Source organism: Martes martes (assembly GCF_963455335.1).
Source record: "Martes martes genome assembly, chromosome: 3".
NCBI classification, from domain to species: domain Eukaryota; kingdom Metazoa; phylum Chordata; class Mammalia; order Carnivora; family Mustelidae; genus Martes; species Martes martes.
In genome coordinates, this window is record NC_137890.1 from 80,139,407 (window position 1) to 80,283,585 (window position 144,179).

Sequence of the window (144,179 nt, forward strand, 5' to 3'; positions counted from 1 at the left end):
GTTCCTCTCTGTTCCCTCCCTCCATGTTCCGCTGTCCTCCCATCTGGGCCTGGCGATTTGCTAGTATCTTGTCGTTACGGTGATAGCATTTGCTATCGAAAATAATACACTTCCAATTCCTCACTTTCGGTGTGAGCCTCACTATTTGCAGTGGCACCAAAACAAAAGGAGATTTATTGCAAATGTATTGCATAGTTTTCAGTGAAGCTCAACCTTGGCCCATGGTACAGAAATTCATGATAAACGGCTCCTGCTTTGCCGGCTCTAAAAGTCAACTGGAAGCTGTTCCAGGCTCAGGGTGAACACAGTGTGTTGAAGAGAGAGGAGAAGGAGGAAGAGAAGGAAGAGGAGGAGGGGAGAAAGGTCCGTGTTAAAATCACTTGAGATGAAAGGTGCCTGCTGGTTGATACCCTCTGGTTAGTTCTAATGGCAATGAGATTGCAGTCCACTTAGTATATTGTAAAAATGGATTTGGCTTTGAAACCTGGTTTAGCCACTTACTAAGGCCTCTGAGCCTCCTTTTCCTCACTATGAGCTGGAGTTGCCCAGAGTGGCTGCCTGGAGGGCTGCTCTGAGGATCCGATGAGAAAAATCCTGGAAGGAATCTACCTGGGGCTTGACACATGATGAGTGCCAGTCTCAACCCTGGTCCTCATGCTGGCTGCAGGGAGTGATCACGGGAGGTGTGTGCGTGAAGGGGATGTTTTTTGTGGTAAAATATACATAACATAACCTTTACCGTTTCACCACTTGTAGGTGTACAATTCAGTGGCAATTAAGTACATTGACAAGGTTGTACAACCACTGTCCATCTCCAGAACTTCTTCCCAAACAGAAACTCCATCTCCACTGAAGCAGGGCCTCTGGGGGAAGGGCCCCGCAGCAGTATTTTTAAAAACTTATACCCACAATGTTGATCATTAAACAAAGAAAGTCCCACTCAGGTAGGTTTCCAGGTCCTCAACTTTTTTGGCCACCTTGACTCCCAGAACATACTAAGAAGGCAGAGGATGAAGGGGATGGATCCTACAGTCATCAAATCTGGGACCTGGACATGGCTGCCAGCACCCCCAGATCCTCCGGCCTGAACCCTCCGCTCTTTTGGCACATCCTTTTCAGTTTTCCCAAAAGGAGTTTATTGCTGTTGTTCTCTGATCACAGAGGCAACATTTGCTCTGGAGAGAAAAATCAGAAAATATAGGTAAGCAAAAAAGAAAAATGCAGTTTCCACTTTAAAAACATTCTTCTTGCACTTCTTCCTGATTCCTTTAGCCCATTGAGCTCTTTCTGCCAGTTGGCTGCCATTGCCCCATATGTCTTGAGGTTAGATTGATTTTATTTTATTTTTTTTGTAAGAGTTATTTATTTGAGAGAGAGAGAGAGAGAGGGAAAGCACAATCAGGGGGAGAGGGCATGGGAGAGGGGAAGCAGGACTTCATCCCAGGACCCCGAGATCATGACCTGCACAGAAACCAAGAGTTGGATGCTTAACTGACTGAGCCACCCAGGCACCTCATAGACTTGATTTTAGTTAAGAAAGTCCTATGTAACTTTTAGCCTATGTTCACTATTTCTTGGAATGATTTTTGTAGAACTGGAGGGTTTCTTCCCCACTTCACTGAAGTCATCCACTGCACCTTACTTTCCTGTCTTTAATATGTAGTTTCTGTGGGAAGGAAATTCAGTTCAGCAGCATGAATGTGGTATCTGCATACCTACATGGGGAAAGGCACTGTCAATTTGAATCATATTATTATTTAGCTGTTTTAGCAAAGTTTGATTTGCTGAGTTTTTTTAATAATAAATGTACTTTCTTACAAAGGGTAGGTAAAAATCAGTAATGACCACAGATACTGAAGAAGTTTTGAGAACTGTTGGGGTACCTCCACTCAGTAGTGGTCAGATGTTAGGGAAGGTTGTGGTCTTTCTGGAAAACCAAGGCTCTGACTCCTCTTCTTGTGATGCAGGCTGAGGAAATGGAAGCAGAGCTGTACCTGGGCCTCAAAATACCTCCCCATACTTCCTATCCACAGAAGAGTTATTTGAGCCCACAAACTTCTGTTTTAAAATATGACCTCTTTCTATACATGAATAATGAAGTAGAAGAAAGGGAAATTAAGAAAACAATCCCATTTACAATTGCACCAAAATAGTTAGATAGCTAGGAATAAACCTAACAAAGAGGTAAAAGACTTGTACTCTGAAAACTATGAAACACAGATGAAAGAAATAGAAGACACAAATGAGTGGAAAGATACTCCATATGCTCACAGAGCAGAAAAACAAATGTCCCAACTAACCAAAGCATTCTATACATTTAGTGCAATCTCTATCAAAATGCCAACAGCATTTTACACAGAACTAGCACAAATTACTAAAATCTGTATGGAACCACAAAAGACCTTGGATAGCCAAAGCAATTTTGAAAAAGAAGAACCAAACTGGAGGTATCACAATCCCAGAGTTCAAGATATACTACAAAGCTATGTAATGAAAACGGTATGGTACTGGCACAAAAATAGATACATAGATCAGTAGAATAGAATAGAGAACCCAGAAATAAACCCACAATTATATGGTCAATTAATCAATGCAAAAAGACAGTCTCCTCAACAAATGCTTTGGGAAAACTGGACAGCCATATGCAAAAGAATGAAACTGGGTAAAATAAATTCAAAAGGGATTAAAGACCTAAAACCATAAAAATCTTAGAAGAGAACATAGGCAGTAGTCTTTCTGACAATTGGCTGTAACAATATTTTTCTAGATATGTCTCCTGAGGCAAAGGAAGCAAAAGCAAAAATAAACTATTGGGACTACATCAAAATAAAAAGCTTCTGCACAGCAAAGGAAACAATCAACAAAACTGAAAGATAGCCTACTGAATGGGAGAAGATGTTAACAAACGATATATCCATAAAGGGTTAGTATCCAAGATATATAAAGAACTGAACACCAGAAAAAAATCCGATTTAAAAATGGACAGAAGAAATGAACATTTTTCCAAAGAAGACAACCAGATGGCCAACAGACACATGAAAAGATGCTCATCATTCATCATCAGAGAAATACAAATCAAAACTATAAGGAGATATCACCTCACACCTGTTAGAAAGGGTAAAATGTACAATACAAGAAATAGGGGTGCATGGATGGCCCAGTCGGTTAAGTGTCTGACACTTGATTTCAGCTCAGGTTTTTCAGGGTGGTGAGATTGAGCCCTGCATCAGGCTCCAAACTTAGCAGGGAGTCTGCTCCGGATTCTTTCTCTCCCTTTCCATCTGCCCCTCCACTTCTCTGCTCTCTCTAAAAATAAATCAATAAATCCTAACACACACACACACACACACACACGAAACAAGAAGTGCTGGTGAGGATGTGGAGAAAAAGGAACACTTGTGCACTGTTGTGGGGATGCAAACTGGTGCAGCCATGTGGAAGACAGTATGAAATTTCCTCAAAAAATTAAAAGTCGAATTACCGTATGATTCAGTAATTCCACTACTGAATATTTATCTTAAAAAAAACCCTGAAAACATTAATTTGAAAAGATGTATGCACTCCTATGTTTATTGTAGCATTATTTACAATAGCCAGGATATGGAAGCAGCACAAGCGTCTGTTGATATAGAAATGGACAAAGAAGATGTGATTGATATATATATACCCTATATACGTGTGTGTGTATACATATACACCTTATTATTCAGTCGTTAAAAAGAACGAAATCTTGCTATTTGCAACAACATGGATGGAGCTAGAGAGTATAATCCTAAGGAAAATAAGCCAGACTGAAAAAAATGAATTCATTCGGGGGAGGAGTCAAGATGGCAGAGAAGTAGCAGGCTGAGATGACATCGGGTAGCAGGAGATCAGCTAGACAGCTTATCTAACCATTGTGAACACCTACAAATCCAATGGGAAATCAAAGAGAAGAAGAACAACAATTTCAGAAACAGAAAATCGATCACTTTCTGAAAGGTAGGACCTGCGGAGAAGTGAATCCAAAGCAACGGGAAGACAGACGGGGGGCGGGGGGGGGGGGTGGCGGCTCCTGGCAAGCAGCGGAGCAACGGAGCACAAAATCGGGACTTTTAAAAGTCTGCTCCACGGAGGGACATCGCTCCAGAGGCTAAACCGGGGGGAAGCCCAGGCGGGGTCAGTGTTACCCCAGGTCCCGCGGGGTCACAGAAGGACCGGGGGTGTCTGAGTGCCGCAGAGCTCGCAGGTATTAGAGCAGGAAAGCCGGCTATAGCGACAGAGGAGTGAGCTCTCAGCCCGGGGTTACCTTGTGCCGGTCGCAGGCTGGGTGGGCTCGGAGCGCAGCCGGAGGCCACGGAGATGGAAGCGACCGGGTGCTTTTCTCCAAGTGCCAGCAATTGACTGCTTTCCTACAGATGCGACCGCAGGCCAGGGAGGTGGGGCGGTTGGGCGCTTTTCTCTGAGGCGCACTGAAGAGCGGGACCCCAAGTTCTTGGCTCCTCCGGGCCAGAGATTGGGACGCTGCCATCTTCATTCCTGTCCTCTGGAACTCTACGGAAAGTGCTCAGGGAACAAAAGCTCCCAAAAGGGAACCCAAGCGGATTACTTAGCCTGGCCCCTGGCAAGGGCGGTGCAATTCCGCCTGCGGCAAAGACACTTGAGAATCACTACAACAGGTCCCTCCGCCAGAAGATCAACAAGAAACCTAGCCAAGACCAACTTCACTCACCAAGAACAGCGGAATTCTAGAGGAGGAGAAAGCAAATCTTATCTGGACAAAATGACAAGGCGGAAAAACTCATCACAGAAAGAAGAAGAGGCAGTACCGAAGGCTGGGGACCTAATCAATATGGACATTGGTAATATGACAGAATTTGCAAAGAAAGAATTTGCAAACACCAAACCAGCTCTACAGGAAATATTGAAAGGGGTCCTCTAAGCAAAGAGAGACCCTAAAAGGAGTAGATCAGAAAGAAACAGAGACAATATACAGTAACAGTCACCTTACAGGCAATACAATGGCACTAAATTCATATCTCTCAATAGTTACCCTGAATCTTAATGGGCTAAATGCCCCAATCAAAAGACACAGGGTATCAGAATGGATAAAAAAACAAAACCCATCAATATGCTGCCTACAAGAAACTCATTTTAGACCCGAAGACACCTCCAGATTCAAAGTGAGTGGGTGGAAAACAATGTACCATGCTAATGGACATCAGAAGAAAGCTGGGGTGGCAATCCTTATATATCAGATCAATTAGATTTTAAGCTAAAGACTATAATAAGAGATGAGGAAGGACACTATATCATACTCAAAGGGTCTGTCCAACAAGAAGACCTAACAATCTTAAATATCTATGCCCCTAACATGGGAGCAGCCAACTATGTAAACCAATTAATAACAAAATCAAAGAAATACATCGACAGTAATACAATAATAGCAGGGGAATTTAACACTCCCCTCACTGAAATGGACAGATCATCTAAGCAAAAGATCAACAAGGAAATAAAGGCCTTAAATGACACACTGGACCAGATGGACATCACAGATATATTCAGAACATTCCATCCCAAAGCAACAGAGTATACATTCTTCTCTAGTGCACATGGAACACTCTCCAGAAAGACCACATCCTGGGTCATAAATCAGGTCTCAACAGGTATCAAAAGATTGAGATCATTCCCTGCATATTTTCAGACCACAATGCTCTGAAGCTAGAACTCAATCACAAGAGGAAATTTGGAAAGAACGCAAATACATGGAGACTAAACAGCATCCTTCTAAAAAATGAATGGGTCAACCAGGAAATTAAAGAAGAATTGAAAAAATTCATGGAAACAAATGATAATGAAAACACAACGGTTCAAAATCTGTGGGACACGACAAAGGCAGTCCTGAGAGGAAAATATATAGCGGTGAAAGCCTTTCTCAAGAAACAAGAAAGGTCTCAAATACACAACCTAACCCTACACCTAAAGGAGCTGGAGAAAGAACAACAAAGAAAGCCTAAACCCAGCAGGAGAAGAGAAATCATAAAGATCAGAGCAGAAATCAATGAAATAGAAACTAAAAAAACAATAGAACAAATCAACAAAACTAGGAGCTGGTTCTTTGAAAGAATTAATAAGATTGACAAACCCCTGGCCAGACTTATCAAAAAGAAAAGAGAAAGGACCCAAATAAATAAAATCATGAATGAAAGAGGAGAGATCACAACCAACACCAAAGAAATACAAACAATTATAAGAACATACTACGAGCAACTCTATGCCAACAAATTTGACAACCTGGAAGAAATGGATACATTTCTGGAGACATATAAACTACCACAACTGAACCAGGAAGAAATAGATAACCTGAACAGACCCATAACCAGTAAGGAGATTGAAACAGTCATCAAAAATCTCCAAACAAACAAAAGTCCAGGACCAGACAGCTTCCCAGGGGAATTCTACCAAACATTTAAAGAAGAATTAATTCCTATTCTCCTGAAACTGTTCCAAAAAATAGAAATGGAAGGAAAACTTCCAAACTCATTTTATGAGGCCAGCATCACCTTGGTCCCAAAACCAGACAAGGATCCCACCAAAAAAGAGAATTACAGACCAATATCCTTGATGAACACAGATGCGAAAATTCTCACCAAAATACTGGCCAATAGGATCCAACAGTACATTAAAAGGATTATTCACCACGACCAAGTGGGATTTATTCCAGGGCTGCAAGGGTGGTTCAACATCCGCAAATCCATCAATGTGATACAATACATTAATAAAAGAAAGAGTAAGAACCATATGATACTCTCAATAGATGCTGAAAAAGCATTTGACAAAGTGCAGCATCCCTTCCTGATTAAAACTCTTCAAAGTGTAGGGATAGAGGGCACATACCTCAATATTATCAAAGCCATCTATGAAAAACCCACTGCAAATATCATTCTCAATGCAGAAAAACTGAAAGCTTTTCTGCTAAGGTCAGGAACACAGCAAGGATGTCTGTTATCACCACTGCTGTTCAACATAGTACTAGAAGTCCTAGCCTCAGCAATCAGACAACAAAAAGAAATTAAAGGCATCCAAATTGGCAAAGAAGTCAAACTATCACTCTGTGCAGATGATATGATACTATATGTGGAAAACCCAAAAGACTCCACTCCAAAACTGCTAGAACTTGTACAGGAATTCAGTAAAGTGTCAGGATATACAATCAATGCACAGAAATCAGTCGCATTTCTTTACACTAACAAGACAGAAGAAAGAGAAATTGAGGAGTCAGTCCCATTTACAATCGCACCCAAAACCATAAGATACCTAGGAATAAATCTAACCAAAGAGGCAAAGACTCTATACTCAGAAAACTATAAAGTACTCATGAAAGAAATTGAGGAAGACACAAAGAAATGGAAAAATGTTCCATGCTCATGGATTGGAAGAACAAATATTGTGAAAATGTCTATTCTACCTAAAGCAATCTACACATTTAATGCAATCCCTATCAAAATCCCATCCTTTTTTTTTTTTTAAAGAAATAGAACAAATAATCCTAAAATTTATATGGAACCGGAAAAGACCTCGAATAGCCAAAGGAATACTGAAAAAGAAAGCCAAAGTCGGTGGCATCACAATTCCAGACTTCAAGCTCTATTACAAAGCTGTCATCATCAAGACAGTATGGTACTGGCACAAAAACAGACATATAGACCAATGGAACAGAATAGAGAGCCCAGAAATAGACCCTCAACTCTATGATCAACTAATCTTCGACAAAGCAGGAAGGAATGTCCAATGGAAAAAAGACAGCCTCTTCAACAAATGGTGCTGGGAAAATTGGACAGCCACATGCAGAAAAATGAAATTGGACTATTTCCTTACACCACACACGAAAATAGACTCAAAATGGATGAAGGACCTCAATGTGAGAAAGGAATCCATTAAAATCCTTGAGGAGAACGCAGGCAGCAACCTCTTTGACCTCAACCGCAGCAACTTCTTCCTAGGAACATCGCCAAAGGCAACAGAAGCAAGGGCAAAAATGAACTATTGGGATTTCATCAAGATCAAAAGCTTTTGCACAGCAAAGGAAACAGTTAACAAAACCAAAAGATAACTGACAGAATGGGAGAAGATATTTGCAAACGACATATCAGATAAAGGGCTAGTATCCAAAATCTATAAAGAGCTTAGCAAACTCAACACCCAAAGAACAAATAATCCAATCAAGAAATGGGCAGAGGACATGAACAGACATTTCTGCAAAGAAGACATCCAGATGGCCAACAGACACATGAAAAAATGCTCCACATCACTCGGCATCAGGGAAATACAAATCAAAACCACAATGAGACACCACCTCACACCAGTCAGAATGGCTAAAATTAACAAGTCAAGAAATGACAGATGCTGGCAAGGATGCGGAGAGAGGGGAACCCTCCTAAACTGCTGGTGGGAATGCAAGCTGGTGCAACCACTCTGGAAAACAGTGTGGAGGTTCCTCAAAAAACTGAAAATAGAGCTACCCTATGACCCAACAATTGCACTTCTGGGTATATATCGTAAAGATACAAACGTGATGCTCCAAAGGGGCACATGCACCCGAATGTTTATAGCAGCAATGTCCACAATAGCCAAACTGGAAAGAACCTAGATGTCCATCAACAGATGAATGGATAAAGAAGAGGTGGTATATATGCACAATGGAATACTATGCAGCCATCAAAAGAAATGAAATCTTGCCATTTGCGACGACGTGGATGGAACTAGAGGGTATTATGCTTAGCGAAATAAGTCAATCGGAGAAAGACAACTATCATATGATCTCTTTGATATGAGGAAGTGGAGATGCAATGTGGGGGGGTTGGGGGGAGGTAGGAAAAGAAAAAATGAAAAGATGAGATTGGGAGGGAGACAAACCATAAAAGACTGAATCTCAAAAAACAGACTGAGGGTTGCTGGGGGGGAGGGGGGACGGGAGAGGGTGGTGGGGATATGGACGTTGGGGAGGGTATGTGCTATGATGAGTGCTGTGAAATGTGTAAACCTGGCGATTCATAGACCTGTACCCCTAGGGATAAAAATACATTATATGTTTATTAAAATAAAAAAATTAAAAATTAAAAAAAAGAATTCATTCATTCATTCATTCATTCATTCTTAAATTCCCTTGAGAAACAAAACCTCTGAGGGTACCTGGATGGCTCAGTTGGTTGAGTATCCGGCTGTTAGTTTCAGCTCAGGTCATGACCTTGGGGTCCTGGGATTGAGTCCCACGACAGGCTTTGTGCTCAGAGCAGAGTCGGCTTGTCCCTCTCCCCCCACTCCACCACTCCTCCTCTCTCTCTCTCTCAAATGAATAAAATCTAAAAAAAAAGAAACAAAATGTATGAACGAAATAAAAAAGGGACAAACCAAAAAACAGACTCTTAACTATAAAGAATAAACTGAGGGTTACCAAAGGGATGGGGATAAAAGAGTACACTTATCATGATGAACACAAGGTGATGTACAGAGTTGTACACCTGAAACTAATCTAACACTGTATGTTAACTACAGTGAAATTCTTTTAAAAAGCACCCCCCCACAATGTAATGATCTCACAGGATCCTCACTTCAAACTCTTTGATATCCAACATCTCTTTCTAACACCAAGGTCAGCCTAACTATGGGGCAAGGGGTTCCAACATGGCTGCAAGCACTGTGGGGGTCTCTCCCCAACACTGGCCTTGAAGAGACTGAAAGCTGCTTTGGGACACGTGCCTGCAAAGAGGCCAGCAAAGACTACATCAGCTTCCATTTCCTTGCCTGCAAAATGGGGTGATGTGAGAGGGCCAATGTGAAGATTTAAGGGAATTCATATTTCTAAAGCCCTTTGCATGGCGATGGGCACATAGCAGACACAGAAAAGCAGGTACCTGCTACTGTTGATATCATCAACATCATTGTCGTCATCTCCTATGGCATCTCATTTAGCATAGGTGTGGTGGGTTACTGATGCTCAGTTTTGATTTATTTCTCCCCAGAAAAAGAGAGATAAATGTGATAAATAAATAAATAAATAAAAACTGACTAACGAAAGAAAGAAAGAAAGAAAGAAAGAAAGAAAGAAAGATCTTTTGACAGAGCGCCCGTGCATGCAACAGTGTGGGGGAGTGGTATAGGGAAAGGGAGAAGCAGACTCCCCACTGAGCAGGGAACCCAACAAGTGTCTGGATCCCAGGACCTCAGAATCATGACCTGAGCTGAAGGCAGATGCCTGACTGAGTCACCTAAGTGCCCATCTTCAGTTTCTTGATACTATGGTTTTATGTACAAAAGCTTTTAATTTTTTTTAAGATTTTATTTATTTATTTGACAGAGAGAGAGTATAAGCAGGGGGAGCGGCAGGGAGAGGGAGAAGCAGGGTCCCACTGAGCTGAGAGCCTGATGTGGGGCTAGATCCCAGGACCCTGAGATCATGACCTGAGCCAAAGGCAGATGTTTAATTGGCTGACCCACCCAGGTGCCCCACTTTTAATTTTGATAAGGTCCTATTTATTAATTTTTTTCTTTTGTTGGTTGTCCTTTTGATGTCATATCTAAGAAAGGTTACCAAATCTGAGGTCATGAAGATGTACACACATGTTTTCTTCTTAACATTTTATCATTTTAACTCTCACATTTGGTGGTGAATGTGGTGAATCATTTTGAGTTAAATTTTGCGTATGGTGTGAGGTGGGGATTTACCTGTGAATATCCAGTTGTCCCAGCACCATTTGTTGAAAAGACTATTTTTCCTCCATTGAATTGCCTGGACAACCTTATCAAAAATCAATTGACCATAGAAGTATGGGTTTGTTTCTGGAATCTTAGTTCTATTGATTTATATGACATTTATATGCCAATATCATACCTCTTTGGTTTCCGTAGTTTTGTAGTAGGTTTTGAAATTGGGAAGTGTGAGTCTTCCAACTTTGTTTTTTCTTTTGAAGATTGTTTTATCTACTCTGGTCCATTGAAATTTAAAGTTGGCTTGTCCATTTCCGTGAAAAAACTTCTGGAATTCTGATCAGTATTACATTAAATCTGTAGATAAATTTCAACAGTATTAAATTGTCCAATCCATGAACACAGACATATTTTCATTTATTTAGGTCTTCTTTAATTTCTTTCAATAATATTTTGTGTTTCTTGGTTAAATTTATTCCTAAATATTTCTGTCTTTTTTATTCTATTATAGATGGATTTTTTCTTAATTTCATTTTCATATTATTCATTGCTAGTGTACAAAAATGAAATCAATTTTTTTATATTGCTCTTGTATCCTTTTTCTTTGCTGAACTAATCTATTCAGACTAATAGTTTTATTCATATGTATTTTTAGGTTATTTCTTCTGTAAGTGAAGATAATTTTATTTCTTCCTTTCTGATTTGGGTGTCTTTTATTGTTTTTTTTTAATGCCCTTATCTTTAAAAGATAAGTATTGAAATATTTATAGAAAAAAATGATATCTGGGATTTACTTCAGAATAATACAGAGGAGGGATACAAGAAAATAAAAAAGATGTGCCATGTGTTGAAGCTGGGTGATGGATATGAGGGGGTTCACCATGTTAATCTCTTTATTTTTTTTTTAATTTATTTATTTGACTGAGAGAGAGATCACAAGTAGGCAGAGAGGCAGGCAGAGAGAGGGGGAAGAAGGCTCCCTGCCAAGCAGGGAGCCCAATGGGGCTCGATCCCAGGACCCTGAGACCATGACCTGAGCTAAAGGCAGAGGCTTAAACCACTGAGCCACCCGGCACCCCAATCTCTTTATTTTTGTAAATACTTAGAAATTTCCATAATAAAAACCAAAATGAACATGCCTGGAGTCATCACTTTGGATGGATTTTTGGACTCCAAATGTCTGGGTAAGGAGTGAACTTTTTAAATAATCTCCCCAGACTATACCTATAGGCAATATTGTTTGAGGGTTTCCATCCCAGTCTGTGAATTAAAAGTGAACAGAGCTTTCTTTATTCTGGCCCAGGATCCCCTTCAGGTTTTCACCATCTTGGTGCTTTGCCAAACTCAGGTTTGTGTTCGAGGAGCCATGATAAAAGATGCCTCTTTACTTTCACAAAAACCTGTGATTTGGCAGTGTCATTTATATGTTGACTTAGTGAATACTTTGGTTGCTTGAGAATGTTAAGTTTCGTTAAACTGTCACTCAATTAGGTCACCTCCACAGAAAAGGGGGGAGGGCTGTGAGGCCATGCATACATGGTTGAACCCAAATTTTTAAATTAATATTCCAATTGTTTCCACCTTTCATCTTATCACGATCAAGTACCACAAGCTTAAGAATAAACTGCCTTCAAACCAAATGTCAGTGAACTGTGTAGCATCAAACAAACCAATTTTTTAATATTTTTTTGTTTTTTACATGAGAATAACTAAGCAATTCAATCGAAGTAGATTGTTTAATCTTAAAAATCAGTAAGAAAAAGATCTAATTCTGCCTTCTAGATTTTGAAGGTGAAATCATAGCTCTCTGAGCCTCATCTTTTGGTACTATTTAAAAATTATGGGCACCCTGCACAGTGGGGAACCTGCTTCTCCTTCTGACCTTCCCCTCTCATGCTCTCTCATTCTCTCTTCCTCTAAAATAAATAAATAAGAATAAAATCTTAAAAAAGAATCTCAAAAACAAAATTATGTTTCCAAGTCCACATACCTGTGTTTAGACCACACAGGCTGCCCCCCAGAGCTGCCCCTTCTGTACCTCGTTTGTTGCTTTCCTTAGGTGGGCTCATCTGAACTTCAGACTCCAACTGAACTCTGAATTGTGGTTTGATACCCTCTGAGTACTCAAGCCCTTGCTTTGTTGGTATATTACTTTGAACTTTTTACTGCTCTGTTGCTGCATAAAAAGCATGCCGTCATTATTTCTCTTGTACGTGGGTCCCTCTCCATCAGTCCTTTCTGGTCCTTCTCTTCTTAGTTCTTGGCACAGAAGTGCTCCATGGATGCTATTGGCTGACATCAAGTTCTATCCAACCTTACTAAATAGCACACCTACAGAAACTAAACATTACACTATTATGGGATCCTGGGCACTTGGAAGAATATTGTAACATGCACTTCCCAGATTTATGTTTAGCATTTAGCAGCGGAGCAATGAAGGCAACTGCAAATATGAAATTCATCTGCAGCTGAGCAGAGAAGTACTTGTTTCGCACACAAATGAAACTCCATACGTCCATGTCTAGCCAGTTGTGCTTTTTTGTAGAACTTACATGTAATGATTGCATCTTAAATTAACATCCAGCACTGCCAGGGAATTTTCAGGGCTGAGCCCCTCATACTGATGTTTGTCCTCGTTCAGCCCATTTGGTGCTTGAGATAATGCCCAGTAGATAGGAGAACGGTTTCCTGGAAGTGTAAGAGCAAATTCCTCTGAGCATTCCTCATGGTGTCAGGAATTGCTTCTCTTGAGGAAGGAATTGAAATCATTTGACCGTCTCTCTTTACCCATAGTCTCAATTTCCTGACATTCAGAGTTTTTCAGTGACACATTCTGCTGGGCGTGTGAACTGACCTAACAGGGTGTGGCCTCACAGAACGTGCTGTGGTGAGCAGATTGTCTGACCTCCTGTTTCCAGCTGACATGGGGCCCGTGTTTGTATGCGTGCGTGAGTGCGCATGTGTTAACAAAAGATAGGGTTTGACTTTGATCAATTCAACTAACTTTGTGATGAACATAAAAACAAATCTTCAGGGGCACCTGGGTGGCTCAGTGGGTTAAAGCCTCTGCCTTCCGCTCAGGTCATGATCCCAGGGTCCTGGGATTGAGCCCTACATTGGGCTCTCTGCTGGGCAGGGAGCCTGCTTCCCTTCCTCTCTCTGCCTCTCTCTGCCTACTACTTGTGATCTTTCTCTCTGTCAAATAAATAAATAAAATCTTTTAAAAAAAACCCACAAAAACAAACCTTCAGAAAAAGGTGGAGTGGCAACATAGGATTATAGGCTATCAACGTGTTCAAAGTCATCTTCTTTTTATTTCCAGTCTAACCTGTAAATCCTGTGTTTCTTCTCTTTGTCTCACAGCACCAGAGGAAAACTTGGGTTATTCCCGAATCAGAACCCCGAGTTTCAGAGATCCACCATAACACATAGCTCTCTTCTTGCCAAACAAAATACTTGTCAGGCCTTAAAATGGCTTAGAATTAATTCCACAGCTGGCAGTTATGATATTCGACTTGTGGCGTTCCTTCCTAAGGTTAGGGAAATTCCATTCAAAGTCCCCAAATTCTTTGGGTTTTTTTTCCCCCAGCATGTACAGCATGTGGAGTTTAATATAGATAAATAGTTTTATAAAAAAAATTCAGTATCTACAGGATGTTGGTCACAACTGTGCCTTACTTCAAAATCATCATAAATGCCTTATTTAGGTTTTCTGTTCATGATTTCTAAGAAAGCACAGCTATGGGCTATAATTGGTAGCATATGGCGCTGTTACTTTCTGTAGAAATACATTTCCCTCCCTAAATTTGATGTTAATAATTCATCAGGCTGAAAACTCACCGAAAGATTGTTGGCTTTATCCTCCCTTCTAGGATGCTCTTTTCACTCTTTTGAGATTTGGTAAGCTCCAGCTCTTCAAATTTTTCCTGGGATAAAAAGTTTATTTATTGGCCTCGGATAGCCGGTGTCCCGTCCCCGCCGGCAGGCTGCTGAGCGCGCCCCGCAAGGCGTGCCGTGCCCCGCCGCGCGTCGGGACCGGGGTCAGTGCTGAGAGCCCCTAGTCCCGGGAAACGGGGCGCGGCCGGAAAGGGGGCCGCCCCCTCGCCCGTCACGCAACGCACGGTCGCACGGTCGTGGGGAACCTGGTGCTAAACCATTCGTAGACGACCTGCTTCTGGGTCGGGGTTTTGTACGTAGCAGAGCAGCTCCCTTGCGGTGATCTATTGAAAGTCAGCCCTCGACACAAGGGTTTGTAAGAAAAGAAAAAGAAAAAGAAAAAAAAAGTTTATTCAACAACCACCTATCATATGCCAGAGGCTTCACATACATTGTGTCATTTGATCCTATAATACCGTGAAACAGATATGAATTCCTGCTTTATAAATGAAGAAACCAAGGCTCTGAAAAGTTTTGATGAAATTGGTCAAGATCTCGCAACTAACCAGATACGTTGGCTCCAAAGACTGGCTCTTCCCTGCGCACTCAGCTGCCTCCTGGACCAGAGGTCCTTGCAATCCAGGATCAGGAGAGGTTTTGTGGAGGAGGTGGCAGGATGGGGAGTTCTTTTAAATCAGGGTGATGGAAGCTTTGAGAGCAACGAGTGGGGAAGAAATACTAAGGATCAAAACCAAGGGGAAAATAAATAGGTATGCAGCATACACATGGCATTTCTGGGCACCTGAAATCACACCATTAGAAAGTAGTTACTTTCAATTGTGCTGTCACATTTATGGATCACCTCCTAAGTGCCAGCCTTGTCCTAGGGTGCTGAGGATGAGCTAAGACTAAAATAATCCATCATCGAGCAGTTGACAGTAGCAGGGTAAGGTTTCTCCTTTTCCCCCTTCACTTAGTAATTCATTCATACCTTTCTTTTCTAGGAACTTCAGAAGTGCACCCAGGAGACAAGACTCGGAGAGAAGGCTGGGAGCAGTTTCTGACTGGTGGAGCATCCCTGGGGGAGCAGAATTGCCCCTGGGCGTCAGTTCCCCCAGAGAGTCTGTCTGTGTCCAGCCTGGGTCCCAGCTCAGATGGGTGGGAAGTGCTACCAGGAAGGCAGAGGTGCAGGGAGGCTGTTGGGAATAACCCACTTACTCTGAATGGCATCCTGGTAAACCTGTCTGGGCCTTTGTTCAGAGTCTTGTTGCCTTGGTCCGCACTTCCAGTCTTCCTCACACACCTGCACCTGCCTGTTGTGCCCTTCTCACCCAGAGATGAACCTGCCCCCATTTTTGTCTCCCCTACGAGAGGAGAGCTCTTCATAGGCGAAGACAGGCTTAGTCTTCTCTCCCTTGGCTTCACACAGGCCAGGGTGCAAGAAGGCTGAGTCAGGTTTGAGGGAGGGAGGGAGAGGTGGGCCTGGGGAACAAAGGAGCTCAGAGGGGATGGTGAAAGGAGCTCCAAGTCTAAATGCTGAAGGCCTTCAGGAGAGGAAGAAGGTGGGGTGCATGTGGTGTTGGTTACAGCCAGAGGTAGACAGGCAAGTCTGGGATTTAACACATGTGAGTCTCCTCCTTTCTCCCCGTAAGCCGAACTGGACTTTACACATCAGCCTTATAAATCAAGTGGGAATTGTGAACAGTAAGTCAGCCTAGACTTGGTTTCCAATGTGTCCTGTTTCACCAGCCTTGTGTACTCACAAAAACTGACTTTGCAAACTTTTGTGTGAGGCATGCGTCTCCGCAAAGGCCCCGGTGTTCTTTATTTCTTACAGGGGTCCCAACACAGGGTTATTTTACTTACCTGGTTGGTCTGTAGGGGCTTTTGCATATCCTGAACTCTACGGCAATATCTGGGGGAGGCACCCAAAAAGCAGGATTCGCTGATATCCCCCTCTTTGTCAACCTCTATGTAACACAATGCCAAGTTTTGTCGATTTTGCCTCCTCATCAGCCCCCGAACCCATCCAATTTTTCCATGCCCTCTGCTGTGGCTCTGGGGTGACAGTTGGCAATCTTTCCCTGTAATAAGCCAGATGGCAAATATTTAGGCATTACGGGCCATATGGTATCTGTCACAACTACTCAACTCTAGTGTGGGAGTCCTAACCCCAGTACCTCTGGGATGTGAACTTATTCCAAGATAGAGTCTTTGTACTGGTAATCAAGTTGAAGTGAGGTGGTCAGTTTGGGCCTTAATCCAGTACGATTATATGTCTTTATAAAAAGGGGAAAATTGGGGGCACCTGGGTGGCTCAGTGGGTTAAGCCTCTGCCTTCGGCTCAGGTCATGATCTCAGGGTCCTGGGATCAAGCCCCGCATCGGGCTCTCTGCTCGGCAGGGAGCCTGCTTCCCTTCCTCTCTCTGCCTGCCTCTCTGCCTACTTGTGATCTCTGTCTGTCAAGTTAATAAATAAATTCTTTTAAAAAAAAGCGGGGGGGATTTGAACACAGACACGTACAGCAGAAGAACATGTGAGGACACAAGGAAAAAATGACTACCAACAAGCCAAGAAACACCTGAAGCTACCAGGAGCTTGTAGGGAGGACTGGAACAGATTCTCCCTCATAGCCCTTGCTGGGAACTGTCTCTGCAAACATCTTGATCTCAGATTTCTGCCCTCCCCGGCTATGAGACAATACATTCCTGTTGTGTAAGCCCCCCCAGTTTGTGGTACTTTGTTAGGCAGCCCCAGCAAACCCCTATTGCCCTGCTCTGAGGAAAAGACCTCATCTCTCACCTGTGTGAGCTCGGTAACTGCTTAAGCTCTTCCCCACCATCTGCTCTCTGCATTGTGGCCAGAGTGATCTTTTTACAATCACGTGAGTCCTCCGCTTAGACTTTCTCAGTGACTGCCCATTGCTCCAAGGTAGATTAAGTCCCGCATCCTTACCTTTCCCAGAAGTCTGGCCCTGCCTGCCCTCCAAACCGTTCCTTTCAACTCCCCCACTTGTGCCCTTCTGCCACAGACACTTCCCATGGCTGTGGTGTGAAGACTGCCTTCCTGGGCCCCTTCCTCCATAAAAATGAAAATTATGTCTGTGACTGTGTATAAAGGCAAATATACCTGATAATTGATACTATATTCATATTTTTCTTTTGATTTTAAAAGATGTTAAAATTAAAACATTTTCGTGGGCCTGATAGGGAGGTTGCCCTGGCCGTTCCATCTGCCTCTTGGTGAGGCTGAAGGGGGACAGGAGAAGGACTTAGGTCACCAACATCTCCTTTAGCCCCTCCAAGTACACTTTGTGGCCCCTAAATCACTCCTATCAGTATCACCAAGAGGGGAATTGTTTATTGAAAAAAATGGGTCCTTCCAACAAGAGTAGACTGGCTACAATCTTCACAGGGCACAGAACTACCCTTCCCTCCCTTTATAGAAATTCTCAAGTCCCTAGGCCTGGGTTACTGCTCCCACCCCATCCCTACCTACCCTTTGTCTGGTTACCTTCCACTCATCCTTCAGGCCTCAGATGTCATTCTTTCAGGAAGGGCAGCCCTGACTACCTCCTGTGCTCAGCAAGTTAGAGGAATTTGATTATATGACACTTAATACTGTTTCTTATCACACATTTGTTTTTATGATGATGGATTTATAGCCACCTCCTCCTCTTCAGACCGGTAATTTCTATGATGAGAGAGTCCTGTCTGAGTTTGTTCACCACCATTATGATCCCAATGCCCAGCACTGTGCCTGGAATTCAATATACATGTGATAAATGAATGAATGACAAAGTATTTCTAATTCTTGAAATTCCACCTAAAGAGATTCAGTCCTTTGAAACTTAAAGGCTTTACATCTCCTGGGTTCCCTTTAAAATGCAAATATTCAGTGGTTATTTGTTAGGGAGGAAATGCAGCATCAGAATGGGCTCAGACATGACAGCTACACTTGGGACCAGCACTGTCCCCAGGGACGTGGTGATACAGCATTGGTTACTGTCCATGAGGACTTCAAAGAATCTCCTCCCTTACTTTTGACCTCCTTTTTTAGGACCCACTAATAAAAAGGACTGGTGGCTCAGTTGGTTATGCAGTTCAGAGTCTGCCTTCAGCTCAGGTCAATCCTGGGATCCTGGGACCTAGCCCAGTGTTGGGCTCCCTGCTCAGCGAGAACCTGTTTCTCCCTCTCCCGCTGCTCCTGCTTGTGCTGGCTCGCTCTCTCTCTCTCTCTCCCCCTCTCTGTCGAATAAATAAATAAAATCTAAAAAAAAAAAAAAAAAAAAGGACTTGGGCTCAGGCAGTATTTCTAGTGCATTTAGTAATTAAAACTTACCTGTAGAGGAAAACTGAGAAATCTGCCAAGAATAATTCTACATTAATAGAATGGGCAACCACAATCCCACAGCCTTGTCTGTCAGAGAGCACCCACGTTCCTTGATTATTTTCCTCCTGGGAGCTCAGCCCTTTCCTCTCCACCTGCTCTGTCTCCTGAGTGTGCTTTCTCTCAGCTTCTGCTCTAGTTATACCACTTGGCTTCTCCTTCTGTTTTCCTGTCACTTCTTCCCCGTCCTAGTCAGATTTTATCTAAAATGCCTCTAGATTTCAGTATCTAACTATGTTCAGTATTTGAGTAGTTGCGTGTTTGCTACAGAGATCTTCAACGCATATTCATTTTGAAAAATATGTAGTATACTATCTGCTAAATAAAGGCATACTGGGGACTTAAAAGCTAGCAAGAACCTGGCCAAAACAAAATCCGTCATTCTGATCGCTCAGTGTAAAGTTAATCAGTTCGTTCAGCGCTGACCTGTCATTTTTTTAGTGTAGCTTCCACTGTCCAGAAAAATATTTACCTTTTGACTACTTAGGTGTCTAGTTCTGGGATCTATTAAATTCATGAGCCCATTGTCAAGGGAGCAATCATCTCTAATATCTGAATCTTGCTTTTTGCTTTTTTAGTGATTATTTGGACACTGTAGCTTTGTATCTTGGGATTTTTAGTAGTCTATAAATGTTCTGTCTGCCTTGCTATCGTCATTATGGTGTTCGTTTGGTATAGATGGGCATGAACATGTCCTTTAATCAGGGGAAATTTTTTTTAAACACATTTTTCTCTTTCTAAGTATAATTTATATTCACTATTGTATTCTTCCCTCTCTCATAATTCCATCCTGGAAGAGAAATTAAAATGTAGACTTAGTCCTTCATAAGTAAAGAAAATCCTGTTTGGTGTGAATACAACTGATTATCATCAGCAATATTAAAAAAATTATACTTTGCTTGTCAGCAGCCATTTACAGGTAAACAAGTCTCTTTATCCATTCTCACTTTTTATCAGTTCCCTGAAGTTCCAAGGTATGCTTCTGAGGAAAGGCATGAAATATAACTAATTGAAATTAATTATGGGAATAATATTTTCTGTTAACAGTCAATATTCAAATGGTTTGGGGCTACCAATGATAGTAAAGGAATGGCTTCAAATTTCAAAGTTAAGATAATTATATCTGCAATGAATCTTGGAACACTGACAAAATAAAATTAAATTTTAAAAAGATGATTATATCTAACATGAGGGAAAAAAACAAGAGGAAGGGTACAGTACGGTTATTTTATGTCTACCATCTTTATAGGGATTTCCATTTGTTCATTTATTTTGTAAAAACAAAACAAAGGAAAACAAAAACAATTTTTGAGTGGCTTCGAGGTACTAGGGCAAGGGGTTAAATACTGTGGTGGCTGCTGTGTGCACCTAAATCCTGAACACTCACTCCCCTCAGGGAGCTAGAAGTCTAACAGGAGACTTAGGACAAGTCTGCAAATAACCAGGATACCAGACCATTTCTTATCAGGGGAAAAGTCCCCCACAGGGCTGCTGGGTGTTCAAAAGAAAGGAAAGTGGTTATTTCTGACTAAGACCCTCAAGGACAGCTTCTTGGAGACAGTGAATTGGAAAGTGTCTTGGGAAGGAGAAACCCCATGAAGGAAGGTGGAGCAGCTTCCTTTTTCTTCCACAACAAATTCCACAAACTTAATGGCTTAAAGCAACAAAAATGTCTTCTTTTACAGTTTCAGAGGCCAGAAGTCCAACATGGAGCTCAATGGCTAACACCAAGGTGTCGTCAGGGCTGAGTTCTTTCCTAGATATTCTGGGAGAGGGAGTCTATTTGCTGTTCATTTGGGTTGTTAGCAGAATTCAGTTTCCTGTGATTGTAGGACTGAGGTTCCTGGGGTTTTTGCTGGCTATAAATTGAGGGCTTTACAAAGTTTCTAGAGGCCACTGCATTCCTTGGATTGTGGCCCTTCCTCTGTCTCCAAAGCCATTTGCAGGTCAAATCCCTCCCATGTTGTAGCATCTAAACTTCCCTTCTGTTCTCTTCCACTTTTTAAAATAAATTTTATTTATTTATTTGACAGACAGATATTATAAGTAGGCAGAGAGGCAGGCAAAGGGGTGGGGGGGAAGCAGGTTCCCTGCTGAGCAGGGAGCCGGATGCAGGACTTGATCCTGAGACTTCAGGGTCATGACCTCAGCCAAAGGCAATCACTTAACCAACTGAGCCACCCAGGCATCCCTCAATGTCTGTAACTTTAATCACATCTGCAATGTCCCTTCTGCCACGTGGAGTAACATTCATGGGCCCCAGACATTAAGACATGGCTATTTTGGTGGGGAGGCAGCATTCTGCTACCTACCACAGGGGAGTAGGATTTCAACCAGGAGAGAAAGTGGGGAGCAGATAGCCAAGCCTGGCAAGGCATAAGCAGGATATAGAGACAGATTCCAAGCAGGAAACAGCCATTTAGTTTGCATGGAGGTCTAGGGTACATGAACACACAGAGTCAAAGAGTGTAGAAGAAGCCCGGAAATACATTTTTTCCACTTCATCATGGAAGGTTTGTCAACTATTAAAGTGTCTAGGCTTTGTTTGGTAGGCAGTAGGGAGCTCCTGGAGGTTTTTGAGTAGGCTGCACATTACGAAAATTAATGTGGCTTCAGGCTGTGAAGAATGGATGGGAAAAAGAAGAATCTGAAAGGAGGGGAGCCCATTTAGGGAACCAAATTGGTCTAAAGGTGAAAGGGAATGGTCTTAGGGTCTCCCATCCCATTCTTCACCTGTGTTGCAGACCTACAAGGTGGTAAGGTAACAAATATGTGCTTCTATAAGTCATTAATTTTGTGGTAATTTATTACAGTGGCAGAATTCTCCCATTTAAAACAAGTTCTCCCTTTGAGCCCTCATTGTCCTCCAGCCACTTTTGTATCCTTGTTTCTTTGTCCCCTTACTTATCACAAATGTTTCCTGCCTAATGTCTCCTCTCCTCAACCTCCCAAGAGAGAGCTCTGTGCTAAGGTTCCAATGACTGCCAGGTCTTTAAATCCAACCAATGTTTTTCAGTTCTCATTTTACCTGACTTTTTAGGAGTATGCATCTTTGTTGATCCCTCCTTCCCTGAAACACTCTTCCCTTTGTTTCTATAAAATCACATTGACTTCCAGCTCCCCAGCAGCTTGTTGGTTTCCTGTGCAGGCTCAGCCTGCTCTACTCACCATGGAATGTTGCATTTCCTCAACATTCAAGTCCCCTCCCCCTCTCCCTCTACACTATCCCTGTGGGCAAATTCCTCGACAACTTCAGCTTTGGTGGCCACCTGCAGTACATGCAGGCAACTCACAAGGTTGGATCTCCTGATCAGATTTCTTCTGAGCTACAAATGGATGTCTACAACTGCCTTCATAACACCTCCATTCACTCCACTCCACCCCAAAAGAGAGCTCCAAAACCAAATGCAGGATCTCAGGGCAATGGATGGAACTATAGCCCACTAGTTTGAGAAGTTAGAAACCTAGGAGCCACTTCCTTCCCCCCCGGTCCATACTGCTGATCCCACTGTTATTTCTCCATTTCACCTACTCTTTTCCTCATCCAAAGCTATCATCTTAGCCCAAGCTGTATCACTTCTTTCCTTGACTAGACTTTGCCTCCTTCCTCTCAGCTCCCACACATCCTTCACTCAGCCCCCAGAGTGACCTTTTGGAAACACATCAGATCATGTCATTCCATCATGTCCCTTTCATAACCTCCTATTGTTCTAAGTATAAAGACTAAAATCCTTAAAATGACACACAAGGCCCCATGTAGCCTGACCCCTGCGTACCTCTCTGTCCTTAAATGTTATCTGCCACCCCCTACTTCTGCATACCAGTAAAATAGTCTCTTCTAGCATTTGAAGTTGTGCCTTATGTTCCTTCCCCCACAGGGCCTTTGTACAGGTAGTTCTTTCTGTTAGAATGCTTTTCCTGCCAATCTTGCTAATTTCTTGGCATTTTTTACATTTCAGCTAAAGTGCTTCCTGATTTCTTAGACCAAATCACATCCCCTCTTTTATAAAATCTCATGGACAGTTGTGTCTCCTTTATAGTACTAGCCACAGTCCAAAATTTCTATGTTTGTAGCATTACCTCATTATTATTTACCGCTCCCACTAGACTTGTAAGCTCCGTGAGAATGCCTGTGTTCAGGATTTTGTCCCTGGTGCCTAAGCGTATCTGGATGCCCAATGTGTTGAACAAATTAGGTACTGCTGAAGAGGGTGACAAGAGTAGCGAATTGTAAATGTACGATAAATATTTGAGTGAATATATGTGTTCTATTTTAGACCACTTTGACTTTGAAAGGTTGTCAAACTACACATATGAAAATGTCTAGTATTGGTTGGAAGTGTGGAAATGAATGTGTGGGACTTTCAAATGCAAATTATAACTTTCTTACCCATGAACACACCCCAAATTCCCATGTATGCAAAATACCAGGGAGAAAAGGTAGGCAAGCTCAAGATGGTATTTTTCTTTGAGGTCACCTTTCAGTGGAGGCAAAAACCTTGTTCTGTTCTTTAGTTGTGTGAGTGCTGAGCACTGTGATGCTTTCCACCAGAGTGTTGTCCTGGCATCTCCTCTCTCTGCCTGAGCTCAGTTTAACATTCTCTCACCCCCTGTGGTATCTCCCCAATATTCTTTCAGCTCCTCTCTCCTCCCCAAGTATTAATTTGACAGTACCTAAGCACAGGGCGATACCATCTGCTCTTCCCAACTTCTCTGTTTACTTCACAGCCTTATTTCTCTAACATTCTCCCTATTCTCTCCATTCTGTCCATTCTCCGCATGCCTGAAATACCAGGCTTTTCCATGACTTGGCTGCTGCCCTTCTCCCCTTCCAAGTATCTTTACTCAAACTTTAGTTCTTTCTCTGTCTCTTCCTGAGGGGTATTAGCTCTGGGACATTTTTCAAGTTTCAACCCAAACCAAGAAACTCTTTTTGTTCTGGAGTTGCCAGCTATCAAATACAATCTGCATGACTGCTTCCTGACTTTTACAGATTTCCCTTTGCTCTTTGAAATTTGGCAGCCTGTCTGTCACTGGCCTCCTTCCACTTCTGCATGTGAAATCACCTTATCATCATCTCATCAGGGTTTTTATTATCAAAACCCATTTATCAAGCATCTGACTATAACACACTGGATTGTTTTTTTTTTCCAGATCTGATTAACAAAGCAAAATACATAGTCTTAAAAGCACTGTTTGAGAACAACCAAAACATTAAGTAGTTAATTTTAAAGTTAAAAATAGACCATGAAAATGTTTCTTTTACAATTACCCAATTAAATATTTATTGTCAATATAGATGAGCTCAGATGTTTCCCTTTGAAAATGTTAATTTCGCTATTGAAATTTATTTTGTGGCGAGGAGAGTTTGGGCCTTAGACTGTTAGCCTTTCCTAAAGCAAGAATTACCAATGTTTACTGCAAAAGGTTAAATTAAAAAATTGAGGGATGCCTGGGTGGCTCAGTCAGTTAAATGTCTGCCTTTGGTTTAGATCATGATCCCAGGGTCCTGGGTTTGAACCCCACATTAGGCTCCTTGCTCAGTGGGGAGTCTGCTTCTCACTCGTCTGCTGCTCCCCATGTTTGTGCATTCTCTCTCTCTCTGACAAGTAAATAAATAAAATCTTAAAAAAAAAGAAAAAGAAATAAATAAAAAATTTGAATGGAATGTTTTAGAACATATAGGAGCGTATAGACCTTTTCAGTGGGATTTTTTATTTCAGTTACAGACATAGCAACCTGCAGTTCATGTCTGCAAATAAAACAGAAATTGCACCCAACTATAAACGTAAGCTGGTGTTGCTGTCATAGCTCAGTCAGCATAAAAAGTAAGCTAACGGAGGATGTGGTAAGAAAAGAAAATTTGTCTTAGCAATTCGTCTCTTAATAATGTAACGTGTCAACATAAGAATTCTCTAAATGCAGAATGTGATTTTTATCTTGACAGTGTTTCTTTGAGGTCTTCTGGGAACAAATCTTCTTAAACTCTTGAGCAATTCTAACTTATGCAATCACATACTTTATTACTCATCTGAGAAGTAGAGCAGCTATGTGGAGAATGAAGCTGTGCTCCATGGTTTTGGAGGGCTGGAAAGGCAAGTCTGCAGAGACTGGCCAGGTAGCCACCATGGAAGCCTTGCTGGGACCCTGGGCCTTCTCCTAAACATGCCCCAGAGAATTTTACCAAGTTTTCCACGAGGTCCTGTTTTCCAAAATGGTGAAAGCAAATAGAAATAAACCAAAATCAGTGAAAATTTTGCTCTCTCATGATTTTAATATTAGAAAACACATGTAAGAATGAAAACTTAATACTGGGTATTTTCTCCTCTGGTATCAGAACTGTTTTCATTATTGTGAAACATAAGAGTTTGTACACTTAAAAATGGTTAAGATGGTAAATTGTAAGTTAGGTGTATTTTTCCAAAATTGAAAAAAATTGGAAAGAAACCTTGAGGTGGAAACTATTAAATAGGTTCCTATTAAATAAAGGCTCTTTAAAAATTACAAAATATAAAACATTTCTGGTCACTCATCTGTTCTCTAGTAATCTATTACTCTCTTAAAAACAATAATAATCTACTTATCTCTAAGTCTGACTTTCTACAATATATACCCTTTGGAAAATGTCCAGAAACTGAAGAAGTGAAAGGCCTTTTAACAGTTGAAATAACCATCACAAAGTTCTAGTTCTTCCTTGAAGAAGCAAGCCCTTTAGGAAGGAGAAGTTCTATTAGCTCTTAGTTTACATACAGTTTTGATAAGTCAAGTAATCTTTCTTACCCAAGAGCAGATTAAAAGCAGAAAATTAGTAAGGTATGGTATTTTACTAGAGACTGGAATCTTGATAGCAGAGGAAAAAAAAAAAAAAAAAAAGAAGTTGACTATCTAACAGAAGCAAAACTAACTGCAAGGAAATCCCTCAAAAAAGCCCCCAAACAAACAAGAAGGTGAGGAGGAATGGGATTTGTTTAATGGGTGAGAGTCTCAGTTTGGGAGGATGAAGTTCTGAAGATGGATGGTGGTGATGATTGTGAATGTACTTAATGGCACTGAACTGTGCACTTAAAATTAGTTAAAATGCTTAATTTTATAATTTTATATTTTATCACAATTACCAAAAAAAAAAAAAAAAGAAAGAAAGAAAAAGGTTAAAAAGAGTTCGTCATTGAAACAGAGCCCCCAACTAATAGAACCAATATTGTTAACCTTTTCTCTGGATTTCTTTTTTTTTTTTCTTTTCTTTTCTCTGGAAGTTGCTACAAGTTTGTAGAACCCAAAATTCAGAACAACAACGAACCAGTAGATCTCTTTGGCAGACCCAGGGTCATTGATTTCAAGAAAAATGTGGTATTACATTTTGATATTTAAGATATTTAAGTGCATTCAGTATATTCAAATTAGCAGGTAAGAAGTTCTTTATATGTAGTCTTGGGGGAAGAATATGGTTCCTCTTCTTATGGAGTTTATAATCTAATCAAGGAAACAAAATATACAGGTATAAAACAAATTAAATCAGTGTAGCTCATCTTCTAGTTTTTTAGGGTTTTTAAGACTAGAGCCTACTTTTCAGGCATTGAGGTATAAAAAGGCTGAGCCATAATGAGGTTTCTTGCACTGTAAGTTTGAGGGGCAGTGCAGGAAGGTTGTCCTAGGGCATATTCTTCAAGGGCCCCAGTGAGAGCTCGTAAAACATCCTGGCCTCACAACTGGAGGGGACTGGCCAGGGAGAATCCACAGCTTCTCTCTGCTCTGGCTGATGCTGGAGACACATCTTTGAGTTCCCCTTTTCCTCAGTGCACAAAGCCCATTCCTCCTCCCTCAGACAAAGCATGAGGGAGTTATTTGATTTCAGTTTCCTTATTTATAAATGCCTTCTAATCATGATTCTTGAGGTCTACGACTTCAAGCTTTGGAGTCAGATCATTCAAGGTTTGAATCCCAGCTCTTGGATCTTGGGGTTACTGGGGCTATCTGTGTTTTAGGGTCTTTGTCCAGAAAAAAAATGGGGTTAATAACATGGTTGTCTAGAGCATTAAGTGAGAACACACAGATTTAGGGCAACAGCCGGTATAGAGTAAGGACACAAACATACACATATATACACATACTATTTTAATTAGTTTATACATTGTAACATTGCCACTGTTAGGCTTTGTGCTCAGCTGGACTTGTGTTGTGTTCTCCCTTTTCTCCTCTTCTCAGCTGGATGCATTGTTTGGATGTACTTATTTAGTTGATTATTTAGATATAATTTTTGTTGTTAATTTCGCTATTTAAAAGGATTAAGAACTATGAGACAAGAAATCACCCAGAAGGGTGAAATAGATGAAGGGGATTAAGAGTACACTTATCATGATGAGCACTGAGTAATATATATAATTGTTGAATCGCTATATTGTACACATGAAACTAATGTAACACTGATGCTAACTATACTGGAATTGAAATTAAAAACTTAATTAAAAAACCAAGTACATAGGGACACCTGGGTGGTTGGGTGGGTTAAAGCCTCTGCCTTCGGCTCAGGTCATGATCCCAGGGTCCTGGGATCGAGCCCCGCATTGGGCTCTCTGCTCAGCAGGGAGCCTGCTTCCACCTCTCTGCCTACTTGTGATCTCTGTCAAATAAATAAATAAAAATCTTAAAAAAATAATCAATTACATATAAAAAATAATAAAGAAATAAAACAAAAAAATCACCCAGAATGACTACATCTAGAAACTACAACTTTTAACATTTGGCTGCAAACTTTTCTGGACTTAAAAAAAAAAAAAAGGGGGCGCCTGGGTGGCTCAGTGGGTTAAAGCCTCTGCCTTCGGCTCGGGTCATGATCTCAGGGTCCTGGGATCGAGCCCCGCATCGGGCTCTCTGCTTAGCAGGGATCCTGCTTTCCCCCTCTCTCTCTGTCTCTCTGCCTACTTGTGATCTCTCTGTCAAATAAATAAAATCTTTAAAAAAAAAAAAAAAAAAAAAAAAAAAAAGATTTTATTTGTGAGAGAGAGCAGGGGAAATGGCAGAGAGACAAGCAGGCTCCGTGCTGAGTGTGGAACCAGAGGCAGGGATGGATCCCACGACCCTGAGATCATGACCTGAGCCAAAGTCAGCTGCTTAACCAACTGAGCCACCCAGCTGCCCCCCTATATGTATACTTTTGAAAATTCTATATTATGTTATATATTTTTTGTACATATACTTTAAAATATAAACATATATACTTATATTATTTCACAAAATTGGATACCACTTGCTTTTTTTCAAACACATCTATAAGACTGTCAGTTCCAGCAGGGGATAAATCATGTGGTTTTGCTCTCTATGGTATCCCCAGTGCCTGGTTTAGCCCATGATTCCTGGCAGTACTCAAAAAATAAAAACAAAACAAAACAGAATGAAAAACCCTAAGGAATGAATGACTCCATATCAATAAACACATATCCAGAATAATAATAAACACAACCATTAATCATAATATTCTCCTGCATAGGTGTGTCAATTTGTCCAAGCAAGATTTTAAAAAATATTTTATTTATTTATTTGATAGAGAGTGAGAGAGCACGCATGTACAAGCAGGAGGAGTGGCAGGCAGAGGAAGAGGGAGAAGCAGGCTCCCTACTGAGCAGAAAGCCCAGTGTGGGGCTCATCCCAGGACCCTGGGATCATGACCTGAGCTGAAGGCAGACACTTAGCTAAGACACCCAGGCACCCTCCAAGCAAGCTTCTATTTAGAAATTTGCTTATTTCCAATTTGTTTCATATATAGATATTTGAAAACTTTATTTTTTTTTTAAAGATTTTATGTATTTGACAGACAGAGATCACAAGTAGGCAGAGAGGCAGGCAGAGAGAGAGAGAGAGAGAGAAAGAAAGAAGCAGGCTCCCTGCTGAGCAGAGAGCCCTATGCGGGGCTCGATCCCAGGACCCTGAGATCATGACCTGAGCCGAAGGCAGAGGCTTTAATCCACTGAGCAACCCAGGAGCCCTGATATTTGAAAACTTTAAAAAGATTTCTTTTTTAAAAACACAAAGAATAACACAGCACAAATGATTGAACCTAATCACCCAGAATCAACAAATTTTAAGATTTTGACAGTTTTGCATTACTTTTTTAAATAAAAGAAATAACATATTGGAGGTAAAGTGGAAGTCCTCATTCTACTCTTCTCAAGTCTATTTTCCCTCCTTCCTTCTACATAGGCAAGAGCCATCATGAATTTGGTGCATCTTCTTGCAGTCTCCATGTCTATACTTATAAAAGTATTGTTAGTATAGGTACTGTGGCATTTTACTTATGAATATGGTATCCTAGTGTATATATTGTTCTGCAACTGGCTTTTTTTCCACTCTACAATTTGAATTCTATCATCTATCGTATGAAAAGTATAGAACTAGTTCATTCACTTAGCTTTTTCATCACTTGAATATCTATCTTTTATTTTCCTACTATTCCCTATTGCTGGATATTTTAGGTTCTTCTTGTTTTTTCATTATTGCAAACAATGTACAATTACAAAATTTTATTAGGGGTTTATACATAATTTTTAAGTCACTAAATTCCTTTCATTTACAATATTTCTTTGACAAAAAATGTTTTATTTAATTATGTTTACATCTTCAAATACAGCAAGGACAGGACCTTTAAACACATACAAAAAGACCCCTGCAGTCTGGGGCTGGGGAGGAAAGAGTAAGGTCAATGTATGAGTGAAAATGTACACAGGTGAGTGCAAGAGGGACTCAATTACAGAACATCCACTGGGGATTTATACTGTGCAAGATGCCTGTGTAGAGCACAGGAGAAGGTTGAAAAATGAAATCGAACTCTAACTGCACAATAATTGGTTTAATTACCAGAGCTCAAAGAGGAGAGAAAACAGGAGGGCAATCTAGGAAGATTACTTGCCAGAGCTAAGACAGGACTGAAAGCCTGGGTGGGAATTAGAGGCAAGTGGACAGGATGGCAGACCAGGGACTGAGAAGGTTGTTAAAATGTCCAGAGATAATGACCTTCATTACCGTTTCTTTTCACATTAAAATTTAAGAACTTCACAAGAGTTTATTAGTTAAAAAGGAAATCGGACTGGCTTTTAAAACAAATTAGCCCTCACCATCACCTGCCACAGACTGTAAGTGGTAGGAAGTATGATGTCAGGAGAGTCCAGAAGTAGATTAAGGATTTGGCTTCCAGGTTACTACTGTTTCTACTTAAATCTCTGCACAATCCCTGCATATGCCCTTGTACTGCACTCATAGCCCACAAATGCAAAACTCAGACTCACTTATTGGTATACATTTCTATTTAGTTCTGCACATCATGAAACACTTCTCATAAACAAAATATCCACAGCACTGGGTTTGATTAAATTTAAACTAATTTTGGACATACAGTTTAACGTCCTTTATTACTTGATTCCACAGACTAAGCTGTCTGTCCTCTTCTGCCTTTACTTTTAACAGCTGACACCTATTTGGTAACTTGGTGGCTCCGTCAGGCCTGTTAACTTACTTTCTTCGCCAGGGCCGGTGTGAGATGCTTAAGAAAACAGTAGCTTTAAGGACAGTTACCAACTTTTATACAAGTGCAGTCCATGGGGCAATAACTGCAGCTGGGGGCGGGTGACAAAGTGGCAAAAAGGTCCGCAACACTCGGCGGGGACGCCGCGGGCAGGTGGCGGCGGGCGCGGGCGGCCGCCACCAGGAGGGAAGAAACGGCGGCGGGGCGGAGCGGGCCGGCCGCCGAGCAGCCGGGGCCGCAGGCGCCCCGCCCGGGCTGGTATGCGGCCGAGAGTGACGCGGGAGGCGGGGTCACGTGACGCCCGTGGAATGCCAACAATGTAGCGAATGTCCCACTTGGGTCTGCGCGCTGGAACCTCGGCGTGAGCGCCCCGGGAAGATGGAGCAGCCGCCGCCCGCGCCGCCGCCGCCCGGGGCTCCCCCGTACCCGTGGGGCCAGCAGCAGCTCCAGCCACTGGCGCCCGGTCCCCCGGCGCGCGAGGCCCCGGAGCCACGGACGAGGACGCCCCGGAGGGTGTAGACCGCGCCCCAGGAGGTGAAGGGGCAGGGGCGGGGGGCGTGTGGCCAGGGGCCAAGGCGGGGCGGCTGGAAGTTTCTGTGGGCCGGCGGGGCCCCGGGGCTCCCGCGCCCACCCTCGGGCCGCTGCGGGCCGCGGCTCCGGGAGGGGCGCCCGACTCGGCGGGGCGGCCCTGCCGAGGGGCGGGGAGCGGGGCGGCCGAGGAAGTTTGTCCCGAGCGGAGCCCTGCGCCCTGCCCCCACGGCCCCCGCCCGGCCCGGGCCGGGAGCCGCCTCCGCTGGCGGCTCCTCGTCGCGGGCCGTCCGGAGTCCGCCGAGTGGGGGAAGTTGGGAGCAAGCGCCGGGCCGGCGGGGCTCCGCCGCTTTGTTGTACGCCGGGCAGCCGCGGCCGGGCTCCCGGCTGGGTTGGAGCGGCCCGGCCGGTGGCGGCGAGAGGGGCGTCCCGGGAGGCCGTCCGCGTCAGGGGCGTCCAGCCTTCACGGGCTTTTACCCCGAGACCCGGCCGGGCGACGTGCCGGCTGGGGGCCGACAGCGTCCGGATCTAGCGCCCGCTGCACCGCCGTCCACCGAGGCCGTACGGTAGTCCGCCACGGGCCGTGCCGTCGTCCTCCCACAGGCCGCGGCGTTGTGCCCCCGCTGGTCTTGCGGTCGTCCGCCCCACCCGCCCCCCACGGGCAGTGCAGCCAACGGAGCCCCCAGCGTTGCCAGGCCGGCGCTCGTTCCTAGCCCTCCAAGTTTGCCTCCCGGTCCTCGCGGGTCGCAGCCCGAGCTTCAGGGACACTTTCGCGGCCGTGAGAGCGGCGGCCGTTGCATAACACGCCTTTCCTGCGCCCTAGTTTAGCCGACTTTCTGGAGCTTGTCTTTTCTGATGCAACCTCACGTGCAGTTAGTTCCCTTGCCGGACTCCGGAGATGCGAATTCTAAGTTAATTCGCGTCTTGCCGATCATCTCTCCGCAAGCCTGCCTTTGGAACTTCGGGGAGAGCATCTCTCTCGGGGTGAAGTCTGGCTCGCAGGGTTGGGCGGGAGTGCAAGCCTGGAGCCAACCTGTCGTTTGTTGATTCCGAGTCCCGGGTGCCCCAGGGGAAGGCGGGGAGGGTAGACCCCCCCAGAAGAAGGTGCAACTCACCTGAAGGCTCGGGGGCCCGGGTGTCCTAGGCTGCTGCCTGGATGTCCTGAGCCCTTCGAATGAGAAACTTTTTTTTCTTGCAATCATAGTCGTGAAAGCTTATTTGTAGTTTTATTTGTAGATTATGACAAAATCTTAAACTAGAACTTTTACGTTTTCACACGTATGTAGGATATAAGTGAGCGTGCTCTTAATAGTAATCTAGACTTAAAAATTGTTTAACGGTACTCTTAAGCTAGAGTCTATACATTTGGCAGATGAAAATTCAGTGGCCAAACAGATCTCTTCCCAAAGTATTCGGCAAATATGTTACATTTTTAAAGGAAAGTTGCCCCACGTTTTACTAAGAAACTTAAGCATACTGAAATTTGAATGGAAAGTCACAAAACGTGTGTTGTCTTTATACAGGTGTTCTGTTTAAACTTTAAATAAGTAGGTGAGGAGCCTTCCTTTAATAATGGAGAAAGCAACTCGTGGCTTATTTTTAGGAAATTTGTACTAAGTAGATCTTGCTCTATATAGTTAGTTGAATGTCAGCATAAATCCCTCCATGATGGATCACCATTTTTGAGTGCTTAATCAAGGGACTAAGCTGCCTTGTATCTTTTACTTTTTCCTTTAGCAGCTGTAGTAATAGGGTAGTAACAGAACAGTCTTCCAAAATAAGAATGCAGAGACTGTTTAAGAAAGTCTGTTTTAAATTATAATTAACAAGATACTGTGTTATTCAGCCTCTTATAAAATTTGGTCTCATTATCCAGGTATATAGAACACTGTTTAATGAGTACACCAGCATTCCTTTGAATAAAAATTGCTAAACATTTAATCTCAAAATATGAAGCTGTTTAAAATGGTATCTAAACAGAAGACCTCATCCAGAAGTATTAAGGTGAATTACTAAAATCATGGAATTTTAGAACTGCAAAGATTCAACTAGCCTCTCCATCTAGTTGGAAATAGTTTTGACCTGAGTGTAAATTGGAACTGTACATATTTCTTTCCTTAGCAAATCACAGGGTTGATGGGAGGGACTTTCCTTTGGTGGGAGGGGAATGTTTTTACAATAAGATGCCTTGTTATTTTAAATGCTGTGTTGTAAATAGCCAGCCCTAGGCTTCTAAATCCCACTGTGTGTTGGGGGTGGGAGTGGGGGGGGCAGGTGTTGAAGCTGATAAATTCACCATAAACACATAGGAAGGATTTGGGAAAGCTTTTGGAGGGGGAGGGGGTGTTCTGCTTTGTAGTAGGTAAACCAGACCAACACAGTTTTTGAAAAGCTGCTTTTATATTTTATTTTGTCATTATAATGTGAAACTTCTAAACAATATTCCCTACTGACTTTTAATTTTTTTATTTTTATTTATTTATTTATTTATTTTTAAAGGCTCTGATTCTCTCTCTCTTTTTTTAAAAGATTTTATTTATTTATTTGACAGAGAGCACAAGTAGGCAGAGAGGCAGGCGCAGAGAGAGGGGGAAGCAGGCTCCCCGCTGAGCTGATGCTGGGCTCGATCCCAGGACCCTGAGATCATGACCTGAGCCGAAGGCAGAGGCTTTAACTCACTGAGCCACCCAGGCGCCCCTCCTCCCCACTGACTTTTAAAAAATGGCTTGAAGAAATACAGAAGACAACTCAGTGCCTTTACTTTGTCTTAACTGTAAATCTGCTTTACAAGGGAGCACAATATCCTGGTCAGCAGAATGAATGGGTTGGGCTTGATAATCCCAAAAATGACTGACTTCTAGCTCAAAAAATTCTCTGAATCTCATTCTATTTTTTTTTTTTTTTTTAAACAAAAGCCTATTGCTTAGTAATTCCTCTGGACAGAACTGGGTCTCTGTGGCGCAAGTTCGGAGGTCACCGTTCCCATTATGTGTTATGTGGATGCTGCTGTATGAACCAGGGCTTTATTACACAGCACCTGTGAATGGCTCCTGGTGTTTGAAGGGAGCCCTCCTTGGGCCACCAGTTTCACTAAGTCAGCTGTTCTCTCAGTTTTTTTTTTTTTTAATTTTTTATTTATTTGACAGAGAGAGAGATCATAGGTAGGCAGAGAGGCAGGCAGAGAGAGAGGAGGAAGCAGGCTCCCCGCTGAGCAGAGAGCCTGATGCGGGGCTCGATCCCAGGACCCTGAGATCACGACCTGAGCCGAAGGCAGAGGCTTAACCCACTGAGCCACCCAGGTGCCCCTTCTCTCAGTATTTTTAAAGCTAATGTTATTTGATCTATAGTTTCATTTTTGAAGTGTTATTCAAACAAAGTAGTGTTGGAAATAAAGATAATGGTTGTGATACTAAAATTAGGACAGAAATTTAATATTACTTAATATTTACCGTTTACTCTATGAAAACCTTATGTTGCTTACCATCTAGACCATGTCAACTTAATTGTGACAAATGGTTTTTTAAGTTAATTAAATAGTTTTTGCCCATGTACTAATCTTTAACATTCATAGGAATTTTTTGGAGGACAAGTGAAAAAATCTCATATTTTGTAGCTGTGGTTTATAGTTACTGTTAACTAATCTTTGCTCTTTTGTGGCATAGCGTTGATTCTGTAACCTCTAAATTAGTAAGGATGGTAAAGATCTTATGAACGTAAGCTCTTGAATGGAGTGGGCCTCTGGAGTATTGGCCTCCTTGCCTCCAAGCAGTTTTCCTGATCAGGAATGCTAAGAACCAGCAGGTTTCATTCCTAATTAATGTCATCCTACCTCAGAAGTCTCACTCTTGTGTTTTCATTAAATGTACCCAGACAATACCTGCCCCCTTCCCAACATTATCTGCCTATTCATTTTTCTCTTCTATGTTTGAGCCTTTTCACAGAAAGTTCCAGACTCTAAGAATAGCTTTACACTTCCTTCATCAAATCATAGCCTTTTGCCTTTCTAGTTTTGCTGAAACAATCCTTTCTCTAGTAGATTTTCTCCAAAATCTACATGTACTGGAATTCTTTGGACAGTCACATTATTACCTCTGTCCGTAGCAGGGACTCTCAAATGGGATGGATGTTCTGACTCCCTCACTGGTGTATGTCTGAAATTTGGAGGGAGAGGAAGCAACGCTTTCTTAAAGACTGAAAACCCTCACTGGGGTATGGAGTTGAAGATAAGGAGACCCCTCCCATACAGTTGCTTGCTGTTAGGAATGCTGCAAATAATGGGTAATAAATCTATCTATAACCTGATCGTTCTGTGTGGTAATCTTGAGGGTGAACTTCTGTGGCTTCATTTTTTAATGCCATTGTTTGTAATGCATACATATATATCCCACAGATATCAGGTACAGAGCTAATAGAGAACGTGATGGTTTGTTTTTCCTCTAGATTGTAAACTTATTTAGAGATGAGACCCTGTTCTTCCTGGGTGAGGCCTCATAATATCCAGCAAAGTATTTGGCATATAGCACTTCCAAACCCACTGCAGCCTTGTGATTGCACTATTTATTGGAGAGTTTTCCTGGATCCCCAGAGGAATGTAAGCATTGATTTCCTCAAAGACCCTCATTATAAGGGGGAGCCCCTGTCGTGGTTCCTGGCCTGGATGGTACTGAAGAGGTCCATCAGCGTGGTAGTTTGTGTTTCTGACATTCAGTGTCTGGCTGGAAGCCTGACCTGTCTGCCTGACTTAGTTTCACCTTTGCTAGTTAATTATAGTACGGATATGATTTAAATAATAACTGGAATTTTAGGTCCAAGAAATACAGTTTTTAAAAATACCAGTGTTTGTCATTAGTGTGGGTCTCAAGAGACATGGGTTTGGTTGATTCTGTGGTTGGGGCTTGATTTGTGTTTAGCATCCAGTGTGGGTTCATGAAGCACTAACAGAAATTAGAATGAAAGTTTATGAACATCTGATAGCACTTTCTAGAATTGGAATTGGGTTTGAGAGGGCCGAATAAAGGGATGCTTCAAGTACTGCTCTCACATTTTTACATGAGCTACCTATTCTAAGTAGTCGTTTTAGTTCCAGGTTTGAAAATGAGATGTTTCTCTTTTGTGAGTTGTATTATAGTTGTAAAATTCTGGTGTCTTATAGTTTCTTTTAAAGTATATTTCAGTTGATTGATGATGCCAAATCAATTCCCAAAATTACTTACTTTGCTGGATACTCTCTTTTTTAAAAAATCCACATTCATGAGGCCTTAGGGTCATATTTAGAAAATTCTTGATGAAAGAACTTATTAAAATGATATAATGGTGTGTCAGAGCACCTCATTTCCAGCTGCAATCTTTGGTGAGTATTCTCATGAAAAATTCTTTCATAAGTTCATAATTTGGCCATGAAACCAACTTTCTTCAAACTAAAACCTAAAACACAACGTCTCAAGCTGAGAAAATACTTACATTCTTTATGAGACTGAAGGAAAGTTTCATGCTTTCCAGATTGTTCAGGCAGAAACACAGTTTGCCCAGAGGTGCTATTTTACACATTCGCTAACAGACACGGGGCAATGCCTGTGGTGGTCCCAGGACTAGCACTTTCTGTTCAGTGAGGGTAGGAGATGAGAAGAACTTGAGAAGAGTGGGTGGTGACCTCCCACTCCCGCCGCGCAGAGGAGCTTCCCCAGCGGTGTGTTAATGGGGTGTCACGGAATCATTCTTTCGACTTCTCTGTATGTTTGAAAATTTTCGTAATAGATTGTTGAGGGGGAAGCAGAACGAAAAGAAGCTGAGCCAGATTCTGTTTAAGGGCTCATCCACTTGGTATTTCTTGGCTTCTGCGTCAATTCAGACATCAACACAGAAATGTCTGGTCTCACCTGTACCGGCTGGCTTTATAGCTGGAATGTTTGTGGGATACATGAGTGCTTTAAAACTCCCAAGAATCTCTGGACCGCTGCTCTTGGGAAGCTGCTGCTTCGTGTGTTTCGGCCTCCTGGCTGTGGGGTGGCGCATGCATGGGAGGGCGTATGTGGCACCTGCAGGTTAGTCTGCACTCTGTGCAGAGACTTTGCCCTCCTGCCAGCACCCTGTCCCATGGTTCGGTCTCTGCATGTGTCACTATGTGTAGCGAGGGTACCAATCTTCAGACACCAGTTAGCTAAATGTGAATAGTTAGACGATTTTCCCCCATTTTTGTATGAGTGTTAAATATACATAATATTTATCATTTTAACCATTCATAAGTGTATAATTCAGCTGCATTAAGTACATTCACATTGTTAGTGCCGTCATCACTGTAATCTATACTCAGAGCTTTTTATTTATTTATTTATTTATTTATTTATTTTTAAAGATTTTTTTATTTACTTGACAGAGATCACAAGTAGGCAGAGAGGCAGGCAGAGAGAGAGAGAGAGAGAGAGGAAGGGAAGCAGGCTCCCCGCTGAGCAGAGAGCCCGATGCGGGGCTGGATCCCAGGACTCTGAGATTATGACCTGAGCCGAAGGCAGAGGCTTAACCCACTGAGCCACCCGGGTGCCCCCTCAGAGCTTTTTTTATTATCCGAAAAGAAACTGTACGTGATAAATAGCTCCCCGTTCCCCTGGCCCGTGGTCGTCTCCATTCTGCTTTGTCTCTCTCAAGTTGCATATTCTAGGCCCCTCATGGAAGCAGAATTGTGCAGTATTTGTCCCTCTATGTGGCTTACTTCACTTAGCATAACATTTTCAAGGTCCATCCATGTTGTATCCTGTTGTCAAAGTTTCATTCCTTTTTCTGACTGAATAATCTACTGTGTTATGCAACTCTGTGTAACAGTTACGTGTGAACATCACTGGGGAACATTTCAGGTGGGCCCACATCTTACACTTCAGAGAAAGAGCACTGCTGTTTATTGAGTGCCTTCCGTGTGCTCAGCCTTGTGCCAGGCACTCTTCTCTACCGTCTTTAGCCCACTGGCAGGGTTTATCACAGGGTCAGGATGGAGGGGACAGACCCAGAGTTCTAGGTGACTTCATGTATTCATTCAACAGATGTTTCTTGGACCTTTGTGCAGGTCTGATAGGCACGCTCCTGTCCCATAGACCCTGCAGTTGAAGTGGCTCAAGATGGAAGCAGGCACATCAGTCATTTGTTATACACTGTGACAGGGCTGTTAGTGGACACCAGGGTTTCTGAGGTTGGGTGGGCAGGCAGGTCCTTCTGCAGAGGGGGTTTTTCAGCCGAGAATTGTAAGAGGCACAAGTGAACCAGACTGGGAGTGGTATTTGTTCCTAGCAGAGAGAATAGTCTTGCTAAGTTTCAGAGGTAAGGAAGAATTTGTTGCCTTTAACTTGCCCTAGGTCATCTGGGATGAACCTGATGCTGGCTGGTTGGGAAGGAGTCAGCTTCTTGAAGCTCAGGTACTGCTCAGAACTGACCAACTCAGGCCCGGCTGCAGCCACAAGTCTAATCACTTAAATTTTTTCTCTCTTCGTGCTTTCTTTTTTAAAAAGGAAGATACTTTAACTTTTCAAGCATTGCTGTCAAGTAGTCATTTAAAGAGGAGTCACTCACCTACATTTCTACATTCAGTTTGGCTCCTTTTCCACTAAACCAATCTGGACTTTGCCCTGGTCTTGTCTCTTGACTTGATTAAAAGCTGTTTTTTGTCTAACTGATTCTGAGTCCTGAACTTCTTAGTAATTCTGATAATTGGCCAGTGTGTTGTGCATTACCGATGAGAATGATCTCACGTGCAGTTTTACCTGTGATCTTCAGAGCAGCCCTGTCAAGTAGACAGAGAAAGGCTTGTTACCCAGCAGGAAATTGAAGCTCTGAGAGATGAAGTGCTTGCCCAGATCACATGGAGCTAAGTGCCAGAGCTGGGGGTGGAAGCCAGGCTTGTCACCTCGAACTGCTTTTTCCTTTGCACTGAAACAGCCATCTTCTGAATCATTCTCCCCCAGACCTGTCCTTACCTCCTCATAAGTGCCCTTCTCCATCTCCACCAAGGCTTGTTTCTTTTTAAAAAAAAAATTTTTTTTTTAAATTTATTTATTTGTCAGAGAGAGAGCGAGCGAGCACAGGCAGACAGAGTGGCAGGCAGAGGCAGAGGAAGAAGCAGGCTCCCCGCCGAGCAAGGAGCCCGATGTGGGACTCGATCCCAGGACGCCGGGATCATGACCTGAGCCGAAGGCAGCCGCCCAACCAACTGAGCCACCCAGGCGTCCCCCAAGGCTTCTTTCTTGATGCTCATAGTCCAAGTGGTTGTCCTGGCCCAGAGAGTGGTATTACCATTGGCTCTGGTTCCTAAACCAGAAACTTGGCCTCCCCTTTCAAACCAGTCCTCTAGTGAACATCATCGACCCTTATGTGTTCTACTTCTTAAGCTGTTGAATCACCCACTTCTTTCTGTTTTCCAGCTACTATTCTATTTCGAATCCCCATAATTTAATGGGTAGACTTTTATTGTCACATTATCTAAGTAATTGATCTTCTTGTCTGTCTCCCATCTTAAGCTGTGAACTTCTTAAAGTCAGAGGCTGGTCATTATTTTCTGCTTCTCTAAGACTTAGTAACAAGGCCACCTTGTATGGGTGTTCGAGCTGTGCACTGTTCAAGGGCCTTACGTGTAAAAGGGTGTACTTCACGTCATACGAATGCTCACTTAAATAAGGGCATGAGTAGCCTATGTGGAGACTCTGGGCCACTCACGGAATACCTGTGCAGCAGTAGAGAGTCACCTCTGTGCATAAAGCCACATGGCGTGCATGTTGTGCACCCATTCTGAAGAGTACACATGATCTCTCCTCTGTTACCTGCCTCAGAGGTCCAGTTCCCACCCTCCTTGTGATTCAGACTTTACCTGTCCCCCTCCCTGGGGGGTGTATGTTGTGTGTGTGTGTGTGTGTGTGTGTGCACATTTGTGTGATAGATTGTGACAGTGTGATAGATTGTGACATGTGGCATCGGTATGTTTCAGAGTGTGCCAGGCCACTGTCCACAGAGCTCTGGAAAGCTCCCCAGGGCAGGAGTTGCCCATGTTGTACAATAATATAGTAACAATTTACTTGAGGAAGGGGTACCTTTTTATAGTCCCACAAAGGTACCACATGAACCACTAGGGCTCTGCCAATAACTATACAGCAAGTATTGGATGTGGTGGTAGAATCAGTGTCTCAGAGCCGACCACTCCCTCCTCAACCCCTCATAGCTCTGGGCCGGAGCCATGTGGGCTCCAGCAGCCATATGGCAGCAGCACAATTTGCAAAAGCAAATTAGACTGGGAATAACCCAGATGTCCTTCAGTGGCAGAATGGATAAACAAGTATATTCATACAATAGAATATTACTCAGCCTTGAAGAATGGCAAACTCTTGCTACATATCACTGTATGAATAACCAGTGTCGACCAAAATAAGCTAGACATGAAGAGTACACCATGTTATTCCATGGTTATAAAGTTCAAAAACCAGTTGGACTAATCCTTGGTGTTAGAAGTAGTGAAGGCGATTCCCCCTGGGGCTTTGGTCTGTGGGGGGCCTGGGCCTTCTGGGTTGTAATGACACACTCCTTGATCTAGATAGTATTTACAAGGGTGTGTTCTTTGGGAACATTCATTGATCTTATTATGATTTGTGCACCTTAAGAAATATATGTTCGACTTAAAATAAAACAGCCCGACCCCCGACCCCCCCAAAAGACTGACTTCTTCCCCAGCTTTCAGCAACTTTGTGTTTTTACAGTAAATTCCAGAGAGCTTTCAAGCCTTGACCCACCAGGGCCTCTTTCACCTGTGCCTGGCTCCCCTTCTCTCTGCTGGTGTGGCTGGGCAGAAGGGACACCCCCACATCTTGGGTTGGGCATTCTCAAAACTCTTTTTTCTTCTTCTGTGTGGACTGTCTCCTGTGACCCTTGCCCTTCCTTAGCTGAGTGCAAAGCAGCTTTGTAGCTTCTCTTCAGTTTGCTAATATCATTGACGGTAAAATGAGGCTTCTCTTCTGAGTCATGCCAGTTGGGAGGGATATGAGCTCTCCACTCACTTACCTAACCGCTCCTTCTCGTGGCTGAGCAGAGAGCTCCCTAGCTAGGCGAGTGTTCCCCTTGAGAGCTGGTGGCTCTCACTGATGTCTTTGAAGCTAGACTAAGCCCAGCGTGTCTGGCCAAGGTATAGCTAGCTCCTGAAACCCTCTCTCCTCCCTCCCTGGTACTGCTGCCCCTCACCCAGGCTTTCCTCAGGCACCTGGTATGTTGCAGTTGTCCCTTGCAGTCCACCTTCCAGTTGGCTTCCAGACTCCTCTTTAAGAGCACTTTTGGCCACGTCACTCCTTAGCTTAACCGCAGACAATGACTTGCCACCATCTGCAAGGAGTCCAGACAATTAACATGGCCTTGAAGGTCCTGCTGGGTGGAGCCCTGTACAACACCCACTCTTTCATCCCTCCTCCCTCTCGAACTCTCCTGGAAAAGCCTTTGCCACCCAGATGTAAATGTGAGGGGTGGGGCCTGTTCCTCTGCTCCTTTGCATATGCCTTTCCCCTTGGCTGGAATTCCATTGTTCCTACACTTAGATTCAGTTATCTCTACTTTGGAGCTTTTTCTGGCTTTCTCCTTTATTCTCCCACTTGTTAGATGATTTTTCCCCCTCCTCTTGGGCATCTCTTTTCCTTTGAAGCTGTTTATTTGGCTACCTCACCCTCCCCTTGCTGAAGGTTGGATTTTGCTTTTATTTGTACTAGCAGTGCCTGAGACTTAGTAGGCTTCTGATGAATGTTTGTAAGGTGGGTAGGTGGGTGGATGGGGCATAGATGAGTAGATGGTATAGGAAGGGTGAGTACATTTTGATGCCAAGAAACCCCCCCGATGATTTATTGTGAAGGTAGGATGATTTATGTCTTGTGTATTTCAGTTTTCAAAAAAGGCGGGGGGGTGGGGGGGGGGAGAAGACCCTAGAGATTAGAAACAAAGTGATTTGTGTAAATTCCCACAGGAAAAGATAACTCTCCTGCCTGTTCTCAGACATAGCGAGTCACTCAGGATTCTCCATACGTGCTTGGCAGCTCCTTGAGAATCTCTGTATTTTTGCTGGAATGGGAATTCATGGTTTTAGAAATTTAGGTATTTCAAAACAGATGCTTAGACCACGAAGTCACTGAAAACGAGTGTGGTTGCAATATGCCCCATTTTACACCAATTAAGCAGAGCTCTAGGCTTCTGGCCCCCCGCCAACACTCTGGTCCAGGCCCCAGGGAAATCTCAGCAGTTCTTGGATCTAATTGTTCACTGTCTGCATAGTCTTAAAACAGTCATTTCAGTGACTTTACTGTGTTAGATGTTGTATATTAAAATAGGGATTTCATGTTAAAAAATGTATTTAGTCTGCTTCTTACTTTCTAACTAGAATCTTCCCTGTCATTGAGAATAATAGTTTGAACTTTCTAAGACCTTCCATCTTCCCACCTCTAAGAAAAGAATATTAATTTTAATGTCATTTCTTCAAATTTACGGTCATATATGATTTGAAATAGATCTATATAAGTAAATTCACATAGAGCTCTTAGAGCCTGGCACATAGTGGATACTGGACAAATATCAGCAATCATTTTTCCTTCTACATGACGAAGACTGTGAAGCAGATTTCCATTTTACAGTTCGGAAATTCCTTACTGAAACAAAGTCCAGATCATCCCCTTCGCCCTGTGGTTTTAAAAGACTGCTCTTTTTTTAATTGGTTTTTCTTTGTTCATTAAAATACAAAATGCATCTCCTTTACAGTTTGCTCATTGTTCTGTGGGTAAAAAGGACTGAAATGAGTGAGGGCAAAAGAGGAGAGACAGGGAGAGAGAGGGGCCCCTAGAGCTTCAGGTGTGAGCCCAGAGGCATTGCCGCAGGTCTGTGCTTTTGCCACCAGTGGGCATCTGTGCTCTGGTGATGACAGCTAATTACACAAATAATAACACAAGTAGTAGAAAACATTGTTTACCAAAGAGTTCCAGGTGCTACTGAGCCAGTTCCATGCATGGTCTTACTCAGCTCACCATTGCCCTCTCACTAAATGGTGTCATCTGTTTCACCCAGGGAGGGTGAGGGAAGTTAAAGGACTTGTCCAAGGTCACCCAGTCACCACATGAGCAAGATCCTGCTTCCAGGAGAGCTGGCCGCTAAGGGCACTATCGTGTTGGGTTCCATTTTGTTTTCTAAATGCAAGAACAACAGAGTAGTCAGTGAATTAGGCCTGGGGTGGCTGTAATTCACTACCAAAAAATGGCTTTGTTGTCCCTATTTCTACATGTAGAAGTTGTTTCCATGCCAAAGTAGTAGGTGATCTATATGAATAACTTACTGAAACAGCCCCTCCTTAGTACGGTCATAGTGTACCCTGAGAAAGAAATCACCCACATGCTTTTACCAGTCCCCTTTCATGTAAGTATCAGTTTCTACAGGAAAGGTATTTAGGTCACAATGCTGATAAGAACTTGACCACTTTGTAAAAAAACAAGGGAGTAGTTACCTTCAGAATCTCATAGCATGTTGTGTTAGAACTGCTTTCAGTTGCAATATTAGGATACCTTTAATGTGATAAGTTTTGTGGTATCTTCCAGGAGGTTTGGGAGGGCTTTCTAAGGAATAATTTCTTTCTTTCTTTATTTTTTTTAAAGATTTTATTTATTTATTTGACTGACAGAGATCACAAGTAGGCAGAGGCAGGCAAAGGGGTTGGGTGGGGGGAGCAGGCTCCCCGCTGAGCAGAGAGCCTGATGCGGGGCTGGATCCCAGGACCCTGAGATCATGACCTGAGCCAAAGGCAGAGGCTTAACTCACTGAGCCACCCAGGTGCCCCTCTAAGGAATAATTTCTAAAGACATGGAAGAACCACAGGTTTGGGGTGGGAGAGTAGGTTAATGAAATCATGGAGATAAGAGACAAAGGTGTGGCTCATGAGTTGAGTGCTTGGTTATTAGGAACAAGCCAGAAATCCAAGACCTCATATAGAAAGTTTAACCCTACACACTCAAGCTGTGAATTTCAAAATGAAATTATATTATAGTGAATTATTTTACATGAGCTATCAACTGTTAATACTACTGTCTTCTCTGGCCTGAGTTAAATATTTCTAAGTCAGTATGAGCTTGTGGAGATTTACTTTATTGCAGATTACATATTACAGGAAGCATCTTGGGACAGCCCTAGATGTCATGTGTGCCAACCGAAGCTGAACAGTTTTTTTTTTTTTAAATCATTTCTGAGAGGTGATATGTTCTTTCTTAATCCTTCCAAGTGGAACAAGTGGAATTTTTTCAAGATCATTGTCCGTTTCTGAAAAGTATTGTTAACAGTATGTGAAAGCCACAAATGAGTATGTTCTTTCAATTTTCTTTTTCAGATAGCGATGATCTTCAAAATGAAGACTCTGGAAAATTTTAGGTTCTCTTTAGGAACTACAGAAATTGAAGGAAAGAAGATTTTCAAAAGGAAATTGTTTTGAAAGTATGTTTACAACTAACTGATACTGTTGACAGTTTTTTTTTTTAAAATAATAAAACACTTTAAGAAGATTGTATTTATGGTAAAAGGAAACTGGACTAACAATGAGGCCAAAGACTTTTCCTGCCACAACTTATTCTGGAAATAGCCGCCAGCGACTGCAGGAGATTCGAGAGGGCTTAAAGCAGCCGTCCAAGTCTTCCGCTCAGGGGCTGCCTGTGGGACCAAACAGTGATGCTTCCCTGGCCTCCAAAGTCGTGGGGGGCAAGGATGCTGCCAGGCAACAGCAGCAGATGAGAGCTACCCCAAAGTTTGGACCTTATCAGAAAGCTTTGAGAGAAATCAGATACTCCCTGTTGCCTTTTGCTAACGAATCCAGCACTTCCGCAGCGGCAGAAGTAAACCGACAGATGCTGCAGGAACTGGTGAACGCGGGATGTGACCAGGTGGGTGTAACCTCCCCAGGCTCCTGCCCTGGCATTTAACAGTAAGTAGTCCTGCAGAGTGCAGGGGAGACAGCCAAGGATCCTGTGCTTGCACTTGAAGGCTCTGAATTGCTCCCGAAGAGAAGTGTTTCTGGGTCAAAACCAGAGGCCCTTCTGGTGTGCCATTGAATTTTTTTTCCATCTTCTCCCCAGAACGGTCTTTTTGGCCGCTTTTCCTTTACAGGCAAAATCTAGACATTTCCGAACTCTACTGAAATTGTACCTTGTGTCTTTTCTGTTCTGTCCTTGTGAAGTTGAGAAGGGCTTTCACACTTAGCCCTTTCTTTGTGGTTTATTTGGGCTTATTCTGAGCTGTGATGGGGAAGATAGTGGCTTCCCTTGTTTTTAGTTTGTGCATTCGTTTTACTTAGTTAAGGGAAAGGTTGATTAACATGATTTGGCTCTTAGACTCTTTTTTCTCCTATTTTTAAAAACAGTATGTATACTGTTATAGGAGACATAACTATGTTAAGGAAATGATCAAGCAACGTAGTCTGATTTTTCAGTTGCTTTCAAGAATAAGGGACGCATTAATGGAGGTGACAATAATATATAAATACACAACTTTTCGCTCTACATTTGTGATGCTGTGGGGACTCCCATAGCCACGTAAAACCCAGATTGAGGGGTTGGACCATGTAAAATGGAACTGGTGTCCAACCACATAAAAATGCATTTAGTAAAATCTAACTGGTAAAAATGTAATTGTCTTACAAAAGGACTTCTGAAAGCTAATACTCTGTTACCATCTGTCAATTTAAAAGTCTCAGTTGCATGAAAATGGAAATAAGCTAGGTATTTTTGTTGCCTTGAAAAATTAGTTAAGATTTCATGCTCAAAGCACATCAAGATGGCTTGAGCACTTGTAGTTTCTTAGAAAGAACCTAATTACCTACTCCTGGCCTCACAGTCACAGGAAAAGGCTAACAATACCCTATTTTCAAAAGCTATCTCAACCTTCTTGTTGTAGTTGATTACCATAGAATTTAACTAGAGAATTTATATTTCTCAAATGATATGTTTGTGAAACTAATCGTGCTATTTTGCAGGGCACTGCCTTGACACTTTGGGATATACTGGGATTAACTTGTGTGAAGCAAGCATTGTTGTGTTGAGAGTTGCTTTTCTAAAGCAAGGATCATGAATAATGTGGTGCAGAGTGTTTTAGCAGTGGAAGCTGACAGCAGAGGCATGACCTTTCTCATTGTGAAAATATGAAGTTAAATACGCTGCCAAGTGCTATCCCTTGACAAACAGAACTTGATGGTTTTGAAAGTAGGAAGGAGCAGTCTGGGGGAAATACTAGAGTAAGATTGCAGAGACTTGAAAACCAACAGCAAAGCCTAAAATCTTCTATAAATCACTTGCAAACAAAAGAGGTAATCAGAGCAGGGTGTTCTTTGCAGTTGTGTTTCAGCTGTGATAAAAAGAAACAAGTGAAGCAAATAATCCAAAATACAGGTGGGATCTCATTATAGCGAAATCCATTAGTGATAATTACAGTGCAAGAAATAATGAAGCTGGTGCTGTGCTGTATCCAAGACAGTAAAATACAGATACAGTAAAATTAAGGATCATGACACCAGTGAAGTTCCCATCAACATTTAATTTATGTTAATTGATAGCAGGAAGGACTTCATTTGTCATACCTAATGCTCCTGAAGTGATTCAGTCACTTTGGTCTATAGTGTTACTTTAAAAAGTAAAAACCTCTGCCTTCAGCCTGACCCTCCAGTTTGGGACTGTATACAGGGTGCATTTGCTTTCAGAGAATCGTGGTCAGAACGTCATTATGAGAACCTGAATAATGGGAGTGGAAATAATCAATAGTACCTCTAGAGTTGTGTGGGTCTTCAATAAAGCAGATTATCAGATCCAGTATAATAGGTACAGAGTACCTAGTGTTGCAGCTTTTCAGTTTCCTTTGTCTCCTCCTCTATTGCCTTTTAATTTAGCTTCAGTTTTATTCTCTTGTACTTTGTCATTCCTTTTTTTTTAAAGATTTTATTTATTTGACAGAGAGAGATCACAAGTAGGCAGAGAAGCAGGCAGAGAGAGAGGGAGAAGCCGGCTCCCTGCGGAACAGAGAGCTGGATGTGGGGCTCAATCCCAGGACCCTGAGATCATGACCTTGGCCAAAGGCAGAGGCTTTAACCCACTGAACCACTCAGGCACCCCATACTTTGTCATTCTTAACCCTAATATTAATCAGAATGGTAGTAAACTCCATGTTTTCTCAAGGTCTCACCAGTGATACACACTTTTGTATGCCCTATTTTATCCATTGCATATACATGTTTATACATTTTTTCCCACTTTATTTGACCTGAGGCTTACTGAAAATATTTACTTGAATGTTTATGAGTGTTTTCTTTTAAACATTTTATTTGAATAAAATTTACATAAGAGGGTGCCTGGGTGGCTCAGTTGGTAGAGTGACTGCCTTCGGCTCAGGTCACAATCCTGGAGTCCCAGTATTGAGTCCTGCATCCAGCTCCCTGCTCTGCAGGGAGTCTGCTTCTCCCTCTGACCCTCCTCCTCTCTCATGCTCTCTCTCTCAAATAATAAATAAATCTAAATAAAATAAAATTTCCATAAGAATAGTACCTGATAGGATCCTAAGTGGACTGCTCAGTGAACTTCACCCAATGAATCACATCCATGTAACTAGCATGGATGGGTGTATTTTTTTTAAAGATTTTATTTATTTATTTGACAGAGATGACAAGTAGGCAGAGAGGCAGGCAGAGAGAGGAAGAGAAGCAGGCTCCCTGCTGAGCAGAGAGCCCAAAGTGGGGCTTTATCGCAGGACCCTGGGATCACGACCTAAGCCGAAGGCAGAGGCTTAACCCACTGAGCCACCCAGGCTATTTTTTATTATTTTTTTAAATTTAAGTAATCTCTGTACCCCACGTGGGGCTTGAACTCAACACTCAGATCAGAAGTTGCATGCCCTTCCAACTGAGCCAGCCAGGCACCCCTAGGGGTGTGTGTGTGTGTGTATTTTTTAAGATTTACTTATTTATTTTTAGACAGCATGTGCATGAGAGAGAGCACGGAAGGGAGGGGCAGAGGTTGAGGGAGAGAATCTCCAGCGGACTCCCCACTGAGCGTGAAGCCAACTCAAGGCTCAGTCTCACAATCATGACCTGAGCTGAAACCAAGAGTATGATGCTCACCTGACTGAGCCAACCAGGCGCTTCAGCCCCCACCGGGGTATATTTTTAATTAAAATATTTTTAATGTAAACTTCTAGGAAAAGTAAAAGACTAAGTATTTTCTGTGTAGTGATATAGTGTAAATGTCAAATGATGCAGCGTCTAAAATATTTTCGCACAAACATTACTAAAGACTTAATGAAAATTTCTACAGGAAAAAAAAAGGCCAGTGGATTAATATTCCTTATGGAAGGAGCTATTTTTCAAGACAGATTAAAGGTCTTGGAATGTTAAGTGTTTTGGTTATGAGTGTCATATTTTTTATCATTTGGATACTCTTCATACTGACATAGGTAATAATTTAAATTTAGCTTTTACTTTATCTTATAAAACTTAGTTTCACTTTTTCTCTTAGTGGTTTAAAGTGATCATATTACCAGGTTTTCCCTCTTTTTCTTCCTGACAAAGTTTTAAAAACTACTAATTAGGGGTGCGTAGGTGGCTTTTTTGGTTAAGTGTCTTTGGTTCAGGTCATAATCTCAGAGTCCTGGGGTCAAGTCCCACATCGGGCTCCCTGCTCAGCAGGGAATCTGCTTCTCTCTTTCCTGCGCTCCCTGCTCATGCTCTTTCTCTCTGCCAAATAAATAAATAAACATGCTAAAAAAAACCCATTAATTTGATTTTGCGATGACATTAATACATGTAACATGTCTGCTTCTTGAAAGCATATGACTTGAGTCCTCTCACTGAATTGCAGTGGGTTAACAGGTGTAAGGGTGCTGTTGGGACAGGCTCACCATACTTGGGGCTTCTCAGGGTGCAGGGATGGATGACTGGCATAGGGGTCTAGAGATGGCAAGGGTCCTATTCAGCAGTACCTCCTGCAGTCTTCAGAATAGCTAAGCATTTTATCACTTTGTGCCTCTTAGAGGCCGACTTAGGTGAGAACTGCCTTTCAGATGTGAGTACTGAGAAATGTTTTTTGCTTCTCTTGAGGAATTAGCATGTGCTCTTTCTCTTTGGACAACCCATATCCTGACCTTTATGAGGCTCCTTCATTGATCTGCTGTGAGAGGTGCCAAGTCTGTGGCAGCTTTAAGACTCCTTAGGGCTCTGGCCTGTCATAGCTACATTCTTTCAGTCCTGTGTTAGCATAATTTTCCTAATCCTGACTTAATCAATTTTTCCTCACTTCATTGTGAATGTTTAAATGACTTAAATCATTATTGGAGTGAAGGTAGGAAGAAATGTAAACAAACAAATTGATTTATTACACCAAATTTGGCCTAAGGAAAAAGCTGATGGTCAGGATGTATATTTATTCAGAGGCAGGCTTCCTGAGAATAATGGCCAGAACAACAAATAAATTTCAGGTAGTCTGGTTAATGGGAAAGGGAGTGAATTTCTTGGCATGCTCAAGCCAAAAAGTACAGAAAAATCAAGTTTCTCAACCCATCTTACAAGTTATTCTTCAACCCAGGTCCTTTTGCCAAAGGAAATAGCACTGCAGAGAGGTGAGGCCTGCTGGGGCCTGTGAATCTCACAGAGGAAGGATAGACACTGGTGTTGGCAGCAACCTCTTGTGCCAAGTACTGTTCGAATAAGCACTTGCACCCGTAGCCTCATTATTGAAACTACACAGAAAGCATTTGAGATGGATTCCAGTCCTTACCCGAGTATTGCAGAGGAAACTCTGGCTTGGGTGGTCAGGCAGGTGACTCAGGCTCTCCTCTGCACGCCCCTCCCCCAACCCTGAGGTCTTGACCTTGCATCTTCAGTAAGGGTTGGCTAGACCTACTTGTTACACACACTTGAGAGGAAAGGCTTCAGTGCTCCCTTAATGTGGCCATGCAGAGTTCTGTCTTTAACTTGCACTGTGTGGGTTGCTGGCCAATTTCTGTGTTTGCTGATGTACACCCCGTTCTGGTGGGATTTTCTTCTCTGTGAGTTGGTCGTCTCCTTTCCCTCACGTCCTCTCGCTTGCATGGGCGGGCGGCACTTGCTCAGCACTTCCAGTCCCCAGGCCCCCTCACCACAGGCCCTGCCTGGTCCTTTCCAGGGGTGTCCCACCCACTCCTCCCCTGTGCACCTGTCCCAGATGCATGGCACAGTCTCCTTCTGCTCGCACCTCTGCTTCGTTTGTTCTGGGAGCTTCTTCAAACATTATTCTGTTGGCTGGCAGTGTCAGCATCCATCTTCCTCAGCGTGGATTTGGGCACTTGTTATGGTTCGACTCCTTCTTTCTTACTGCAGGGTCTTGATTCTTCCACCTGGATTTGAACTGTTCCTATTCAGCCTTCCATTGTTCCGTATGTCTAGGGCACTGGATGCTTGAGGCCAGCTGTGTGGGGACAGGTGGTTGTGCTGTCCTCGCACTTGCCCCGTGGTGCACAGGCCTCCAGGTGCTATGTCCACAGTGTGTCCAGATGTGTCCTCATGAGCGCAGGGCCCCGGGTGTGGCTCACCAGCTGTGTGCGTGGTGGGGATTTACACATCCGCTGTGCGTGCCCCTGGAAAACTTTGCCCAGACGGTTCCCTGAGCTGGCCCACATACAAGCCATTGCTGATTTGTCAGAGTTTAGGAGAGAGACAGACAGCACGAAGCCTCTTTGTATGTTTAGCTCAAGCAGTTGGCATCATCAGGAAAGCTCTAGACAGTGACCTAGAGAAATGTTAACGCTGAAGTGCTGTTCCTTTAGCCTGGTGTCAGGATCCTGCCTCAGGATTCATTCTCTGGAATACAGGTGGTTTGCTAGTGAAAAAAAGTAGAAAAGGTTTAGATAACCAGTACATTTCCTCCTTCTCCCTTACTCTGGAAAGGGAACAACTTTTCAGTATTACCGAACACTGGTATTGCCCTGAAATATTCATAAGAGGAGAAGGAAAAAAGAAACACTTAAGTTTAGGAATGCCAGTAATGTAACAGGAAACTATTACAATGGCTTTTGGGTGTAGCAGTTCCTTGTCTCCCCCTGGCCCCCACCTTTTTTTTTTTAGCTTTTCAAATTAAATCTGGCCTTGCCAAAAGATAAAGTGTATACTTTGTTAAAGTAGTATATTTAAAATTATATTGACAAGACACAGTCACATCATACCTTTGTGTCATACCCTCCCCCAACCCTGTGGCTCCCTTCTAGTTATCAAAGGAATATGTGTTCATTGTGTAAGTTTGTAAAATATAGAAACGTATAAATAAAAATCGTCTATAATTCTGTCAGCTCAAGTGAGACCACTCTGAACTTCTGGTGTAAAAGTGGCCAGATTTTTTTTCTAATTAAAGGAAATTAAGGAAAGTGAGGAGAGCTGTGCCAGGCAACAGGTAGAAAAGGCAGAATATGGGGTATGATCCTACCTCTTCCTTTATAAAAAATATACATGTATAATATGGCCCTTCTCACTCTCCTTATCTAACATCAAGACCAACTAGTTCTCTTCCAGAGTATGTCTTGAATCTATCTGTGCACTTCTGAGTCCTGGTCCCCCTACCCGCCAAGCCTCTATCTTTGCTCACTGACATTGCCCTTCCTCCTGGCTCCTCTCCTATGTTCCCTGCATAGAACGTTCTGAGTGATCATTCTAAAAAGGAAAAGATCCTGTCATTCCTTCTGGAAACCTTTCCACTGCACTTGGATGAAGCTCCTGACCTGAAGGCGAGGCCCATCCCACAGCCTCAGGCGGCACCCCTTTTCCGGCAGTTGGTGCTCTGACCCTGCCCGCTTTACTGCCTTTCCTCTTCTCAGCACTGGCCCTTACTTGCCTGGATAATGCCTGCTCTTCTTGGAAGGCTTGTCTTGCTCTCCTGGATTCAGAAAAGCATTTTCTGACCCCCCTAGTCTACACCAGATGCCTCTGTTTTATTCTCTCTCATTATAGAAATTTCCTTTCATAGCATTTATCAGAATTTGTTACTAAGTGTTTAGTTGTGTATTTCGTGTAATATCCATTTCTCTCTTTAGATTTAATCCCCATTAGGGCAGTGGCTTTGTTCTGGTCATCGTTCTCTAGTACCTAAAACTTTGCAAATTCTCAAAAACATCTGATATATGAATGAAGGGATAAATGTTTTGCTATAAACATTTTCATTTTTAATGCCTATATTGTATTCCATTGTTCAAATAGTAGTTCTATAACTTATTATACATATTATATGTAACTGGCATTAAGAGGTAAACTGAAGCACATTGTAAAGTTTATCTGAGCAAAAATGATTCCAAACCAGAAGTGATTAGGAGCAGTCTACTGATAGTCACTCAGGGAAAGACTTTCAGAGAGCAGAGGCAGAAGCAAAGCAAGAAAATGATTCCATTGTCTACATCTTAAGTGGTTACCTTATTTGGGAAAGCCTGGGTAGCTGTTTATGATTGGTTGTCCTTGGGTTTTGATTTTTAGCCTCCAGGCATTACAGACTTAGGTTTGCTTTGTGTACGTAGGCATAAGATCTTAGAATCACCTCAGTCTGATGGCTTCCTTGTTTAATTAAATACTGTGATGAACATCCCTCTACATCTTTATAGATATCACTGATTTACTTAGAATAAATTTTATAAATGGAATTACTAAGACAAATGATAAGAGCATTTTTACAGTTTTTATTTGCCAAGTTTCTTTCGAAAATTTTAAAATTGCCTCTATATTTCCAACCCTGCCAACAATGAATACTGCTACTATGAAACAACACATCTGTTTGTCAGTTTGGTAGTTTGTTCTGTATTCTTAATTGTGGCAATAAGTATGTGGTAGTAAAAAAGTGGTGATAGTTCTTCAGTTTTAAGTAGCAGGAAACTCGTATTTTGAGGGGAGCTCTAAGTGTCTGAGACTGGATCCATTTTCCTCTTAAAATGCAATGCAAAGTCTAGTACATCAAGACCAAAATGCATCTTCTGAGGAACATCTTTTCTCTCCTCCCTGAGTGGTTTACATTTGTGCCTGGTACATCTCTGGGCCAACACAGGATTTTGCAGTCCTAGAGGATTTGCAAGAGAGTCATTGGCAGACAGGTAGGAAAGGCCTGCCCTCTGGGGAGGACAAGCCATAACAGCCCCAGGAGCAGCACTGTCCGGACATTCAGCTTGCTTTGTTCCCCAGAATACTTGGTATGCAGAACAGAGCGCCCTGCTGGTGTTTAGGAATGATGGGTTATGAGTTGCTGAGGCGTTGGTTCTGGCTGCCCTCAGGAGGCCAGCTCTGGCCTCCTCTTTGGGCAACCTTCTCCCTTAATCCAAATATGCAGTACAACTATTGACATTTTTTGTATGTGCCCTAATGTGGAAAATATTGGAGATCACAAATATTGTTTACTTAATACCTATTATTCACAGTGAGCAGTTTTCTACCTAAATGATTATTTGCTCTTATATATATGGTTGTGGCCATTCGATGGCTCATGCCATCCTCATAGGTGATTAATGAACATTTTTAATATATTCTACAGTATAGTGCTTTCCCCCTTAGAAATGCTTCATAGGCAGATACTGTAAGTGCTAGAGAAGGTTTTGGAATAATTATTTGGTCCTCCTTTTCTTGCACTCAGTGATTTTCCAACCTGGGACGTGTTGGGAAAATACTGCCACCGAAGCCAGCACCAGCAATTGAATTCATTTGGTGAGGAGTGGGCCCTGGGTATGGGCCCTGTGTATGAGCCCTTCCTAACAGGTCCCGGATGGTGACTAAGGGGCAGCCAGGGACCTCAGCTCTGCATTGAACTTGATAGAGTCGGCCCTGGGAAGTGCCTCTAAGATCTGAGCCTTATGTTTGCCTACAGTCTCTTTCAGGGCTCCTGAAAATGTTTCTGTCATTGCCAACCCATTTAAGGATGTAAAGAGAAGTGAAATACCTAACAAGGACATTGAGGGGTTTTTTTGTCCTTTATTTATTTATTTTTTTAAATTTTATTTATTTATTTGAGTGAGAGCACACAAGCAGAGGGAGTGGTGGGCAGAGGGAGAAGCAGGCTCCCCGATGAGCAGGGAGCCCAACGTGAGGCTGATCTCAGGATTCTGGGATCATGACCTGAGCCAAAGACGGACACTGAACCAAATGAGCCACCCGGGTATGCCTACCTTTTGTCCTTTAACAACAATCTCTTTTAAGTTACTTGTAATACAGTTATTATAAATTTCAAACTTAACAACAAAAAAGCCACCTCCATTATCATAGTCACTACCCAGCTGTTTCTTATTTTGGTATTAAAATTCAGTTACCAGAAGCTCATGGTTCTCAAGTTTAATGTAAAATGAGTTCATCATGCAATTTTTTTTTTTTTTAAAGATTCTATTTATTTACCTGACAGACAGAGATCGCAAGTAGGCAGAGAGGCAGGCAGAGAGAGAGGAGGAAGCAGGCTCCCCGTTGAACAGAGAGCCTGATGCGGGGCTCGATCTCAGGACCCTGAGATCATGACCCAAGCCGAAGGCAGGGGCCTTAACCCACTGAGCCACGCAGGTGCCCCTCATCATGCAATTTTTTATATTATGATTTACTCATCTTGGATTTCTTTATTGTTTTTTAAAAAAAATTTTATTTTACTTAAATTCAATTAATTAACATATAGTATAAAGAACCTAGATGTCCATCAACAGATGAATAGATAAAGAAGATGAGGTATATATATACAATGGAATACTATTCAGCCATCAAAAGAAATGAAATCTTGCCATTTGCAACAACGTGGATGGAACTAGAGGGTATTATGCTGAGTGAAGTAAGTCAGTCAGAGAAAGACAATTATATGATCTCCCTCATATGAGGAATTTGAGAGGGAAGGTGGGGTGTTTGGGGGGTAGGGAAGGAAAAAATGAAAAAAGACGAGGGAGGGAGACAAACCATAAGAGAATCTCACAAAACAAACTGAGGTTGCCAGGGGGAGGGGGGTAGGGAGAGGGTGGTGGGGTTATGGACACTGGGGAGGGTATGTGCTATGGTGAGTGCTGTGAAGTGTGTAAGCCTGACGATTCACAGACCTGTACCCCTGGGGCTAATAATATACTATATGTTAATTTTTAAAATTAACATATAGTATATTATTAGTTTCAGAGGTAGAGTTCAGTGATTCATCAGTTGCAGATAACACCCAGTGCTCATCACATCACACGGTCTCCTAAATGCCCATCACCCAGTTACCCCATCCCTCCACCCACCACTCCTGCAGAAACCCTCAGTTTGTTTCCTAGAGTTCAGAGTTTCTTATGGTTTGTCTCCCTCTCTGATTTCATCTTATTTTATCTTTCTCTCCCTTCCCCTGTGATCCTTTGTTTTGTTTCTTAAATTCTGCATGAGTGAAATCATATGATAATTGTCTTTCTCTGATTGTATTTCACTTAGCATAATACCCCCTAGTTCCATCCACATCACTGCAGTAAGATTTCATTTTTTTTGATGACTGAGTAATATTCCATTGTGTATGTATACCACATTTTTTAAAAGATTTTATTTATTTTATTTTATTTTATTTATTTTATTTATTTGAAAGAGAGACACAGCAAGAGAGGGAACACAAACAGGAGGAATACCACATCTTTATCCATTCATCTGCCAATGGACATCTGGGCTCTTTCCATAGTTTGGCTCTTGTGGACATTATTGCTATAAACATGGTTGTACATGTGCCCCTTTGAATCACTATGTTTGTATTCCTTGGGTAAATACCTAGTAGTATAACTGCTGGGTTGTAGGGTAGCTCTATTTTTACTTTTTGAGAAACCTCCACCAACAGTTTAAGAGGGTTCCCCTTTGTCCACATCCTCACCAATATCTGTTGTTTCCTGACTTAATTTTAGCTGTTCTGACTGGTGTGAGGTGGTATCTCTTTGTGTTTCTTTGTTTTTGTTTTTTTAAGATTTTATTTTTTTATTTGACAGAGAGAGAGCGCGCGCACACAAGCAGGGAGAAGGGCAGAGAGAGAAGGAGAAGCAGGCTCCCCGCTGAGCAGGGAGCCTGATGTGGGACTCAATCCCAGCAGCCTTGGGTTCATGCCCTGAGCTGAAGGCAGACACGTAACCAACTGAGCCACCCAGGCGCCCCCTCATTGTGGTTTTGATTTGTATTTCCTCTTTCTTGTCTTTAGTCTTTGGAAAGGAGATATTTTTCATAATTGTATTTTTCAAATTTGTGATATATATATATATATATATATATAAATTGACTTTCAGTGCAACAATTCATATTTTTATAAGTGTACTTGCTCTTTTTCCTGGAGTTGTGGGAAACTGTAGGAAATTTCTCTTCCCTTTGTACCATTCTCCCATGTCCTCACCCTTACCCCGACCATCTAGCATAGTCCTGAGTAAATAGTGAATGCTCAATAGATATCCCCAGCAGTTAGAATCAGATGGACTGTATTCCATTCTGACTGAAGTTGCTCTGAGTATGATTTGGGAATTGAATTAAGCTGCTGGTGACAGGTTCCTGGCTACAGAGCTTAGTATATGCATAGGCGGCCTAACGAAGGCTAGAGTTCGGCAGGATGTGGCCTGCATGGTGCTTCTGCAGTGTCATCAAGGCCTTGGGCTCCTCCTCTCTGTTCTGGCCTCCTTAATAAGAGGCTTCCGTTTCCAGGCGCCCAAGGTGGCACCTCTCTGAGAGCCAACAGTTTGTACAAGAAGCGGGAATATGGCAGCAGATATGCTTCTCTACCTCACAGGCCCAAACATAGTCACTTAGTCACCAGAGGTTAAAGCAGAACTGTGTACTTTAGCTGCGCATAGGGCTGCCCCGATAGAACTGGCCTTCTGTTAGTAAGGAAGACCGGATTTCAGTAAGTCAGATAGTAGATTTCATTAAGGAGCCAGAGCATGACCACATGTTGTACTGGCTGTCACCATGGGCTAACAGCCTGCCTTTCTGAGCCTCATGATCCTTCATCTATACCCTGGGGGTAACAATTACTCCTACCCCATGGGTTGTGTTGCAGACCAGAAAGAATGTAAAGAAAGAATGTAAATTGACTCTAATCTCTACTTTAGTCATTATATTAAGGCGTACTTTCCCCAGTACCCATTTCTTCTTCTGCAAAGCTTTCACATCTCTGTATCTTTTCAGTGCTAACACCCTGCTCTATACCTGGATTCTTCTAAGTAGTCTCCCTGACCCAGAATTTCTGCCCCTGAACTTTTCCTGAAAGGTGACAGTCAGCTACTCCCTTGTATCCACTCCCCTCCTCTTCCTACCATGGGATCTCCACTTACCAAACTTGATTATCTCTCTCATTTCCAGCCCAGCCTGCTTGCTCCAGCTGTGTTTACACACCAGCTACTACCAAGCTGTGTGACTTTCTCCCACACTGGCTTTACTCATGCTGTTTATGCTACCTGGAATGCACTCCCCACCAGCCCAGCCATACTCTGCCCACTCAAGTCCCACTTCTTCCATGATTCATCTTTGTGGCCTTTTCCAGCTATTCATTCCTGCACATGTGGGGGTTCTCCCTTTCCTGAATTCCCATTTTTTATTGGTACCATCCAGAGTGCTCTGGTAGGTCTATACGGGGTCTTAGGGATTATCTAGGCCACATAGCTCTTTACACAGTTAAATTAACTGAGACCCAGAGAGGTGATGTGGTCAGTTTAAGACTATACAGCAAGTGAGGGACAGACCCAGAGCTATAAGCCTCTCAGTTTCACCCATGAAACTTGAAAGAGAAAGAAATAGTCATCACCCTACCATTTATGAAAGTGAGATATTTCCATATAGTAGAATTGGTCCAGGGTTAATTATTGTTATTTGGCCATTTTTATTTCCTTTTATTGTTGCTTTGATTAACTTTTTATTTTGGAAAAAATTTAAAAGTACGATAGCATCTCTCTCTCCAGTAATTTTAGAATAAACATTTAATTCAAATATAACATCTAGAATTTTTTAAAAAATATTTTATTTATTTATTTGACAGAAGGAGAGATCACAAGTAGGCAGGGAGGCAGGCAGAGAGAGAGAGAGAGAGAGAGAGAGAGAGAGAGGAGGAAGCAGGCTCCCTGCCGAGCAGAGAGCCTGATGCGGGGCTCGATCCCAGGACCCTGAGATCACCACCCGAGCTGAAGGCAGAGGCTTAACCCACTGAGCCACCCAGGTGCCCCAACATCTAGAATATTTTGAAAACAAATACTAGACATCATTTCATTCACCATTCATATACTCATATTATTTAAACATATCTATAAAAGACAGAAAAAAATAAAAACCACACAGAATAGGAACATAATCACAATACTGTTATCACACATTCAACAGAATAAACATTTTAAATTTAATATAATTTTTACGACTACCTGGTTAATATTTTAGAACTTGCTTGTTAATGAAATTAATATTTCTGAGAAATTACTATGTGAATATCACTTAATCCTCCCAACAAGCCCACAGCAAGATTCATTGTCAACATTTACGGATAAAAAAACTGGATCACAGGTTAACTTACACAAGGTAAATAATGTGCCTACTAAGTAGTGAAACCAGGAGTCAAAAATCCAGATCTGGCTGTTTCTTGTTTTATATCCTGAATTCTTTTCCCTCAACACTTATATACATAGCATCTCTTCATATCAGTAAAAACATTAATCTAAAACATTTACATGCTATCATGGGAGTCTGCCAGAATTTAACAATTCCTAGGTTTTTTTTTTAATGTTTTGGGTTTTTTAAAAGATTTTATATATTTCTTAGAGACAACAAGAGAGGGAACACAAGCAGGGTGAGTAGGAGGGGGGAGAAGTAGGCTCCCCACCGAGGTAGGAGCCCAATGCGAGGCTCAGTCCCAGGCTCCAGGATCGTGACCTGAGCCAAAGGCAGCTGCTTAAGAATGGAGCCACCCAGGTGCCCCAGTTCCCCTGTTTATGGACAGTGAAATTGTTTCAAGTTTTTACTATTATAAATGGTGCTACAGTGAGCATGTTTATTTGTAAATTTTAAAAGACCATCTCTACTGCTTTCCTTAGGTTAGATTTTTTAAAGTGAAATTACTCCAGAAGCCTTCTTATGTAATTGTTTCATGCAAGTTAGTTTTGCCTAGGGGTTGAGTAAATTCAGTAGTAGTAAATGACTGGCAGAACCACAAGTAAACCCACATAATGTTTGCAGCCCTTCTTTGAGCACATGTTGCTTGAGTGTCTATAAGGCATTATGCATGGAGTTTGCTTATCCCTCTCCTTCTGCCTCCTCCCCACCACATGTTTGTACACATGCTCTCTCTCTCTCTCTCTAATAAATGAATAAAATCTTTTAAAAAAAGGAAAGAAAAAAGCACAGAGGAAACAAAGGACCAATTTCAGGAATGAATGGCTACTACTGTGGGTCCTAAAGACATTAAAAATTGTAAGGGAATATATAACCAATAAATTTATGATCCAATAAATGTGGCTTAGATGAAATGGACTTAAGTGACTTAGACAAATTTATCTAAGGAAAAAAGTACCAAAAATTAACACAAAGAAATAGAAAAATCTGAATAGCCTATCTATTCAATTCATAATTAAAATCCTTCCTACAAAGAGAACTATAGGTTCACATGCTTCACTGGTGCATTCTATTAAACAGTCAAAGAAGAAGTAGTAGTGATGCTAGCCAAACTCTTTCACAAAATAAAGGAGTAGGGAGTGTTCCCAGCTAATCTCATGAGACCAGTGTTGCTCTGGTATCAAGACTTGACAAAGCCATTATAAGAAAACTACAGACCAATATTTCCAATATCTTTTGTAAATGCTATATAAAGGCAAACATCCTAACCAAAGTATTAGCAAATGCCATTCAGTGAAAATATATTAAGGACAAATGAGATTTATCCCGGACATGCAGGGGTGGTTTAACATTAGAAAATTAATGTAATTCACCATGTCAACAAAGTGAAGAATAAGGCCATGAGTAAAGCCATCTCCGTAGATAGAAAAAAAGCCTGTCACAGAATCTAACAGCCATTCATAACAAAACTGTGCATAAAAGAGAACTCCTCACATTACTGAAGGACACCTGTGTAAAATCTATAGCTAGCATCACATTTAATGGTGAAACTCTTCCTACCTACATTGCCTTTAAGATTGGTAATAAAACATGGATGTCTACTTTTCATCTCATATGGAGGTCCTGGGCAGTGCCTTAAGGAGGGTAAAAGAAATAAAAGTACACAGATTGGAAAATAAGTAAAGCTGTCTTTATTTACATTTGACGTGATCCTTTTGTAGGAAATCATAAGGAATCTATTAAAAGGCTACCAGAACTAATAATTTCCTACATAATAATTTAGCATGGTTACAGGACAAGGTTAATATGCAAAAATCAGTAGTTTTCTGTATTCTAGCAATCAACACTGGGAAATTAAAATTTTAAATGTGATTTCATGAGGCCCTTGGGTGGCCCAGTCAGTTAAGTGTCCTGACTCTTGATCTCAGCTCAGTCCTCGATCTCAGGGTTGTGAATTCAGACCCCCATGTTGGGCTCCATGCTGGGCATGGAGCCTACTTAAGAAAAAAAAAAGTGATTTCATTTATATTCGCATTTAGAAATATGAAATACTTAGGGATAAATTTAGCAAAATATGTGTATGTACAAGACCTGTAAAAAAAAAAACAAACCCAGAACAGTACTGAATGAGTTAAAGAAGATCAGAATAAATGGAGTGATATTCCATGTTCATAGATTGGAAGACTTAATATTGTTAATATGGCAGTTCTCCTCAAACTTATCTGCAGATTCATCAAAATTCTGATAAAGCCAGAGCAGGCTTTTTTTTTTAAATTGAAATTGACAAACTGATTCCAAATTCTTATGTTCCACAAAGGACCTAGAATAACAAAAGCTATATTAAAAAGAACATAGGTAGAATACTTAAACTATGTAATTTCAAATCTCATACTAGTTAAACTTTATAATAGATTCTAGAGCTATACAATAAGGCAGTGTGGTACTGTCACGAGGATAGATCCACAGATGAGTGAAACAGAATTCAGAGTCCAGGGGCACCTGGGTGGCTCAGTTGGTTAAGCTTCTGCATTTGGCTCAGGTCATGATCTCAGCGTCCTGGGGTGGAGCCCCACATCGGGCTCCCTCTTCAGTGGGGAGCCTGCTTCTCCCTGTGTCTCTGCTTGCTGCTCTGCCTGCTTGTGCTCCTTCTCTTTCTATGTCAAATAAATAAATCTTATTAAAAAATAATAAAGAATTCAGAGTGCAGAAATGAGCCCACCTTTTTTTTTTTTTTTAAGATTTTATTTATCCATTTATTTGACAGATCACAAGCAGGCAGAGAGAGAGAGAGAGAGAGGAAGAAGCAGGCTCCCTGCTGAGCAGAGAGCCCGATGTGGGACTCGATCCCAGGACCCTGGGATCATGACCTGAGCCGAAGGCAGAGGCCTCAACCCACTGAGCCACCCAGGCACCCCTGAGCCCACCTTTTTATAGTCACAAGGATACCAAGGGAAAGAAGGAAAGGGTTTTTTTGTGTTTTCAGCAAATGGTCCTGGGATAAATGAATATCCTAGTGGACAAATACTAACACCTTTACACTAGTCAGAATAATTAAAATGGATTATAGACCTAAATACAAACTCTAAAAACTTTCAAAAGAGAACATAGGAGAAAATCTTTGCAATCTTAAAAAAAGCAGAGATTTTTTAGATCTAATATAAAAAGCATGGATCATAAAATAAAAATTGATAAATATGACTTTTCTGAAATTAAAAGCTATGCTCTTCAGAAGACATTATTGAAACAACAAAAGGTCAATCCATGGGATAAGAAAAAATACTCCAAATACATACATTGGACAATAGATTTATTTCTTTAATATGTAAAGAATCCTTACAATTCAGTAATAAAATGACAAGCCCTTAAAAATGGGCAAAGATCAGGGGCACCTGGGTGACTCAGTCGGTTAAGCATCTGCTTTGGGCTCAGGTCATGATGTCAGGGTCCTGGGATCACATCGGGTTCTCCACTCAGCGGGGAGTCTGCTTCTCCCCCTCCCTCTCCCTCTGTGCTCTCTCTCTCCATCTCACTCTCTCTCAAATAAACAACTTGGAAAAAAATTTTTTTTTTTAAAAGGCAAAGATTTGAGCAAACGTTTCACAAGAGAATATGCAAGAATGGCTAATAAGCCCATGAAAAATACTCAATATTATTAGAGGTCAGGGAAATGCAAATGAAAACCACATTGCGATATCACTACATTAGAAAGGATAAAATTTTAAAGTCTGATAACACCAAGTGTTGATGGAATGTATAGCATCTAGGATTTTCTTACGCTTCTGGTGGAAATGTAAAGAAGTTTCTTAAGCATATACCAACCATACATCTCAGTCATTCCCCTCATAATTATTTCTCAAAGAGAAATGAAAACCTGTGTCTGCAAAAAGACTTGTGCGTAAATGTTCATAGCAGGTTTATTTGCAATAGTCAAAAACTATAAACAGCCAAAATGTCCATCAGCAGGTGAATGGATAATAAATCGTGGCATGTCCATACAATGGAATACTGTTCAATTAAAAGAAACCTGTGGGACCACTTATATAAACAACAGAGTAGACGAATTTCAAAATCACACTGCATGAAAGATGCTAAATGCAAAATAGAATCATATAGGATTTTCTTTTTATAATATTTTAGAGAATGTAAACTAATTTTAGTGACAGAAAGTAGATAGTGGTTAACTAGGGTCGGAGTGGAAGGAGGGAGTACCAAGAAGGAGCACTCAGAAAATTTTAGGAGGGATGAAAACATTCTGTATCTTTGTTGTGATGGTGGTTTTACTGTTGCATGTATCTTGTCACTCATGGCTGTGCAGCCCCAGAGATGTAGCTTATCACAGTTGAGATACATGAGTCTATAATAGACACCCGATTTGGAAGAGTTTATGAGAAAAAAAATGTGAAATATATCCATCTTTTTTTTTGTTTAAAGATTTTATTTATTTATTTGAAAGAGAAGGAGAGCGAGCTTGAGGGGGGAAGGTCAGAGGGAGAAGCAGACCACCTGCTGAGCAGGGAGCCTGAAGCGGGACTCAATCCTGGGACTTCAGGATCATGACCTGAGCTGAAGGCAGTCAGTGAACAAACTGAGCCACCCAGGCGCCCTATCTCCATCTTTTTAATATTGGTTACATGCTGAAAAGATTAATTGCGCTCGAGAACACATGTTAACATTAATTCCACTTTTATCTCTGTTTTCTTAAATGTGGCTGTGAGAAAATTAGAAATGACCGTGTGGATGGTTAGCTAGTCAGTGGCAACAGTGGCGGTGAGGCCATCTTCAGTCACACTATTGCCTCGGGCAGCTCCCTGCACAGTGCTGTTGCTTTGGACATTTCTCTGCCTAGACCGCTTGGTTGTAACTGTCCTCACTAAAAGTTCAGCCGACTTAGAAGAGGCAACTGTTACAATTTTGTTGTGATCATTTTATTACATCTAAAATGGTAATCTGTGCTCATTGTAGAAAACTTTGGGCACTGTAGTGAAGAGAACAAAAGCTGTTGAAAACCTTACCTCCGAAAGGCAACCACTGATAAAATTAAAATTTTTAACATTAATATATTGATACGAATCGATCCTTTCAGTTTTTCTGGATGTTTGCATTTTACAAAACAGCAAACAAACTGGAATCACGTTTTTTAATCTTGGTTTATCATTTCATGAGCTGCTTCTCTCCTTATTCCACTGCTTTTTCTTCTTGGGTTTAAACCCATGCATGCTCTTTTTCAAATTGATGTTTTATTTTTCACAAGTAAAGATTTAACTTTTCTCTGTGAAGGTCTGTACATTTGCTGTGGGAGCACCTCCCTCACAAGATGCCAGGATGCCTGCTGTCTTTTTCCCCAAGTCCTCTGTTTTCTTTTAGCCAGTAGCACAAAATGTGTCATTAGTTGGACCTCCCTTCAGTACTTTTGGAATTTTAAGATCTTGTTTCATTGTTGATCCTCAACTTCAGAAGATTCGGGAAGCAAACGTTCCATCAAGAGTGGCAGTTCACTCCATAGGGCGCACTGGTTGTGCCGTGCACATGAACTTTAGATGAATGCAGGTTCACACCACAGGCAGGCGGAGGCTGGTCAGTGCGCTTGGCAGCTCAGCTTCCAGTCTGGATATAGCAGAGCTCACAGGCTGGAAGCCTAAGGATTTCTCTCTGTTTTCTTTTTTTAAATTTTATTTATTCATTTGAGAGAGTGAGTGAGAGAGAGAACATGAGCAGGGGCAGAGGGAGAGGGGGAAAAACCAGACTCCATGCTGATCAGGGAGCCTGATGCAGGACCTGATACCAGGACTCTGAGATCATGAACTGAGCCGAAGGCAGACCCTTAACCCTCTGAGCCACCCAGGCACCCCCAAGGAGCTCTTTCTTTAGCAGTGGTGTTTTTGTTCTACCTACACACAGTCTTACAGTAAAAAAAAAAAAAAAAAAAAAAAAAAAAATCAGTTTCCAACTTGTAAAGTATGTTCTCATGGAACCTAAACCCCGAGCCCCCGAGCAGCTGCTCATGTGAGACTGGCCTACTGGCCACTGAGGACTGTGGGCTGTTCTGCCTCGGGCCCTGGTGCCGGGGATTGCAGCACCAGCTAGAGGAGTGGGCTAAGCTGAGCTGTCTTCTCCGGTGACTCCCCACTCTCTCTCTAAGCGCTTGGATGCTCAAAACATGCTGCTCCTTGGCCTCCTATGTTTGCGCAAGAGGGGAGATCAAAATGCCTGGTGGGGGGAATAGAAAACACCAGCCATTGGCAAAGCACCCAGCTGAAGAATAAGAAGGGGAAGCTATTATTTTTTAATTTATGTATGATCAAGGTAATAGATGTGCCCCAGAAAAGGCGATTCTTTCTTATAAAGCCAGGGTATTGTGGCTCCTCCCACCTCCCTGAAGAGTAGTTGGAAAATCCCTTTGTGAATATAATGAAGATCTTTTATTCTCTATCAGAGTGAATAACTCTTTATATCAACTTGAGTTTCTCAAAAACATGTAAATGAAACTGTCCACCTTCGTATCTAAATTGATTGTTTCTGTAACATCCCTCATCTCTGACCCCGGCTTGCTTGAATATTCAATTTCTCTGATACAGGTAGTAAACAGGTGTCTGGAGGCACCTGACAATTAAGTAAAAAGCTTAATTTTGACTTTGGTGTAGCTCACTTTGTTTCTTTGAACACTTGGAAAGGGGACAAGATTTATTTTGTATGGTTTGAAGTAAGGCAGTTGAGAGCAAGGTCCATGTGGTATATGCATGATACCATGAGGAGCTTTCTAACACTGCAGTCTGAGGGTCGGGTGTTAGGGAGGTTAGCTCCACCACCAATAGGAGAGAAAAGGTAAGGGGTGTGTTGGAGGAAGTCTAGAACCCCAAGGTAAACGCATGACCTAGAGTGACAGTTCTCAGCCCTGAGCAGTTAGACTCAATGAGGAGCTCTGGGAACACATGTGAGCATACACTCTCTCTCCCTCTCACACTTTTCATTCATGCTAGCACACCCGGAACGCCTGGGCCCCAACCCCAGAGGTTCTGATTTAATTGGTCTTAGATGGGTTCTGGGCCTTGGTATTTTTAAAAACTCAGCAAGAGTGAGAACCCACTGGGGGCTCGTCTTCTCAGCTTTCGTCTTCCTATTTCCCCTTGGGCTCACTCCCCTTTACCCCAGTCACTTTAGTGTCACAGACAATATTAGCTCTTCTGATTTGGGGACGTACAGATTTTTATTATTTCAGTTTGTAGAACTGAGAAGGTGCTGCTTTGTGACATAGCTGGTTTCTGGGGTGCTGTGGAAGGTGCCCGTCAGAGGCTGTTGCACAGGAGTGTGCCAGGTGTGCGCGTGACCAGAGCAGGTGGTGCCTCCACGTCAGGGGTCCTGTGACAGTTTTGGTTTTCTGTGTCAGCGCGTTATCACCTCCTAGTAGTAAGTCCCTTCAGCATCATTGCAGAGCCCACACTTAACAAGTGTCCTACGTTCCGAATCAGGAAGAAACTTGCTTTTGTTTATCTCCACAAACTGTATTTCTGCAATAAATCTTTACTCTTTCATTGAATTCTAAGTATTTGACATGTGCCTGAGGGGATGTCTCAGGTTTTTTTAGACCTTTCTGACCTGTGAGGTTGCAGAGCTGCTAAGCAACTAGCTGGTGCTCTCTGCGGAAGTGAAATTGAGCCTGAGGAGTAGGAGCGGACCAGCTGGCAACTTCTGCTTCCCCGTGGCAGCTTGAATTGAGACAATATAAAGAGGATCATGGCACCTAACTGAAGGGATGGCATTTTGAGAAGTCTCACGTTACTAGAATGAAGAAATAAGTGATCCTTTTGGGGAAAGGTGGGTGGCTGCTGACAGCACCCCAGCATTTTCAGTCAAGTGTCTTTCAGACTGCAGGGCGAGATCCTTGAATGGATCAAACAAGCATTTTGTGGTCTATGAATAAGAACACAGAATCACATCACATGTAAATAAGAGTAAGTCGTTCTTATGAAATTGTGAGTCACGATATAAACAAAACAACAATAACACAGTGCTACGTAGAATGTTAACTTTTACTGGATGGGAGACTGAAGGGACAGACTCTCTGCTTCTTTTCATCTAGCTGCTATTCAGGTGCCAAGCACTCTGCTTAGGGTTTTTCTAATGGTCTGTCACCTCCTTCTCCGATGCTTCAGATTCCTTAGAACTCTGAGAGAGAAAGAAGCACTAACAATGAGGGTGAATTTGTTTCTGGATTTACCATATTCTGTGGAACGTGTTTTTTCCTCATGAGTAATTGGTCCCTAACTAGTCTTCTGTCTGAGAATACATGTGTGGCCAAGAGTTGGGCATGGTGCTGTCCTTTGTCCTGGTGTCCCTCATTTCAAGGACTTGGATTTAACAGGAAATGAGGGAGGCAGTCTTGGACCCTGTCCACAGTAGTTAGTTTCAGGTTTTCTATGAGGTTTTCTAAGCAAGGTGCTCTCTGGCTAATTTCTCAGCTGTGAAATGCACAATCCAGTCACTTAATGTTGGTATGAAGAAACACTTGTTTTTACTCAAGGTCCAGGAGAGGCTGTGCTTAGTATCTTAGTATTTATGGTAGAGTGCTAATATTTCCTGATTGTAGGATAAGGGCAAAATGTGAAGAAAGATCTTTTTTTTTCATGGCCATTTTTAAAGGAATGAACTGGTATAAAAAGGGAAACTGCTGAGTATAGAAAATACTTTTTTTAAAAAAAGATTTTATTTTTAGGGGGTGCCTGGGTGGTTCGGCCGGTTAAGCATCCACCTTTCACTCAGGTCATGATCCCAGGGTCCTGGGATCTGGTCCCACATGGGGCCCCCTGCTTGGCGGGCAGTCTGCTTCTCCCTCTGTTCCTCCTCTTGCTTGTGCTCTCTCTCTCTCAAAAATAAACAAATAATAATGATAATAAAAAGATTTTAATTTTAGGTAATCTCCACACCCAACATGGGGCTTGAACTCACAACCCTGAGAGTAAGAGTTGCATACTGTACTGACTGAGCCAGCTGGCACCCGGAAAACTAATTCTTGACAGTCCCCTGAATTCTGTTTATGACACCTACCTAGGAGAATTTTTAAAGTTGGGCGTTAATGAAGCCAAAGGTGTTTTACTTGTCTTCTTACAGAAGTTTAAGAGTAAGTTTTATTTGGGTTTTAGGTGAATTGTGTGTAGTATGGATTACTGTGCAGTACTGTTAGATGTCTCTAAGTGTGGAAATTGTGCACTAGAGAGTAACATGTTTCATCTCTGCCGGAGGCCGGGTCCTCGCTGTGTCTGAAACACGGGGCTTCTTCCAGGGCAGGATCCTGATGGTTGCAACAAACCAGCACAAAGTGAAACCCTGGCCAACACAAGCAGCAGCTGCACCCTGCCCCAGTCGGTCCTCCAGCTGGCTGTCCCTTTATTTCTATGGCTGATCTGGACTTCTGCTGCCAGCTGCTGAGTCTGAACTCCTCGGAGTGAGAGAGTCGATAGTGGGAGAAGAGCAGAGAAATGTGTTACCAAACCATTCTTGCCCAAGTGCAGCACAGGCCCTTTCACAGTAATCTAAATATTACTGGACCAAGAGAGTTCTACAGTTTTACCTAGAACACCATGCATCGGAAATGGATTTTCAAAAAATAGGATTTTCAAAAGAAAATCCTAATGACGCTGACTCAGTGCACATTGTGGAGTGCTTGCTGTGTACCAGGCACTGTGTTAGGACCCCACAGGTGCTACAGCAAACATAATAGATGGGTGGCCCCTCTTGGAGTTTATGACCAGCCAACAAATACATTTTCAATACTTTTCTCTAAACTAAATTGTCCTAAAACAGACAAGATCTTAGAATAGCTTTGATTGCCCAGCTGGATGAAGAATGTTGTGTTATTTGTGAATTTCTGAGAAAGGAGTGTTCATGTGGTTGAGGCTCTAAAGTTAAACCATGCAACAAACTTTTTTTTTTAAGTATCATATTCATTCTTTCCTTGGGCCTGTGATGTTTATTTTTGTTGCTCAAATTGGACTTTAAGGCTGATAGCAGCAGTGCTGGCTGCAGAAACAGATTTGTCAAGTTCAGTGAAATCAGAACTTGTGTTGGCGGATGGGCTGGTGGTGCCTTTCTGACTCGGTGGGTGAGGCGTGCATTGCCAGCATGAGGTGCTGCTTCACCACACCGTCTCGATGTTTCCATGCTATCTGAAAGAGTTATTGTAGAATCTTCTGGCATATAATTTTTAATACACATCAAGCATATACTTTTCATCCAAAAATACTTCCTTCATAGCAGTTCCTTAGCAAAGGTTATGCTCTGTTCATACTTTAGCATTGAGCTAAGCCAAACCGTACAGCAGGGCAAACTGGCTTTTTTGGTTTGTTTAACCTGACTACGTTAATACTTTCTTTGGCTGGTGTGTTTCAGTTCTGGAATTTGTTTCAGAGAGATCATTTGACCTGAGAGGATAGATGGTTGAATTGCTAATTGTCCTCTGTGGTTTTCTCTCGTCTTTGAGAGAATTAGTAAGAAGGGAAGCTGCTGGATTCCCTGACGCCACGCCTTCCCATCCAGGGAGTGGGGACTAGTGTCACAGAGCTTGTATTGTCCTGTTCTTGTTTTTTAGAATAATTCCCTTTCATCAGTTTTTTTTCCCTTAAATTATTTAGCTTTTTAAATCTGCTTCCTTATTTCATTTTAAAACAAGCTATACAAATTTAATGGGAGGACAAGGAAAAGGACATTTAAGAGAATACATAAAAAGAGCACTCCAGTATAAATGTGGAAGGCAGACCATTAAAATGGAACTCTGTTCCAGGGCCTTGAAACAAAGGTCAGGACTTTGTATCATTTACAGCCTTCCTGAGTGCAGCTTTTCAAACAACCTTATCTTTACCTTTCTTGCCATTTTTGGTCTTGTCTGCAGAAAATTTGACTCTTTCCATGCATTTTGGAGTTAACATGCTGATTTTTGCTTTTATAAAGTACGATAATAAGTCTTGGCCCAAGCACATTGCTCACATCCTGAGGGTAAGCGTATTACTCAGGCATCAAGGCCGGACACCCGTTCAGGTCCCTCTGGGACTAACCTCAAGCTTCCATAACTCTAGTGAGTAGTTACTCGTAATCCTGAAAGCCCCGCTTTACCTGTTGCTACAGCTGGTTGGCTTAACTGGCCTAAATGAGCAAGGAATGAGAATTTTTAGGTATAGAAACATACCCTACCACGAGAATGGAACTCACATAAGCAGAGGGCCTTTGTTCTGTCACTGCTGCATCCCCAATACCTATAACAGGGCCCCTTACTGTTTGGTGATTTAATAACGGTTTTGAATGAATGCAGTGTTCTAGCCAAGATCATGAAGTCATTGACATGAACAAAATCTCTATACCTTAAACAGTCACTTTGTAATGGAAACAAGCTTCTCATCTTCTTAACACCGCTCCACCTGTATTATTGTTGCTAATCTGTTGTAGTTGCAGTTTTTCCATCTTGGAAGCATGGCTGGTAAAGCTCATTTTCCAGGGTGGTTGTGGGATGGACAAGAAATGATCTAAGTAAAGAGCCTTGCACAGAACTTGGTCTTTGCTAGCATTGTCCCCTCATGCTGCCCATTTCCTTCAAAAATCTACCAACAGCTTACAGTTGTGGGCTGTGCCCAGTGGCATAAATGGCATTTCCTAGGCATTGAAAGGTGGGAATGCTCTTAGGTAGAAAATTTAATGAGAGGGGTGCCAGGCTGGCTCAGTCTGTACAGCGTGCAGCTCTTAAAAATCCCAGTGTTGTGAGATTGAGCCCTCCGTTGGATGTGCAGATTACTTAAAAATAAAATCTTTTTTTAAAAGAAGAAAGAAAATTCAATTGGAAAATTTCCTAGTGAAGGTGCGGAAGCTTTTGGGAAACATTGATAAAGATAGCATTCTATCATTTTTGGAAGTCTGTTAACTGCACATTATCCAGCTGGTGTCTTGCCCCCAGATTGTCCTGTCCAGAGAGAAGCACAGCAGATTTTGGAAGATCTGGACTCAGACAGAGCCTCCTAGCAGTAGCGTGTACTCAGAATAGTTTAATCATCTTCCACAGAGAGTCACTTGCCACACAAAATAGCCATTTTCTCAGGAAAAAATGTAATGCTCTTGAGGAATTGTACATCTTCTGATTTTTTTGTTTATTGGCTCTCTGCCACTTGTGGGTACTGTGACCGGTTTAAAAACACCATCCTCCCTGAAATGAGCAGCATCACCTCCAGCCACATCTTCTGCAGCAGTGCCCATGTGCGCATTTGGTGAGTGGTGGGTGGAGAGGATGTGGAGAGGATGTGGAGAGGATGTATAGATTGTTTCCACCAGAAGTTGACACTCATTCACCATCTTTTTTTTTTAGTTTTTTTTTTTTAAGATTTTATTTATCTGAGAGAGAGAGAGAGAGAGAGAGAGATCATAAGTAGGCAGAGAGGCAGGCAGAAAGAGAGGGGAAGCAGGCTCCCTGCTGAGCAGAGAGCCCAGTGGAGGCTCGATCCCAGGACCCTGAGACTTTGACCTGAGCTGAGGCTTAACCCACTGAGCCACCCAGGGCAGAGGCTTAACCACTGGGCAGAGGCTTAACCCACTGAGCCACCCAGGCACCCCTCACATTCACCATCTTTAGAAGTCCTTTTCAGTCTTTGAAGGAAGACTGATATTTCAGAAGAGTAGCCAAAGAAGAAGGGAGAGGAAGTAGGAAGGGTCATGGGTCCTGTTATAAGGTATTTGGCACACATTTCTGGAAAAACATGCTGCCACCACTACAGGTTAGCCACCAGTAGCCATTAATGTTGGTATATACTCGGGTTTTTAAAAATTTTGCAAGATCAGGGTCATGTTGTGGGTACTGTTTGATTTGTGTTGACTTTCTGTTGGGAGACATTCTCGAGTATCTAGTGATTTGGGGCTCTTCATATTTGGGGGGCAGTGTGCTAAAACGCTGATTGGAAGGACTGTGGGGTGGGGCCTGTTGATGGGGCCTTCACTGTAGGGTGATTGGGCAGAGAGCCAGTCCCATAAATATCTGTTTCTAGAGGCTTGTCTGAGGGGCCCTTGGGTTTTTCCAGGAGAGACCCTCAAGTCTATGAGATGGCCAGTGGCTCTGGGAGGTCTGTTCTCAGGATGGGAGGATCTCTGATGTGCTGGGCCCTAGTCAGTTCAGCGAGTTGGGCTCAGTCTCCCCGCTTTAATCCACTGCTTCCTGTCTGCTCCCTGCTGTGCTGCAGGCTCTGATTCGGGTGCTTCTGGTTCAGTGTCTCCCGCACAGCGTGGGAACCCCAGGACTCGGGTCTACTGCGGATGGACCTCCAGCAGAGCACCCTCTTTTCCACCCTCTCCTGCTCTGTGGGCTCCCATTACACACTTGGGTGTATGTGGAGTCCATGGTTGCCCCTCCGATTGGTTCTGAACTGAAATCCCTTCTTCATTGTGATTGTCACATAAGAGCTGTGATGGAAAACTAAGCAGAGTAAGTAGAGTTGTGGCTGATGCTCCAAATACAAGGTGAAATACTGTATATATTTTTGTTACCCAATTTTTTGGTTTGTTTTTACATAACAATGTATTATAAACATTTTCCTATGTCATGAAATTTTACTCTCTAGCACTTTATTTTTATTTTTTAAAAGATTTTATTTATTTGTTTGACAGGGAGAGAGACAGTAAGAGAGGGAACACAAGCAGGGGGAGTGGGAGAGGGAGAAGCAGGCTTCCTGCGGAGCAGGGAGCCCGACATGGGGCTCAGTCCCAGGACCCTGGGATCATGACCCGAGCTGAAGGCAGACACCTAACGACTGAGCCACCCAGGGGCCCCTCTAGCACTTTAAAAAAAAGTGTTGTATTTCACTAAGTGGGTGATAGACATTAATTTATATGGGAGCACTCCATTCATTTGTAATTTTTCACCCTATTTGCAACACTCATGGGGATATACTTTTAATCAGCTGTATCATTCCTAGACATGATTTGCTGGGCCAGTTGTCAACAGAGAATTTGAATCAATTTGCCAGAGGGATTTTCAGATAGTTGCCTGAGAGGAGAAGGGGAGGAGACAGGAGCAGGTGCAAAGGAAGTACAAGTTATTTGATGCTGTGTAAAGGTCTTTGGGGCACTGAATCAGATGTGAAATGGTGCTTGTTCCTGCCTCCCGGGAGCTTGCAAGGTGGTAAGGAAACCAAGGCATGAAAGAGCTATGCTTTCGCACACTTATTCATTTGTTCATTACTTAACCAAACATTGAACAGTCCCTGTTTGCTAAGCACAGTGGATACAAATATGAATATGACTCAGTTTTTGGCCCTGAGAGCATACAGGATAAGGAGGCAGGATTGTGAAGAAAGGCCGTGGGACAAAGAGAAACTGGGTCTTGGTTTTGTTGTTCAGTATGTTTGGTGATGATTGATGATGATGTAATCTTCCAAACATTCGTAAAAGGAGAGTAAGAGAACATTTCCCCACATTTGTTTCCAAGACTTTTTTTTTAGGTTTTTATTTTAATTCCATTTAGTTAACATACATTGTGGTATTAGTTTCAGGTGTACAGTATAGCAGTTCAGCACTTCCATACATCACCTGGTGCTCATCATGAACATGCCCTTCGTAATCCCCATCACCTATTTCACCCACCCCCCACCCACCTCTCTTCTGGTAACCATCAGTCTGTTCTTTATAATTAAGAGTCTGTTGGGGCACGTGGGTGGCTCAGTGGGTTAAAGCCTCTGCCTTCGGCTCAGGTCATGATCCCAGCGTCCTGGGATCGAGCCCCACATCAGGCTCTCTGCTCAGCGGGGAGCCTGCTTCCTCCTCTCTCTTTGCCTGCCTGTCTGCCTACTTGTGATCTCTGTCTGTTAAATGAATAAATAAAATCTTAAAAAAAAAAGAGTCTGTTGATATGTCTCTCCTCTTTGCTTCTTTGTTTTGTTTCTTAAATTCCACATATGAGTTAAATGATACGGTATTTGTCTTTCTCTGACTGGTTTCACTTAGCATTACACCCTCTAACTCCATCCATGTCACTGCAAATGGCAAGGTTTCATTCTTTTTTGTGGCTTAATATTCCTGTGTGTGTGTGTGTGTGTGTGTGTGTGTGTGTGTACACCTCCTCTTCTTTATCCCTTCATCCATTGATGGACACTTGGACTGCTTCCATAATTTGGCTATTGTAAATAATGCTGCTGCAAATATAGGGAAGCATGTATCCCTTTGAATTAGTTTTTTTGTATTCTTTGAGTAAATAAGCAGTAGTGCAGTTACTGGATCACAGGGTAGTTCTGCTTCTAAATTTTTTTGAGGAACCTCGGTACTGTTTTCCACAGAAGCTGTAGCAATCTGCATTCCCACCAAGGGTGCACAAGGGTTCCTTTTTCTCCACATCCTTGCCAACACCTGCTGTTTCTTATGTTGTTGGTTTTAGCCACTCTGACAGGTGTGAGGTGGTAGCTCATTGTAGTTTTGATTTGCATTTCCCTGAGAGTAAGTGATGATGAGCATCTTTTCATGTGTCTGTTGGCTATCTTCTTTGGAGAAATGTCTGTTTATATCTTCTGCCTATTTTCTGATTGGATTATTTGTTTTTTCAGTATTGAGTTTTGGAAGTACTTTATATATTTTGGACACTAACCCTTTATCAGATATGTCACTTGCAAATATCTTCTCCCATTCAATAGTTTGCCTTTTAATTTTGTTGATTGTCCCTTGCTTATGAGATGTATCTAGAAAAATGTTGCAATGGTTGATGTCAGAGACATTACTTCTTGAGCTCTCTTCTAGGATTTTTATGGTTTCAGATCTCACATTTAGGTCTTTAATCCATTTTGAATTTATGTTTGTGTGTTTCTTACAAAAAGTGGTCCAGTTTCATTCTTCTGCATGCATGTAGCTGTCCAGTTTTCCCAACACCTTTGGTGAAGAGACTTTTTCCCATTGTATATTCTTTCCTGCTTTGTGGAAGGTTAATTGATCATGTAATTGTTGGTTTATTTCTGAGTTCTGTATTCTGTTCCATTGATCTATGTGTCTGTTTTCGTGCATACAGTACTGTTTTGATGACTACAGCTGTAATATAACTTGAAGCCAGGAATCCTGGTGCTGCTTTAGAGACTTTTAAGGAAACACTGTATTACATACAGAGTGGGGCTTCTCTGGGCTCTTCCAGCCTTGATCTCTCCCCTCCCTCCCCAGCCTCTATTCTACTGAGTTCATCTTTTTCCCATGCATACTATAACCAGTCCACAGGACTGTTTTACAAATTTGGGGAAAAAGCTCTGTACAGTATGATTTTGCAACTTACTTTTTTCATGCAGCATGTTTTTGAGATTTATCCTTGTTGACAGAAGAGGTTCTAATTCATTATAATTGCTCAGTTGTATTGCATTGTATAATTATATCATCACTTATCTATTCACTAGCCTGTTGATGGACATTCAGATTGTTTCCAGTTTTCTTTTACCAACAGAAATGCAGTGAACATTCTTCTGTATGTCCTCTTGTGAACATGGCAATTTCCCTAGAGTATATACTTAGAAGTAGGATTTCAGGGTCACAGGATTTGATCATCTTTAACTTTCCTAGATATCGTCAAAGTATTCTCTGTGGTTATACCAATTCACACTCCTTTCCTTGGTTTATCAGGGCAGGTTTCCTTGTCCTTGCCAATAGCTGGTGGTGTCAGACATTTTAAATATGTCAACCTAAGAGGTGTGAAATAGTTTTTAAAAATGCAATTCTGGGGGAAGGCAAACCATAAGAGACTCTTAACTGTAGAGAACAGTTGGTGGAGGGATGGGGTAACTGGGTGATGGGAATTAAGGAGGGCGTGTGATGTGATGAGCACTGGGTGTTATGTGCAGCTGATGAATCACTAAATTCTACCCCTGAAACTAATAATATACTATGTTAACTAAATTGAATTTAAATTAAAAATGCAATTCTGGGTGCATGTGGGTGGCTCAGTCTCAGTTAGCATCTGACTCTTGATTTTGGCTCAGGTCATGATCTCAGGGTTGTGAGACAGAGCCCTACACTGGGCTCTGTGCTGGGCGTGTAGTCTGCTTGAGATTTTCTCTCTCCCTCTCCCCCGCCGTACTTGCATGCTCTCTCTCTCTAAAAAAGAAAGTGCAGTTCTCTGTTACTAATGACATTGTAGTTTTTTTGACTATTTGAGTTTGACCCACTGATGGCATGAACTTGCAATATGATTACTCATTCCAAGCTTCATCTCCTGATTTTCATAAAACGTGAATATTGGTGTTTTGGAGTCATTCTGAAGATTGGAGACCATATGCACAGTTTCTGACTCTGTTTCTGTCTGTCTCAAGTCTTTCTTCCAATAATACCCACAAGGCTGCCCCCCACACTGAGGAGATATCCCCCCCACCCAACCAAGGGTTGTGGTCTGCAGCAGCAGGAGATAGTAACAGAGGCCCCACTGGAGCTGGAAGGACCTTCCTGAGAGCCCAGCAGGAGTCCCAGGAGGGCCCTTACACGCAGCTGCTGTGCCACAGAGCTTATGGAGTCAGTCAGGTCTGTGGTGTTAACTGATCTCTCTTCTCTCCCCTTGCACCTTTACAGTCCATTCTCACACCACGGCCTGAGCAATCCTTCTGTTTATTATTTTTAAGATTTTATTTATTTATTAGAGAGGCAGAGAGCACAAACAGGGAGTGTGGCAGCAGAGGGAGAAGGAGACTCCCTGCTGAGCGAGGAGCCCAGTGTAGGACAGGACTCGATCCCAGGACCCTGGGATCATGACTGAGCCAAAGGTAGACGCTTAACCCACTGAGCCGCCCAGGCGTCCCCAAAGGAATCCCTTTTTTTTTTTTTTTAAGATTTTATTTATTTATTTGATAGAGATCACAAGTAGGCAGAGAGGGAAGAAGAGGGGCTGGGGAAGCAGGCTCCCTGCTAAGCAGAAAGCCCGATGCGGGGCTCGATCCCAGGGCCCTGAGATCATGACCTGAGCCGAAGGCAGAGGCTTAACCCACTGAGCATCCAGGCGACCCCTGAGCAATCCTTTTAGAGCCAAAGGCAGATCTTGTGCTCTTGTGTGGCTTCTGGTCGCACTCGGGGTGAAAGCCAAAGTCCTTATCACGGCCTGTGCGTTGAGTTCCCACCCAGTGGTTTGTTGCCCATTTTCATCCTGAAATGAATCTGCAGGATCATGTCCAGCATTACAAAGCCAGGAAGTAGAGGAGGGATGGAAGAGTGCAGCACACAGCTGGTGTTGGATCACTTGGATCAGTTAGGCGCATGTGTAATGAGTTTTTGTGTAAAATGGACTGCTTCCTGTGGCCATAGTCAAAGTAGCATCGCAGCCTTGGGAGTCTCAGTGGGATGGGTACTCACCATCCTGGCCTTGCCTGTGTTCCAGCCACACTGAGCCTGCTTTTTTTTTTTTTTTTAAGATTTTATTTATTTAATTGACAGACACAGCAAGAGAGGGAACACAGGCAGGGGGAATGGGAGAGGGAGAAGCAGGCTTCCCGCTGAGCAGGGAGCTCAGTGTGGGGCTCAGTCCTAGGACACTTGGGATCATGATCTGAGCCTAAGGCAGATGCCTAATGACTAAGCCCCCAGGTGCTCTGTCCCCTTTTTCTACAACAATTAGTCCCTCTCTCCATCTCTCCCTCTCTCACATACCCATCTGTGCCCACATCCACTGCTCTGTATCCTCCGGTGGTGGCTGTCCAGGTTGCTGGGCTGGGCCTGGCCTGTCCCTTGTTCCCTGAGTAGGAGAGAGCTTTGTGGTACCGTAGCTAACAGCAAAGGCTCTTCAGAGGCCTGGGTTCACTCCTTGGTGCTCTAAAAAATGTCATTGATAATTTCTGCCTTCCTAGGAAAAATTGGGTACTGAGAGACACGTTTGTCATCTGAACTTGGCAGAAGCTATCCTTGCCCTATTGGGCACAACAAGAATTTAAATGTAGCATTCTATTTAATATTATTTAATTATTTTAACCTATTAATATATATTTAATATTAAAAATATTAAAATGTTGGGAGACCTTGGTGGCTCATTCGGTTAAGTGTCTGCCTTGGGCTCCGTAATGATCTCAGGGTGTTGGGGTCAATTCCCACAGCGGGCTCCCTGCTCAGTGGAAAGTCTGCTTCTCCTCTCCCTCTGCCTGTCCCACCCCCCCAACCTGTGTAGGTGCGCGCTCGCTCTCTCTCGCTCTCTCAAATAAATAAATAAAATCTTAAAAAAAAATTAAAATGTTATACACATAGATTTTTTTAATAATTGAGGTATGATTGATATGTAACATATTAATTTAGGGTATATAATATAACGATTCAGTATCTGTATATATTGCAAAACGATTGTCCCAGTGAATCTAGTTAACATCAGTTACCATGCATAGTTACCAAATTTTCTTTCTTGATGAAAACTTTTAGGATCTACTCTTTCAAATATGCAATACGGTATGTATTATTAAGTAGTCACCATGCTATGTATTACATGCCCAGGACTTACTTATTTTGTAACTGGAAGTTTATACCTTTTGACCCCTTTACCCATTTCACCCATTCCCCACACTTCACCTCTGAAAACTGCCTGCCTCTCCTCTGTAGCTATGAGATTGCTTTGGGTTTTTTCTTTTTTTTTTTTTTTTAAGATTCTATATATAAGTGAGATCATACGGTATTTGTCATTCTCTAGCTCTTTTTTATGGCTGAATAATATTTGTGTGTGTGTGTAGATGTAGATATAGATACCACATTTTCTTTATCCATTCATCCATCAGTGGACACTTAAGCTTCCATGTCTTGGCTGTTGTAAATAATGCTGGAACAAACATGGGGATGGAAATATCTTTTCGAGTTAGTATTTTTATTTCCTTTGGATAAATACCCAGAAGTGGAATTGCTGGATCATAAGGTATTCTTATTTTTAATTTTTTGAGGTAGCTCCATACTGTTTTCCAAAGTGGCTATATCAGTTTACATTCCCTCCAACAGTGCATGAGGGTTCCCTTTTCTCCAAATTCTTGCCAAACAGATATATTTTTTTAACATAAAATTTATACTACGGTTTGGCAATGTTTGTCACCACTATTTTGGCAATGCAGGGTCTCACTGTCAGCAACATAGAATTAAGAAAAAATTATAGCTGGTAGTCACAGCCAAGTTTGAAACAAAATGAGTAGATTTGAAAGCATTGATGGAGGAGTACCTGGCTGGCTTAGTCAGCAGAGCATGCAGTTCTTAATCTCAGGGTTGTAAGTTAATGCCCCACATTCAGTGTGAAGCCTACTTAAAATAAAAATAAAAATAAAGCATTGTTGGAAAATGAAGATTGTTACAGAGCTTCCAAGTCTTTGGAGATGTGAATTAAAAGTTGACTCCCCAATATATATTCATCTCAACGTTATACTGTACTGTTTCTGAAAAATACATAAAAACTTAATAGTGAATTTCAGTTTTCACTACCATGTTTCATAACTTAGATACTTATATATTTTAATAAATTATACTGTAATATATTACATGATTATCTTTGAAGAGTTCTTACAAAAGTAGCAGATTACTGTCTTCTTTGACGAGCCTGTAGTTTTCTAGATATTCCCATTTACTTGATAACATTAAAAAAAAAAATAACCACAAGGAAGAGAGCTCTGTGTACACTGCATCCAAACACCCTTCCGCTTGATACTTATGGGCTGCCCATCCCCAACAAAGTGAGACAGTGGTAGTACTGAGGGCCCAGAACACACAGAAAAACAAAAAACAGTTACTCATTTAAAAAGCAAGGAAAACAAACTTCAAGTTCTGTGACAAAAGCATGGGCTAGTGAAGTAGGTCCATGTGCTGTTTTCAGGTAAGCATTTCATAGACAAGGGCAGAACTTGACAGGCAGCATTTGTCCGGAAGTAAAGAGCAGCCAGTCTTCCCATATATTTGGTGGACTTAATTTCAAGAGCCAGGGTTGGCGTGGAGCCCAGTAGGAGAAATCTGTTTGTCCAGAATCGTGTTTAAGCTGTTCATGCTTCAGCTTCAAGGACTCTGGTTTATCTTTTGGCTGGCTTGATGCCCAGTCCCGGCTTAGGCTAGTCCGTCATAAACTCAAGCCCATCACAGTATGTATGCTTTGGTAGCAGATGGTTCTTCATAGCGTTGAACCTGTCATCTACTTGCCCTTTTCAAGGATGTATACAGTGGGTATTGGAGACCAGGGACGGGTACCAGTATTTTTGATAAAAGCATGCACATCTCGGGCACAGTTTTCTTTTGCTCATTAATAACATCCCCATGCCTTGCTTACAGACCACTGGCCCCATTATTGTCTTGCTATGATTTTTCTTCCTCAGGCATCATGGGTTGAGGCAGACACTGAATCTTTTCCTTTATGGAGACTTTTTTTCCTCTAAAGGTAGAATTCCCATCAAGAGTGTGAATTAAAACTCAAAATTACCTCCTGTCCTAATTCTCCTTACCACTGGGTAATGCTCTTCTAGGCAGCCAAAGACAAATGGCAGGTGGCCTTTTGCTTACCTTATCTTTAGTATCTATCTTACCAGTGCCCCTGTTAGACATCAGTAGAAGTTCAGAGTTAAGTTTGCAGTTGAACTCCCAAGCTTTGGCAAGCCCTTCTTTCTGGACTCTTGTCCTGACCTCTGAGCCTGAGGTTGGTGCCATCCTGGCCAGCCTGAGCTCTCCCCAACAGAGGGAGCCAAGAAGGCTGGCTTTGGGTCTCTTAGCATCTATTCAATTATCCACTCTATCAAGGTCAGGTTATGTTCTAAGTTTTCTCTGTATAATCTTGTCCTCTTAGCCAGAAACTTTGTTGATCTGTCTTCTGCCTGAGCTCAGCCCTACCCTCCCATCTGGCATTCTTCAGCTCATTCTTTAAAAGTGTGTGCTCTTAGTGATAGGCTTTCTTTTGTGCTGGGAAAACATGGACCTCTACGTACTCAAGAAGTCAGACCCATGGCTGATGGTTACCAGAATTTTCCCTAGAATTCTGTCTTCTGTGGGGCCAACATCATTGCTTCCTGTGGATCACACCATTTCTGTGCTGCCAGAGGCTTCTTGCTTCCCTAAGCACTCAGAACACTGGAAGTGATGATCTGCATTTCCTTCAGCAGTAGAGGTTGTTTTAGAGACTTGATAAAGTGAGGCATATGATAACTCCTGTGTGCATTGTGTGTGTGTTTATTTTTTTGCTGAATTTTACCAGCCACATTTTAGAGTACCTGTTGTCCGTCATAAGAGCAGGGATGTCTTGTGTTGGGGAGAGAAGGGGCCAGAGCCGATTCTGCCTTGTGAAGCTCTTGCTCAATCTCTGTTGGGCTTTGGCTCTCACTCTTTGGATCGGGATGCTGCTGGATTATTCCTTGTGCTGCTGGAGCCAAAGGGCTTCCTGCCAGGGCACAGGGATGCCTGCAGATTGGAGACTGGGGCTGGGAAGCTCAGTACAGTGCTGATTTCCTAAGCCCAGACTGTGGGCTGTGTGCACATACAAGTGCATGCCTATGCACACATGTGGTTGGAACCCAGGAGTTCTCCCTTGCAGACATGACATTGAACAGCATGTGTACTGTTAAAGATTCATTTGCCCAGGGGCCCCTGGCTGGCTCAGTTGGTAGAGCATGCAACTCTTGATCTCAGCGTTGTGAGTTTAAGCCCCATATTAGACATAGAACTTACTTAAGACAAAAAAAAAAAAAAAAGATTCATTTGCCTATTCTTTCTTGAAGCACTTTAAAGTGGTTTTGTATATTTATTTTTTTATTACTTTCATTACTGAAAAAAATAGTTTATTTTTCTCAACCAGAGATTGGGTTTAGTTACTGTAATAAGTCATACCCAAGGGTTAGGTACTCCTTTTAGAGAACAGAAACATTTAGAGATAAAATAACAATTTTGAAGTCAAATATTAACCCAACCAAATATCTATTTGAGGGCCAACAGAGTTGCAGGACTATGTAGAAAGGCAGTACTACTTACTGCTGAATATGCAGCCAAATTATGATAATGCAAAGTTTAAGATAAATAGGTATTCATACTTTTTTTCCCCAGATTATGTACTGCAGAAAAAATTGAGTCAATTATCAATTGTCTTTTGTTGTGTAACAAACCATCCCAGAATGTTTGGTGGCTGCAAAATCACAGTAATTTATTATTTGTGATGATCCTCCGGGTTGGCTGGTCTCTCCTGGACAGTTCTTCTGCTTCATGTGGCATCTGCTGGGGTTCTTTATGGCTCATTCCACTGGGAGCTCAGCTGGGGGTTTAGCATCCAAGATGGCATCACCCACAAGCCAGAACTGCAGCGGGGCAGGCTGGAACTGCTGAGGCTGGCTGGGTCTCTCTTAAGTCACACAGGGAGCCAAAGAGTAAAGATGGAAGCAGCCAGGCCTCTTGAAGGCTAGGCAAGGCACGGAACCGCACAGTTTCACTTGTGGTTCATTCCACTGGAGCAGATCCCAGGCCAGCCATGACTGAAGGGGCGGGGCGATAGACTCCACCTTCCTCTGGGAGCTGCAGCCTATGTACAAGGGATAGAGAAGTTGGTGCTCATTTTTGGACACAGGCACACATGAGTAGAAAGGATCTGGGACCCCTGAAACCATATATGTGTATGAAAACTAAGAGGGAATTTTGCTGGACTAAGTTTCCATGAAATGTGCATACCTCTCTTCACCTACCTTGACAGTGGCAAAAGTAAAAATCTTTAGCAGTTTAGCAAATATCCCTCAATATCATGGTATTTTAGAGGGATTACCTTGTGAAATCTTGCTCTCTCATTGGACTCCACTATGATCTGAAGAGTTTGTTACCTGCTCACAATGATGATGCTGTAGTTTTATTCTAATGGAATGCAGCATGTTCATCAATAAGTACTCTTACTGTGTTACTGTCTTTAACAAAAAGAAATCATGGGTAGTTCAACATAAAATCAAGTCAGATTCTTTTCTCATGTTCTAATTAAGCTCTTGTTCACAGATAATAATTAATTTGTACATAGTTAAAGATACATAATGTTTTGTATGTAAGCATTTTTGCATGTTGTTTACACTATTGCAAGTTGCATGTTTTCACTACTGCATATTTAGTATTGAGAACAGTAGTAGGTGCTCAGTAAATTTTTGTCAAGTGAAATAATTGTGGCCATAGAAAGTATTTTTATGGCTGTATTAGTATGTTCTGGGCAATACATTAATTATAATTAACATAATCATTCTATCATTGGATATTTAAGCTCCTTCCAACTCCTGTCCCACCTCCTTCTATTTAAGGGACTGATTTATTATACCTAATTTGGATACCTCTTTGTACAAGTTGATTTTTAAAATATTTTTAAAGTATTATTTTAAATTAGCCTGAAAGGGACACCTGGCTGGGCTCAGTCAGTAGAGCATGAGACTCTTTATCTGTCAGGACCATGTGTTTAAGCCCGATGTTGGTGGTAGAGATTTCTTAAAAAACAAACAAACAACAAAAACAGCCCGAGAGTAAATTTCAAGAAGTAAAATTATTTAATCAGGGTACAAGCAAATTTTATAACTGTTGATACTTAATAACAAACATTCATCTTAAAGGAGTGTGGTAGTTTATATTGCCACCAAAAATCTGGGACTGTTGAAGAGTTTCAACAACCCATTTGTCTTTATACTGTTTTATTTTATTTCAGTGCTAATAGTGATTATAAAATATTTTATTAGTGTTTCTTTGATCATTGGCAAGGTTGAAAATTTTCATGTTTAGTTTTAGGCCAGATTTATTCTTCATTCTCTTATCTACAGGTTACTCTAAGAAATGGTTTTTTTCCTCCAAAGTACTGGGCAGTTACTCTACCTATTCACAGCCACTTGCTGGATAATTAAAGTGTAGGTCCAGTGGCTTCATCCAGCAAACCTTTCGGAGGCCACCACGAGGGGTTGAAGTTGCTGTGAGCCACTAATGTGCATTAGTAATTTTCTTTTCTTGCACACACCTTTAAAAGTCAGAGGTTGCTTCTGTTGGTCCAAGCCATTGTCGGAGCACACACATGAGGAAGTGCCTATAAGCCCACGTAGAGAGCTCTTCCTTCTGTCTGGGAACTGTGTGCAGGGCAGAGAATGGCAGGAGGCGGATCTGCTGGGCTGGCTGGTGATTCACATCCATTCCGCCCCAGGCCGGTGTTTCTGATTAAGGCTTGACAAACTGGCGGCAGGATGCACTGAAACACTGTGTTCCACTCTGTTTCCAAAAGAACTCCTGGAAGCATTTGGTTGAGGGAATGCAGGGCGGCAGCAGCCCTTGCGACAGTGTGTGGGCTGTGCGCTCCGGGAGCAGCTGTCTGGGCCGTAGCTTTCCATGCACACGGGCACCTTTCCTCTCAGGGCTGCTGCTCACTGCAGGCGCCCTTCCCAAATACCCTGCTGTTTGTTTCTTTTCCATTTTGGTGTTCTCTTCAGGAAATCTAGTCTTCTGGATCAGATTCCTTTTTAAGGTGAAGAAGAGGAATACTGCCGAATTTCAAAGCTAGCTGTTCTGTCTTCCTTTTCCTTGACAGGCTGAGGAAGTGCCCATTGATTTGGGGATAGAAGGGAGGTGTTTGAGTCCCAGGACAGCAGTGCTCAGGTGGCTGGGGGTCTTGACCAGAGATGGGTTCTTCAGCAAGGGATGGCCAGAGACTCTTTTCCTCCATTCTGACTCTGAAATTAAGTTGATAATGTGTATTGAGGACTGAGACATAGGCCCACATGGACCCAACAAGACCCGAGTTCTACATTTCTCATTTGGCAGCCAAAATTTGTAATTGGAATGTTAAAATGTTGGGATATGGCTTTGCTAATATTTGAAAAATGCTTCCTTACCAGGAAGGGGTTGGGGGAAGGACCTCCATAGGAAATTCCTTCCTTCATACATAATAACTCTTCACTGAATTTCAATTATCTTAATCCTGCGTCGATGCCCATAAAATAATCGAGCCTTATAGAGTGTGTGAACCTAGCTTTTGTCCTCTTATGAGTTATGACTCAAAAACCATAGGCGCATGGCTAGGTTTGCTACAGCTCTGCACTGTAGGACCTGTGAGTGGTGGAGAAAATGTACCCATTTGAGGGTGATCATGTCAGGAGAGCAAAGGCAGGTGGGGCATATCCCTGGCCAGACCACAGCCTTTTCCCCAGGCTGGGCATTGTTGGCACCAAGAGCCCTCGCACCTGGAGAAGTAGCACAGCTGATTGCTGGGCCTCCTTGTGCTGTTCGGTGGGCTTCCTGTCATGTGTGGGCTACAGGGCTGGCAGGGCAGGCTCTGGGGTCCCTGCAGCAGCTGGCAGGGCTGCTGGGTAGGAGGCTTACTGAGGGGCAGGATCCGGATTAGGGATTGTTAGGTGGAATGGACCTACAGTGGAGGCTTGGCTGGTCCTGGTGGATGCTTTGAAATTGGGGTGTGGAGCAGCTCAAGAGTCTGCCAGAACAGTGGGAGGGCAGTTTGGTTCCATGCCCTACGCATCAGCCACTTGGCCATTTTGTTAAACTGCCTCACTGTAGTCCCTTTCATAGCAGACAAGATATGGGGAAATCCCGTTTTCCAGAATTTATATTGATTAGAACCAGTTTTAAGTTCTCAACAGTTTATTGATAAAATATAAAAGGAGAAATCTCTTGGGAGAGATACCTAAGGTGGAAGGCTCTTGCCTTCAGAGCATCAAGCATCTTCTACTACTCTAGTCTGGGTAAAGCTGAGAAAAAGTGCTTCTAGATTGGATGTGGGATGTGAAGGAAATCTCAAAGTCAGGATGCTTCCAAGGTTGGGAGAATGGCGCTGTTGTTTACTGAATGGGAAGACTGGAACAGGTGGGTGGGTTTGCACAGGTGGAGTCATTGCCGTAGGTGGCACGGAGAAGTCACCAAGGAAGTGAGTTTGAACCCTGGAGGCAGCTTGTACCAGACCTAGCACACCTCATGCTGTAGCTTCAACCCCAGTACGCCGGGCTGTGTGAAAGAGAAGGCTGGCTTATAGACATGGTGCCTGAGTCCCTAGTGGATAAGCATAACTTTTGTATGAGCTATTAAGCAATCCTAACTGAAGCTTTCTGGAGTGCTTTAGAAGAATGAGTTGTACATAATATTTTCTTGGTGCATGTTGCTAGGTGGCATAAAGTTATCAAAGTATTTTTAACCCACTGTATTGCTCAGTTTTAGACCATTGATAATTAGTAAATGGTAAGCAATATAGGAGACACATGGTAGGACAGCTTGAAGATTTTGTGAACTTCTATAAAAGAGGCTTTCCTGAAGAATGGCCCAGGTATGCAAATTAGGTACTAGAGGAAAACTTGGGGAAATAGTTTGATTTTTGTGTTCAGTATGTGTTTTACTTTTCCTTCAGCCTGTGATTGGGTACAGCCCTTGTTTGTGCTTTATCTCCACCTTCCCACACAGTGGGAGGCAACCTGCACAAGAACCCAGAGCACTTTCTCCCCCCTCCCTACTTCCTGGCCTCCCCAAAGGCCCCCCTTTTCTCCTTTGTGGCTCTCCCGCCAGAGTCCCATTCAGTCATTCTGTCACTCAGCCAGCTCTTTCTAGTATCAGATTCCTGACCATCCTTCTCAGGTCAACTTGTTCACTTCAGGGCACGGCCACCTGACCTTGTTCCCTTCTTAGCACCCATGGAAGGGAGTAATATTTATGGGGCAGCCCTAGGTGAACTGGAAGAGCTTGGAGGTGTCTGTTGAGACTTGGTGAAAAGAATTCATTACTGTTCTAGTTAGAATTATGGTAAGAAAAATGAAGTATAAAGTATTAGAAAGATTAAATACTGAATCTGTATCAAATCTGCAAACATAATCTTTATGTTTGTCACCAGAGACACTTGAAGTACCTCTGTGAACTGTAAGAGCAAACCCTTAAATGGTGTTGAAACATGTCATTATCTCTTCTAATCTGCGGGGCGGCCCTCTTAGCTTCTTTCACAGGGAGGAAACAAATGCTCAAAGTAGGTAAATGACTGGCTGAAGGTTACACAGCTGCTACGTGGTGGAGGGCAGGAGTGAAGCCAGGCCGCATGGCTCCATGCTCCACGTCGAGGTTCTGTAGTGCTCTGCCACCCTGCTGCCTGCTCGGGAGCAAGTTTTATGCTCAGAATGGCCTTGTGCGATTCTCGATCAGGACTGAACTGACGGTGGGTGAGTGCTTGAGAAAGGAGCTCCTCAGCTTGGCTCTAGGCCCCAATGCCAGGTATTAGCTTCATCCCCCTCCATCTCCTGGCGCCAGTCTCTTGCCATCCCCCTGACTGTCTGTGCACTTGTCTTTTTGCCTGTGCACAGGCTTTTCGCCCAGCCAGAGGGCACCAGCCACCTTCCCAGTTGTCCTTATCCTGACATGGCTGTGAACACCCTTGCCACTCTCTGCTCATGCCTGGCATGTGGTGTGCGGCCCGTGGCAGTCACTAGTGAGCACAGGAATGTGGCTTCTTTCCTTTCTCTCAGTCTCTCATACCTGGGGCAGCTTGTCCAGCAGAGGTGCTGCCGATTGCCCGTGAGCTTTTGCTCCTTGGGGCTGACTAGGAAGCTGTGGGTGAACGCTGAAGTGTTTCCAGGGCCTTTGGTGGGATCTCTTTTCCAGGGAGCAGTCACCTGTCTTATCTCTGTCACCCTCTAGCCTTCTCTAATAGGAGGGAAACGATGTACCTTGGAGCTGAGCCAGGTGCACCACAAGATATACTGTGTGGGGTCTGTGGAGAGCCTAGCAGACAGCAGTATGGGCTCCTATGGGCAGCAGGTGGCAGGACAGCTTCCTACGAATTAGGGAGAATGTGGGAAATGAAGCTTCTGTGACTTTCTGGGACAGGCTTAAGGTCATCATTTGTCAACTCCCACATTAGGTTTCATTAGAAATTAGATAATTTACAGTTGTTTCCGCTTTTACTTTTATTTTCATCAAAACCAAGTAGTTGCCATTGAAATTTTACAGTGAAGATTGGGTTCATGATTAGCTTTTGGACATATCAGCTCCTGCTCATTTTTGCTTCCACGCTGTGAGCTATGAGCAGCCACTGTTTGGACATGTCCATATCTCTGAGCTTCCCAGGTTCGAATTTCTGATAGAAAGTCACCCTTTTGTTAAGTGCAAATCCCTGTAATAGGTACTTTTAGCTGTTGTTAATTGCATCTTGGGGTGTATTTTTTTTCCTCCCAGTCATTTTTATTATGAATTTGATAATGGGCTGATCAGTAGTTTCTCTTTCTTCATCAGTCCATTGAAAACTGATGAGCAATTTTGTGAAATGGGGATTTGAGATGAGACAGACAGGGAGTGGGATGGAAGGCGCCAGTGGACAGACAGACACAGTTGGGGTCCAGGGATGGATGTTGAAGTCTGGATCCCCTGACTGGTCTGGGAACTGGGGCCCCTGTTCACTCCCGCTGCCATGGCAGCTGCCCCTGGTTGGGGGCACCTCTACCCTCCCAGGGCCTGGTTCATCCCTCATTGTTTCCCTTGAACTCCATGGAAGCCCTGTCCTGCGACAAAGGAGGGTGGGAGGGACAGATGGCCCACCAGATCCCAGAGGCCAGATTCCTCTCAGATCTGCCTTGGAGGATTTCCATGGAAGGTATACACTGGAAAAAAAGCTATGTGGGAAGAAGTGATACTGTTAGTCAGGTCCCAGGAATGGTTGGAAGATGATCACTTTGTTTTCACAGCTCCTGTGAATGAGGTGGTCCTTCGTGGGGGGCGGGGGGGGGTACTTGTCACTGCCTGGGCCCCACACATGCCACATCACTTTAACTTTGGCCTTATTAGGTCACCCCTTTTCTCTCTCGGTTTTTGTTTTGTTTTCCTTTTCTCTATTACAGTTGTGATAGGCCTTTTTAGTTTTATTCCAAAGATACTTATTACTGAAGGTACTAAGGAAATCAAAATTAGCGAGATATTGCCTCTGTGCTCATTGGGCTCCTACACTAGTAGGGGAGACTTTAGATGCCCCGGGACAGATCAGTAATAGATGGGAGTACAAGGTACAGAGGAGTACACATGTGTGGGTGGTGGGGGTGCAGGGGTGGTACAGGGACGGGTAAGAGGAAGAGACAGTCCAGAGGCAGACAGGACATGGCTGTGTCCATCTGCTGGAGAAAGGGGCAGGGGGACTGCGTGTACTAGCCCATGCAGCATGCGTATAGATATGGCAATGTCCAAGCACATACCATCCATGGAAAGTACCTAAGCTCTGGGGCAGAAGTTGGGCATTCTTGGGTACATAAGGTGCCAGGAGGAGCATCTGACCTTTGGGAGCGCCTGGACACCCTGTGGGGATGCTGGAGGCAGCGGCTGCTGCCCTTCCTCTCTTGGCACCTCTCCCCAAGCAGGTTCCAAGCTACTTCCCGGGGTGACAGTCCAAGCTGCTGGCTTGGTGTCTGAGAGCCATAGTCTTGTGGGGCTTTAGCGAGGTCACACTCAGCAGCCGTGCAGGGAGCAGGGTGTGCTGTTGGACGGGTTTAGCACTGGCTGACGCCTGCTTGGGTCTGTGCGCAGTCCATGGCAGATGGGGCAGCTGGATGAGAGGCAGCGTGCGTGTTCCTTTGGATTTAGAAATGATCCTGGATTTCCTTCAGCTGTAAAACCTAGCTACACACGTGTGTATATAGCATCTTCTGAGAGTTAACGTATACAAACCACTTATTTGCCAAATGAGGGTGAGGAACACACAAGGGCAAGACTCGCCTGACCTGGATTATTTGATGGTTTTTAATAAACAGGTTGCCTCGTTAGCGTTGGTTAGGTTTTATGATTTGAAGCGTTGCTATGAAAAGTCATTATTTGTGGTCTCCTGTTCATTTTTCTTGGTTAAGTTCCTAGATTCAAAGCACAATAAACGTATACATCTCGAAGTCATGGGTACCCAGTAAACAGGGAGAGTTTGAGAATGTGGTGGTCCATCAGGGAGTCAGCACTCTTCTACCGTTCAGCAGGTGCTGAGGGAGTGAGCGTGTCTGGCAGTTCACCCTGGAGAAGACAGGAGCTGGTGGTCACATTTCAGACAGAGCAGACAGCTATGGTTAGGGTCAGCCCCCTCGGGCACATATTTTAAATGGGTGCCAAAAGCTCCAGGGTGATCCTGATAAGATGAGGCCTTATACCATGTTTTCCTCCGAGCTGTCAGGAGTTCTCTGCAGACATGACCTCATCGCCTAACATAGCTGTGAAGTCGGGAGGTTGAAGCATTACCTCCCGTCTACAGGTGAGGCATCGCCGTGTTCACTTCTGCACTTCTCTCAACGGCCCCACTGGATTTGACACACTTGCCATTTCTGTCCGTCCAAGCTCTGCTTTCAAAACACAGCTCTGTTCTTACTACCGTTTCTCCCTCTGCCTCATAAATGCCTCTCCATATTCTAACCCCCCGTCCGCACCCCCCTCCCCCCACGCCCTGCCTCCTGCACCTACCATGTCCCCACCTGCCCATCTCAGGCCATCAGTGCCTGCCCCCTGCCCCACCCCCCATCATCTTGCCACGTCTCTTGGTGTCACCAAGAATATAGACACAGGTTGCAGCCAGTGTGCTTTGTCCTGCCATGAAGCGGGGATATGGCCAGGAAAGGAAAACTGGATTTTAGTATTACATAATCAGAGGGATATTAGGCACTGAAATTGTTCCAATTGCTGCATTAGGTGGGTGGATACAGCCACAAGTGAGGTGGAATTCAGGCCCCACCAGGTTCTCCCAGTCCCAGAGAAGGACCCATGGACAGACAGATTGGTCTGATGAAGGTCATCGGTATGTGATGCCCTGTCCCAGGGCTGGCAGGAGCACAGTGGTCAGCTCTGAGTTAGCCTGGAAAAGCACTTGGTTGGGAAGCCAGGGAGATCGGTTCCTTCTCAGTGTCTGGGATGAGTTCAGATTCCCCAGAGTGGCCCTTGGCTAGCACAGCCACTGTCTTTCTGCCTGGAACAGCCCTGAGCTTGCTTCTTACCATCCTGGGATCTTCCTGCACCCTCACTCCTGTTCTCCTCCTGTCTGAGCCATGGGATCTCCTTTGCATTGCTTTCCTACCCCTTATGCCCTCGGACCCCCTCTTGTCTCCTGTTACCATCCCTTCTGCCTTTTGTTGCTCCTCCCTGCTTGCCTGCCCCTCCACCTTCACAGTGCTCTGTGTTCCCTCCCACAAATTCCCCATTTGCTGCCTCTGCCTGTTCCATCATTGTCTCGAGGAGGCCAGCCTCTGCCATCCTTCCTGTTCGCCCACAGCTCTACTGAGCCAACCAACAGGCACCTTGTCCCTTCCTGTCTCCCGTCCACTCTGGCCTGTGTGATCTCTCTGACCCAGAATGCCTCCAGCTCTGCTTATCACCTCTCTACCCCAAACTGATCTTCTCATTGCCACATGTCCCTTATTGGAAAGCCTCTGTAACTGGTACAGTCTGGCCCCAGCCTTGGCTCCCTCTCTGCTGTCTCTCATGTCCCTGTTTGCTGCCTGCCACTCAGCCCATCCTCTGTCCCCCTGGCCTCTGCTCTGGCTGTTCCCCCTGCCAAGAATACCCCCTGGACTCTCCATCTACCCAAATTCTGTGTGTCCTTGGGGAGCTAGCTGTGCCTCCATCTCTTCCACCAACAGTGTCTGGTGCCCCCATCAGCAGGAGGAATCCGTCTCCTCTGACCCTTGTCCTTCATCCCTGACCTTTGTCCTCTGTGTCTCCTGTGGTGGTCCCCAGCTTATTTCTCTTGTTCATCCCACAGGCAGTTTTAGGGGGCTTGTCCTATGCTGGGCGCTTCTCCGAGGGCTCCTTTAGGGCCTGGCTTCTCTTTCTCCCACTAGACCAGGAGCCCAAGTGCAAGTTCCCAGCTACCATAGCCAGCTCAGGGCATTCAGCAAGCTCTTTATAAATGACTCTGGTGACCCTCCCCTCCTCCTCTTTCTCCAAGTTAGCCTGGGGGTCAGAAGAGGTTAAAGCCAGGGTCTCTGACTTCAGCCATTCTTCACATTAAACTGTTCTAGTTTTAGGTTTGCCCACAAAGTAGAATCTGTCAGTCCAATCACAGAAGTCTTCTAAGGAAAAGCAGAACTTAAGATTCTTTCAGGTCCACCATCAAAATTCCAGTGTGTTTGTGACGTATCCTAAATAGCCTACGGTTTAGTGTGTGGGAGCTTTTGTCACAAAGCACCTGAGGACAGGGAGCCGGCTGTGCTCATTCTGAGACTTGTCTGCGGCACGTTGCAGGACCCCAGCAGGCACAGAGGGGCAGATGTCACAACAGTCCTGAGCATGCGGCAACGCAAGTCCTTGAGTGGCTTTGTTTTAAGATGACAGGCATTGACACCACCCACTGAAGCAGCCTTGTGCTTTCCTCCCAGGAGATGGCAGGCAGGGCTCTGAAGCAGACCGGCAGCCGGAGCATTGAAGCCGCTCTGGAGTACATCAGCAAGATGGGCTACCTGGACCCGAGGAACGAGCAGATTGTACGAGTCATTAAGCAGACCTCGCCAGGTGAGCTCAGACCTGCAGCACTGTGGGGGATCAGAAAACACAATCCCACTTACAGGAAGGGAGGTCCAGTATGGCCCCGGCCAGCATATTATCTCTTGGCCCTTTGCCTCACTGCACTTAGTGGTGAGCTGGGCCTGCCTTGCTCTGCCTTCGGGCCCTGTGAGGGGAGGCAGCAGGTGGCCAATCACAGGACTTACCTGGGTCCTGAAATAGCCTGTGGTACTTCCAGGGTGGGGGGTTGCTTGTATACATGCTTTGTTCTGGGAAGATTAAAAAACCCACTGGATATTAAAGTTAGGCAACCCAGCAGAGTGAGATCTAAAATGTTCTATTTTCTCTTAGGCTTGTGAGGGAGTCTTTGAAAAGGGAGGTTTATTTCATTAATCTTAGAACACACCTTTGCTCACACTCTTGCCTCAGAGCAGGCTGGCAGGCAGCTCTCCGGGCTGGCGGCCGTGGCGATGGCGCTAGGACAGCCCCTGCAGTGTCCCCTGGGAAGGGCCAGGCGTACCAGCACCACATGCTCTGCCTCACTGGATCTCAGTGAATGTTTCTCTCCGAGGATGGAGCAGATGAGAGGTTTTGGGTGGCTGAGGTCCATGAGAGTGATAAGGGATTTTTGGATATTTAGCAAAAAGAGTTTTCCTTATTTTGTAGATCTTTGATAAAACCCACTTCATCTATTGAGTAGGAAGTTGTATCTTTTTTGTTAAGAGAACACGGACTCTTGTTTTCTTGTTGATAGAGGGTCCTTGAATGATTGCCTGCTGGCTCTCCAAATCAAGATTCTTAGAGTCCCAGGGTCTGTCTTGGAGCACAGCTCCAAGGGGAAATGCAGGCCCATGTCTGTAATGATTTTCTTCTACATTTGCCTTTGACATGTATTCGCTGATGCATTTTCTTAGCCCAGGAAAAATCATTGTTTGGCTGTGCTTCTGCCCTAGATGATGTCTGTAGAGGTTCTCTGCTCTGCCAGGTGTCCCTGTGAGGGGCCTCTGATGGGTGGGGCAAAGCCTTTGACCCAGAAGGTCATCCGGATCTGCCCACAGCAGAGTTTAGCCTCTGTCAGAGGGCCTTCCAGAGGGCCTGGGGTCATTGCAGAGCCTCTGTGGCAGTGTTGGCCCCAAGGACACGGCCAGTGCGAGGGGCCAGCCTGAAAGAGCCAGAGCCAATGGAGCAGGTTCCTCTCTAATGCCATGTCCCCATTCTTTCCTCCGCAGGAAAGGGCATTGCACCAGCCCCTGTGCCACGGAGGCCAAGCTTTGAAGGAACAGGCGAGCCTTTCCCACCCTATCATCAGATGAGTGGGGCAGCCTACGAAGGCAGCAGCACGCTGGAGGAGGTACCTCGTCAGTATATGGACTTTCTTTTCGCCGGAAGCACTCACAGCGTGCCTGGTGGCCATCAGCACCAGCCCAAAGGCTATGCCGCAAACATGGAGGCTGCAGGGATGAACTTCCCAGTGGCCGGCCCTGGGGGCCAACCCCTCCCACTGCAAGGCCCTCACTACAGGCCACACCTGCTGGTACCTGGGGAGCCACTAGGCTATGGCATCCAGCGTAGCCCCTCCTTCCAAAACAAGGAGGCAGGAGCATACGCAAACCTTGCTGCCAAGGGCCCAGCCGTGCAGCCGGGAGCCGGCCATGCGTTTCCACCCACGGGAGCGGGCACAGGGCTGTACATGCCCCACCCGCACCACAAACAGGCCCACCAGATGCACATGATGGGCTCCCGGGGCCAGGTATTCACAAGCGACAGCCCCCCGCAGAGTCTGATCACACCCTCCAGAAACAGCCTCAACGTGGACCTTTATGACCTGAGCAGCCCTCCTGTCCAGCAGTGGCAGTCCTCTACCCTGTCCCGCCGCGACTCTCTTCAGAAGCCAGGCCTGGAGGCACCCCCCCGCCAGCACGTGGCATTCCTGCCCGAAGGCCCCGTCCCCAGCAGAACCAACTCCTTCAACAACCACCAGCAGCCAGTGGCCGTGTCCATCCGGGCAGGAGTGCCCAGCAAGACGGAGCCTTCCATGCCCTCCCCCAACACCATCACGGCTGTGACGGCCGCCCACATCCTGCACCCAGTGAAGAGTGTGAGGGTGATGCGGCCCGAGCCCCAGACAGCTGTGGGGCCCTCCCATCCGGCCTGGGTGCCAGCGCCCACCCCGGGGGTGGAGAGTCTGGACTCCAAGGATGAGCACCCTCTGCCCCTGGGGGGCGCCAATGCATACCCGCTGGATGTTGACTATGGCAGCCCAGACCTGAGGTGCCCACCCCCACCATACCCCAAGCATTTGTTGCTCCGGAGTAAGTCAGAGCAGTATGACATGGACAGCCTGTGTGTGGGCATGGAGCAGAGCCTCCGAGGTGGCCAGGCTGCCGAGCCTGCCGAGAGGAGTGACAAGAGCCACAAGAATGCCAAAGGGGAGAAAGTGGGGAAGGATAAAAAGCAGATTCAGACTTCTCCTGTTCCCGTTCGGAAAAACAGCAGAGATGAAGAGAAGAGGGAGTCTCGCATCAAGAGCTACTCGCCGTATGCCTTTAAGTTCTTCATGGAGCAGCACGTGGAAAATGTCCTAAAAACCTACCAGCAGAAGGTCAACCGGAGGTTGCAGCTGGAACAGGAAATGGCAAAAGTAATTTCTAATTATGTTCTTATCATTTGGCCCTGGCTCTTTCCTAAATTGGTAATGGGAATCACAGCAGAATTCCTTTTTTGTTTCTGCTTTATGCATTTTTATTATAAATGATTCATCTCACAGGGCAATGATATGGTTACAGGGTGAACACCTTGGAAAAATGACACATATTTCAGGCTCCCTTGCCTATTCACCCTGACTCTGCAGGGGAGCAGTGAACACTGAGGGTGATGCAGCCAACAGGCAGATTACCAGATTGATTTTTATGGTGTGTACTTAATTCCTTAACAAAATTTGTTAGTAACTGGTATTTAAACATTTTGAAAGAGGAGAAACAAAGTTTGAGGTTCTACAAATTGAAATTGTGGGATTTATAAGGGAAAATATATCTGATAATAATCTATGTATCCTTTAATTAGCAAATAATATATATTTTTAAAAGATTTTATTTATTTATTTATTTATTTATTTGAGAGAGAGACAGAAAGAGCACAACCGGGGGTGGGGGGGAGGCAGAGGCTAGAGGGAGAGGGACATCCCAGTACCCTGGGATCATGACCTGAGCCGAAATCAGATGCTTAACTGACTGAGCCACCCAGGTGTCCCAATAAATAATATTTTAAATGTACCTTAGTTGACACTAATCTGCTAGGGAAGGTGATTAATGAAATGATCTAAATTAAAATGTTACAGTAGGGGCGCCTGGGTGGCTCAGTGGGTTAAAGCCTCTGCCTTTGGCTCAGGTCGTGATCCCAGGGTCCTGGGATCGAGCCCACATCGGGCTCTCTGCTCAGCAGGTATCCTGCTTCCACCTGTCTATCTCTGCCTGCCTCTCTGCCTATTTGTGATCTCTGTCTGTCAAATAAATAAATAAATAATCTTAAAAAAAAAATAAAATGTTACAGTAAATTTAAATCATACAAAGCCAGTCATTCCAAATTCTAAAAATCAAATCTGTGTCCTTCCTTTCTACTCTCCCATTTTCATTGACTTTTCCTTGTTCCCATTTTCCTTAAGCTCTTAAATTATTAGATTGCTCTTAGAGTTCTAGGAACTTTGTGGTCCCTTTTTTTTTTTTTTTTTTTTTTTTGCAGATTTTTATTTATAGAAGTTTCCTTTGGAGCCTAAAGTCACCTGTTTTGTCTTCCTTTTAGATTCCAGACTTGTGTCCACATAAGCATATAAAGAGCAGAACCAGTTGTTGTCTTGCTTTTAGTATACCAGACCCATTCAGTGTTCTTGTTTCTATAAATTAAGTTAGGACCCTTGTATCTCCTGCCCCATCTGTTTCCTCCCACGGAAACATGGGAGTCCTCTAACAGGACTTCCTTGTTTTCCTTCCCCACAGGCTGGACTCTGTGAAGCTGAGCAGGAACAGATGAGGAAGATCCTCTACCAGAAGGAGTCTAATTACAACAGGCTGAAGAGGGCCAAAATGGACAAGTCCATGTTCGTGAAAATCAAAACCCTGGGGATCGGTGCCTTTGGAGAAGTATGCCTTGCTTGTAAGGTGGACACTCATGCCCTGTATGCCATGAAGACCCTGAGGAAGAAGGATGTCCTGAACCGAAATCAGGTGGCCCATGTCAAGGCTGAGAGGGACATCCTGGCCGAGGCGGACAATGAGTGGGTGGTCAAACTCTACTACTCGTTCCAAGACAAGGACAGCCTATACTTTGTGATGGACTATATCCCAGGGGGAGACATGATGAGCCTGCTGATCCGGATGGAGGTCTTCCCTGAGCACCTGGCCCGCTTCTACATCGCCGAGTTGACTCTGGCCATTGAGAGTGTTCACAAGATGGGCTTTATCCACCGAGACATTAAGCCAGACAACATTTTGATAGATCTTGATGGTCATATCAAACTGACAGATTTTGGCCTCTGCACTGGGTTCAGGTGGACTCACAATTCCAAATACTACCAGAAAGGTATTGTCTTAGACGTGCCACATCCACCTTCTACATTTAGACATAACTAAACCATCTAAGGCAACTCTTTCCCATCTGGGTGGTTCCTGATCATTTGAAATTACCTGTTTTCCATTATTTTATAATTTGGCATGACATCCTTTTCTCCCTGAAGCAGTAGTATGATATGTGAAAAAAAAAAGTTTTTTAAATTAATGGATTCAAGTTTTACTATAGTATTTTTAGGACAATAGGCTATGGGGTGTCCTGGGACCTTTGTGGGAACCATCACTATGCCCTTGTAAAATGAGCCTTAAAAAATAAGTCTCACAACCTCCCAAGAGTCCTCTCTTCTAGTTAATGTGAATCTCTCTATAGGTATCTCTAAGTCCAGATATAGGTTAACTCCATCTTCTATAGTTCTGCTGACCATTAGCTTACTTATGACTCATTTTCTTGAGATAGTTATTTTAATACCATGGCTCCGTCGTCTATTTTTTTTTTTTAAGATTTTTTTTTTTTAAGTAATCTTTACACGTAACGGGCTTGAACTCAACCCCGAGATCAAGAGTTGCATGCTCTATTGATTGAGCCTCATGCATTTATTTTTTAACTCAAAACTAATCCTAAATCATTTAATCTTCCCCATTTTCTGGCATTAAAGCCACTTTTGTTTATATTTTTTAAATCATCACATGCTTTTCCATGCTCATCTTGAAACATGTCTTGTCAGACAGGTAGTAGACTTTGGCCAGAGTGCTATGTCTGATATTCCCATAGTTACCTGGGCTTTTCTCCTGGCACATCACGCTGTCACCCTGCACAGCGTCCAGCTCCTCTCATTGCCTCTTCCATCTTTCTTAGTGTTTGTTACCTCTTGACTTGAAACTCACACCCAGGAATCATGGACCACCCCTGCAGAGCAGTTGGGGAGGATCCTTTCTTGTAATATGTCTGGAGCTGAACTGAATTACTTTCTCCCTTTGAAACTGTGGATTTGTTGCATCATTGAATAGTGGAAATTCACTTTGTTTTTTATTCTCTTCTTTCACTGCCCCTGATTTCTGGGTGAAAGGGAGCCACATCAGACAGGACAGCATGGAACCCAGCGACCTCTGGGACGACGTGTCTAATTGTCGATGTGGAGACAGGCTGAAGACTCTGGAGCAGAGAGCCAGGAAGCAGCACCAGAGGTGTCTGGCGCACTCCCTGGTTGGGACCCCAAATTACATCGCGCCGGAAGTGCTCCTCCGAAAAGGTTTGTGCTTCCGGCCACAGGCAGCTGCCCAACTGGCAGCCATCTTGACTTCAAACCTGTGGAGCCAGATGACCTCTGAGTCTCTCCAGCTCCAACTTTCCAAGGCTGAATGTTCTCATTGTATCTTTGTACTCGTGGAAGCCCGAGAGGAAATTATTTCCCTCATAGGCCTCCAGCGTGTCTCACATCTGTTTTGCAGCTGCCGTGGCTTCTGGGGTGAAAGAGGACACACACCATTAGACCTGCCTCACTAGCTTTGGCTGGGATAGATTGGGTGTAGGGTGTGGGCTTTCTGTCTAGAACCCAAGAGAATCTCCACAATTGGTTTTGACAGAAACAACTCTGAGGGCACAGGGACACTATTCAGTCTGCCTGAACCGTACATGCCCAGGTTCCTAGCTGCTTATAGTATATCTAGTTGGTTAGGAAGTATGACAGAACGCTAGTTTTGTTTTCCTCCCTTTCTCCCCTGTTAGTCCAGAAGTGCTGGCAGGTGAGATTTGGGGACAGTGGTATGTGTGAAATTACAAGCATTCAGTAAAATTGATCTGGTGGATGTTCTATCAAATACTCGTTTGACTGAGTACAAGAGGAACCTTTCAGTGATAGCTGTGGGGCTCATAGTGACAGTGCAGTAAATCCAAAGGTTGGTGGTCTGTCTTTTCACATGTGTTGTTTCGAGTCTTTGAAGTCTGTTCAAGTCAGTTTTCTTTGTTAGCTGTGGACATCCAAGGCAAATCACTTAACCACTCAGAGCCACAGGCATAACAATAACTACCTTGAGAGGTGGTTGTGAATCCTCGCTGCCCCAGAAAGGTGTAGTTCTCTCTTTCCTCTCCCAGTGGGAGGTGGGAGGTATCTCTGGCACCCTGTCACGTGCCGCAGTCCAGGAACCAGGGGTTGGTGTTACCCTGCAGCCTCCAGTGCCACACCAGGGCAGGAGGAGATGGGATGGGGGGAGAACAGAGTTAGCAAACACTGCCGGCAGGTCTTAAGGCCCAGTTCAGGCTTGGCAAGGATCAGGTGACATCAGGACTATAGCATGGCTGGGACTGGGATACAGAGCTCTGAAGGAAAAGTGGGAGAAAATAAAACAAAAATGGACCTGTTCTGCTGCCTTGATGAGGCTGGCCCTGCCTGCCCAAGCCGCAGGGTGCCCCACCTCAGCTACTGTGTCTTGGGAGCTCCATGAGGAAGGGTCTGTCTCCGTGAGTGTCTTAGGAGACGGTTGTTTCCGTTGCCAAAGGGCCCCCTTTCCCTCTTCTGCTTCATATTCCTCAGCTTCTTCCAAAATCAACTTAGCAAGCCTCCCCAGGAAGCCCTTGAGGCTGGCAGGTGTAGCACTTGCTGTTTTTCAGTTAGTCCTATTTTAATTGATGTCTTTGTGCATTCTCTAAGGACTTAAAATCCTAGTTAGTAGTGTTGCTAACAATAACAATAGGCTTTTAAAATGAGAAAGTTCCATTACAAAAGCATCCTGTGTTTATCACAGACTAATGGTAGAAAAGAAGAGAATACTTGAAGACTGGCACCATCCCCGCAGGTGTCCCATCCAGCCTTCTATTCTGTGCTACATGTGCAAGGAGGTGCATTTTGTGTAGGTTGGTTTTCTTTTACATAACATGTATGCTGCTTGAACATGCTTTCCCCCTTAACAGTCAGTTAGCATTTGAGGATTTCACAAAATTCTTCTCTGAGAATACATGCCTGTGTTGGAATTGAGTAAGACTCTGTCTTTCAGGATACACTCAGCTCTGTGACTGGTGGAGTGTTGGTGTGATTCTCTTCGAGATGCTGGTGGGGCAGCCACCCTTTTTGGCCCCTACTCCCACAGAAACCCAACTGAAGGTAGGAACTAATGAGCCTATGCATCCGCTTGCTGCACACACACGTGGTTTTCTGATGAACCCATGAATCTCCAGTCAGCATTTGACCTTTCATTCTAAATAGTGTTGGATTGTCAGTTCTGTATTTTAAAGTATTATAATTATTACTACCTGTATAAAAATTTTTATTTTACTAATGCCACAAAGTTAGACCTGTGTTTTGATACATATGTGTATCTGAAGTTTTACTTGAACCAGTGGCCACCCACCATCTTGAACCATGAACAGTGAGATGTTGTAAAGGTGCACTGTACATCCATTCTCTGCTGCCACCCATGCCTACCTTGCAAAAAACACTGAAAACTCTATGAACTGGACCTAAAGAAACCAGTTATTTCTTTGGATGTTATATTGCATTATACGCTATATTACCGTTTGCGGATTATCAGCTGTGTGGATGTTATATTGCATTATACACTATATTACCGTTTGCGGATTATCAGCTAGTTGCAGATTATCAGCTGTGTGGTTGGGCTAGTTGTACATATTTCTAATATCAGTTGGAAAAAATATTTACTCTGTCAATCATTTAATACTAAATAACTAGTTTTAGAATGATAGAATGATAGCCATTATTCTCTGAAATAAATGATTTGATTACTTAAGGATTGAAAAGAGAAGCTGATGAAATCTTTGAGACTTCCTTTAATAGTGCACTTAACCACCAACATAGGTGTTTACTAACAATTCTGTGAAGTATCCATATGTCCCAGAGTCAATGTTAGGCCTTAAATTAATAATCCCTTACTTAGAAAAACCCTAAATGAAGGCTTAGTTTTCATTTGGGTAATAATAAAAATGCAATTTGACATTATCTGTATCCTAATTGAATTGCTGAACTGTTCACTAATGTGCCTGCATGATAATAACCCAATGTTTTTATTGTGATAAAATTTGCCATTTTAACCATTTTTAATTTTACAGTTCATTGGCATTGAGTGCATTCACAGTGTTGTACAACTGTAACTATTACCTGTTTTTAGATATTTTTATCATCCCAAACAGAAACTGTACCCATTAAACAGTAACTCCCCTTCCTCCTTCCACCAGATTCTATAACCTCTCTTCTAATTTCTGTGTCTGTGAAGTTGCCTAGTCTAGGTGCCTCATGAAAGTGTAATAACCATATTTGTCTTTTCATGACTGGCTAAATTTGACTTACCATAATGTCTTTGGGGTCCATCCATGCTGTAGCACATATCAGAATTTCCTTTCTTTATAAGGCTGAAGAATATTCTAGTGTATGTGTACAGCACATTTATGTATCCATCATGTGGTGATGGGTCACTTGGGCTTGTTCTACATTTTGGTGATTGAGTAGTGCTGCTGTCAACATGAGTACATATACAAGTACTGCTTTCTTTTTTGGGGTTATATACCCAGAAGTGAGATGGCCAGATCATGTGGTCATTCTGTGTTTAACCTTTTGAGGAACCACCGGACTGTTGGCCCCAGTGGCTGCGTGATTTTACATTCCCATCATCCATGCACGAAGGGTCCAGTTTCTTCACATGCTCATCAACACTTATTTTACTTGTTGTTATTTTTTTAATCATAGTCATCCTAGTGGGTGTGAGGTGGTATCTCATTGTGGTTTTGATTTGTATTTCCCTGATGATAGTGAGTGAGCCTCTCTTTGTTTGCTTATTGGACATTTGTACGTGTTTGGAGAACGTCTGTTCAGGTCTTCAGCTCTTTTTTAATCAGGTTGTTGTTATTGTTGAATTGTAGGAGATCTTTATATATTCTGGGCATTAATCCCCAATCAGATATATGCTTTGCAAATATATTCTCCCATTCTGGGGGGGTTACCTTTTCACTCTGTTAATAGTGTCCTTTGGTGCACAAAAGTTTTAAATTTTGATCAAAGTCCATTTTACGTATTTTTTGTTTTGTTGCCTGTGCTTTTGGTATCATATCCAAGAAATTGTTGCCAAATTCAGTGTCATGAAGATTTTCCCCTATGTTTTCTTCTTTGACTTTTATAATTTTAGCTTTATTAAAACAACTACTCAAGTTCAAACCAGCCCTCCCACCCATACATCCACCTATCTCCATGCCTTACCAATGCCCTGTCACCCCAGCCTGTAGCCTGATAATTTGGCCTTGCTTTATCCTGATTCTAAGTATAAATAATAGAGACGTCCCTTAGGTGTTCTCTTCATAGTAGATGCACTTCATGACAAATGTATTTACTGAACATCCTGATGGCTGGTGTGTGCAGTTCACCGTCACAGGCATGAGGCAAGACCATAGGTTCTGTCACCTTTATTCTCCTATGTGAGGTTGTCTTTTTTTTTTTAAACAAAATCCCAGTGGACCATCTCTTGGCCATAATAAGTACTGAATGCAAACCATGATGGTTCAATAGAAATCTCTTGCATAAGCTAAAGAAATGACTCTGGTGATCGGCCTCTTCATTTTTATGGAAATCACAAAATTCTTTTGCTTAACTGTATTTCTGATAGAAGAAAGTCCATTTATTATGGTCTGTTTGGCTTACGCACCCTCCGCCTCAGGCTGTGAGCCTGCTACTTACCCATGTCGGCCTTTGATAGCTGCTCAGCTTTGCACCTGCTGCTCCTCGATCTATTCTAAATATCCTCCCATCGTCAAAGTCCAATTATTTAAAAGCCGTGTCGTCACATACTATCTCAGAGTTGCCCTAAATGAGACTTAAAATGTGAAAAGAAAGGAAAACTTTAGTTTTGTTGTCTCTTCAGGTCATAAACTGGGAGAACACGCTCCACATTCCAGCCCAGGTCAAGCTGAGCCCTGAGGCCCGGGACCTCATCACCAAACTGTGCTGTGCAGCCGACCACCGGCTGGGGAGGAATGGGGCCGATGACCTGAAGGCCCATCCATTCTTCGGGGCCATTGATTTCTCGAGTGACATCCGGAAGCAGCCAGCCCCCTATGTCCCCAAGATCAGCCACCCTATGGACACCTCAAATTTTGACCCTGTAGATGAAGAAAGCCCTTGGAACGATGCTAGTGAAGATAGCACGAAGGCCTGGGACACACTCACCTCTCCAAATAACAAACACCCTGAGCATGCATTTTATGAGTTCACTTTCCGAAGGTTCTTTGATGACAATGGCTATCCCTTTAGGTGCCCAAAGCCTTCAGGAGCAGATGCTTCACAGGCTGAGGACTCTGATTTGGAAAATTCTGATACGGTGGATCAGACTGAAGGTTGCCAGCCAGTGTACGTGTAGACAGTGACTTGGCGTCCCTGCCACTCTGCTTCTTCAGAGGTCCAGGGGGCCCAGAGCTGGTTTCCTAACAGGCCTGATGGAGAGTCAAGGTCAGCTTTGTTCAAGTTAGTCCATTGGTTACTTCACTTGAAGTTCCGGTCTTCATCAAAAACCCCCAAAACAAACAAAAAAGCTTTTTAAAAAAGGACTCAAGTCTAGCAGATTCTGGTTGTTGGGGGTGGGGGACAGGTGTCAGCATTGCTTTGAATTGAAATTGGCTTTTGAGGACCTTCACTGCATTAAAACAATATTTTTAAAAATTCAGTACAGTTTAGAAAGAGCACTTATTTTGTTTATAGCCATTTTTCTTACTAAATTATAGGGATTAACTTTGACAAATCATGCTGCTGTTATTTTCTACATTTGTATTTTATCCATAGCACTTATTCACATCTAGGAAAAGACATAAAAACTGAAGAACATGTGATAAGAAATCTCTGTGCAATAATGTGTAAAAAAAAAAAAAAAGGTAACACTGTTCTGATATTACTGATACCATTTTATTCACACAGTGGTTTTTGTTTTATATTTTTTCCCGCATTTCAAAATTGTGATATAATGTTAAAAGCTGCTTTTTCTTTCTTTTTTTGCTTTTTGCATATGATAGTATACTAGGAAGTGTGAGCAAGGTGATTACGTGGGTGTGATTTCAGATGTCTGGTGTGTAGAGAGTTCTGCATGAGCAGGGTTTTTCTATTATAAAATTACCATATCTTGCCATTCACAGCAGGTTCTGTGAATATGTTCTTACTGAGTATCTTTAAATGAAATGTTCTAGACAGTTTGCTGATAATGTATCGTGTGGGTGACTTCTTTGCTATGATTGTATCCCTTATTGTTTTGTCAAAGAAATGCAGATGTGTAACTGAGAAGTGATTTTTGTGTGTGCGTCTTGGGTATGATTGGATTCTTTGGGGGGTAAACTTAAATATTTGTCATATACTAAACTTGTATACATCAAAAGGGATTAATTTAGCTATGCCAAAAAATATTAAGTTAATCATCAAACTCTGTCCATTTCGCTAGTCAGTATACTCTCATTGGCATAGCTGATATGTGGAACCCTGTGGCCACGGCCCGGCTGCCAGCACGCTGCCTGCACTGAACGGTTTGCGTGATGTCATTCCTCCTGTCATTGTAGACAAGGGAGGTGTTATGACCATGATGAAATTTAATTCTTTCACTTTTTTTTTGGTGTGCTTTGAAGTATCAATCTTAACTTGGTTTTAAAAATACACTTTTCTTATCTTTGTAAAACAGCAAGGATTATTCAAAGTGACATTGGAATAAAAAAATAATTAAGCCATACCTATTTTCTTAGAAGTGTAGCTGTATATATAACTACATAGATAAACACACAAAATATTCCTTATTTCAAATTAGTATGATTCCTATTTAAAGTGATTTATTTCTCAGTAAAAAGTTCAATTCTTTTTTGCTTTTTAAAAATCTGATGCGTCATATTTTTCATTATATTATTCCACATATTTTCCTTGAATTTTTTAGCATAATGTATCCATTATTTAGTATATATCTAGGCAACAACACTTACAAGTTTATCAATGTCTAAGAAAAAACAAAAAACCACAATTACTGTGTACTGGTTTACATTTGTATGAATGGCAAATTCTGAAGTCTGCTGTGCTTGTATCGTGACTGTCAGTATTTTCGCTATTTTATAGTAACGCCCTGTTATTTACAGCGCTCTGACATACTTTCATGTGGTAGGTTCTTTCTCAGGAACTCAATTTAACTATTATTTATTGATATATCATTGCCTTTGAAAAGCTTCTACTGGCACAATTTATTATTAAAAGTTTGAATCCAAATCCCTTGGTGTGATGTCATACTGGAATCTGTAATTTCTTGTTCTTATCAATGTGTTTCTCAGTGATCCATATGCAGCCAGAACTGCCAACTGCTGATGGAGGCACTGTCACGAGAGGGAGGGAGAAGAGCCTCCCCAGACAGGATTCTGGCTCAGAAGGGTTGGGTGTGGGAAAAATGGGTTTTCAGGTTATACACAGAAAGTCCAGGTCGGGGTATGGTTTTGTGACCTACCTTCTCTTCCGTAAGACGTTGACAAAATATACTTCATTATGATCAGCAGGTGGATTAAGTGGGATATCAAATATGTATGGTGGGTGATAAAATAAATCCTGGTCAGGAGCTGATTCCCCTTCATGAGACGCTTAAACTAAGAGGACTATGGTAACTCCCTGAACTTTGGTGTAAAATGGTGTAAAATGGTTGGTGGAATTTCAGAAAATATTATAGTTTGTATTCTTTTTTTTTTTTTTTAAAGGATTTTATTTATTTATTTGACAGACAGAGATCATAAGTAGGCAGAGAGGCAGGCAGAGAGAGAGAGGGGGAAGCAGGCCCCCTGCGGAGCAGAGAGCCCGATGTGGGGCTCGATCCCAGGACCCTGGGACCATGACCTGAGCCAAAGGCAGAGGCTTTAACCCACTGAGCCACCCAGGCGCCCCTATAGTTTGTATTCTTTCTGTTAATCTTTTGAATAGTTATAATCGCATCGTTCAAAAATCAAAACGTTGACGCCTGGGTAGCTCAGTCGGTTAAGTGTCTGCCTTCCTCTCAGGTCATGATGCGGGTCCTGGAATCGAGCCCTGCATCACGCTCCTTGTTCAACAAAGAGCCTGCTTCTCCTTCTGCCCCTCACACTTCTTATGCTCTCTCTCTGTCTCTCTCTCTCTCTCAACTAAACTCTTTTAGAAATAAATAAAATAAAATGGTTGGTGGAATTTCAGAAGATAGTTTGTTTTCTTTCAGTTACTCTTTTGAGTAGTTATAATCATATAGTTTCAAAACCGAAACATGTAAAAGGATATACAAGAAAATGTCTCCTACTCCTTTTTCTAGCCATTCAATTCATCTCTCAGTTTATTGTGTGTCCTTAAAAAAATGAAACTTTATGCATACACAGCACAAGAAAATGCATACATTTTACCTCTTTTACACAAATGGGAGAATGTTATGAATACTTTCTGCATCTATTTTCTTCACTTGGCAGTCTAAGTTACCACTCATCATGTTTTATTATACTATGTGGTATTTCATCACGAAGGTGTATTATAATCAATCAAGCAAAGTCCCATATCAACAGACATTTCAGTTTCTGATCTTTTTCTATTATAAATAATGATGGAATAAATAACCTGTATAGCCATCATTTTGTGCATGTGCAATACATATATAGGATAGTTTCCTAGAGGTGGAATTGCTAGGTCAAAAGTTAAGTATATTTGTAATTTTTATTGCCAAATTGCCCAGCAGAGATCTTGGGAGAACTCTTCCATGGCTCTCTCCTATGCATTCTTGGGTATACCAAGAAGGCAAGGCCCTGACCACTTTTCACATGGACTGTTTCTCAGGTTAGGGTTTGTAGCGAGGAACCCTGAGTGGGGGAGTAATGTCTCCCTCTAAGACAAAAAAAAAAAAAAAAGCAAACTTGCTTATTGCTTGCTATAAAAGGGGTAGGTTCCTCGGGCTCAGTGTACCTCAGCAGAATCCCTCTGGGTCTCCTGCGCTTCCCCTGTGGGACTTGGGGGCAAGGAGATCTGTGCAAACACACCAATGCTCATGCTGCTTAATGTTCTGTGAGTAATAAAGTCCTGTGTGTCTGATCCTGGAGTCCCTTGTCTTATTTCAGGATTCATGAAAGAGTGACAGGCTAACTTCTTAGCTTATAAGTAGGGTAAAATCAAATCTTAGACCTGACCACAGGTATTATGCCAATATATACCCACAAGAGAAACATATGGGAGTATTCACTTACTGCTTTGCCAGCTGCACAGTATATTATCAACCTTTTTGATCTTTGTCCATCAACTAAGTTAAAATATGTGTGTGTGTGTGTGTGTGTGTGTTGATGTACTTTTGACATTCCTCTCATTTTGTAAGAGGTTGAGCATTTTTGTGTATGCTTAATATTCAAGTGCATATCCTTAAAAAGCAATGGTTCTAATTTTATGTGTCATTTGAGTGTTGGTACTTAAGGGAATCCCAAAAGATTTCCATTCACTTCTTACTCTTGGTCTTCTTTTCCTGCTCAGCTCCAGTGACTTAACTAGGCTGACGGCCAGATAACAGATTACTGAGAACAGACCCTTCAGTGTTTTGACAGATTCCATAGGAAGTGAATACTCCGCTCAGAATGTTGCAAGGACACAACCAGACCGAACTTCAACATATCTGTGGTCATTGCTGGGTGTGACTGGAGTGCATTGAGGGAACAAATACTACATTCCTTCGAAGTTTCCTCCTTCACACTTGGCATGTTATGTGTCCCTTGATAAATCTGAATGCAAATCTCAAAGAGAAAAACAGTAGCCAGCATGGCTGGCTTCCTCTGAACCTCCTATGGTCTGAACCATTATTTAGTTGCCCAAAAAAAAAAAAAAAAAAAAAACTTTCTAAAGATTTTTATTTGTTTGCAAGAGAGAGCATAAGTGGGGAGGAGAGGCATAGGATGAAGGAGAAGCAGACTCCCTGCTGAGCAGGGAACCCACTGTGGGACTGGATCCCAGGACCCTGGGATCATAACCTGAGCAGAGGGCAGATGCTTAACCAACTGAGCCACCCAGGTGCCCTCAGTTGCAAATTTTTTAAATGCAATTTATCAAATTCATAATACTTCCTCCAGATTCTACTTATGAACCAACTTTAAAGCCCAGTACTTAATATTTTATTTCCATTGGCAAAAATTCAACATAATAAAAGATCTTTGCTATTAAAGTGCATATTTGTAAGTACTACTATACTGGCATTATTAACCATTATATTATTTTCCATCAATAAAGAACTTTTCCTCAGCAAGTGAATTTTCCATTTCCAAAAGTGACAGCTTAGTGGACAAAATGTGCTTATTCACTGTAGAAAGGAAGAAACATTTTATTGTTATTGAACACTGGGATGAAATACATATGGCCCACTGTTAAGGGGAGAAAACTAGCTTGAATGGCAACTTTGTTTTTCTTTTGCAACTTACATCAGACAGTGTTCTAATTTTTGTTTCCACCATCAAATACACTTTAGAAAACTCAAGAGGAAAAGGAAAGCCTACTGTATTTGTGGATAGTTTTGCTCACCATCTTCTTTCTTCCTGATATTGTTAGGATTTTTATCTTTTAAGAAAATGCCCTTTATCCATTCTTTTAGGAAAGGTCAATGGGTGACAAATTCTATTAGGTTTCCTTCATCTGAGAATGTCTTCCTCTCCCCTTTCCCCCTGAAAGATATTTTAGGTGTACTTACTTTGGGTATAATCTTATTTGGGTGTAGGATTCTAGATTGATAGTTGTTCTTTCAGCACTTGAGAAATATGCCCCTTCCGTCCAGCCTCCATGGTCTCTGATGAGAATCTATTATTCTATTTTTCCTCTACAGACAAGGTCATTGTCTTTCTCTGACTCCAAAATGTTCTTTAATTGCTTTTCAGAAGTTTAGTTATGTTGTGTGTTGGCTTGGATTTCTTTAGATTTACCCTGTTTGTGGTTCACTCAGATTCTTGACTATGTAGGTTCACATCTCTTGCCAAATTTGAGAAGTTTTCAGCCATTATTTCATTGAGCGCTTTTTCATCCCTGCCCTGTTTCTCTTCTCCGTCCAGTACTCTGAAGATGCAAGTATTACATCTTTTGTTATCCCTGAGACTCTGCTCATCTCCTCCCCACCACTTCACCCATTTTCTCTGTGCTGCTCAGGCTGGGTAATTTCTGTTGTTCTTTTAGTTCACAGATTCTTTACTCTGTCCCCTCTCTTCTACTCTTGAGCCCATCCACAGAGCTTTGTATTTCAGTTATTGTATTTTGGGGACCACAAAATAACATTTGATTCTTCATATCTTCTGCTTCTTTGCTGAAGCTTTCTACCCATTTTTTTTTTTTTTTAAGAATGCAGTTGCTTTTTGAAGCATACATTGTGATTTAAAATCTTAGGTAAATCTAATACCTCAGCATTGTTGTCTATTGATTTCTTTCAAAGATCTTCCTGATTCTTGGTATGATCCTCGGTTGTGAACCTGGACATTTTGCATTACATTCCGAGACTTTGGATCTTCTGTTTTAGCTGGCTGTCATGGGCATTGTTCTGGCAAGGAAAGAGGGACATAACTGCCTCTTTATTGCCTGGTGCAGGCAGAAGTCAGCCTCTCAGCCTCTTTTTGATATGCAGGGACAGGGGCGTTTCCTTGTTAGCTGCTGAGCAGGGGTGATGTATCTGCTGTCCAAGTTGTGTCCACTGACATCTTGTTGGGGTGGCCTCATTATCACGGAGCAGTCCTGACTCTGCGCAAAGCCTCCCCTGACACCATCCTAGTGATGGGGGGAGAGAGATGCCTCATTATTGTCAGGTATCGGATACCAAAGTCCAGGTTCCCCATATTTTTCACTTAGACTGCCAAGTTGGGAAAGGCATCACCAGCCAACGGGGATGGATATCCCAGCCTCCTACTTGGAGTTCTCTGAAATCACCCCAGCAGGAATGTTGAGGAGCCTCACTTCAGCCTTGCAAGAGTAGAATTGTAGGCTTCCACTTTGCCTTTGTTGGCATGGCATTTTAGGGTGAGCGTGTGGTGCCACAGTTTTCTCTGGCAGTTGGCTGGAGTAGAGAACGATTATGGTCTGAAAGCTGTCTTGCTAGTCTACCCCACTAGCTAGAGAGAGCAGGCTTTTGTTGGGACTCTCTCTGCCTGTGCTTGTTGGCATTTCTAGGCTGCTGGCTTCTAGCTCCAAGTTTGGAACACTGAGGCAGAAAAAAAACCCAGAGAACTCACTACTATGTCATTCCTTGGAGACTGAAGTCCCTAGCTGCTTGGCTTTCACCTCTCTACCTTTCAGTGCTTTTTGTTTTATATGTAACGTCCAAGAGTTTTCGTTGTATTTAACAGGAGGAATAGGGAAAAGTATGTATACTCCATCTGAAAGTGGAAGAGGGTTTCAATTTCAACTTCAGTTTTAACTAATTAAAGTTCAGTTCCTCAGTCATACCAGCCTCATTTCACGTGCTCAGTAGCTACACATGGTTAATGGCTACCATACTGGATAGCTCAGATCTGAGACAATAGGTTCTCTAGTTTTGCATTAATCCTTGCACTGACAAACATCTTGCTGAATTTTTTTAAAGATTTTATTTATTTCAGAGACAGGGAGAATGGAAACAGGGGGAGGGGCAGAGGGAGAAGGAGAGAATCTCAAGCAGATTCCACCCTGAGCACAGAGCCCCAATGTGGGGCTTGATCTCATGACCCTGAGATCATAGGCTGAGCCAAAATCAAGAGTTGGATGCCCAACTGACTGAGCCACCCAGGTACCCTCTTGCTGAATTTTAAGATAAGGATAAGCTAGCCTTCATCTCTTATGCATCATTTACACTTGGGCAATGGAGAGACCACACTCTCTCTCAAGGAGCAGTCAACTGAAGATCTACGGTGCATCCAAAACTACCTTTGGTTCAGCAGCATCATTGACTATTCCTGCTACACTGCTCTGACTACATGGTGTTTCCTAAAATCACCAGTTTCCTTTTCTTTAAGCTGGTGACTAATGTCTCCAAAAGGATCATGATAGCTTATAGCAATAAGACTAGAAGACATGCAGCATGTCTACTATAGCAACCTCTCACTTGTCTTGCCAGATGTCGCCAATCGATCAAGAAACTCCTTCCAGCTGAACCCAGACCTGGCCTCAAAACCCAACTCAGTGCTTGGAGAAGTTCTTATTGATTGATCAAACCAGGCATCAAGATAATACCTTGTTAACACTCTTAGCACGGCAATGCCAACCCGTTGAATTCCCCTCTTTCTCCTTTGACCCTATTACATCTAACCTCCTGTGAAAGCCTCAGTGCTCATTTATTCCTTCCACTGACCTCTAACTCTTACATCAATATGATCACAGGTGCCCACATTTTCCCTGTCCATAAAAATGAACCGGCTTCAGTGATGCCTCTTTTGCTTGTGTTTTTAAATTCTTGAAGCAGGGCCATATAAGAGAAAAAGTCCTGGGCAGGGAATCCAGGGCCTTGATTCTAAGCCCAGCTTTGTATAACTTTGGGTAAGTTAGAACTTCTATCAGCTTTATTAGTTATGCAGGTCAGAGAGAATCTGGCTTTTAAGTTATTCTTAAGAATTAGTGACTTCTTACTGTTACGCAGAAAAGAAATAAAAAATTAAAAAAAAAAAAAAGAATTAGTGACTTCTAAGGGTTGTCTCCAAGGCTGCTAGAGCAAGAGGGCCCTGCCCTTTGCTTCTCTCATATACTAGTTGTGCTTGTATTTTGCATAGGTTTTCCAAAAAAAGCATTCTAATCAAAACAAGTTTTAAGAGCACTAGTTTACATGATTGGTAAAGTGTTTTCTTTGTTGTTAAAAGCTAATTTTAAGGAATGTATGTATATGTAAATGTATATGTATATATGTATGTATATATGTATATATGTAAATGTATATAGTTTTGAAGAGACTTCAAAAAAAGAAGTCTGTGCCCATCTCTTACCATTTCCCACTCCCCAAACACAACCAACTCTCATGTTTTTCTGTTATTTCTTCTAGTATTTCCGTTGTTGGTAATAAGCTTCTAATGATATTTCTTGACTTACTTATTTCAAATATTTTTTATCAATAGCGTATTATGGTCATTCTCTTATAGTCCCCTTCCCAACCTCTGTTTCCTAACAGTTCTACCACAATTTTTTGTTAAATCAATTGTCAGTGTAAATACTACTGAGACTATGCTATGTACTCTGAGCCAAATACTATATTGTGATTATGTTTTTCTTTTTATATAATTTTTTTCCTCTTGGACTTAATTGCCTCAGTTTTTCATTTACTTTGTTTTCTTTGAGCCTGCAGGTGTTTCTGTCTGTCCATACATCCTTTCCTCCTCCCTTCCTGTCTTCCCCTCCCTCCCTCCCTTCTGCCTGTTCTTCCCTCCTTGCCTTCCAATTGTTGCAGTGGATCTGTCAAATGCCAGACTGTTTTCCAGGAGCACAAATGCTTTGCCCACCTCCTCCCCGTCTGGACTGGCTGCCCTCCAAACCTGACAAACAGCTCATCTTGGGGAGGAATTCTCTTCATCACTTTCCTTTGTTGGATCCCATTTTTGCCAAAAGCTGTATCTTCCTTTTTCTTGATTCATACCTAAAAAAAGTTTGGAGTCCTAGTTTGTCTGAAAATGTCCCTTTTCTACTTGATTGAAAATATGGGGAGGCATAAAATTCTACGATGAACATTCACATGCATTTGGAAGGCATTAATCCTTTGTTTACCTGCTTCTAGTCTTACTGTCAGAAGTCTAATGCCATTTGGATTCTCACTCCTGTATAAGTGGCCTTTTTTCCCCTCTTTCTCTCCAAGCATTTAGGATCATCTCTGAATGCCCAGTGTTCTACATTTCATGATGATGTTCCTTGATACACATTGTTTTTCATGCATTATCCTGAAAACCATGTAGCTTTCAACCTAGAGGCTTGTACCCTTCAGTTCTAGGAAATTTTCTTGCATTGCTTTGAACTTTATTTGCTCTGTTCTCTAACTCCTACATGTTGGATCTCCTCAATTGCTCTACTATCATCCATATCTTTTTTATTCCACTTTCTGGAAGATTTCATTGACTTTAGATTTCATATTAAACTCTTCGAGGGCTGGCAAGCAATATCTTTTTAATTCCCAAGAGCTCATTCTTATTCTCCAAACAATCTATCCTTGTTTTATGTCTTCAATATTTGTGTTAATTATCCCTCTTATTATTTTGAAGTTTTTCTGTTGTTTGCCAAATTGTCTCTGGGTATCTTTTTGCTATCATTTTTGCGACTTATGTCTTTGTTTTATTCTTTCTCTTTCATGTTGGAAGCTTTCCTCAAATGACCCTGGCCATCTTTTTTTCAAAAAGTAGCTTTAGGGGCCCCTGGCTTCCTAGTTGGTGGAACATGAGACTCTTGATCTCAGGGTTGTGAGCTCAAGCCCCAAGCTGAGTGTAGATGTTACTAAAAAATAAAATATTTTCTTTAAAAAGGTAGCTTTAGGGGCGCCTGGGTGGCTCAGTGGGTTAAGGCTCTGCCTTCGGCTCAGGTCATGATCCCAGGGTCCTGGGATCGAGTCCCGCGTCAGGCTCTCTGCTCAGCAGGGAGCCTGCTTCTCCGTCTCTCTCTCTGCCTGCCTCTCTGCCTACTTGTGATCTCTGTCAAATAAATAAATAAAATCTTAAAAATAAATAAATTATAAATAAATAAAAAGGTAGCTTTAATAAAATATAATTGACACAAATACATAAAGTTCACCCATTTAAAGTGTAAAATTAAACAGTTTTAGGATATTCAGAGTTGCACAAACATCCCAACAACTTCGTTTGATTTTTTAAAAGATTTTATTTATTTATTTGAGAGAGAGTGTGCGAGAGAGAGAGAGAGAGAGAGAGAAAGAGAGAGCATGAGCAGGGGAACCGGGAGGGGCAAAGGGAGAGAGAGAAGCAGACTCCCCACCAAGGAGGGAGCCCAGTGTGGGGCTCAATTGCAGGACCCTGGGATCATGACCTGAGCCAAAGGCAGATGCTTAATCAACTAAACCACCCAGGTGCTCCCAAACATCATCACAATTTTAGAACATTATAATTTTCACTCCAAGAGAAACTCTGTTCCCTTTGGTGATCACTCCCATTTTTTTTTAAACCCCCCTCCCAGTTGCCAACCTGAGGCAATCACTAATCTAGTTCTTATCTCTATGGGTTTGCCTGTTCTGGACATTTCAGAGTCATACAATATACAGCTTTTGGTGACTGGCTTCTTTTACTTAACCTAATGGTTTAAAGTTTCGTCCATGTCGTAGCATATGTTAGTATATCATTCCTTTTTATTGTCAGATAATTTTGTTTAGATTTCGCCCATTTTACTTATCCTGTTTATCCATCAGTTGATGAACATTTAGGTTATTTCTACTATTATGAATTCATGAGCATTCATTCATAAGCATTCATAAGCATGAATGCTGTAAGCATTCATGAGCATGTTTTTGTGGGGATGATGATTTCATTTCTCTTGGGTATTTGCCCAGTAGTGGAATTGCTGTTTCAAATGATAACTCTATATTTAACCTCAGGAGGAACTGCCAGACTGTTTTCCAAAGCAACTGCATCATTTTTGCATTCCCACCAGCTAGTATGAGGGCCCCAGTTTCTCTGAATCCTCATCAATGCTTGTTACTATCTGTCCTTTTTATTATAACCATCCTAGTAGGGGTGAAGTGTTATCACTTTGGTTTTGATTTATATTTCCCTAAAGAATAATGATATCAGTCCTTTGCCTGTGGTTATTAGCCATCTTTATATCTTCTTTGGAGAAATATCTCCACATTTTTTGCCAATTTAAAAATTTGATTATTTTTTATTATTATTGAGTTGTTAGAGTCCTTTATGTATTCTAGATACAAGTGCCTTAACAGAAATATGGTTTGCGGAGGGACTGGGTGGCTCAGTGGGTTAAAGCCTCTGCCTTCGGCTCAGGTCATGATCCCAGAGTCCTGGGATCGAGCCCCACATCGGGCTCTCTGCGCAGCAGGGAGCCTACTTCCTCCTCTCTCTCTGCCTGCCTCTCTGCCTACTTGTGATCTCTCTGTCTGTCAAATAAATAAGTAAAAAAAAAAAAAAAAAAATCTAAAAAAAAGAAATATGGTTTGCAAATATCTTCCATTCTTGGAAGTGTGTTTTCTTTTCACTTTTTTAAAAAGGTATTCTTTGATGCCCCTACGTGTTTCAACATTGATGAAGTCCAATTTCTTAATTATTTTGTTGGTTTTCTTTTTGGCATCATATCTAAGAAATCTTTGCCTGACCCAAAGTCATGAAAATTCACTCCTGTGTTTTCTTTAAAAGTTTTTATTTTTATTTTATTTTATTTATTTATTTATTTTTTTTTAGAAAATCTTTTTTTTTTTTTTTGACAGAGAGAGAGAGATCACAAGTAGACAGGGAGGCAGGCAGAGAGAGGAGGAAGCAGGCTCCCCGCGGAGCAGAGAGTCCGATGCGGGGCTCGATCCCAGGACCCTGGGATCACGACCCAAGTCGAAGGCAGAGGCTTTAATCCACTGAGCCACCCGGGCACCCCTTCTTTAAAAATTTTTAAATTTAGCCCTTACACTTAGCTCTATGATTTATTTTTAGTTTATCTTTGTGAGTGGCAAGATGAAGGAGTATGATTTCATTAGTGTGCTTGTGAATATTGACCATTTGCTGAAAAGACTATTCTTTTCCCAATGGATTATCTTAACATTCTTGCCAAAAATTAACTGACCATAAATTTAAGGATTTATTTCTGGACTCTCCATTGCATTTAATTGAACTATGCATCTATCCTTTTGTTATCCATTCTTGTTTAAAGTATTTAGCACTGACAGCTGAATAGGAGCCCCACCTGGCGGGGTGGGGGTGTGTTTTATTTATGACGCTGAGGTCTTTTTATATTTGCAGGAAAAGCTGCACTTGCTGACTGGTAGTTATACATCCAACTGTAGGCATTCTGTGGACTTAGGACCCAGCAGAGATGGGCTCATAATGTGCACCTCTTTCTCTACCTTGAAATCTCTGCCTCTGTTGCTTGTACATTGGCCGTGTTCTCCCTTCTGGGTCAGGAATCTTTTGCAGTGTGAGAAAGCCTACTTGCTGCTTGAAGTCTACCTAAAAATGGTTCCCCATTACTCAGCAGCTGGCACTGCCAGGATATTTATGATTCTTAAATAAACCATTGGACCCTCTTTACTCAATACCCATTCCTTTGCTTTCAGTTCACACCAAAAGCACTAATTATTTCCTCAGGACCAAAAGTAACCAGCTTCTTCTAGTGCTTTTCGCCAACCATAGACTTTAACACACTACTCTATTTCAATGTATTATACTGATTTAGATATCTAAGATGTCTGGATGTATCTACATTTTCTCTCTCCCCTAATACCACTGAAATGACAGAAAAGAGATTTTTTTTAATTAATAGGTTTATCTTTTTAGGGCACCTTTAGGTTCATAGCAAAATGGAATGGAAAGTACAGAGGTTTCCCATGCACCCCTGCCTCTACACATGCATAGCCTCTCACATTATCAACATCCCCCACCAGAGTCCATTTGTTACAATCTATGAATCCACATTGACACATCGGTATCATTCAAAGTCCATAGTTTACAGTAAGATTTGACTTGGTATCATACGTTTTATGGGTTTTGACAAAGGTATAATGACAGGTATCCACTATTATGGTATACAGAATAGTTTCATGCCCTAAGAATCCTTCGCCTGACTGACTCATCCTCCTTCCCCATAACCTCTAGCAGCCACTAATTTTTTTTTTTTTACTGTCTCCACAGTTTTGTTTTTTCCAGAATGCCATATAGTTGGAATCATACACTATGTAGTCTTTTAGGATTAGCTTCTTTCCCTTATGCATTTAAGGTTCCTTCTGGGCTTTTCATGGCTCATTCCTTTTTGGTGCTGAATAATATTCCATCATCTGAATGTACCATAGTTTATTCATCTACTCACCTACTGAAGGACATTTTGGTTGCCTCCAAGTGTGGGCAATTATTAATAAAACTGTTTTAAACACCCATGTATGGATTCTTCTGTGGACATACAGTAGTTTCCCCTTATCCATGGGGACGTGCTCCAAGATCCCCAGTGGATGCCTGAAACCACAGACAGTGTACGAGTCCTAGATATGCTATGTTCTTTCCTATACATCCACAGCTGTGATCATGTTTAATTTATCAATGAGGCATTGTAAGAGATTAACAATAATAACTAACATTAAAATACAACAATCATAACGATACACTGCAATAAAAGTTATGTGAACATGGTCTCTTTCTCAAAATATCTTTGTGTACTATAGTCACCCTCCTTGTGTTGGTGTGAGAGATAAAATGCCTATATAATGAGACAAAGCGAGGTGAATGACGGAGGCATTCTAATAGGGAATTAGGCGACCGCTGACCCTCTGACAGTATGTCAGAAGGAGGATTGTCTGCTTCAAGACCACGGTTGATGGGGGGTAACTGAAACCACAGATGAGGGTAGACCACTGTACTTTTCAATTCTGGGTAAATTCCAAGGAACACAATTGCTGAATCATATGCTGGGAGGATGTTTAGTTTTGCAAGAAACTACCAAACTGTCTTCCAACATGGCTGTATCACTTTGCATTCCCACCAGCAATGAATGAATTTCTGTTGCTCCACATTCTCACCAGCATTTGCTATTGTCAGTGTTTGGGATTTTGACCATTCTAATAGGTATGTAGTGTGGTATCTCAGTGTTGTTTTAGTTAGCAATTCCCTGATGACATACAATATTGAACCTCTTTCCGTATGCTTACTGTCCATCTATATATATCTTATTTGGTGAGTCTTCTTTTTAGACTGCCTATTTTTAAATCAGATTGCTTGATTTATTATTGCTGAAATTTAAGAGTTCTTTGTGTATTGTGAATAACAGTCCTTTATCAGATGTGTCTATTGCGAGTAATTTCTTCCAGTCTGTGGCTTATTGTCTCATTCTCTTGAGAGAATCTTATTGTCTTGCACAGTAAAGAAATTTTTAATTGTAACAAAGTTCCACTAACCAATTCTTTCTTCCATGGATCATGCCTTCAATGTTCTATCTAAAATGTCATTGCCAGTCTGTGACCCCCACACCTCTGTGAACATGAGAACATGACTCTAGGAGCAGTGAGGAGCATGGGGGCTGGGGTCCCGGGGGGCTGAGGACTGGTACCATCTGGAAGCTGTGCACATGCTCCACTCTACTCTCTGTGCCTGCATTCACAGACAAACGTGACTGGATGACAACAGAAAATGGTATTGGACCAGTGGGAATTGGCAAATTTGCACAGGAAGCTTTGGGAGATGTTTATTGCAATCTGCCTGAAGTTGAATAAAATTGAGCAAACAAGATAAGTTTGGTGCTTTGGAAAGTGTGAAAGCTATTAGTGAACTCTATTCTCCTCTGGTCAGAAGTAACTGAAATTTAATGAAGCTCTTGCAGAAAATCCAAGACTTGTCAACAAATCTTATTATGAAAATGGTTGGCTGATCAGGATAATACTCAGTAATCCTTGAGAACTGGGTGAATCAATGAGTGAAAAAACATATGGAAAATACATAAAATCTATTGAGGAGTGAAAATGGAACCCCTAAATAAACTAGTATAAAGCGACATAATCTAGTATAGTTGTCTTGCATTAGTTGTGCATAGAGGTTTTAAAATAGCAACTTTTAACAATACTTGCAACAATGCTAAAGGAGGAAACCACCCCTTAAATTTCTAATGATTGCAGATAAACACGATGTGCATCTTTTTTGCAACACCCTATGATTTTTAGGCTAGACTCCAATTATAACATTCAGAATCCTGACATTATCTGTGGTTAAAAACTAGTTATAAAAATGACATAAATCAAGAACAACATTGTAATCTTAAACTTTTAGGGAATATAGTCACTTGCTTATATCCTGGATTGCTTACCCCAGATTGAGGTGGACATGCTCAAATTATCTTCCCATTAGAAATACTGGTACTGGAGAAAGGTTTGTGAGTTGTGCAGTGTCAGATAAAGAGCAATACTGTCTTTAATTTTGCAATATACCGCCCTTGCTGGTGCTGTTCTAATGCAAAGAAGCAACAGGCTTGTAGGAAGATAAATAGTTTAGTCATAAAACATTCAACTTCCTCATTAATCATGGTTTTTGTTTTGCTGTTACTATTTCATTTCATGCTAGTATTTGTGAAAATGATAATTTTAACTTAGGGAAAGTTAACTTTGTTTTTGTTTTTGTTTTTAAAGTAGGCTCCATAACCAGGGTGGAGCCCAACTCAGGTCTTGCACTCACGACCCTGAGATCAACCCCTGAGCTGAGATCAAGAGTTAGACACCTAATCATCTGAGCCACCCAGGTGCCCCTGGAAAGTTATTTTTTAAGAAGAAATTTAAACCATAATAATGAAAATTTCCAAGAGAATATTTTTAAAAAGTAAATAAAATGTCACTGCCATACCCAAGCTCATCTAGGTTTTCTCCTGTTATATTCTATGACTTCCCTAATTTCATGTTTTATATTTAGGTTCATGATTTTTTTGGCAAAAAAAAATTTTTTTTGTGAAGAGTGTAAAGTATCTAGATTTTTTTTATATGAAGATGTCTAATTGCTCTAGCACCACTTATTGAAAAGACTGTCTTTGCTCGTTTCATTTTTGTCAAATATCAGTTGGTGGGCAATATATATGTGGATTTATATCTGTGGTCTCTATCTTGTTACACTGATCTATTTGTCCATTCTTGTGCCAATAGGATACTGCTTTGATTACTGTACTGTAAGTACTGTAAGTCTTGAACTCAGGTAGTGTCAGTCCTCCAACTTTGTTCTTCCCCTTCAGTATTGACTTGGCTATTCTGGGTATTTTGCCTCTCCATATTAACTTTAGAATCAGCTTATTAATATCTGTAAAATGATGTGCTAGGATTTGGATTTGGATTGTGTAGGATCTATGGATTAAGTTGGGAAGAACTGACACCTTGACTACATTGTCCTATTCATGAATATGAAATATCTTTCCATGTATTAACTTCTTTGTTCTTTTCTTTTTTTTTTTTAAGATTTTATTTATTTATTTATTTGACACAGAGAGAGAGATCACAAGTAGGCAGAGAGGCAGACAGAGAGCGGGAAGCAGGATCCCTGCTGAGCAGAGAGCCTGCTGTGGGGCTCAATCCCAGAACCCCGAGATCATGACCCGAGCTGAAGGCAGAGGCTTTAACCCACTGAGCCACCCAGGGGCCCTTCTTTGTTATTTTCATCAGATTTTGTAGTTTTCCTCTGTAGATCTTGTTGTGTTAGATTTATACTGAAGTATTTCATAGTTTTGTGCTTCTATTGTAAATGGCAGTATATTTTTAAGTTACAAATTACAAGTTTCACATTATGCTTGTTCATTGCTGGTATATAAGAAAGTCATTGTTTTATGAAATATAATTGACATATATGCATATATATAATTGACATTTACACATTGTATTCATTTCAGGTATATAACATAATGATTTAATATATGTATATACTCGGAAACGATTATCACAGTAAGTTTAACTAATATCCATCACCACACATAGTTACAAGCTTTTTTCCTTGTGATGAGAACTTTTAAGATCTATTATCTTAACAATTTTCAAATATGCAATACAGTATTGTTAGCTATCATCATCATGAGATACATTACATCCCCAAGACTTAAATATCTTAAAACTGGGACATTTTTATATGTTGACCGCTTTTACCCCTTACTTTTGTTTATTAACCTTGTATCCTGCAAACTTCTATAATTGCTATTGGTTTCAGGAGTATTTGTATAGATTTTTTCAGATTTTCTACATAGACATGTCATCTGTAAACATAGACCAGTTGGATTTCCTTATTCCCAATCAGGATAAATGTATTTCTTCTTTTTGTTTTTTAAAGATTTTATTTATTTATTTGACAGAGACACAGCGAGAGGGAACACAAGCAGGGTGATTGGGAGAGGTGGAACCGGCTTCCTGCAGAGCAGGGAGCCTAATGCGGGGCTGGATCCCAGGACCCTGGGATCACGACCTGACCCAAAGGCAGATGCTTAACAACTGAGCCACCCAGGTGCTCCAATGTATTTCTTTTTCTTATGTTAACTGAATTAGCTAGAACTTTCAGTATGACATTGATAAGCAATAGTGAGGGATATCCTTGACTTGTTCCTGATCTTAGCAGGAAAGCTTTGAGTTTCTTACCATTAATTATGATGTTAATTGTAGGTTTTTATAGATGTTCTTTATCAAGTTGAGGAAGTTCCCCTCTATTCCAATTTTGCTGAGGTTTTTTTATTTTTTAATTTTTTAAATTGTTATCATGGATGGGTCTTGGATTTTGTCAAGTGAGTTTTTTCTTTTTTTATCTATTGATATGGGCATGTGATTTTTCTTAAGCCTGTTGATGTGATGGACTATCTTAATTAATTTTTGAATGTTGAACCAGCCTCACCTACCTGGGATAAATCATACTTGGTTGTGATGTATAATTCTTTTTATACATTGTTGGATTTGATTTGCTAATATTTGTTGAGGATTTTTACATCTATGTTCATGAGCGATATTGGTCTGTGTTTTCTTCTCTTTTTTTTTTTTCCATTTCTTTTTTTTTTTTTTAATTTATTTTGTGTTTTCTTCTCTTGTAATGTCTTTGGTTTTGGTGTCAGGGTAATGCTGGCCTCATAGAATAAGTTAGAAAATATTCCTTTGGCTTCTATCTTTTGGAAGAGATTGTAGAGAATTAGTATAATTTCTTCCTTAAATGTTTGGTGAAATGCACCAGTGGACTCCTGTGGCCTGGTGCTTTCTGTTTTGGAAGATTAACATTGATTTGATTTCTTTAATGGATATAGGCCTATTCAGATTGTCAATTACTTCTTGTGTGAGTTCTGACAGATTGTGTCTTTCAAGGAAATGGTCCATGTCAACTAGACCAAATATATTCTTTTTCTAAAAAGATTCTTATTTATTTATTTGCTTATTTACTTATTTATTTAGAAGAGTATGTGGAGAGGCAAAGGGAGAGGGAGAGAATCTCAAGCAGACTTCCCACTGAGTGCAGAGCCCACCACAGGGCTAGATTCCACTACCCTGAGATTATGACCCAAGCCAAAATCAGGACCGACTGAGCCACCACCCAGGCACCCCCCACAAAATGGATTCTTTTAATGTCCATGCTCTATTGATGTCCCTCTTGCATTTCTGATATTGGCAACTTAGGTTCACTCTCTTTTTTTCTTAATTAGTTTGGCTGGAAGCATACTGATTTTATCAATTTTTCCTAAGAACCAGCTTTTGGTTTTGTTGATTTTCTCTTCTGATTCCCTATTTTCAATTTCATTGATTTCTACTCTAATATTTATCATTTATTTTCCTCTTCTTCCTCCTTCCCCTTCCTCTCCTTCTCCTTCTCTTCCTCCTCCTCGTTCTTTTTGTTCCTCCCCTCCTCCCCCGTCTTCTCCTCCTCATTCTCCTTCCTCTTCCTCTTCTTCTTCTCCCCCTCCTTCTCCTTCCTCCTCCTCCTGTTCTCCTCCTCCTCCTCTTCTTCTCCTTCCTCTTCTCCTCCTCCTCCTCCTTTTCTTCTCCTTCCTCTTCTCCTCCTCCTCCTTCTTCTTTCTTCTTCTTCTCCTTCTCTCCTAAGGTAGAAGGTTAATGCCTTCAATACTATACTTTTCCCTCTTATCACTGCTTTTGCAGCATCCCACAAATTTTGGTAAGTTGTATTTTCATTTTCATTGGCTTCAAATATGTTTATATTTCTACTGAGCTTTCTTCTTTGACCTATATGTTATTTAGAAGTGTGTTGGTTAATCTCCCAAGTATTTTGGCATTTTCCAGCTCTTTCTGTTACTGATTTCTAGTTTATTCTATTTCTGTTCTTTTAAATGTATAAAAATATGTTTTATGGCCTAGATTATTGTCTATTTTGATGAATGTTTCATGCTAAAATAAAGAGGATTTGGCTGAAAGTTTGTATTAGAAACTACTCAAATCATCTCCCCAACTGCCCTTCTCTCAACTGAAAAAGCCAGGAAATTGTTCTCTGAGTATGATAAACTAGAGGGCTGTGATGTTACAAGGCATGGTTTCAGACGGAAATATAGGACTGTGCACAGTAGGATGAAATGGATGTATGTTCTGTTCTCACTCAATTTTCAGAATACTGGCCACAAGGCCATTATCCTCTGGGCAGGAGATTGGCCATCTTCTCCAGGTCCTCTGAACAGTCTAGAAGGAGCGACATGAAGATACTGATACTGAGATTCCCCAAGTAGGGGGTCAAGCCAGATTACTTTACACTGAAGCTTCACCACACACTCAGAGCTTTTAGTTGGCATTTTAGTGTTTAGCTCTAAACACTCTGTATGAACCTTTGAAGAATAATGTGAACCTGAAGAAAGCTTCTAACTTGGAAGATGCAGACAAAAAAGCAACCAAAAAGAGAGAGAGAGAGATTGTGTGAGAAGAAATTTTCAACAAATTATCACTAATATTTTCAAAATGATAAGAAAAGATATTGCAACCCTGAAAAGAAAGAGGAGGCTGTATATTATTTTTAAAGATTTATTTATTTATCCTAAAGAGAGAGAGCTAGGGGATGGGGGGCAGAGAAAGAGAGAGAGAATCTCAAGCAGATTCCCCACTGAATACGGGGCCTGATCACATGATCCTGACATGACCTGAGCTGAAAACAAGAGTCATATGCTCAACTGATTGAGCCACCCAGGCAGAGAATAAAAGAGAGCTCTTTGATACTAATAAATAAATAAATAAACAAATAAATAACAATCATAGCAAAAATGTATAACTCAGGAGAAAGTTTGAATAATAGAGTCAAGGAACTCTTCCAGGAAAAAAAAGATCCCAAAGATGAAGAAATGGAAAATAAGAGAGAAACATAAAGAATTAGAAGATATGCCCATATCTAATTTCTGAATCATAGGAGTTCAGAAAGAGAAAAAATAAATTAATGGAGTTGAGGAAATCCTCAATGCCATAATTCAGAAAAATTCCCTAGAGCTAAACAGTATGCTTCTAGATTTAAAGGAAATGAAGTGCCCAGAAAAATGGATAAAAAATAGGCCCATACATGGGATGCCTGGGTGGGTCAGTTGAGCATCTGCCTTTAGCTCAGGTCATGATCCCAGGGTCCTGGAATGGAGTCCCACATCAGACTCCTTGCTCAGTGGGGAGCCTGCTTCTCCCTCTGCCTGCAGCTCCCCCTGCTTATGCTCTCTCTGACCAAAAAAAAAAAAAAAAAAAAAAAAGACCCATACAAATGTATATCATCACAATATTTAAAATATTTGGAACAAAGAGAAAATTCAACAAGCTTCTAGAGAGAGAAAAAACAGTTCATATACAAAGGATCAAGAATCAGAATGGCTTTGAACTTAACACCAATTCTAGACATTAGAGAATAATGGAACAAAGTCTTAAAATTTATAAAAATAATTGTTTCCAATAATTTTAAATGTTTATTTATTTATTTATTTGAGGGGTGCCTGGGTGGTGCAGTCAGTTAAGCATCTGACTCTTAGATTCGGCTCAGGTCATGATCTCAGGGTCATGAGATGGAAGCCAACATCAGGCTCTGTGCTAGGCAGTGGAGCCTGTTTGAGATTCACTCTCTCTGTGTCTCTCTGCCCCCACAACCACCCCTGCTCTCTTTCTCTCTCTCTCAAAAACAAACAAAAAGACATTTCAGATATTGAAAAATTCAAAATATGTTCTTCCCATACACTCTTTCCCAGGAAGTTACTAGAAGGTGCACTCCACTGCAAGAAGAGATTAAACAAAGCTAGAAGAGAACATATGGTCCAAGAAGTGGATCCAATAGAGGGAAAGAGGAAAGGGGATAATTGGGATGATGTTAAAACAATCCAGAATGACAGCCATGCACCATGTGCAGATGACAAACCATCATGTGGGATAGGTCAGAAGGCTCTAGTACAGACTTCTCTGGGAAGAAGTTCTTTCACCCGTCTGGAAAGGAGATTGTGATACTTGGTGAACAGTACAGGATTGGATTTCGGTTAAGTATGTAGAAAACTAAGCAAGTATTAATTCTAGGGAAAACTAAGGGTTGTGCATAAAAGTAAAAATACAGTGGTTCATTTGAAGATAATATTTACATAGATATAATAATGACATGTTAAATGTTGATTATGATAATACTGTATTAGGAAGATAGGGGAATGAGAAGAACATGTGTGGATAGCAGGAGAAAAACATTTTTAAGGAGTTAAATTCTCATCGTCCATAATGGGAAATATTTGCATCATACCTAAGATGGCAAAGAGATGCTGCCTTACAAGGATGCAATTTGGAAGTAAGTCCTCTGTCCCATGTATGTATTGAGAATATTTTATCCTATTTTCTTAAAGGTATCTTTTAAAGAGCAGGTTTTAGTTTTGATGAAGCCAAGTATCTTATTTTTTTTCTCTAATAATGCTTTTGTTGTTCTATTTGAGAAATCCTTTCCTTGTCCAAGATCATTCACCTGTGCTTTCTTCTACAGGCTTTTAGCTTTAGCTTTAGCACTGGGATCTGTCAAAGTATTTTTTGTGTTTAGTGATTTTTAAAAAGATTTTATTTATTTATATGAGAGAGAGTGTGTGGAGGGGAGAGACAGAGAGAGAGAGAGAGTGAGAGAGCACACATGGGGGTGAAGGGGCAGATGGAGAGGGACAAACAGACTCTCTACTGGGCAGGGAGCCTGATGTGTGCGGAACTCAATGTGGAGCTCAATCCTAGGATCCTGGGATCATGACCCAAGCCAAAAGCAGACACTTAACCAATTGAGCCACCCAGGCATCCCGTGTTTAGTGATTTTTGTTAAAGTGAACGTGCCTTCCTCCCCCATTGACCTCCTGTGCCTAGCACATAGTGGGCACTCATATTTTTTGTTAAATTCACATATTCATCTACAAGCTCTTTCAGAGCAGGCCCTGTATGTGACAGGGTTGGTTTTTTTTTTTTTTTCCCCTCTCTCTGGTCCATCAATATAACCCAGTGCCTAACACAATGCTATACACAATATAACCTTCATTAAATAAGTACCTAAAGAAGCCAAGGGCAGAGGCCATACCTGTGTTTCTCTTGTGTCTGTGAAGCCAGGGCAAGGCTCTGTTCTACTCCAGGACCTCAGGATCAGGTAGGTGTGTTTCCATAGACGAAGATAAGAGTCTCATCCTGGATATACAGCATATGGCTGGAGCAATGAACATGGGGTGGAAGTTGGCCCTAGGGTCAGCCTTCTAGTCTTATCTTCCTGGGACTTCATATGCTCTTCAGATGCTCATTGCTGGTCTTTAGTTTGCATGCTCTGAATTTTAAGGACAGCTTAGCCTGTAAGCTGAGGCCATTTCTTTTCTCTCTGGAAAACTTTGATCTTGAACTTTATCTCACAGTAGCTTGGAGTCTCTTTTTAAAACAAACCCCACCTTCCCAAAGTCAATATTAGTAAATCGTTAATGGTTGGACACAAATTTTTTACTTTCATCAGCCAAAATACAAGGTAGAAAATCAACCACAATCATATGATACAGCCACCAGCTTCTAGCTAAGAAAAACTAAATCTCCACTGGCTCTAATCACGGTCAAGCAAGGTCAGGAATTGGAGGAATACTGAAGGTAGAACCAGGAAGACACAAGTTCTACCACCCCAGATTTCCTTGTGACACTTGGCAGCTTTGGATTCAAGCAGGGCTTCCAGACCACAGTATGTTCTTGTTTTCGTTTTCATGGAAGAAGGAATGAGATGAGAAACCTAAGAAATGAGAGCTGTGGCAAGTCATCACTGTCAATCAGCAAGCCAGGACTTGCTTTTTGCTGGTGGCTTATATTCTGCCTTCTTCCCTCAGCGCTATCTAGTGTGGCCCTTCTTGGGGCCATTGACCAGAAGTCAACTGCTTTTTAATTCCTTCTGGAAACAGTCCCAGTTTGACGCCTTCCATGTTTTTGCATTGTCCCAAGATAAGATCCAGCATTGGTCCAGCACCAGAGGCCTTTAGAATCCCACTCCAGGTACTGCATTGTGGTGATGCAATGGAATAATCAGAAGCTTTGGCTTCAGGTGGACCTGAGTGTAAGTTGCTGGTCTGTCTGAAGCTGCATGATCCTGGGTGATTCTTTAACCTGAAAGAGTTGCTTAACATTTCTGAGGCTCAATTTCCTTAATACAAAATAAAGATAGTAGTACCAATGGGAGAATTAAATGAAAAGCATAAGCAAAGTGCCCAAGATATAACAGATGCCGCCTAACAAGGAGTCAGTCCCCCTTCCTTTCATCTCTGGACCCTCTTCCATACACCTGTGCTGTAACCATACCAAAATCTTTTATGAATCTTTAAGTACACATGTACTTCCATTATGTTTGCATACATTTCCTTTACCTGAAATGCTGTTCTTTCTAAGTTTTCATTCTGAGAACTACTGCATGCACATGAACACCCATCTCATGTTCTATCTCCAAGATGAGGTCTTCCCCATGCACGCCTCAGATGTATGTTCTTTTTTCAAGGCTCTGTAGCAGTTGTGTTCCAAGTGGGAAGTTTATAGCAAGACAGGCCTACCTCAAGACACAAGAAAAAAATCTCAAATAAATATTCTAACATTACACCTGAAGGGACTAGAAAAAGGAAAACAAAGCCTGAAGTTAGTAGAAGGAAGGAAATAATAAAGATCAGAACAGAAACCAATGAAATAGTGACTTAAAAATTTTTCTAAAAAATGAAACTAAGAGCTATGTTCTTTGAAAAGACAAGATAAACCTTTATCTAGACTCATCAAGAAAAAAAAGAGTGAGGACACAAATAAAGGAAATCAGAAATGAAAGAGATGTGACAACTGACACCACATAAATACAAAGGATTATAAGAGAATACTATGACAAATTATATGCCAACCCAGAGGAAATGGATAAATTCATAGAAACATATAGTTCTCCAAGACTGAAACAGGAAGAAATATAAAATCTGAATGGATCAGTTACTAGTAATGAAATTAACTCATTAATAAAGAAGAACTCCCAACAAAATTCCAGGACCAGATGGCTTCACAAGTGAATTCTACCAAACATTTAAGGATGCGTTAACACCTGTTCTTCTCAAACTGTTCCAAAAAATATAACAGGAAGGAATGCTTCCATATTCATTCTATATGGCCAACATTACCCTCATACCAAAATCAGACAAAGCTAGTACAAAAAATAAAATTACAAGCCAATAGCCCTGATGAATATAGAAACAAAAATTCTCAACAATATTAGCAAACTGAATTCAACAATAAATTAAAAGGATCATTCATCATGACCAAGTGGAGTTTAGTCCAAAGATTCAAGGATGGCTCAACATCCAAAAATCAATCAGCATTATACACCACATTAAAAATCATACAATCATCACAATAGATGCAGAGAAGGCATTTGACAAAATTAAAAATCCATTCATGGTAAAAACTCTCAACAAAGTGGATATAGAGGGAACATACCTCAGCATAATAAAGACTATATGAAAAACTCACAGCAAATATTGTATTCAACAGTGAAAAGCCAAAAGCTCTTCCTCTAAGAACAGGATCAAGATAAGGATGCCCATTCTCACCACTGTATTAAACATAGAACTGGAAGCTAACCACCACAATCAGACAAGAAAAAGAAATAAAAGGCATTCAAATTGGTAAGGAAGAAGAGAAAACTCACTATTCACAGATGACATGATATTACATCAGAAAACCCTAAAGACTCTACTACTACTAGAACTGATAAATGAATTCAGTAAGGTTGCAGGATACAACGTCAATATAGAGAAATCCATTGCATTTCTGTATACTAATAATGAAGAAGCAGAGGAGAAATTAAGAAACAATCCCATTTACAATTGCACCAAAAATAATAAATACCTAGGAATAAACTTAAACAAGGAGACCTGTCCTCTGAAAACTCTAAGACATTGTAGAAAGAAATTGAAGATGACACGAATAAATGTAAAGATAAACCATGATCATGGATTGGAAGAATTAATATTGTTATAATGTCCATACTACCCAAAGCAATCCATGGATTCACTACAGTCCCTATCAAATTATCAGTAGCATTTTTCACAGAACTAGAATAAAGGATCCTAAAATTTGTATGGAATCACAAAAGACTTCAAATAGCCAAAACTGTCTTAAGAAAGAACAAATCTGGAGGTGTCACACCCCCAGATTTCAAGCTGTACTACAAAGCTACAGTAATCAGAGTAGTAAGGAATTGACAGAAAAATAGACATATAGGTCAATAGAACAGAGTAGAAAGCCCAGAAATAAACCTACATTTATATAGTCAATCAATATATGACAAAGGAGGCAGGAATATACAACATGGAAAAGACAGTCTCTTCAATAAATGGTGCTGGGAAAATTAGACAGCCACATGCAAAGGAATAAAACTTGACCACTTTAACACACCATATACAAAAATAAACTCAAAATGGATTCAAAACCTAAATGTAAAACCCAAAACCATAAAACTCCTAAAAGAAAACATTGGCAGTAACTCTTTTTTTTTCTTAAGATTTTATTTATTTATTTGGCAGACAGAGACCACAAGTAGGCAGAGAGGCAGGCAGAGAGAGACGGGGAAGCAGGCTCCCCGTCAACAGAAAGCCCGATTCAGGGCTAGATCCCAGGTCCTGGGATCACGACCTGAGCCGAAGGCAGAGGCCTTAATCCACTGAGCCACCCAGGCGCCCTGGCAATAATGCTTGAACATAGGTCTTAGCAATATTTTTTTGGATCTGTCTCCTCAGGCAAGGACAATTAATGCAAAAATAAACAACTGGGACTACATTAAATTAAAAAACTTTCACACAGCAAAGGAAACCATCAATGAAATGAAAAGGCAACCTACTAAATAGGAAAGATATTTGCAAATGATATATCTGATAATGGGTTGATATCCAAAATATATATAAAGAACTCACATGACTCAACAACAAAAAACAATCCAATTTTTAAAAAATGAGCAGAGGGACTATATAGACATTTCTCCAAAGAAGACATGCAGATGACCAACAGATACATGGAAAGATGCTCAACATCACTAATCATCAGAGAAATCAAAATCACAACAAGATAGCACCTCACAGCTCTCAGAATGGCTTATATCAAAAAGACAAAATGTAGTAAGTGTTGACAAGGAGAGCGCCTGGGTAGCTCAGTCGGTTAAGCGTCTGCCTTCAGCTGAATTCATGATCCCAGGGTCCTGGAACTGAGTCGCGTGTCAGGCTCTCTGTTCAGTGGGGAGTATGCTTCTCCCTTTCCGACACTCCCCTTGCTTGTATTCCCTCACTCTCTTTCTCTGCCAAATAAATAAATAAAATCTTTTTTAAAAAGATGGAGGTAATGAATAGATTAATGAATGAAGAAGATGTAGTAGACTTATATAGTGAAATATTACTCAGGCCGCAAAAAGGAAAGAAATCTGACACATGCTATTAAACAAATGAAATTTGAACACATTACGCTAAATGAAATAAGCCAATCACAAAAAGAGAAGTACTGTATGATTCCACTGATACGAGGTACCTATCGTAGTCAAAATCATAGAGACAGAAAGTAGAAGGGGTTGGTTGCCAGGAACTGGAAGGAGGGGAAATGGGGACCTGTCCCTTCCTGGGTACAGAGTTTCAGTTCAGGAGGATAAAAAATTCTGAAGATGGATGGTGAAAATCCTTTACAGGATTGAACTGTACACTTAAAAATAACTAATTTTATAGTTAAAATTAGTTAAATTTAAATTCACCACCTATATTAAATTCACCACCTATATTTTAATATAGGTGGTGAATTTTATAGTGTGTGTGTTTTACTACAATTAGAAATAAAATAAATCAGTAATCCTCCAGGGGACACAGGTGTGTGGAGGAGGAGTTGTGGTCATCTTCTTATGGGCCACAGTCATCATGAGCCTTCAGTGGGGTCAGATCAGCTACCCAGAATCCCATGTCAGCGTCGCTGGTTTCTGGTGTCTGACACCGAAGGGCCAGGCCCCTTCAGAAGCTCAGACCACTTTTGTGCCAGAGCCGTACCTGGGAAGTGTCTCACACCACTGTGCACGAGTGGGGACCCAGCTGCTGTGACCTCACAAGGCAAGAAAAGCGAGAGTGAGCAAACATAGAATATGTGGATGGGCCAGAGTGTACTTTTTTGTGGGCAGAGGATATCTTAGTCTGTTTATCTTCTTGTCTCTTCTAATCAGACAATGCCTTTTCTGACTGTGCTGTTGGAAAATTCTCCCCACCTGCTCACTATGATCTTAGAACCAATTATTCAGCCATTGTTCCTCACTCTCTCTTTGTGTTCTTTCCTCTTTCCTTGGGGTTGAGTCTGTGCTTAACTGTGTGTCCTGAGAGTCAATGATTAAGACTGTGCCCGTGTGAAGAAGGAAATGTTTTCCTTCTCTTGACAAAATTATCATGAAAGATGTTAGAACAAGGATATTTTGGTTCAAGTCTCAGATCTGCCACTTTTTAGTTCTGGGATGCTGAGCAAGTCACCCCATTATCAAAATTCTGTCAGTATCTTTTTTCATTTTACTGGGTTTTGAATATCCTGTTAAGCATATTAGTGTTTTCAGTTCAGTTTAACAAGTGCTTAATGATCACCTACTACGTGACTGGGATCATCCAAGGGAAGATGTCCTCCCTTGGTTTCTTCACTCATTTGATAAATATGTTCTTACACACCTTCTATGTGCCAGAAAGCATGCTATGTATTGAGGATACCCACGAAGAAGGCAGATGTGTTTCTTGCCTCCCACAACTCCCAGTGGAATAAAGCATTTAGAAAATGATAATGCAACAGTCTAAAAAGTGTGCCAGGGAAGTTACAGGTGCTGTTGGGAGCACAAGAGGTACCTGGCACCTGAGCCAGACTGGAGAAGTGAGAGAAGGCAGGTCAGCAGAAGTGATGTCTGCACTGAGACCTAATGACAACTAGGAGATGACCAGCTAAGGGAGTATGATGTGGGATGGTGGTGTTATGTCATATTATGGCTGGAGCTTTATAGGGCCAACAGAGATTTAAGGCCAGAGACACAGGCAGGGGCCAGACCTTATGAGTCTTGTTAAGGAAACTGAGCAGGGTTAGTCAATGTTGGTTTCTATTCCAACTCAAGAACTCTCTACCAGATTCAAATTGAACCACAGATCCATACATCTCAATGCCAGCGAGCAGCTCCAGAGATAATTGATTTGGAACCAAGCCTTTGGGCAAGTAAAGTACTATTAGCCCTATTTTATGAATGGAGTGGGTCGCTCAGGCTGAAGAAGCATAAGAAACCCATCCAGTGTCACAGTGAGAGAAGACGAGAACTCAGGCCTCCAGTCTCTCAAGGGAGTGAGTCACTCCACTGCCACCATTTAGTTATCCCATGTGTTTTTCAGTATAATACCTCGCTTTGACACAGAATCATTTTAGTAGAGATAGTAATACAGAATTTAAGCCTATGAGTTGAAAATAATAAGAGAAGAAAGCCACATTCACTGATAAGAGAGTGAAAGTGCCAAATAGTACTTCTTCCAATATTTAGAACAACCCTTTGGAATTTTCTACATTACTCTCCCTACCTCCCCACCAGGTTAGAAAATAGTTCTCATCTTTCTTAAGAAACAAAACAAAGGAGCATAGGGAAAGGGAAGGAAAAATAAAATAAGATAAAAACAGAAAAAAATGCAGTTCTGGAGGAAGACAACCATAAGAGACTCTTGACTGTAGGAAACGAACAAGGGTTGCTGGAAGGGAGGAGGGTGGAAGGATGGGGCAACTGGATGATGGGGATTAAGGAGGGCACGTGATGTGATGAGCACTGGTTGTTACATGCAACTGATGAATCTCCAACTCTACTCTGAAACTAGTAATATACTATATGTTAACTAAATTGAATTTAAATAAAAAATTAAAACGAAATAATTCTGATCTTTCTTAACTTCCCTTTTCTTACAATGAATTCCTCCTTATACCCAACAGATGCTTCTCTTGTGTTGAACCATCCAAAGAAAGTTACCCTCAGGGACTTCAGCAGCTCGAACCAGGAACTGAGGGCCCTGGGATGGGTGCTTCTAGAAAAGCCTGGGTTGGGAGCCACCTTGTGGTCAGGGCGCTGCAGAGCATGGCTATTTAATGAGGCAAATGCTTTTGTTTTAAAAAAGGAACAGGCTGTATAGCTAAAACATTTCCCAAAGTGATAAAAATGTTCAGACGAGTTGTGTGGTTTATAGCAACTCCCAGGAAGCCCTTTTTCAAACAGAATTTATCTCTGGTCTCTGTTGAAGGCAAACAGTCTGGGTTTCTGCTAGAGCACTGTTCCTATGATTGAAAAAATCATGACTTAGGCCAGACGAACAGTTCCCAAAGTGTGGTCTGTGAGAGCAGGGAGGCCCAGGAGGTCCCCTTTTCCAACTACATATATGGGGGAGGCTGCACTTTTCCATCTACGTCAACCAAAACAGCATAGCACAACAGATTGAATGTGGGGGCAGAAATAAGAATCCAGCTGTCTTCTCTTAAACCAGATATTCAAGAGATTTGCAAAATATGAAACAATGATATTCACCCCATCACCATAACTTTTTTTTCCCCTTTGGAAAAGATAGGTATTTTGCAGAAAGCATGTTGTTTATGTTAACATGTAATGATTTTTTAACTTTTTCAATTAATATTTTTAAAAATTTCTAAGTTTTAATTTCTACATGATAAATATTGATAGATATAACGCTTTTCCACTCCCTCACTCGACCGCACACAAGGTTCTGCGGGGTCCTCGCTAATTTTTTAGAGTGCGAAGGGGTCCTGAGCACAAAAAGTGTGAGACCAGCTGGACTAGAGCAACATCGTGTCATCCTGAGCGTTCAAAACACCACAGAACACGGAGGTTCCGAGTAAGTGGTTCTGCATTTTTTGAGGCCCTGGCCCAAAACCACATAAACGTGGAGCATCGGGTTAATCTGCTGTGGTCTTTACACCAACCTATGCTTTGAAGGCCCAACATCTGACGTTTGGGTTTTTCCCTGTGAGGCACCTCCCGTGTCCCTCCAGATGTTTGCCCCTCCCCAGCTCTGGCGCCGTTGGACACATGCTCCCACTTCACTGCCCCAGGAGACCAGCTGCGTGTGGACTCCATGGCCTCACGTGGCACCAGTGGGCCTTGCCTCACACCAGCACCCTGGGACTTCCGGCCCCCACGCCGCACAACCCAGAAGAGCAGGGAAGTCAAACACCTGGAGGGAGGCCTTTGACCAATGAGATTTAGGAGCAAGCAGACGCATTTCCTTCCTCCCTACCTGCGGTGTATGTGCTAAGTGAAGTACGGAGCTTTCTAGAGACTGCCCGGGAGCTGGAGTGGTGGGGTGTGGTGGGTGCCAGTGGTCCCAGCTCCTCCGCCACCACGGTCAAGGCTCCACTCAAAACTCTAGTTCTGTGAAGCCAGGTTGAGGCCGAGTTTACTATTTCACGTTCTCAACATTCTCCATGTCCACCAAATGCAAATGACCCGCAAAAGAGAGCAGCATTTTCCTTAGTTTGCCATTTTTTGACCCCAAGTGACAAAAATTAAAGCAGCAGCTTCTAACACTACTATTACCTGAGAACAAAGGTTTAAAGTTTCCCAAAGTGACATTCTTTTCTATTATGCAAAATATTATTGTTACTGAGCTGGGTATTCAGGTTCTCTCAAAGCTCTCAAAATGGAATGTCTCTATCCTTAAAGAAATTTATTTTTTTTTTAAGATTTTATTTATTTATTTGAGAAAGAGAGCACGCACGCACAAGCAGGTGGGGGAGGGGCAGAGAAAGAGGGAGAAGCAGGCTCCCTGCTGAGCAGTGAGCCCAACTCCAGACTCAATCCTAGGCTCCTGGGATCATGATCTGAGCTGAAGGCTGCCGCTTAACCTGAGCCACCCAGGAACTCCAGGAATTCCCTCTTTTTTAAGTTTTTATTTATCCCATTTACATTTTTAAAAAAGATTTTATTTATTTATTTATTCGTCAGAGAGAGAGAGAGAGAGAGAACACAAGTGGGCAGAGTGGCAGGCAGAGACAGAGAGAGAAGCAGGCTCCCCACTGAGGAAGGAGCCCGATATGGGACTCGATCCCAGGACCCCGGGATCACGACCCGAGCTGAAGGCAGTGGTTAACGACTGAGCCACCCAGGCGTCCCCCATTTACATTTTTTTAAAACCTTGAGGTATAATTGTCATGTCACAAAAATTCACCCTTACAATATACCATTCACTGCTTTTAAGTAAGTTTTTCTAGTTGTGCAACCATTACCATAATCCAGCTTTAGGATATTTCCATTACCCTAATAAATTTCTTCACACCCATTCACCATCATCCAACACCTACCGCAATAGTTATTTATGTTCCATAGTTCACCCTTTCGCTTTCTCTTCCTCCTCCCTTTCATGTCCAGGTCCACTGTGTTCCAGTGAATGGTCAGTTCATGTGAGCAGTAAGCATGGCTGCGGGGCTATGGCCACTGGCAGAGCAATCTCTCTGAGTCACCTCCAGGTCTGTGTCTCAGACACTAAACAGAGAGTCACAAGCCTACTCTCCTCTGTGGTTGAAGAGCCTTACTGATTGCCCATGGAGTAAAGTGCCCTTTCATCTGACTTGGGTCAGCCTCTCCTTGTCAAATTGCTCTTTGCCAGTCCATCCCCTTCAGTAACAGTGGATGCCCTGGTGGGCTCAGCTGTCCAAAGACTGCTTGCTAGACAGCCCTTGCTCAGTCCTCAAAAGGCCTACTTTTCCTTGGAAAACAATTCATTCCTTTCCCACTTCTTCTTGCTCCTCGTCCCCCCTCTATTTTCCTCCCTCTCTTTCCCCTCCCTACTTCCTTCCCTCCTTCAACGAAGCTACACAGATCACCCACTAATGCCAGGCCTGGTGCAGGAGACAAGAAAATGAAATAACTAAGACACAGTCCTGCTATCAGGGAGCTCACACTGTAGGGAAGACAAACACATAAACAGTTATTTTTAAAATTTTTTTAATTCTTTTTTTTTTAAAGATTTTATTTATTTATTTGACAAAGAGAGAGAGCACAAGCAGGGGGAGCAACAGAGAGAGAGGGAGAGCCAGACTCCATGCTGAGCAGAGAGCCCAACACAGGGCTTGATCCCAGGACCCCGAGATCATGACTGGAGATGAAGGCAGATGCTTAACTGACCGAGCCACCCAGGTGCCCTGACAGTTACTTTTTTTAATGTGATAAATTCTGGGATAAAAATAATCAGGGTATTAAGAAGATAATGAAAAACATTTTTAACATTTTGTGATTTCTCTTTTAGTTTTTATTGGAGGAATAAATGAATAAATTTTTAATATATAGAAATTTAAAAATTTTATAAGTCAATTGAGATGTTTAAATATGTGTTCTCATCTGTCCAGAAATTAAATATTAATCTTTTTTCACTTCAATGTTGCCTTATTTTCATGTTTACATTTAACTCATTGATTCATCTAAAACAAATTCTCATGTATCATATGAGAAGACACTCCAACTTAATTTTTTTCTAAGCTATGATGAGTGCTGTGAAATGTGTAAACCTGATGATTCATGGACCTGTACCCCTGGGGATAAAAATACATTATATGTTTATTAAAATAAAAAAAATAAAAAAAATTTTTTTTCTAAGAACTTATGTGTTTAGTATACAATGAACAACTGCAAAATGACAAGAAAAACAACAGCATCCTGACATGAAAAATGGGTGAAGAATATGAACAGGTAGTTCACAGGAGGAAAACAAGGCACTAATAAATACATGACAAATACTCAACCAAATTGTCACCATTAATTGAACAAATGCAAATTAAAACACTAAGGTACCACTTTCCACCTATTATTATGGCAAAGACTAAAAACAGTGGCGTTCAGATTCTAGCATGGTTATATTGAAATGGACACTCCTGCCCTATTGATAAACATGGTTACAACTTTTATGGACACAGACTTGGTCATAATCCCAGGGTCCTGGGATGGAGCTCCGCATCAGTCTCCCCACTCGGCAGGAAGCCTGCTTCTCCCTCTCCCACTCCCCCGCTTGTGTTCCTTCTCTCGCTGTCTCTTTCTCTCTCTGTCAAATAAATAAATAAAAATCTTTAATTAAAAAAATTCATGCACATGGTAGTTATTTTAACACTTCTTTAGCAGTATTTTTGAAAAGCAATTATATGTCCAGTAATATGAAGACAACTGAAAATATTACGGTGTGAGTCTTCTGCCATATTGAAATTCCATGAATCTTTAGAAATCCTGTTTCCAAAGGGTTTTTAATGACAAGCTAAATAATCACTATATAATATTAAGTCTTAAAAAGGCAGAATATGGGGCTCCAGGGTGGCTCAGTGGGTTAAACCTCTGCCTTCGGCTCATGTCATGATCCCAGGGTCCTGGGATTGAGCCCCGCATTGGGCTCTCTGCTCAACAGGGAGCCTGCTTCCCCCCCCCCACCCCCGCCTGCCTCTCTGCCTACTTTTTATCTCTGTCAAACAAATAAATAAAATCTTTTTTAAAAATGCAGGATATAGGACGCCTGGGTGGCTCAGTTGGTTAAGCTGCTATCTTCAGCTCGGGTCATGATCCCAGGGTCTTGGGATCAAGTCCCGCATCAGGCTCCTTGCTCAGTGGGGGCCTGCTTCTCTCTCTTCCTCTGCCTGCCTCTCTGCCTACTGTGCTCTCTCTCTCTCTGATAAATAAATAAATAAATAAATAAAATGCAGGATATAAAGCTATAGATGTATACTGTGATCTTAATAATGGCATGTAGAGAAAAAAGAGGAAGAAATATATCAAATTTTTCAATGTTTGAAAAGAAATATGACAAAGTTAAAAAATGGTTGCCTCTTCGGGATGGTACAATTGTGGGTGTTTTTTTTTCTTCCTCCATCTTTATATTTTCTATCTATTTCTATATTTTCTTTTCCTTTTAAGATATTATTAATTTAGGGGCACCTGGTGGCTTAGTTGGTTAAGCAGCTGCCTTTGGCTCAGGTTGTGGTCTTGAGGTCCTGGGATCAAGCCCCATGTCTTGCTCCCTGTTTGGTGGGAAGTATGCTTCTCCCTATCCCTCTGTGCTCTCTCTCTTGCTCTCACTCTCTCTCTCACTCTCATTTATTTGAGAGAGCAAGAAAGAGAGTGTGCATGCACAAGCCTGCTTCTCCCTGCTGAGCAGGGAGTCCCTAGACACCAGGACCCTGGAATCTGAGTCAGGCATTCCCAGGCACCCCACAGTACATTCTTATCACTAGGTTTTTTTGACCACCTCACTGATAATAGCAGAGTATATTGCAAATTTGCAATGTTGTTTTGGCATGTCATTGCTTGAGATTTCTAAATCTTGGACAAGAGTTCAATGTTGTCTGTCGAACCAAAGCACAAGGTTGTGATCTATGAAGTTCGTCAATGCTGCCAGAAGACTGACCCTCAAGACAGTAATACGAGTAGAAGTTAATAAAATTTTACTTATAAATGTGACATTACCAGTAGTAATACAGTTAATGCAGTAATTAATCATCCAAAGGCATTTAGCCTTACTACATTATTATAAATCTTGTAATAATTTCTTTAAGACAAGGAGATAAGCCCAGTCTGCTCAGAATGATAAACAACTAGTGCATTGGAGTGTGTGACAATATGTTTGTCACACCCAAATTCTTATCCTTTGTTCGTTCCTGGAGAGAAGGTGTACATGAGTAGGGAATGAAGTGTCTCACTTCTGGGCCTCCAGCTTGCTCAAGGGAGGGGTAGGAAGTCCCTCAGCTGGTGAGGGATCTCTTTGAGGCATAAGTTGGCCTGGGATAGATCAAGTCTTCTGGCGGTCAGCTGAGGGGCAGACATTCATTTCTCTGAGTCACTGTGGGAAGAACTGGCTGAGGCCCCAGGGTGGCTCCTCAGAGTGGCTCTTGCCTAAGTCAAAGCAGGGCATTTGGTCAGCTCCTGGTGGGCTTCAGATGCAAAGCCCTTCAGGTTCTTGAGTATTGTCCCTCTCTTTGCCCCCACATTCAAGACAGCAAGGACTCCTTCTGAAACAAACATCCTGGATCAGGTGCCAGGCTTTTGGTGACCCAACCCAGAACTTTCTGATTTGTTCCTCCTCTTTCTCCATCCGTCCCATTCTTTTTTACCCACTATGCAAAAGCCCCTTTCTTTGTCTTCTTTCCCAGAAGACTTTAGATGATCCCTTAAAACCAGAACCCAAATCGTTAGCAACCCACACTGCCATGGGTTCCTCTCTCCTCGTGAGCAAGGATGGCTCAGACTTGTGGGCACATCACTTCCTTTATGATAGGTTCGTACTTACTGCTACTCAACCCAGGGTCACAGACTTGTGTGAAAGCATAGGTCCCTTCTGCTCCTGTCCAGGAGTTCCCTACTGAAGCCCTAAGTGCTCAGCTTGCCACTGAAGTTTGGTCTGCAACTCCCACTGCAAAGGCCACTGAAAGGGTTGGAACAACCACTGAGTATCTTAAGCTGTTCTCCCACAGGCTCTTAAACAGAAAATAGAAATAAGGGTAACAGAAAATAGTTTCTAAAAAACAGAAAAAGTCATATCCTTGTACACAAATCCTTTTTCATATCTCTAATTATATCCTTAAGAACATTTTTTTTTTTTTTTAAGATTTTATTTATTTGACAGAGAGAAATCAGAGCTAGGCAGACAGAGAGAAGGGGAAGCAGGCTCCTGCTGAGCAGAGAGCCCGATGCGGGGCTCGATCCCAGGACCCTGAGATCATGACCAGAGCTGAAGGCAGAGGCTTAAACCCCTGAGCCACCCAGGCGCCCCACCTTAAGAACATTTTTAAGGCTCTCATCACATATTTTCAAATTGACTTCCCGGAAGGGTTGTGCCAATTTATATTCCCATGGAAGTGTTAATTTTAAAACATTTCTTGTAAATGCTGTCTTTATCTTACTCTTTAAATATTTCATTTCTGCATTTTGAGTAAATGCACATGATGTTTCATGTGGTTTTTTCTTTTCATTCTAGAATTGTAGCTGAGGCCCAAAGCCATGGGCAAAGGACGTTAAGAACTCCACATTCTATGTTCAGGGAGACTTCAAAAACCCACTGGACCTCCGAGAAGTGCCAGGTCCACCTCATCACTAGTCATCACTACTCAGCTCTCCAAACCTTCTTACTTCCCCAGTCAGCATAAACCTTTTTGTTCACCTGTTGGACTTCAGTTCAACCAGAGTTTTGCTCATCAGGAAACTGTGTCATCTAAGTAGAGCAGAACAATGAGGAAGAGATGAAGGATGGAAGAGGGAAGGCAAGAAGCAGTTCACAGTGATCACTTGGCTGGACTTCTCCCCTTCAGTGAAGTAAGACTATGTCGGTTGAGTGGATGACAGCTGAACCCAAGACAGCCTAGTCAAGAAGCTGCCCACTGGGCCAGGCATAGGAGGTGTGGAGGACCAAGGAGAGCAGAAACTTGTATAAGAAGTTCAAACAGGAGCTGGACTTCCCATGTCAGGGGCTTGTGCAGATTCAGTCCTCCCAGGGTGTGAACCTCCTGCCACAGAACCCCTCCCATGCACCCATGCAGCTCCAGGATTTGGAGGGCCACCTTGAAGAGCTCATGTCTATCAGCTTTGAGCAGAGAGACAGTGGTGACCACCAGAAGGGGGAACTTAGCATGAGGTAATGAAGTGAAACCCAAGCACCCCTCACCTGAATGAGCCCATTTCAATTTTAGTACTCAAGGGTCTCCAACATTCATAAACGTTTATAAGCTTCAGCTCTGAGTCCTGGATATGCACTTAACAGGCAGTCACAGAAGGAAACCTCTGTCTCTTATACTCTTTTTTCTTTCTCCAACATCAGAGATGCCAGCAAAGCGAAAAGGTGGGGCTAATGCCCCCTTTACCCACTGCCCATCTAGGGCACAAAGACATTTGGCAGCATGCACTGAAAGTAAAGAGTTTGACCAAAATGTCTTCAAGGGACTGGCTACCCAGGGTGAAAGGTAACTTGATTTTGGTCAAATTACTTGGGGGTGGGGAGAGGTGGGCATATATACATATATTTTATGTTATGTTCTAATGGGTTGAAATCAACTAGATTGAAAAGTTATGAAAAGGTGGGTCAACTTGGGTGGCTCAGTTGGTTAAGCTTCAGACTCTTGATTTTGGCTCAGGTCATGATCTCAGAGTTGTGAGATAGAGCCCAGCATCAGGCTCCTCGCTCAGCAGCAGACTCTGCTTGGGATTCTCTCTCTCCCTCTCCCTCTGCCCCTCCCCCCACTCACACATGCATGCTCTCTGTCTCTCAAATAATAAATATGTAAAATCTTTTTTAAAAGTTATGAAATGGTATATAACCATGGTTCTCAAACTGTGTGTTGAGGTGCCCAGTGCACAATCAACTCCCAGGGTCAGCAGGGGCTGTTTCAAAGTTTTCTCCTATTGAATTGACAAATTGATAGGAAAACAGAAGTAATGCCTGCCGGACACCACTCTACTAACTCAGGGTAGCTCATAGTTTGAATATTAGATCACACTACCTTCCTTGCAATGACATATATCTTTGCAAAGCTGGGAATTTTGGGGGGTGCCATGATGAAAAGCAAGTATCTTGTGAAGATCAGTGTGGAATGGGAAATGAGTGGCAGCAGCATCCAGTCTTTTTCCAAGATTTGAGGAATTGTGCAGTGCCCAACAAACACACACATCCATTGGCAATTGTGGTTACTTAAGGATAAAATAAAAATAGCATTTTTTTCTTTCAATTTAAATGAATTTTTTTTTCAAATGGCTACTGGGTTTTTAGAACTCAAATACTACATTGTTTGGAACTAACTACATAATAAATGGCACTATTAGGTATTTCTTTTGGCAGGGGGGCACTGAGAAAATATCACTGAAACACTAGTGTACGGTAGTAAGTAGGTCTCTCTCCCACCCAGAGAGGCAACCACAGATACTCATTTCTTATATGTTCAAGAGATACTTAATACACATAATAATAATTAACTTTTATTTAACTTTTACTTCATGTCATTTACTTTTACTTTTAAAATGTCATTACATTTACTTTTAAAATGTCACCACTTTCTAGGGTGTCTGTAAAAACATTAATGTGCTAATTACTTTGAAGTGCCCAATCAGGCAGAAATGCCAACTATCGTGCTAACTGGAATCTTCAGCTCCTCTATATTTCAGTAAGCCAAATTCATTTTTTTCAAATTAGAAGTTTATTTTCTAGGGGCACCTGGGCTGGTTCAGTTGGCAGAATATGGTACTCTTGACCTTGGGATTGTGAGTTTGAGCCCATCAGGTATAGAGATTACTTAAAAAATAATAAAATCTTAAAAAATGGTTTAAAGGAACAGTTACTTTCCAGAGACAAAAATTAATCTTGAGCTTTTCCTTTGTCACTTCTAATTTAAAATGGTTATTTGAGAAAAATAGAAGAATCTCCCTACTTCATAAAAGAAACCTTAAAACGTTTGTCTCTGACAATCAAAGATTGTGAGTGCTGCAGGAATCACTTAAGGCTACTTGTGATTTTTTTTTTCAAAGTCTGAGGAAGAAATCAATGTTATGTGATATTTTCTTGTGTAAGTTTCATTGGTATTTATAATTTATCTTTGCTGATTGTTCTTTATTTCTCCATGGGCGAATCTTGTTTCTATGTCTTAGTTGAACTGAAATGGTTTTAAATTGGTACTGCTGAGGCACAGATTTATTTTTTTAAAGTTTATTTATTTATTTATTAAAACTTAGTCGTTTATTTATGAGAGAGAGAGAAAGAGATTGGGGGGAGGAGCAGAAGGAGAGGGACAAAGAGACTCTGCACAAAGTGTAGAGCTTGATCTAAAGATCATCACCTGAGCTGAAGGCAGATGCTTAAGCAACTGAGCAACCCAGGAGCCCCAGGTTTATTTATTTTAAGTGACCTCTACACTGGGCTCAAACTTACTTACCTGGAGATCAAGAGTCACATGCTCTCCCAACTGAGCCAGCCAAGCACCCTGGATTGAGGCGTACATTTAGCAAATAGCAGCCCATCTGAGTTCCAGTAGAGAAAACAAATGAGGACCTCAACAATTATTGATATATGTAAGGAATTGAGTCCTGAAGATAAAAATAATTAAAATAAAAATTTTTCTAAATATTATTTAAAAAAAATTTTTAAAGATTTTATTTATTTATTTGACAGACAGAGATCACAAGTAGGCAGAGAGGCAAGCAGAGAAAGAGTCGGGGGTTGGGGGGAGCAGGCTCCCTGCCGAGCAGAAAGCCCGATGTGGGGCTCGATCCCAGGACCCTGGGATCATGACCTGAGCCAAAGGCAGAGGCTTTAACCCGCTGAGCCACCCAGGCGCCCCCCAAATATTATTTTTAAACAGTCTAACAGACACCCCCCTTTTAAAAAAAAAAGAGTCTAATGGACATTTCCTTTTATTATGTTACTGATTGGCCCAATTAACTAACCTGTAGCACTAACAATCACATATCAGTTGTGATCTAGACTTTCAAGAAAAGATTGTTCCAGAAAAGGGGGGGGAGGGAAGACTGTCACCATAGAGATTTTTCAGATAACTTTTTTTTTTTTAAATCCATCTGCTTTGTAAAAATATAAAAGATTCCTTTTTCCAAATAAACCTATCTTTCCCAATTCAGTCTGTGGACTTTAGAACCAGTAAAATAATGTAGGTGAGATCACCAGGTATATAAATACTAGGAAAGAAACTATGATAATGCAGTTTATAGGTGGATCCATGAATTTTTTAAATTATCACTTATTTTTATTAAAAAGAAATAACTAGAACCCACCTGTGAGATTTCAAAAAGGCTTTAGTACTTAGAATGAGAAATACTTTAAGGCTAGGGAAAGAAAATAAAATTGTTGCCCCAAATATAACTGCAGGTTTTCTTCCTAGTTAAATTAGTTGCCCTTCCCCCCAGGTTTTGAACTTAAAGAATTGCTGAATTAGAGATGAAGTTTCAATTAGAGGCAGCCTGGTGTTTACCTCTTCCAGCAGCCCGGGAGATATCTACGAAGATTGTTAACGGTTTTGATAAGTAGGGATTCAGAACCAAAGTCTTTAGAATGCTCTAAATGGCATTTGGTTGTTTTGCCCTGTACTTCCGGCAAATAATTTTTCCAGAGATCACCTGAATTTTGTTGAGTAGATTTTTTTTTGCTTGTTTCTCTTCTGGGCCATGGAGGTTTATACCAAATAAATACCTGTAAATAGAAACCTGTTACAAATCTTCTTTCTTCACAATAGGTTACATGATCACAGCTGAAACAAAAACAGAGGTACTAATATAATAAGAATACTTGTAGAAATTCTTTTATGCAGATATATTTAGTGGTTTGATTTCCTTTACTCCAGAATATACACATAACTGATACCTTTACCTACTATCCAGTGGGTAATTTATCCTGAATTCTATTTAGTATTTTAGTCCAGAAAGTACCATAGTTTCTCTGCGAGCCAAATCAAAGCAATAAACAGCAGAGGGAGCTGGTGAAGTGCCTTTGCAAGTAAGATCTGTGCTCACTCCAAGGGTACACGAAATTTTTTGGCATGACGTTTTCATGGAGTGGAAAATAGGAATTCTTTATTAAACCACCTGCCATGGCTTACTCTGTCCTTGAGCCATTATGGGCACCTAATGTTTGTTCATTTC

The 144,179-nt window shown here is 42.1% G+C and overlaps 1 protein-coding gene across 1 annotated transcript; it reads left to right on the top strand.

The window, feature by feature from the left end:
- The first annotated feature begins 44,418 nt into the window (after positions 1-44,418).
- LATS2 (large tumor suppressor kinase 2) lies at positions 44,419-104,706 on the top strand. The gene is made up of 7 exons (XM_080798723.1): positions 44,419-44,901; positions 91,802-91,934; positions 93,155-94,566; positions 95,918-96,500; positions 97,555-97,737; positions 99,479-99,585; positions 102,347-104,706. Exons 1-7 carry the CDS (start codon positions 44,560-44,562, stop codon positions 102,839-102,841), a joined length of 3,255 nt encoding a protein of 1,084 aa, XP_080654849.1. The 5' UTR covers positions 44,419-44,559; the 3' UTR covers positions 102,842-104,706.
- The last annotated feature ends 39,473 nt before the right edge of the window (positions 104,707-144,179 follow it).

What these genes read in the sequence shown, in the direction of transcription:
- LATS2 (XM_080798723.1), top strand. Translation starts at nt 44,560, where the DNA reads ATGAGGCCAAAGACTTTTCCTGCCACAACTTATTCTGGAAATAGCCGC. An exon ending in TTCCAAATACTACCAGAAAG is followed by an intron (nt 96,501 to 97,554) that starts GTATTGTCTTAG and finishes TCTGGGTGAAAG; the next exon opens with GGAGCCACATCAGACAGGAC. An exon ending in CCACAGAAACCCAACTGAAG is followed by an intron (nt 99,586 to 102,346) that starts GTAGGAACTAAT and finishes TTGTCTCTTCAG; the next exon opens with GTCATAAACTGGGAGAACAC.